We start from the raw sequence: 144179 nt of genomic DNA on the forward strand, positions 1-144179 counted from the left end.
AAATGTATGAAGCTATATATATACATCCCCTTGAATTTGGCAATTACATGGTCAGGGGAGAAGGTTAAGAAGGAAGCATTAGAATGTCGAGCGTGAGTACATGCTCCCCCTTTCCTTGGGTAGATCATATTATTTGCAATGATGTTGCCGCCTCTTGGAACCAATTTGTCCAGCGGGTCATAGGTTGTGATGTGGGCAGATAGCTTTTTATGACCCTTGTGGCCACATCCAATTGTAGAGATGGTAGTGTACGCTCCCATTGACGAATGGAGGAAATGGTTTCTGACGATACTATTACAAGGGGAGACGTAGACTCATCGGTTTTTTGTTGGGTGTTGACAAGAGTAGGTGTAGAGCATGTAGAAACTTCTATATGAGTGTGTGCCTGGCATGAGGAGCTAGAAGCTTCATGTGGCTCCCCCCTTCCGGAGCTAGGTGGTAATGATCGATATCGTTTGGGAATCCAAACTAACTCTGGAAGAAGTGGTGCGGAGCACTCTGTTACCTTTCCCTTACCACGGTCTTGAATTGTCATTGGGGTGGCAACAATTGGTTTGCAAGGTTTTACAGGTGATGTAGAGGGATTCAGCTTATGTTTAGGGACCCAAATCTGGTCATTCCCCTCATAGTACCCTTGGGCTACTTATAATTTTTTAGGGATCCATCGCGATGTTACATTGCCCTTTCTCAGGTGGGTAGCTGCTTTCCTTTTACGAGGCTTCTTGGAGGCTGAACGAGATTGAGCAGGGGAAGTAGCTATTAACGAAGCTTTTGGGACCCATTTGTATGTGTTTTTTGGCATAGTAAGCGGAGCTTTAGAGACCACCGTGCATGTTTCCACTCTTGGCGTTGAAGCGTTAGAGGGGTGGCGAAGCTTTTGGGACCCATTTGTATGTGTTTTTTGGCATAGTAAGCGGAGCTTTAGAGACCACCGTGCATGTTTCCACTCTTGGCGTTGAAGCGTTAGAGGGGTGGCAAACAATCAAAGATGGTTTTGCCCACTGGACTTTGTGATTTTTCATTATCTAGCATTTGAGTGGATGACTTAGGTGCGGGATTTTGAGCGGTCAGACCTAGTGTTGGTTCTTGCATTGTGACTCATCTAGTTGCCCAATCGATATTGCACTTGGTGGCCATCATCCATTTGCGCCCTAAGTTTATAGTCCCTTCCATGGTACCCGCAGGCATAACCAAAAAGCTTTGAATTACGGTCCCCTTGTCATAGGCAACCGGAGTGTGCAGAACTCCTGAGACAGGGGTTTTTTTCTTGTTGATTCCTTGAACTTGGATAGCACTCTTGGATAAAGGTGGTTTTCCAAGTTGACACCACACGCCATATGATAGCAAATTGTGTTGAGCTCCTGTATCCAATAATGCATTATATAGCACCTCCCCGTAAGGACTCTGTAACTCAATTGGGTATCTTAGAGGCGGGTCAGATTCCAGTGCATCCTCCTCTGCTTCCTCGAAAAATACTTGCGTAATTCCCAAGTTGGCTTCTCGTTGTTGCCTAGCACGCTGTTGACGTTCTTTGGCTTCGACTCTCGCTTGTATCTTTTTAAGCTCAGCTTGTTCTTTAGCTGCCTTCTTTTGATGGATTGCATGTAACTCCTCTTGGCTCAGGGAGTCATAGTATCTTTTGAATTTACTCCCATTAAGGAATCCAATGAGAGTCTCCACTCTGATGGTACCTTGCGGGGTAATTTCACATACTCTATACGGTCCCTTACCAGCATATTTGAGCTTCTTCTTTTCGTTACGCACTCCATACATCAAGACTTTATCCCCAACCTTGATGTCCTTGTCCTTCAGGTGGCGATCAAACCATTTTTTCCTTCTATCCTTCTTCTAGCCAGCTGAACGATGCTGAGATGAACTACACCACTACGGAGCGAGAAGGGTTGGCAATGATATATGCAGTAAGGAAATTTTGTTATTACCTCCTTGCCACCAAGTTTGTTTTCTATGTGGATCATCAAGCATTGTTGTATCTGGTAAACAAACCATGCTCCACAGGAAGAATCACACGATGGCTATTGATTCTTCTTGAGTTTGATTTCACTGTTGTTGTGAGACCTGGCAGTTCAGCTAATGGGGTAGTCTAATTTGTGTTCTCCGTGTTGAGTTAACACACACCCAATAGCAAAGTTTGATGCATCAATATGCACATGGAAGAGTAAATCCCAGTTAGGCATTCTCAAGATTGGAGCATTCGGCAAGGCCTTCTTTAATAGCTCATAGGCACGATCACATTCTTCGGTCCAAATAAACTCGAAGAGAAGCTTATACAATGGTCGAGCTATCTCGGCGAAGAAGAGAATAAACCTTCGATAACAACCAACGCGGCCCATAAAGCGTTGGACTCCCTTGTAGTTGGTGGGTGGTGGCAATTCTAGAATGACCTTGATTTTACTCTCGTCCGTGGAAATCCCATTTTTGGACACTATATGCCCTAAGATAACTCCGTGTTTAACCCAAAATTGACATTTGAAAGGATTCAAGGAGATGCGATATAATCTACACCTTTCAAATATTTTTCATAAACACATCAAGTGCTCATCCCAAGAGGAATAAACACAAAGATCATCTAAGAAAGCTTCACAGAAGTCCCTTAGATATTCCTTAAAGGCCGTGTTTATCAATCGTTGGAATGTTGCAGGTGCATTGGTCAAGCCAAAGGCCATGACGCGAAAGGCAAACACTCCAAACTCCGTGCGATAAATGCTGTTTTAGCTTGGTCCTCGATTGCAATTGTGATCTGATTGTAACCCGAGTACCCATCTAAAAAGCTATATGCCTCCTTGCCTGCCACTCTTTCAAGCACATGTTCCGAATATGGCAAGGGGTAATGATCCCTTCTGGTGGCTGCATTAACCTTTTTGAGATCAACGCACACTCTGAGTTTCCCATTCTTCTTTGGTATGATGACTATCGGAGAAACCCATTCTGAGTGCTCAATAGGGTATATGAATCCACATTTTACAAGCTTTTCAATTTTCTTTTGTACAATCTTTGCGTACTTAGGATTCATTGGGTAGGGACGTTGCTGGACTGGTTTAGCAGTGCTAATCATTGGAATCGTGTGTTGCACTACCGAGGGTGGAACACCCTTCATATCATGATATGTCCAAGCAAATATGTCCTTGAATTCTTTAAGAAGCTTCGTAAGTGCAGCTTCTTCCGCCTTGGTGAGGTCTTGAGCAATAAAAACTGGTTTCGACTCCTCACCCGGATCTGCTAAGTCTATCTCCTTAACTACCGCAGGGCCATCGTAGACACCGCTACTCCCATTGGTAGGCGTTCGTTGGGCTTTTGTGTAGACCACTTTACGTTCCCCTGTGGTAAATGATTTGAAATGCTCGGGTGCGGGGTGTAAGTCTACTGGTTCTTGTTGTGCCAGGCTTTTTTCTTTCAATTCCGCTTCCTTTTGTTACTGAGCCAACTCTTGGTTTTGCCGCCTTCTTGCAGTACGACTTAGTTTCGGCTTCTCTTCGATTTCTAATTGGGCGACGTCATGAGGTTGCGGAATACACCACATGACACTTTGGAGGTATTGTCCCCAATTATCCGCTAACTTTCGATGAGCATCAATGGCTCCTACATAACTAAGCCATTTTGCAGTGGATCTTTCCTTGTTTATTGCAGTGCGTACATTAGCTCGATAGCGTTGGCGCTTATGTCTCGTTTTCTTCTTACCAAGTTTTTGATTTTTGTTTCTATCAGATTCGGACTCACTTGGTCGATCTTCACTTGTGTCCCCCTCACTTTCGGATGAACTGCAGGAGGTCACTGTCCTAGGCCTTGAGCACCTTGCTTCCACATTTGGGTGAATATTTGATTCATCCCCCCCATCAGGCTCAGAGTTAGTTTCTTCTTGAGATTCATACTCAGAGTTGCATTGGTCAGAGTCTTCGCTACTTTCAGTGAGTTTGCCACTTTTTCGCCATCAGGAGTTAAGTGCATAACACCTATTATGTTTATTGGCACTAACGGTGGCATATCTTGCCCCTCAGGTGTTACCCAACTTGTGCCTCTATTTCCCCATGTGTCCACTAGGTGTACCCAATCCACGTTATCCGACTTAGTCATACCCGGTAGGACATCCATATAAGGAGAATCTTTCCCATCATCAGTCTCTTTTTTGCATGTATAGCAATACCTTAATGGGGCTGAGTGAATAGTGGTATCCGATCGATTATCGATGATAACCTTGCTTCCTAAAGGATGCGCGCGACCATTCTCAAGATCAACTCGAATGACAGAATCCTGGAATTGTAGGTAGACATGGTTTTTCGACCAGTCATGCACCATTTGTGCTTCCCTCATGAAAGGACGTCCTAAGATCATTTGATATGACATAGGATGCTTGGAGAAATCCATTACAATGAAGGTATGTCGTACCTTGTGTCCCAGATCTCCCCATAGATTCCCAATAGTTTTTAGTCACAATGCTCACTCCAGCACCACCATCAAGGATTCCCTTTAGAGTTAAGCCCTTGGTAGTAAATGGGGAGGGTTGTATTAGATTCATCACCTTCAAAGTACTGTCCCAACTTGTTAACAGGTATTTCAACGACCGAATCTTCATCTAAGTTGGGTTGTAGATCCCAATGCTCCCCTTCATCTTGAAGCATGTCGGGTCTATCCATATTTGCAAATTGTGGTAGCCCCGCCTTTAGTTCTCCATTGAGAAATGCCCGAAGAGCTAAGAATAGCTCAGGATCTCCGTATAATTTGGATATGATCGTGGTTCTGATTTCAGAGGACATGAAATCCATTAGCTTAGACACATTCAACGGTACTTTTCGAGACATCGCCCCTTGACTAGGGATTGGTGAAGATGGAATCACTTCATCTTCGATGGGGTCAGGCATTCCCTCACTAAACATTCTTTCAAGCAAAAAGGGTGTTTGCCCACTTCCTGATGTCCTATCCTCACTTTCTTCCCGAATGATACTAGGTATAGCTAACGGTTTATGGTTCCTGTGAGGCTGAACTTGCGTAGGAAACACTGTGTCTGGAATTTTGTTTTTTCTCGGGTTTGGCTCCAGTTCTCTTTGTGTTTCTTCCACCAAACCCCTTAAGTGTTGCACTTGTTCAATCTCCTCAACTGGGTTTGGGTAAGTTCCAATCTTTTTCTTGAGGGTTTTTGGCCCACGTGGCTTGTCTTGGGGAGTCTCAGTCAGTTTAGGTGGTCGAGAGGGCATTAACGACTTGGTTGTGGGGCCGAGGAAGTTTCCTTCTGTTTCCCCTTATTTATGTACTCGCTTGATTCTCCTTCATTGAGCTCCTGAGTGGGTTCCTCCCTTAAGGTAGTGGCTTTGGTCCCCATGGTTTCTATTGAATCAGAATTATCTTCAGGATCATTCATATACACGGGGTCGTCTCCTGTCCCTATGTTAGTCTTTGAACTAGGCTTGGAGCTCGCGGCATTAAGCGATCTCTTCTGTCGTGTTTTCTTTTTCTTTGTCTGAGCAATTGATGCAGTATCCCTCTCTTCAAGAATGTAGTTTTGATTTTGAAGCATTGACCGTGTAACTACATTCGCGGGTACAACGGGTGTGGTTCCTCGTGCTTGGTTGGTGACCTCAACCAAATTCAATGGTGTAATCTTGGGTGCATTAGGATTATGTGGACATTGAGCGATCAAATGATCTATGCCACAACGATTACATGTAAGTACCGGCATTCCCGATGTGCTCCCTTGATTTGGTTGCATTTGAGTAGCGATCTTCTATAGCCTATTAGGGCACTCCGCTACACGATGCAGTCCACCACACTCGTAGCATTGAAGAGGTGGTCTCCTCGCCAAGGTATTAAGGTTTTGCCCTCTTGTGGCGAGAGCAGCCGCTTGATATACAGGCTTGACTTGCCCGAAATGATCCTCCATGTAGTACTGGGGAATCATTTCAAACGTATCAATCCCATATGGAGTAGTGGGGTCTATCTCCTCTTCATAATCCCCACACGCACTATGTGACTCACAACCCATCTGGTTTATAGGGGTAATCCTTGGATGTGGAGGTTGTGGTCCTAGCACTGGCGGTGGTAACGGCACAGACTGGACTACATTCGGGTTGCTTGGAACTATGTGCTATGATGGTTGCTCGACAGGTTGTGCAAGCATTAGCGCGGGTACTTGAGGTGTGTTTGACCAGGCTAGTGGTGCCTGATTCGCCAACATTCGCTTAAGTACTAGACAATCTTTAGATTGATGGCCATACTTACCACATGCATTGCAATTCCCATTGAATTTGACTCTGAATGTGGGACATTCACTCGTGCTATGTGGTCCTAAGCAAACCGAACACCATTGTTGCTCTCTCCTTAGGTACATATGGCTATTCTGAGGAGCTCGATTACCCCTAAAGTATTCTTGGAGAGCCTTAGTAAGGTCGGTCACAGACATTTCAGATATCTTGGGCTCCTTGGCAATAGGTTTTATTGTCATTGGCTCATGCCCAGATACTTGCGAACTAACGGATTTTGTCTTCGAAGACACCTTTTTACCTGCAATCATCAAGTTGTCTTCTAACTGGATTGCATTGGCAGTGACTGCTTCCCACGTTGTAAGACCTCTAATGACTAGGCCATTGTATATATCCTCGTGGCGTAATCCTCGCTACACAGTGCTCGATCGCTCTCTCACTCTCTCTCTCTCTCTCTCTCTCTCTCTCACATGCAGGAGAAGGAAACCAAGGAGATAAGGCAAGAGCACTCTTGTATTCACAACACATGAGAATGAGGGTTTTAGGGTTACATTTGACTCTTATAGGTGACTTGGCCGTTCACACATGGACGCCCATACATGGCTGGCCGATCCTAACCCTTACCCTGCTGATATTCAAGGTGCGCCTCTCATCGGTGATCACCCAATCCCTTTATCCTTAACATATGGTGCCGACAAGCCCGGCCCATGACTCAAAATATTTAAATTAATGACGTAAAACATAGTACGTCTCAATGTCCGTCATAGGTTAACAATAATCATAATTAGTCTCTAAAACCATATACATTAATTGAATGTCACACTTATTGTAATGTCATACTTACCATGTAATGTGCTATACTACTTGAAGTCTAGGCTTCAACAATTGATGCATAGAATATACCAATCACCTCCTTAAACTCCTTGGAATCATCTGGTCCAAATGTCATCTTCTGCAAAAGCACTGTCAATTTGTCAAGAGCAGGCCAGCTGGTCTTCAACGGAGAGTCCAAAGGATATTATTGTAATACAATGGACTCAAAATTTTGGAAAATGATGATCAGAAATATTATGATTTCTATTGAAGGATTGTTTTAAAGCCAGTCGAATCTATTATAAATGGTAATTTCATATTGGTTGTGTATGTGATATGCCTACCTTAATTTTTGCATGAATCGCCAACTAGGGGGCCTGGGAACTCTTTTCCTCGGTACCCGGGCAAAAACACAACCAAATCTTTATAAAGGAATCCCACCAATACAGTGGTCGGGCTTTTGTTGAAATGAGTGATGCTAGAGTGCCAAGTCACCTAGTCAAGCTATCCCACATAAGCTATCAAAGCTTTGTTGTATTCTCCTCGTATAAAAAGGGGACATTTCAAGTAATGAAAACAAGCAAGATCTCAAGCCTCTTTATGAGTACAAGTCTTAATCTTGTAACTAAGTCTAAAGCTTAATTAGCTTAGTTTATTTATCATGATTGTTATTAGGTATCATCCATCCTAGCTTACCTTAGTACTAATCACATGTTAATTAGTGTAAGATTAAGTATTTCTTATCATCACCATCTCCATGGGAGATTTGATCCACAAGCTTCAACATGGTATCAGAGCTAAGTTCTTGCTCCCTGTAGCTTAGCATTTATCTCCTTCAACTCAATTGCACTAGCTTTGATCCACAAGCTTCAACATGGTATCAGAGCTAAGTTCTTGCTCCCTGTAGCTTAGCATTTATCTCCTTCAACTCAATTGCACTAATCTTAGGCTATTAGTCATTTGCACCCAATTAATCTCAACCTAATCCTCCTTCCTCTTTTGTGGCCCAAATTGAAAAGCTTGGCATTACCTATTCTCTCTACCATATCCAAATTCCTTCTGGCAAATCATTGGCCTCACACTTAAGAGATCATCCTTACCAGAGGAATTCAACGATTTCAACCTTTGTTGCCCAAAAATCGTGAATGTGTGCCAACTAGTTTTTTGCTTCATATGTCGCGTGTGCAAAAAATTAGGGCAAGCCCTATTAGTTGTGTGTTCTACATACCTTAAGGTATCTACAACATAAATCTTGTATTAAATGATTGGGTATGTTGGCTGAAATGAGTAAAAAACTAGCTGCCTATTTTTCAACCTAATTCACTATTTTTGAAGTTGTTGAGCTAGGTTTTTATACTCAATCCTTCACATCTCATCAAGCATAAGAAGCCTCTGTAAATATCCACATCAAATCTTCCTTCCACAAGCTCAATTAAAGGCTCCAAGTTTCAACCTTGTTAATCACTATGATTAACACTTAAGTGCTATCATTAGTAGTCATTTAGAAAAAATTAAGCTTAACCAAAGTCAAAATTGAAAGTATTATTCCATTGTGGGAAGCTCTCTATCACATAAAAATCCATCTACATTGCTCAACTTATGTGATTTATTCACCGCATCGAGTTCATTTCTAGCATATAATTTGTACCTTAATCACTTAAAAGGGTTAGACATTGCGCCTGAGCACTAAAATCAAGGCTCAAGGTAAGACCCCCTTCTCATCATGGAGTATGTAGAAGTCATCTCAAGATTTAATAGTGATGGGTTTTACACATGGCAAAGCAAGACCATGTACTTACTTATGCGTAAGGGGCTTTAGCACCTAATTGAGGATGAACAAGCAGAGGTTGAGCCACTTCAAAACAACAAAGCATTGAGCCTTATCACTCAAAATCTTGGTAATGATGTGATTAGTAACATTGTTGGCATCAAGGATGCCAACTTGGCATGGTAGGAGCTCAACAGGTTTTTTGGCACTGACTCGAAGAGTTTAAAGATTAACCTTCTCATGAAGTTTTACAAGCTCAACAAGAAGGTCACGGACCATGGCAAACATCAGCAAGTTCAAAGGTACTTAGTGCATTAAAGAAAGTTATTGAAGAAGATGAATCTATTACTATGTTGTTAAAAAGTGTTGACAAAGAGTCATCTGAATCACTTGTTGCTACATTTAAAAATGTGCCCAACACTAAAAAGTGTTGACAAAGAGTCATCTGAATCACTTGTTGCTACATTTAAAAATGTGCCCAACACTAAAATTCAAGATATAGAATCATCTCTACTTGAATATGAATCAAAATTCAAGGATAAAGAACCATTCAAATCGCATTCAAGTGAGCAAGCATTGTATACAAAAAGGGTGGGAGATTTCAAAGGACAAATCAATCATCATCTCAACTTCCAAGATGTTATCACTATGGAAAATTGGCCATACCAAGAATGAATGTCACAATAAAGATAATACTTTGGAAAAATTGGTCACCTAGAAGAAAATTGCTATCACAAAAAGAAGCAAGAAAACTACATTGAGGTCAAGATGCCCGAGCAGAAGAAGCACTCTTCTAGAGAAAGAACCATTTTATTTTTTTCACCCCTCTTGTCTCTACAAAAAATTGTGAAATAATCAGTCTTTGAGGCCATATGATGCACTCAAGCTAAAATTCATATCCAAAGTAGCATAAGGGCCAAAATAGCCTAGCACAAGGGGACAGAGAGGAAGAGTGAAAGTCTAAAAATTGTATCCAATCTAGCATCAAGGGAGGGTGTTAAAATGAGTGATGCTAGAGTGCCAAGTCACCTAGTCAAGTTATCCACATGAGCTATCAAAGCTTTGTTATAATCTCCTCATATAAAAGGGGGCCATTTCATGCAATGAAAACAAGCAAGCTCTCAAGCCTCTTTATGAGTACAAGTATTAATCTTGTAACCTAATTGTGCTTGAGTCTAAAGCTTAGTTAGCTTAGTTCATTCGTCTCATGATTGTCATTAGGTATCACCCACCCTAGCTCAGCTTAGTACTAATCACATGTTAATTAGTGTAAGATTAGGTCTTTCTTATCATCACCATCTTCATGGGAGCTTGGATCCACAAGCTTCAACAGCTTTGTGTTGCTATTGGGTAAGCAATGGCTTGTTATATCCCTTGATTCAATGTGTAGTTGACAACAATAAGGCTATCACTTTATCAATAAGGCTTCAAGCGATGTAAAATGCGAAGACTTGAATCTTGGGGATTCCTAGGAATGAGGTTTTCTTGCAAACAAGTTCTTCTACTCCTACTGTCAATGTGGAAGTAGTGATTTGCCAAGATCCATTCCCAAAGGAATCTCCTTTAGGCTAGAGGTCAGTGGGAGTTCTTGGCTTGCCTTTGTCAATCTTTTTAGGAACCCATACTACTTGGTGAGGTATGTCGGCATATCTTCCTTGATCACGATGATGATTTTCAATGTACTTCGGTTCCCATACTCTGTTAGTTGCACCCTTGAGTTGGCTTCATCTTTGGTACCCAGATTAATATTTGTCCTTGTAGTATCCTTAGGTTTTTAAGGACCCTTATGTGGTCACCCAACCTTGTGTGGCTCGATCACCCTTCAGTTTGTGGGTTCTCCATTTATTTGGGATCCATATCAACTAGTCAATTGTCATCTATTGTAGGCTCAAAATATCAGCTTTTGGGATCCATTCCTACTTTGGCATTTTGACTTTGGTTTCTGGAGACTTCTTTGCTTTCTCCTCTATTTCTCCCTTTGATACCTTTATGTCTTCTTCTATTTCCCCCTCCCTTGCCTTCTTCTCTCCTTCCCCCTTTTCTACCTTTCCATCTTCCTCTATTTTCCCTTCTTCCCCTTTTTTGTTTGCTTTTCTCTTCTTCTTCCTGAACTTCTACTTTTCTCTTCTACTTTCTCTTACTTTCTGCTTGTTTCTTGTCAATGTTGCTTCCTTTCTATCTTCCTCTATTTTCCCTTCTTCCTCTCTTTAGTTTGCTTTTCTCTTCTTCTTTCCTAGCCTTCTACTTTCTCTTACTTTCTACTTGTTTCTTGTCAGTGTTGCTTCCTTCTATGTCACTTTTTATGGTACTCTCTCTCTCTCTCTCTCTCTCTCTCTCTCTCTCTCTCTCTCTCTCTCTCTGTGCACAAGACGGCCACCCAAAATGCTAAAGAAGCACCACTGGAGGCCTTTGCCTGGGATGCCCAAAAATGCCACCAAAGCCTAGAGTCACCATCGCATTGCCCGATCAAAGCCGAATTCTATTGGCACCATATGTCAAGTGCCACCATTGTGGAGCCCCACTAACACATTGTAAATCCACTTTGCTTGGTGCTATAAGAGTGGCCCACTCTTACATGCATGGCCTTGCAGTCCCTGGGGCATGCAACCATGTAGGCCACACAGCCTTACATGGCCATGTACTTTTTAAATTGTTATTTTTTTCAAAATTGGGAAATAAAGTAAGGGATTTTTTATTTTAAAAAATAGGTTGGGAGGTTTTAATATAAATCTAAATTAAAAAATACATTAGGTGGTTGGTTTATTTTTAAAGGGGCATTATTCTTTTATAAAAATGGAGGAGCTTAAAAAAGGGGGGTTTAACTTAAGAAAAGGGGTGAATTTTTTTTTTTTAAGGGGAGAAAGGGAGGGGGTGTCGCCATGAGGTGATAGCTCAAGTGTGGTGAAGGTCTTAGTCTAGGACCAGGAGATCTTGGGGGTTCAAAACCCCACTAGGAGGTGCTTCCTTCTATGGACAGTTAAGCACCTATGGGTGTTAAGTGTCTATGGAAAGTTAAGCACATACGAGCAGTGAAAACCAATAACTACAAGAGGATTTTAGGCCTAAGGGGGGGAGGGGGGTTTACCAACTTGAAAAAAGGAATAGGAAGAGGGTTTATTTCAAAAAGGGTTGGGGGCTACTAACTCAAAAAAGGGACTAGGGGTTTTTTTTAATGAGGTGGGGGGATATTTTGAAAAGGGAGAGGGTGTGCATGTGTGTGTGTGTGTGTGTGTTTGATGTTGAATGACGTTGAATGGTCTTTGTTCCTCCGGAGGAAATAAGAAAAGCTAGTTAATGAATGAAGAGGTTAGTGGTTTATTGGGAATTTTTAACAGGGTGGGGGTGGGGTTTTTTGTTGCAAATGATTGCATTTTTACATTTATGTGAGTCTCCCTTTTTTGGGGGGGCTCAATTTGTTTTTGGCAATCATCGGCACGGTTACATGTGATTTTTGTTGGTTTGAACACTGAGATATGTTAATAATGGGAGAGAAGAGAGAGAAGGATCCGAAGGAACTTAGACTTAATCATCAGAACGAGATGGTGATTCTCAGTTCCTCACATTCATCCTTTGAAGTAATTAGCTTGTGATGATATCCCTTTGATTGGTAGGATTCTTGTCAAATGTTATTGAGTAGGACACCTAATCCTGTCTTCTCCTGCCCATGTGCTTCTTATGTTTTTATGTATATTTAAGTGCTCTTAGAAGTAGATTTTCATGAAGTACAAGAATTGAATTATATAGACTCTTATTGAATTGCTATGTGTTGAAGTAGCCACTTGTTGGTGGAGGATTGAAAGAATTACGTCGGCTTGCGAGGCTAATATAGAGATCTTCACTAGGGATTGAAAATCATTGAGTTGTGAAGATTGTGTCGTTGTTTGGAGAGGTTTGTAATTTAAAGAAAAATTTCAGGCGATGGGTTATACCATTGACCAGGCTTTCGCCCACCATGGCCCCCCCATCTAGAGATGTACCTGGAAGTTGTCGATGGTGACGCTTTGGTGCAAATGTTCTCCAGTGCATGAGTATGGATATGTACTCATGGAGCAGTTGCTACATTAATTTAGCCAAAAGAATAGTAAGCAATAAGCTTAACAAATATATAGTGGCTATTGCGTGATATGGCTTAATCCGTGATGGGGCTTAAATCGTGAAAGTGCAGGTTCTTAAGCCGTGAGATAGAACTCCGCGAATTGTAATTCCATGAGATGGAATGCCGTGAATTTGCAGGTTTTGACCTCGAGGTTTTTTTTAATAATTTTTATTGGTCATCTAGGTCATAATCTGCAAGCAACAGCTTCTTGTGCGCTGATTTCTCACTTCCAGAGGGGTGACAAGAGCATTGTTACTTTATTCTTGATGTGCTCCTAAGTCTCCGTATTTGTTCTTGAATTTGTTGCTGAAATGATGTCGAGGCAATAGGGAAGATTGCTGATTGTTTACTTGAATAGACAAGCTCTTGTGTTGGTGCTAAATGTACGAGAGTGGTTGAGTGATTTGCTTGTTGTTGCTTGGGCCTCCATTCTTGTCGAACTTTAGGTAAAGTTGTTGGGGTTAAAGTCGGCGACGGTGAGGTTTTCTTCACATTGTTCGATTTTGGCAACCATATGATGGAATTACCATCATAATATCCTTGTTGTTGAAGTACATGCACATGCACCCATCTTTGACGAACACTATAATTTGGTGGCCGATGTGCTTGGTGTTAAGGCTTTTTTCTTTGTGCAAGCTTAGGGGACTTTGTTATGCATTTGGGGACCCAAGATTTGGTATTTATTTGGTAGTACCCTTGTGCTTGGCAGTGTTTTTGGTACCCACACTTGTTGCATTGGTGGAGTTCTTTGAGGAACTTGCATAGGCTTTTGTGGACGGTGTTGTGGATTACTCTTCTTCTTCCTTGGCTTTCGAGTGCTATGTTGAGGAAGAGGTTTTGACTGTTGAGACACCCAAATGTGATTGGCACCTTCATAGCATCCTTGAGCTATAAGTAGCTGCTTCTCTACCTACATTTTGATACTATTAAGATATCATGATTATGGGAGTCTTGGTGGAGTTTTCTTTAGGGTTGATGTGGAAGGTTTGGGGTCCTCCTTGACTTTGGCTGGTGTTGAGGCTGCAGGTTTAAGACTCATGGGCATTGTTGATGATGATGAGCTTAGAGTCTCTTGTGGAGTGGCTGTCAATGGTGACGAGGCAAAGCTGTGCTTGAGCTGTGGTGATTTCATTTGAAATTTTCAATCCCACCAAAATCCTAGGGATCTTTTCAGTAAGATATGTTGGAAGTTCTGGCTCCTGCAAGGTTTCTTCCTCCCCGTAAAATAGCGATTGTACACTGCCTACAGGAGTGTTTAAGGGTGATTGTTTGCATGGATTCATCTAGTGAAGACAACGATTCATCTATCCAAGTTCCACCAAGGACGACATCATACTCAAGGGAATCTAGGGTAACATGATGTAAATTCCATATGGCCACCCATCGATTGTTTGAGTAGTGTATCTAAAGTAATCTGAAACTTCGATGTTTTGTTCATTAGTTCCTTTTGCAAGACTATTGCTTGTAGGGATGAGTTCAGGTTGTCCCAATGACACCCAAGTGTCTATTCTCACGATGTTATGACTTGCTCGAGGGCTAATCAATGCCTATTTGCGCTTAACATCATTATCTAAAGGGAAATCCAACCATACCATGATAGAATCTTCCAAAGGAACCATGGGTGTTTTGGTTATTGTTTCAGCTTCAGATCCTATGTCCATTTCATATTCCCATTCACTTTCATTCTATGTTTGGGTCTCAACTTTTTCAAGAGTATCCAATGCGTACACTGGCACACTTGGCCCTTTGACAATTCTTAAGGAGGTATGTTTGGAAACTTGTGAATCCTCACAGTCCTGTTTTATGGAGTTTGTTATGTCCTTGTATAACTCAGGAGAGCCATTAAAGGTGCAAGTGTTGATGTGATGCTGGCTTTGTCCATGAGAGAAGAGCATTCCACCGAATGAGATTTTGAGAGACTGTTTTAATCTTGTAAGGGAATTATCAAATTCCTCACGTGCTTTCTCAAGCCTATATTTCGTACAGTCTGTTTTAAATGACTCTTCTATAGAGAGTATGTCTTCCTCTTGAAAGGGGAAGCGGTACTCCTCTAGGCTTTATATCTTGTTGCTATTTTAGGTTTGGCATTATGAGGCTCAATCACAACCGGTGACCTTGTAAGACATCCAACCAAGCTAAGCATGCTCTTTTGAGCTTGCTTTTTACGTTCTGCATATGTCATGTGATTATCATTATCCATTTGGGGTGGTTGGGTGGGTTCTAGTTTCTTGATTGGTCTATGTGGTACACTGAGCGAAGAGTAAGAACTTGTTTCATCCTCACTTAGTGACGTACTAGAACTTGTTTCATTTCCTGACTTTCTTTGGATTGTCAGTTTTTCCATTATGTTTACCCATGCGACGAGATCAAATTTTCTTTTGGGTTTTTGTATCCTGTGTCATACGTATGGGTGTTGAGGTTTGTGTGGTGGTCTTTGAGGTGGATGCTTCTACATCATGTATAGGTTTTGCCTCTTTTGTGTTTATGACCCCTTTTGGGTTTATGTCCTCTAAAGACTCCTTTTCCCTGTCTTTTAATTCGACCTTGGTTTCGACAGTTTGTTGTCTTCTGTTTTTCTTGGTTTTAGAAGATTTTGTTTTCTCTTTTGGGTTCTGTTTTGAAGAATGTTCTTCTACCCATGTTGAGGTATTGTCTTTTGCGTTCTTTTTTTTACTATTTCTCGTGCCTTGGCTTGTAACCGTGTAAGCACATTTAAGGGCACTATGGACAATTGCCCGTTTTGTACACTTAAGATGTTAAGAGTTGTATTTTGTGAGACAAGTTGCATTGAAGCAACTCGTCTTGGGCAATCTTGGAACATGTGATCAATGCCACATCGTTCACACATGGGTCGCGCAAGGTGTCACTGACTATGGGCATGGAAGTATTCCAAACTGTGCAATTTGCCACCTTATGAGGTCCACGATAATAGAAACACTAAAGTGTTCGATTAACTGCTTCTTGAGCAGTTTCTACCCCTTGGTGGACTGTTTTTGTTTGGTGCATGGGAGATGGAGGCTTTGAGTCCATTGTGGATGAAGCGGGACACTTTTTAGTATCATGGTCAAAGGTTTTACAATATATGCAGTATAGAAGAAGAGGTGCCTTGTATGCACAACAATGAGGATTGGGATGATCGTAGTGATTGCACTCAACACAAGGCAATTCGTTTCTCACTTTTAGAGGCATTAAGGATGTCTGGTTTTGAAGGTTTTCATCCTCTCATAGAGATGTTTACTGTGTAAGATTTTAAGCAAGGCTGCATAAAATTTTGGGAATGCCAATTCCGAGATTGATCTTTCTTTTGCCATTACTTCACTTGGTTTAGATGAGGAACACCTCGTAGCATGATCATATTCTAGCATGTTGTCATCTAAACGTATTGCTTCTTTACAACATTGATCGAATGTTTTCGGATTGGTTATAATGATCAAGTTGTGTAAGTTGTTATTCTTCAAGCCCATCATGAAACATCTCCTCAATTGAATATCGTTTAATTTATCCCATGACTCATAGCGTGAGTCTAAGAGTTTTATCCTTAGGATAAAATCTCTAATGGATTCATTTGGTTGACGTTCAATTGAATAAAGTTTTGTCACTGCACTCCATCGATCACCTTGTCTGGAAAAGCCATGTATAAAGGCTGATTTCAAGGTTTTGAAGTTGGTCTTGATCGTCGGCATCAATGCAATGAACCATTGACTAGCTTTTCCCTCTAAGCATAAGTTCAACGCATGTACCTTAGTGGGGTAGTTAAGATTTCCAAAGGCTTCACATCTCTGTTCAAACATTTGAATGAATTGAACAGGGTCTGTTGTTCCATCATATTTGCCCATAATTTTAAAAATTTGAATGGCCGTATTTTTGTACAAATCACTGAGGCCATATGTGAGTGCTCTTGTTGGAAAAGACTCGCTGAGTCCTTGGGTCACTCCCCTTCCATACCAAGTCAGTATGTCCAGGGTGTGGGCATCCAGGAAAGGGTTGGTACTTATAGGATTTGCGGGAATGTTAGGTAAGGGACCAAAGCCTGGTGGGATGGAAGTGATAGGGGGTGTAAAACCCGATGACACGCTTGTTATAGGCATGGCCAATGGCATGGGGAGGTGAATTTGCAGCATAGATCTTAATAGCTCGAAGATGTCAGCCATTGGGTTCTGTCCTTGTGTGATCCTTGGCACTCCCTCTATCATGGCCATGTCAGAGTGCTTAAATGAGCAATCACAGTTTTTTTAAAGTTTTTTTTTTGCTTTTTATACTTTCCCATAGCCCGTTTACAGCCTCAAGAGGCTTGGCGTACTCTTCGTTGGATCAAACGGGTGTCCGTTTGCCCTAATTAGCTTAGGCGCTATACGCACGTCCGTTTGCCCTAATTAGCTTAGGCGCTATACGCACGTGAACAACCTGAGATATTTTTTTGGAAAAAGCATATGCTAGGAACTTCCCAGATGGAAGAGGAGATCATAAAACCTATTTTCCATCACTGTCTCAAGATATAAAAAAATTCTGAGAATTTTTTTCCTATTTCGCAACACGTTTTTGAGGGTGTTCTAAAAGGAATTTTAAAAAACTCTATATGAGGGAGTTATAGTATTTTTGGAGTACTACAACTTTGTTTCCCTGAGTCATCCATGATTTTGTCGTTTAGACCCTCAAAACGTAGCTCGAATATGGCTCATCATTTTTATGCTATTTTTTACGATTTTTCGTGGTTTTTGGGTTGTTTTTTGCCGCGATTTTCGGGTCGAATTTTGAGGCTGCTGGTCGGAGGCCAAAATGGTTGATTTTGACTTTGGACGACCAATCCAAAGTCGAAGAGGTCAATGTCAGCTTTCCAACCAGCCCTAGAGCGCCTTCATCAGATATACGGTTTAAGCGATACGGGCCTCCAAACAAGGGTGTTTTTTAGAGCCTTTTTTGGGACCGACGGACCCCTTTTCATGTCGACGGACTTTAGGAGTTTTATAAATTTTGGTTTTTTTTTGGCGCGTGAAACCTAGTTCCGTGAAAGTGTAGAAAATGATTCACACCGTGAACCGGACTCCACGGAATATTAAATTTGATATTTTTTTTATTTTTTATTTTTTCACATGAAATCTAGTTCCGTGAAAGTGCAGAAAATGGTTCACGTCGTGAACCAGACTCCACGGAATATTAAATTCGATTTTTTTCACGTGAAATCTAGTTTTGTGAAAGTGTAGAAAATAATTCACACCGTGAACCGAACTCCATGGAATATTAAATTCGTTTTTTTTTTGCGTGAACTCTAGTTCCGTGAAAGTGCATAAAATGGTTCACGCCGTGAACCGGACCCCATGGAATATTAAATTTGATTTTTTCTCACGTGAAATCTAGTTCCATGAAAGTGCAGAAAATGGTTCACGCCGTGAACTGGACTCCCACAAATATTAAATTTGATAAATTTTTTTTGCGTGAACTCTAGTTCCGTGAAAGTGCAGAAAATGGTTCACGCCGTGCACCGAATCCCATGGAATATTAAACTCGATTTTTTAAATTTTTTTCACATGAAATCTAGTTCCGTGAAAGTGCTGAAAATGGTTCACGCTGTGATCCGGACTCCATGGAATATTAAATTTGAATTTTTTTTCACGTGAAATCTAGTTCCGTGAAAGTGCATAAAATGGTTCACACCGTGAACCGAACTCCACGGAATATTAAATTCGATTTTTTTTGGAGTCTAGTGGGAAATATGGATTTCTATTTTTTGGGAGAATATTTTTGAATTTAAAATGAAAGGGATATGAACATTTTCCCAAAAAGGTAAGTGGGAATCAAAAAAGTCAACCTTTTAATGACACCCCTTACACCCTTCATAAATGACCCCCAAAATGGATAATTTTGACAACTCATGAGCATCTACTCATTGAATGCTCATTAGCCTTAATGAGTTATGTAAAAAAAAGTGATTAAGGATTAATCCTTTCACTAATCTTTCCTTCTTTTATACTAATCAAGGACTCTAATTAACCATTAATCTCTAATCTTTCGTTCTTTTATACTAATCAAGGACTCTAATTAACCATTAATCTCTAATTCACACAATTGAGCACATCATTAGATAGAGCAAGGAAATGCTAATCTTTGTGCTCAATTAATCTAATTAATTAAGCACATCATTGGATAAAGCAAGGAAATGCTAATCTTTGTGCATCAACAATTGTGTAAATTAATCTAAATTAGGAGATTAATTAGACTCTTAATTATAGTCTTCTCTTTTAAGTCAAATTTAAGCAGAGAGTTAAATTTCTCCAATTAATGAAAAAATTGATGTGATTAGGTATTTTGATGCATCTAGATATTCTCAAAACACTCAAAAACCCCAATTTTGATTACTCATATGATCAATTTAGACCCCAATTAACTAATTTTTTGACCTCTTGAACAAGATTAATCACCCTTAATGACAAAAACCAGTCCATTAAGAGAAATTAGTCAAATTCAAGGGTTTTTTTTATGGTTTTAAGAAATTTTTTGAAAGATTAAGCTACTCTTAATGCTTGCTAACACTCTAATCCGAACAATTTCAACAAAAAACACACAATTAAACTAAAATTAATGATCTTAGATCTATGTTTAAACTAAAGAGAGCTAACATTCACTAAGAATTGCATTCCCTTACATTGTTTGATGCAATGGATCCAAACTAAGCCTAATACAAACTATGTGCACACTCTAAGAACATGAAAAACCACAAAAACAATAACAAATTAATCTAAAAATTAAGCAAAAAGCATTCTTTTCAAAAACAAAAAAGAGAGCTATTCTACACCAAATCTCACACAAATCACCATCAAATCCATATCTTTTTCATGGAAAACCATTAATCAAGATAATGGGCAATGGGTTATGCGTAGATTAGAGTACGATGGAAAAAGCCAAGGGTAATAGTGCCAAAAATGTTATGGCTCACCCTAACCCTCCTTGAAACACATCCAAAAAGAGATTACCTAGTGAACCACAACTATCGTGAGGATCTTTCCAATGGCCGAGCTTGTAACCCTTGAGGTCTCCAAGCTTTACAACTCTTGAGAAGTAATTCCACCGCGTCTCCCACAAGCGTTGTCACATCGCCGCATTGCACTACGGGTCCTCGTCCCTTCTCTCACCTCGCGTCACTCACACACACTCACTAGCATGCATTAGGGAGAGAGATTAGCAAGAGCAAGACTCAATTGCACAATGGGAGAGTCTGTTGTATTATGAGAGAAATTCACTTATATACTTGGCCATAAGTGTTCACACTCACTTAAACTATGGCCCGCCGGGCACTTTAGGCTCATAAGAGGCCTAATGCTATTACAATGACTACTCACTCTCATAACATATCCATGAAGTACATCACTTAGGACGTTATCCTATCTTGCTACCACTCGCCTCAAAGCGGGGATCGCCATAAATACTCCATCACACCATTACGGACACCCGTCCAAGTTGTGGCTTTGGACACTATTGGTTCATATCTTGAATGTATGTTCCTTTGGTGTATCTACTGTGACTCCTTGATGTAAGATAATAGCGGGAGCTCTTGTTAATCCTAGAATTGGATTAACATAAACTTGATTGAACTTCTCTAAGTACTAAATGGTATCTCTAATTCATCAAATTTAATCATCATCCTTGCCCAATTCTAAGCCTTTAGGTGCTATGTTTGTGGCAGCCCCCCTTCCCATTTCAAATAGCATGTCTTCTACATATTCTTATGGTAGTGGAACATAAAGAAATGTTTGCACAAAACCCTTTTTCTCTAAGTTTAGAGTTTCATGCCATTGTGGAGGGGTGTGGATGGGCTATGTAGTCTCCAATGGCATTTAAACTACCCATGCCTAGCTTTAAGGCTCTAGGCTTGCAGCAATAAAAACTGAAGCTTATATGCTTGCAGTTTCTAATGGCACTTGTCCTACCCATGCCGGGATTTGAGGCTTGTATGCTTGTAGCATTATGTGATTTCCCTTGTGAAACCCTTGGGATTGAGGTAGTCCCTGTAATTAGATATTTACCTTTCCCCCCATTCCTTGTTGCTCATCTAAATGGAGAGGAACTAGAACTTGGTTTTGTGCTGAAGAAGCTTCCATAATAGGCTCCTTGAGAAGGAGGGACCCTTGCTTACTCTATGTGTGCTTTTTTGCTACCTAGTTTGCGGATTTTTGCCTACCCTTGATGTCTTAGTGCAAAAGAAACATGTCCCAGTTAGGAACATTGTGGCATCCAACGGTGACATCTTTTGTGGATTGCCAACCCCTGATGGTACTACAAAAGAGACATGTCCTGATTGTCATAATCATGGTTATTAGGTTGCTTGTAGTTTGGGAAAAACTTAACTTATGATCGGAGCTAAAAGTTTAAAACATTATGACATCCACCTATGACATGCTTTGTAGATTACCCACCTACAAAAGAGACATGTCTCGATTATCGTAATCATGGTTGTTGGGTTTCTTGTAGTTTGGGAAAAAAACAACTCAGGATCGATGCCAAAATTTCAAAACATTGCGACATCCACCGGTTACATGGTTTGAGCAATTTTTGTGGGAGCAAACCTTGACCTTGAGGTTCCTGGTCCAACTCCCACTCCTTCACTGGAGCTTCCAAAGATAGGGAGGTTTAATACCCTTTCATAAAGTTTATAATGCTATTCACTAAGCTTGATATGACTCAAAGGACCGTTGGAAACTCCCATTTTTAGGGGATTCGTAGCTCCTTTGCTCACATCTACATTTACTTTGCTCATACTATCCCAAAGCTTAAGGTAGATTTAAAGGAGCCTTGCCTTCTTAAAATAGAGAAGCACTTTGTGAAGTGGTGGTTTTTTGTTGGGAGTGAAGCCTAGTTTTATACACTACAGTCAACTACATTATCTTTTTCAACAATTGTTCTAAGTTCACACATCAAAGGGTTTCTCTCTAGTGAATACTCTGTCTCCTTGATTCCTAAAGGAGGTTTGAACATGTGTGCTCTACCCAAGTTACAAAAAATAAATGTGTGTTTTTTTTTATATGAGTTTCTTTGATTTTTCTATCTTCTTTTTGTGTAGACTCACGTCATGTTTGTAGGCTCCCTTTATGGGCTCATGCCTATGTGCTCACCCACGTGGACTCATGTATGTTGTCTCTCACATCCATTAGCTCACGAATCATGTTTGTGGGATCCCTTCATGGGCTCCTGCCTATGTGCTCACCCATGTGGACTCATGTATGTTGTCTCTCACATCTATTGGCTCACGAATCATGCTCTATGAGCTCACACCTTTCTGGGCTCATGTCTATGGACTCGTGCTTTTTTTGTATGAAATAGGCTCACATATGTCTGGTGAATGAGGCTCGCCAGGCTCATATCATCATGCCTAGTAGGCTCATGTTTGTGGGCTCCTCATACCTATTGTGGTACACATCTTGTGGACTCATGGCTCACGTCCAGTTAGGCTCATGGTTTTCATTCTTATGAAATAGACTCATATCTATATAAATAGGCCTACTTGGTCACGGATCCTAAGTAGAGTGCTACATGGGGCTTTGAGGCCAAACAAGGTTGGTGAGCACTTATTGGGTAATAATTATACTTAATTGTGACAAGGTTAGTGAACAAGAATTATACTAATACACTAATAATTACTAGTATAAAAATTTTCCTTGGAATTTATTGCTAGAAAATGCATGAAAATATCTCTAACTCAGATCAACATTAAATCAAATATAAGCTCTGATATGAATGCAAAAAAGGTGGTAAATGCACTCAACCAGAGTACTATCGTTAACATTCATAATGGAGTACACACATAGCTTCTCAAAATTGAATCAAATCCAACTCTGATACAAATGCAAAAAAAGGGGGTAGATGCACTCAACTGGAGTACCACAGTTTGCATTCATAATGGAGTACACACATAGCTCCTCAAAAGAGAGGGCTCACCTTGGAAGGTTTCTCTAGGAAAGAAGATGACCAAATTGGTATTATGTCAATAAGATGTCAAAAGATCCAAAAGCTATCCCAAAAGTGACTTACATAGTCACTTACTCCTAGGACTACTCACACTTGGGCTACCTATATAAAGCCAAGTCCTATGTCCCAAATCATGTGCCTAGGCCCTCATCCCACAAGTGCATGTGTAATACATCCAAGCACATAATTCCAGCGTTACAAATTTTCCTTGATGTTATGCTCATGTAGAATTTTATTGACTATCCATGGTAGGTAGGTTTACATGTGTGCACAAAACCCTAGGCATCCTAACCTGATGAGGATCCCCATAGACCACCTACTATTGGTGGTTATAATCAATTAGGAACAAACACACCTACTATTGGTGGTTATAATCAATTAGGAACAAACACACCTACTATTGGTGGTTATAATCAACTAGGAACAAACACACACCTCCAATAAATAATACATGTTAAATGATAAGGGTAAGTTAAGAAATACCTTAGATCTCCATGTGGTGTGGATTAGAGTGAGAGAATCAAATTTTTGTTCATGAATTTCATATTTTTTAATGCTTTGTTGAAATTGGTAGCTTAGACCATGTGAAATCAAACAAAATTCATTAAAAAACAAACACCTTAAACTAGGATTAGGACCCCTAATCACCCCTATCAACTCAAAAAACCAAGCCAAACTATCCTTGGATTGGGAGGAGACGCCAGCCCCCCCACATTCCCAAAAAAAGATTTGAGTTTACGTAAGTCTGGCATGAGTCTGGAGACATGAGTCGTGAGCTTGGAGACATAAGACGTGAGCCTAGAGGCAAGAGGGAACAAACATGAACCTATAGACGTGAGTCTGGAGGGAGCTTGGAGACATGAGCCATGAGAGGCATGAGGCACGAGTTAACAAACATGAGCCTACATACGTGAGTTTGGAGGGAGGTGAACTTGATATTGTACCTGCCAATTAAAATTGCCTTGGCTTGTAAGGACACACCTAATATTGTACCTGCCAATTAAAACTGCCTTGGCTTGTAGGACTTACCTACTCATGTCCCCTATAAGTTTTTCCTTTCATATATAACCTTCCTTGATTTGAGTATGGATTTGATGATTAGGGTTTTCTCAAGAAATTAGGGTTTGTATCATAAATTTTCACAAGAAAAATGGCTATTTCTTACTTTCCATGTTCTCCTCTACCCATACATGTGATTTGCTTGGGATTTAGGGTTTTCCCTCTTCTTACCAAAAATTAGGGTTTCCATGAATCTTTCTAAAAAATTGGGCCCATAATCTAATTCTCATAGCTTTCCTCTTTCCATACATATTGAGGTTTCAAGATTTGGTCAACAATATGGGGAGTTTCACTAATGCAAACATTCATGGCAAGATTGTTCATTGATTGGAATTCATCCATGCATTTTCTTGATCAATCTTCATGTCTCGCATTAGCTTTCTATGGTTTGGAAGAATTTGCATGAGCTTTACTCCATGAATAAGCTTTCCTGTAAGGTTTGGGGAAAGAAATGAGGGAAGCATGTAATCTTGAATGAAGATTGAAGTAAAGGGATACTCGAGCAAGCACCATTGGAAGATTATCAAACCATTAAACCAAGCTAACTTCATCATCAACATTAACTCTTGTTTTGGAATGGAATGTATGGATATCCAATTATAAGTGTGGGGATTGAAAGTGGTTTAATTCTCATCATACTATAGTATTCACCTATTTCTTATACAAGTGTTGAAACTAGATATGTGGTGAGGGTACCTTGTTAAAAAGGATAAGAGGCCAAGGAGAGTGTTCTCCTGAATCCATTTATCCATGAGTGCCTTGGAGGAAAGGTGGATGGATGGAGGATTAGATACATGAGTGTGAAGACATGGCCTCAACCCTTGCCATCGACGGCGGACTCTAAACTTTGGTAAGGGGTGAGAAGGTTTGGCTAGGAGATCGGCAAGCAAGATTACTTCTTTGACATATTATTCTTGGTATTTGGAAAATGTAATTGATGAACAATTGGTGCATGGGTTGACACTTGATATTGGATACATTCGGTGAACTTATTGATTTGAGTTTCGATTCAGTTATAAATACAAAGGAGGTTATGTCAAAAATTATGTAAAGTGCATGTATGATGCTTATGGATTGAGTTTGGGATGCTCAAATACATGCCTAAGGTTTTCGGATAACACTTTTGATGCATTAGAACATTGGCAAATGCAATTGGGATGCATTATTTAATGTTGGGACACTTTGACTATGTTATGTAGAAAACCCTAGTTCACTCAAAAATGGTTGGGGCTATTTTGTGGGTGTTCGCATAGCCTTATAGTTCTCTCTAAGCACTATGCCTAGAGCCATCAAACTCCCAATTTTGATAGCATTTGCATGCCCAATCGGTAAAAGTTTACTTCAGCTGAGATCGAGTAAAAAATAGTGTGGTGTTTTGGGGAAATGAGTACATGTCACTAGCTTCCTAACAAACCAAAGATCACTCAATTCAGATGTCATTAACTTGATCAAACGAAAATAGTTGATGACCAATCAAAGAAGTCAAAACAGAGAGTAGTTATTGTTGGTCAAACTTGGTCAAAGAGTATGCATTGATGCTTGTTAAATGCATTCCATTAATCTATAGTTTGTCAAATTTGGACACCGATTGATCAAGTTATGGCAATTTTGGCTTGTGGGTGACTTTTCACAAAAGTCAAAACAGAGACATGTAGGCCATTGCCTAAAATATAAAGGAGGACATATTTGGAAAATAGGTGCCAAGAGCTTTCCAAAAAGCCTTATTTCACTTGAGTTCGATATTCCTATTGTCCCGGGTACTATTTGGAAGTTATGGAAGATTATGATAGTGAGAATAATAGCTATTTTGGAAGTTATGAAAGATTATGATAGTGAGGATGATAGCTATTATGAGGAGAAAGATTGCTATAGCATCGACAATGGAAGTTGTACTGATGAGGAAGGAGATTGCATTGGTTCCCCAACATTGAGGATTACACTTCCAATGAGGATAGTTCATGTGATCTTGACGATTCCACATGCATAGAGAAGGTGACAATGAAGATGTGTAACATGCTTATGATTCTCAAGGGCATGCAAAAAATGAGAATTTTGATCACTATGCTTATGATGATCATGGTAGCTATGATTCTTCTTACGAGGTCACTTATCACAATGAGGATTGGGTTAATGAAAGTGAAGACAAATCTCAATTCAACACCCGTGAGATGGTAGTGATTTTCTTGTGGACACAATTGTCGAGGATATGACAATTAAGAGGGTGATGAGGGTTTTGATGAAATGCAGGAAAGAGGCAATGTTTTGGGTGCAATGAAAGAAAAAGGTAATAATGCTTTTATCAAGAATCAAAACACTTAAGTTGAGCCTTCTCAAGTTGTCATTATACAATGGGACATTGTGGAGACAAAATAGTGCGGACAGCATGGTATTTTGGTGTAAAGGCAAGAGGTTATAACAATAAGTACTAAGGACAATGAAAGGGGAAGATATGACCAGATGTATGATGTCGCGTGCTCCAAATTGCCAAAGCCTATGAAGAGGGATGAAGTCATTGAGTACCTGGTGTCTACTCAAGTAGGAAATCTATGGTTCAAGCATGGTGACCCACTTATTGGATTACTTAATTTAAGGAGGGTTAGCTTGAGTTGATCACTGATTCAAGGTTTGGTCTTAATATACATAAATTAGACTCAATGTATATTAAGGACCTAATTTAAGGAGGGTTAGCTCGAGTTGATCAAGGTTTGGTCTATGTGTCATATGTAGTAGTGTCTTCGTCACTCTAAGCTCTATTCTGTGGGGCAAGCTGTTGTTCATCCTTTGGGATTTATAGGAGACGGGGAAACCATTGGGATACTTTATATGTTTTCCCACCATTGCCACTAGTAGGTAAAGTTTTTCTAGACTCAAGATGGTTGTTTTGTTACTTAAGAACATCAAATTGCAAAATTAAGCTCAAGGATGCTTTAGGATAGGGTCAATTAAGGCCTAATGGAGTGTTGAATCCCAAGTGAAATAGTGAATTCACACATGTAAAAAGGACCATGTACAATGCTTTTATAGGCATCAAGCCTCATCTTATGTTGTCTTAATAAGAGGGTGTCAAAACACTAAGGACACACTACTAGACTCTGAAATACCCAACGAGACCCTCGGAAGAAAGGAAAAGGGAAAGAGAAGAAGAACTTGATGGACTCCAAATACAAGGAAGTGAAGTCGTAAGAATAGAGATTTAGTCATATTAATACTTCTTTGTATTGCACTAGCTTAGGCTAGCTATAAAATAAGGGGAGATTTCTTTTGATTAGTCATCAAAATCAAAAGGGTGCACTTACCTTCTAAGGTGAACCATCCTTTTGTTGTTGATTCTTTTAGCTCCCTTAATATCCTTAAAGGCAAGAGCACACCCTATACATTCGAACTCTTAGAGAACAACCTCTATGTTTATGCTACTCCCCTCCACTCCTATGGCATCTTTCTACTCCATTTCCATTTTAGACCTTTGCCATCTTTTCACACCATAAGTAGCTTAGTGAGCATTTTTTATAGAAAAGGGAGAATCAAGCAGGCACTACTTTCACACTTACTCATGTGAACTATATAGTTCTCTGTTATTAATTCTTATTGTTGCCTTAGAATCCTTAGGGCGTTTGAGACTTCTCGTCCATGTTCGAAGCCTAGCTTATTCTTTATAGGGAGGGGAGAACCAGGCGGCGGGCGCGACTGAAGGACCCTCAACGCAGGAAAACATGGCGAAGGAGAAGAAAAGAAGCGTTGATAGCAAGGTTGCGAGGAAATTCATTAGGTTCCTGGCACAGCAGCTCGCAAGCGGCAGCGTCAACAACTCGGGTCTGGTGTGCAGCTCGGACTTGGAGGAGGTGCTGCGGAGGTCGGCGGAGGATCTCCCCGAATGCAAGCTGCGCTCCACCCTCCTCCGCATTCAGGAGGAACAGCAACAGCAAGATGCCTTTGTTGTTGCCTTGCAGGAAGAGATCAGGGCGGTCGCTGCCAAACGCGAGCGGGGTGAGGATGTGGTGACCACTTCTACTGCAATCGTGGGGCTCTTCGAAACGCTGTCGAGCTGGCTCAGGGGTAAAGGTATTGCTGCTTTTACTGCCACGACTAGTAAGCAGCTGATTAGTCCGGAGGACAGGCAGCTTCTCCTGTCCGGAGACCCGCCTCCACACGTGCTGTGGGCCTTGGCAGCCCTGGAGCTCTCTTCTCCTGGTGGTGCCAACAGTTCGGCTCTTACGATCGCCTCCTCAGTGAAGGCCTTGCTGCTGTGCCTCAAACCTTTGGTCGTTGGTCACCGCAGTGCTTGTACAGCCGTGGCCACATTGGCTCCCCTTGCTCCACTCATGTTCGAAGGCCTGCAGCAATCAAGCAGCAGAACTAAAAACAACATCAAGGCCTTGCGCCCTGTGGTCAGGGAGGTTTTGAGCTTCATAGTTGTGGTCAATAACAGGGAAAAATCCATGAAGGATAGCCTTGAAGGTGCCCCAACTGAAACCCTAGCTTTGTCGTCTTTGCTGGATGGTTTCTCCTCAGTCTTTCAAGCATTGAAACTCAAAGATTGTATTGCACAAATGGAGGTGCTGTCTGCGGCAGAGAGACTCAAGCTCATGTTTCCTCTTGCTTCTAAGCTCACAGAGAAATTCTTGAAACCACCAGATGCAAAGGTTGGCATTTTATCTGATATCGTCAAAATTGAGTTTGTACTGCTTCAAATGATTCTGGAAGTGATTCATTGGAGAGAGAAGATGAGGACACGAGACAGATTGATCAAAACTCCTAGTGAGGCACTTAGTGAAATGGTGGGGACCATCGCAGTTAATGGTGTGGTGGCTGCAGAAACCGGTGAAGTTCATCTTCACAATATAGCTTATTTGTTGTTCTTTCATGCCATATTGTTGTCTCACCATGTGAACTTTCTCATACATCTTGAGTTAAGCAAATTCTTAATCAAAATTACAAGAGCACTGTGCTAAAAACACTTAGGCACCTGCATTTTACTATAAGGCGCCAAGGTACAGGTGCTGGTCTTTAGGCAACCAGATGTGTGGAATGCTTAGGCAACTGCTCAAGACTTTGCTGAAAGGGTAAGTTTCGCTAGTTAATATTAGAACCAAGAAACACTATTAAATATTATAGAAACTTCAGACCGGCGGCTTCTCGGTGCTACCACAAGTGAAACCGATCCCATCAAGTGGGAATAGACTCCGTTGGACACCCACACGCGTAATAGCACAACTTAATATCACAGTTTGAAATGGACAACTTAATAACAACTGAAAATTGAAATGAAATGAAATGTTGATAGATGGACACCAGCACTGGGGCCGGAACGCGGGCCGACCCCCCCCTCAATATATGATATATTATTGGGAGTATTTAACAAATACAATGCTCCATGGGTTCAATGAACCAGATGATGTCCATGTACAAATGAATACAGTACCAAACAAGAGGCTCGAAGTAGATGTTCGAAGGAGAGCGACCACCTGAGTGGTCCAGTCTCTACGGTCCTATGCCTTCACTGGACTCTGCGGAGAGTGCCCCACTGGTGTTCCAGGACCATGCACAAACAGGCGCTCCCGTACTAACGCCTGGCTCTCCCGATCTGGGCTCCTTTGGACCGTGGTTCTCCAAAAGCTTGGACTACTCGGCACCGAACGGGTGTTAGCCGTAGAGAGAATCCTTTATCAGATTTACAACAAAGTTCTTTACTAAATCTGAATTCACTTACTTGTAGCTTGCAAATGGAAGACATATACCCGAGGTGTCTGTGTGCAGCTACTTGAGAGGGACACCAGGGCGCAGCAGCCTGTCGAGGAGGAGGAGGAGGAGCTGCATCTGTAGAACGTGTAGCCACCTAGGAGGTGCAAAGCCACCTGTAACCGCCTATGGAGGGAAGGTGTAACCGCCTGCAGAGGAGCACAGCCAACTGCTGAGCAGGACACATCCGCCTGCTGTGGAGGAGGAGGAAGGCAGCCTGCTGTGGGAGGCGCTGCCACCTGGGAAGTGCAGATATCGCTTGCTGCAGCTGCTTGTAGGGTGGCGCAGCTGCCTGTATGGGCAAGAGACACCCGGCTGCAGCCGCCCGTGGGGAGGAGGCACAACCACCAGCAGAGGAGGTACAGCCGCCTGAATGGGAGGAGGAGCAGTCGCCGTCTGCTTGTGGAGGTGGCGCAGCCTGAGGAGAGGATAGGAGGAGCAGCCACCTTTGGAAAGGAAACGCCTGGCTGCAGCCTGCGCCGCCTGCAGTGTAGAGAGTAGCCCGCTGGAGAACAAGCGTAGCCACCTGCAAAAGGTACAGCCGCCTGTATGGGAGGAGGAGCAGCCGCTATGCAGAGGAGGCAGCCGCTTGCTGGAGAGGAAAGGGAACACCTAGCTGTAGCCTACGCCACCTGCAGTGTAGAGGGCAGCCTGCTACAGAAGGTACAGCCGCCTGCTGGAGAGGAAAGGGAACACCTGGTTACAGCCTGCGCCACCTGCAGTGTAGAGGGCAGCCTGCTGGTGAACAAGCGCAGCCCGTTGGACAGAGGGAGCCGCCGTTTGCTGAGGCGGTGGAGATGGCGCAGCCTGAAGAGGAGGAGACGATCGCCGGCTCTGTCCTTCCAGGAGTGGGGTGGTCGCTCTCTTTTGTAGAGATTGGAGAAGTTAAACGACCACAGCTGGCCGGCTCCCCACGTTTGCATGGGGGCGGCCAGCTTCATGGTGTGGTGTGGGTAGGTGGCCATGCACCCACCCCCGCACACATAAAAGGTTAAGTGTGGCTCCCCACCTTGGCCCGTATGTGGGTGCCCACTTTTAAATAAATGTGAACTTACAACCTTATAAAATGAAAGGTTAGAAATAAAACTATTAAACCAACAAGTGCAATACACTTACCACCTGTTCACACGCAACAAAACTTGCAGAAGACAGAGCAAACTTCACGACTCACTGGCAGGCGTCCCCGGCACGTCAAGCAGGCAAACACAAGAATACAAGTCATGCGAAAACAGTTTCAAACATGCAAAACATGAGTGCATGTGCAAATAGTATCATGGACATATCTCCCGTTCATGGAACAAGTACAAAACATCTGTCGGCACAAAAATGGCACGACAGAAAACATAAATCCCGGTCTTCCTATGGAGTGACAATCCCATAGGTAGAACACAGTTCCAGGCACGAGCCTTCCTATGGAGTGACAGTTCCATAGGTAAGACACAACACAAATACTGGCTCTTCCATGGCGTGACAATCCCATGGATAGAACACAATGCAGGTCATACACGAGTGGCACCAGTCTGGCTCCCGTCCATACGACACCATCCTGCTAACACACGGGTGGCACCAGTCTGGCTCCCGTCCATGTTTAGCAAAATACTGGCCTCTTCACATGAGACACCGGTCTGGCCTCAAGTGAACGAGACACAAAACTGGAGATGGACCAAATGGTCGGCCAATTGGTGACATCCCGTTGGGCTTCTAAAGAGTTGTCCTCAATTGAAAAGCCTCAAGATATGCCTGCAACAACTGTGGTTAGTCAATAAAATAATCCTCATTTACCCACTTTGTATCAATGGGCAAATAATTTTTGAACTTCACAAGGTATCTCCTGGAAAGCTTTCTTGCAGCAGGTAGCTTTCGCTCCTTGTGAAAGACAATCTGTTCGGGCTGGAGGATCTCCTCAAGCTCATCAATCTGGTGGATCTTCTGTGACAGGCTTGTCAGGATCTGGCCCCACATATTTCCGAAAAAGACTCACATGAAATGCGTGGTGAATCTTCCAGTTACTAGGTAAAGCAAGCCTGTATGACACTTCATTGATCTTTTGAATCACCTTGAAGGGTCCATAATAGCGAGGAGAAAGCTTAGGATATGATCCTTCTCGTCTTGGCCTCTTCCGAAGCCTAGCCTTCTCAAATTTCAGCAAAACCCAATCACCTTCTTTGACTTGCATGTCCCTTCTATGCTTGTCAGCAGCCATTTTATGCTTATCTTGAGACCTTGCAATGGCTGTCCGTACCTGAGCAAAGGCTACATCCAAGTCACGAACATATTCATTAGCTGCAAAAATCTCATCCTTTGTACGAAGGATGGGTGGCAAAACCACTTTGCCATAAATAATCTCAAACGGAGCCTTTCCCGTGGAGGCATGGATCGTATTATTGTAGGCAAACTCAATAAGTGGAAGATACTTCTCCCATGCAGTCTTTTGATCTGCCACATAACACTTCAACAAATCCAACACGGCTGAATTTGCAGCTTCACTTTGGCCATCCGTTTGGGGATGATAAGCTGATGAAAACTCAAGTTTAGTCCCCATGTTATCAAATAAAGCCCTCCAAAAGAGGCTCGTAGTCCTGGGATCTCTATCCCCAACAATGGATTTAGGCATACCATGATGATTGAAGATATTAGCAAGAAAAAGCTTTGCCATATGATCAACTTTAATGGTTTTCTTGACGGACAAGAAATGAGCTTGCTTGCTAAACCTGTCCACAATGGTCCAAATAGCATCATTCCAAAAAATCCATAGTAATACTTTCCCAAGGTTGTGAGGAAATAGGCAATGGTTGAAGCAAACCTGGAGGTTTTTGCCTGTCAAATTTCACCTTTTGGCAAGTAATACATGCACGTACATAAGCCTCAATGTCTTTACGCATGCTTGGCCAAAAGAAATCTCTCTCAATCATGCGTGTAGTGGGCATTATATCTCTATGACCAGCATAAGGTGGAGCGTTACATTCCTCCATAACCTTTGGACGCAAATCCTTCACGACACATAGGCAATTATCCTTCATAAGATAACCCTCGTTGATAACATAAGAGGTATGTGAATGACCAGCCATCAAATCAGTCCATATATGGCAAAAATCAGCATCCAAATGATACAAATCTCGCATAGCAGATAAGTCTCCATGAGAGGCCACTGAGATTGCAGCCACATAAGGCCTCTTGGATAATGCATCTACCACCACATTTTTCTTTCCCGGAGTATGCACAATCTGAAAATGAAACATGAAAAGAAAGTTTGCCATTCTCATCTGCTTCTCCGAAAGCTTTGTTTGAGATAGAAAGTATCTCAAGCTTTCATGATTTGTCTTGACTACAAATTCACCCCTAAGAAGATAATGTTTCCATATCTTTAAGGCATGAATTACAGCCAAGAGCTCTTTCTCATAGATATCCATATGGAGCTCAGCATCATGCAAACGACGGCTCTCTTATGCAATTGCATGCCCTTCTTGATTTAGGACAGCCCCTATACAATCGCCAGAGGCATCACATTCTACTACGAATGATCTTTGCAAATCAGGAACAATCAATACGGGTCCACATATGATAGCATGCTTGAGCTGCAAGAAAGCATCATGTTCTTTTGAAGTGCATTTGAAAGTGGTTTTCTTCTTTGTGAGATCATGTAGAGGGGTGGCTATCATAGCAAAATGCCTTATGAAACGCCTATAATATGAACATAATCCCAGAAAACTACATACTTGATGTACGTTTTGCAATTCTGGCCAATTCTGAATGGTCTTTATCTTTGCAGGATCCATTGTTACTCCATCCTTGGATACAATATGACCCAAATAATGTATTTTGGCCAATTCCGAATGGTCTCTATCTTTGCAGGATCCATTGTTACTCCATCCTTGGATACAATGTGACCCAAAGGAAGAACTCACTTTTCTTGGCATTAATGAAAAGTTTATGCTTCTGCAACTCTTCGAATACTGTGACCAAATGAGTTCTGTGTTCCTGCTCATTCTTGGAGAAAACCAAGATATCATCAAAGAATACTCCTATGAATTTATGATGGGGTCGGAATATCCTGTCCATCATACGATTAATCGTAGCAGGAGCATTGGTGACACCAAAAGGCATCACCAAAAATTCATATAATCCAAAGGCTGTCCTGAATGCAGTTTTATGGACATCTTGTTGCACCACTCGTATTTGGAATCAAGACGGCTGAAACAAGCCAAACCATCAAGCTTATCCAAAATGTCATCAATACGCGGAATTGGGAATCTATTCTTGATGGTAAGCTTATTTAAAGCTCTATAGTCCACACACATGTGGAATGAGCCGTCTTTCTTTTGAACAAGAAGCACAGGAGAGCAATAAGGTGAGGAACTAGGCTGAACCAAACCTTTCTCTAAAAGCTCATTTACGTGCTTCATGATCTCTTTTTGTTGTGCGGCACTCACACGGTATGCGGGTTTGTTAACTACCTGGCAATGCATCAGCAAAACAGTCGTTGAATGCATGAAGAAAATTCAGCCTATCATAAGTCATAGCATCCACATTTTGATGACTTGGTACAATGCTATCACGAAGAAAAACCAAGTACTCAGAAAGACTCTTTTCATTGCTTTATTAATTTGGATGTGAGATACAAGTGGGATGGAATTCCCTTCTTTGCCAGCATCAATGAAATGCATGCGGCCTTTATGCATAAAAGAAATCATATTGGTCTTGTACTCTTTGCACGGCTTAAGCCTATGATGCCATGGCTTGCCCAACAATACATCACATCCATTTAGTGGTGCAACTAAGAAATGTTCATTATCAAGGTAGCCCTGGATATGTATGTGCAACTTCCCTATCAGTGGGGTAACTTGCACCTCTTTACCAACAAAGGCAGCTTTGGCTTCAATCTGAGGTCCCATGTTCTCAACCTCAATACCCAAGGCAGCTGCTGTTTGTATAGAGATGAAGTTATCGGTTGCACAGTCATCAAACATGAATAAGGCGGGCTGATCCTTGATTTGACCCCAAGCCTTGCATACCATTTGCTCTTTTGTATCATGATTTGTGTTTCCTTGCACATCGGGAACTGCATGTACATTAGCCTTGGTCTGTTTGTCCTCGTGCTTTAGTTTGCGGTCAGGGCATTGTCGAAACATGTGCTCTTTGCTACCACAAGAAAAACATTTTCCCTCCTTGGCATATTGCTCTCTTTGCTTCGGGGTCAAGCCAAATTTGTTCTTCTTTGGGCCCTGATCTTTAGATGAGGTATTTTCAGCTTTACCTCCCTTGTGGGTCTCCCGGAAGTTCTTTTTAGGTGGCTGTCCACCTTTTTGCAGATTTGGGACAGCCTTGTCTTTCCCCTTTGAACTGCCTTGATCTTGCTTAATTTTGAGCACCAATTGCTCCATAGCAAGAGCAGAGGCAGTAAGCTGTTGCAAAGTATGTTTCGGGTGCAATTCAATTCCCGAACGATAAGCTGGTTGCAATCCGGAGCGAAACTTCCTCTTTCTTTCATCCTCAGCGATTTGCATGAAAGGAGTTACCTCAAGCAACTGCACACTTTCATTATCTCTTTGCTCAAGTCTATCCCACTTTTGGGTGAGAGTTTGCTCCGCATTTGGTGGCAAAAACTGAGCATAGAATCTGTCCTTAAACTCCTTCCAGGTGCAAATGGGGTCCTTGGTGATCTTTTCAGTGATCCACCAATGATCAGCGGTCCCTTTCAAAAACATGCTAGCATGGCGTACTTTAGACTTCTCATTGAAGTCCTCATCGCTAAAAGCAATGTCAAACTGTGCCACAAATGCTAACACTTAGGAAGCATCATGCTCTCCATGAAAAACATCAAACTTAACGGACTTGTCACTTGCTTTAAATTCCTTGAGCTTTTTGGCATGAGGCTCATGGTCCTCTCTTTTTCTTTTCCCTTTATTCAACGGGGCAGCCCTATTTGCATGGGCTTGAAGCACCGTGGCATGTGCTCCACGAACTTGAGAATCAGATGCATGTGACTTTCCTGCATAAGGCAATGTCTCTCCATGAGACAACTCAGAAGGCAAAGCTCTTCTAGTGGCAGACCTGTTACCCCTATCATGGGATACATGTCTTGAATGCATGTGACCATCATGCCCTCCATGAGCACTAGCATACATATACCTGTCAGGCTTTGTGCCTTGTGGAGAAGATGCATGACGAGAGGTGACTGTCACCTCTTCCTTTTGCATAAATGACCTCAACCTTTGAGATGCGGGATCTCCATGCTTCAAGCGAGGTGGATTTTTGAACTTCAGCTCTCCATCTTCTTCCTCTTTGATGTCACCTTTGCGGAGGAGGTAAGAAAGTGCCAACTGCCTTGGCTTCTTTCCCACTTCCCGTGCCATGGACTCAAAAGTCACATCTACCATTGCATCGGCTTTCCTTGCTTCAATGGCACTTTGCACATGGGGATCTTCATGCAAAAATTTCAGCTCTTGCTCTTGTGCCTGCAAAAGCTTTCTCATATGCTCCAATTCAGCCCTCATCGCATTAGGCTCTTCTTCTTGCATGACTGTCTTTCCTCGAGACAGTTGTCCCTTTGAATCACTATCATTTACCCTTTCAAGGGGCTTGTGCCTTCCTTGTAGAGCATCAGAACCACGTGAGGCACTTGATGGGCCCCTCGAATTAGGCACTTCCACCAAAGGGTGGCCTTGGCTGTCCATTGTGTTAAGTGTGCTAGAAGCGGGGTGTCCAATACACAGGTTCGTTTCCCCACTAAGAAGAGGGAAACAACCGTGCTCTGATACCAATGAAACCGATCCCATCAAGTGGGAATAGACTCCGTTGGACACCCACACGCGTAATAGCATAACTTAATATCACAATTTGAAATGGACAACTTAATAACAACTGAAAATTGAAATGAAAAGAAATGTTGATAGATGGACACCAGCACTGGGGCCGGAACGGGCGGACCGCCCCCTCAATATATGATATATTATTGGGAGTATTTAACAAATACAATGCTCCATGGGTTCAATGAACCAGATGATGTCCATGTACAAATGAATACAGTACCAAACAAGAGGCTCGAAGTAGATGTTCGAAGGAGAGCGACCACCTGAGTGGTCCAGTCTCTACGGTCCTGTGCCTTCACTGGACTCTGCGGCGGAGAGCGCCCCACTGGTGTTCCAAGACCACGCACTAACAGGCGCTCCCGTACTAACGCCTGGCTCTCCCGATCTCGGCACCTTTGGACCGTGGTTCTCCAAAAGCTTGGACTACCCGACACCGAACGGGTGTTAGCCGTAGAGAGAATCCTTTATCAGATTTACAACAAAGTTCTTTACTTAAATCTGAATTCACTTACTTGTAGCTCGCAAATGGAAGACAAATACCCGAGGTGTCTGTGTGCAGCTACTTGAGAGGGAGACCAGGGCGCAGCAGCCTGTCGAGGAGGAGGAGGAGGAGCTGCATGTGTAGAAGGTGTAGCCACCTGTAACCGCCTATGGAGGGAAGGTGTAACCGCCTGCAGAGGAGCACAGCCAACTGCTGAGCAGGACACAGCCGCCTACTGTGGAGGAGGAAGGCAGCCTGCTGTGGGAGGCGCTGCCACCTTGAAAGTGCAGATGTCGCTTGCTGCAGCTGCTTGTAGGGTGGCGCAGCCGCCTGTATGGGCAAGAGACACCCGGCTGCAGCCGCCCGTGGGGACGAGGCACAACCGCCAGCAGAGGAGGTACAGTCGCCTGTATGGGAGAAGCAGCAGCTGCCGTCTGCTTGTGGAGGTGGAGGTGGCGCAGCCTGAGGAGAGGACAGAAGGAGCAGCCGCCTTTGGAAAGAAAACGCCTGGCTGCAGCCTGCGCCGCCTGCAGTGTAGAGAGCAGCCTGCTGGAGAACAAGCGCAGCCACCTGTAGAAGGCACAGCCGCCTGTATGGGAGGAGCAGCAGCTGCTATGCAGAGGAGGCAGCCGCCTGCTGGAGAGGAAAGGGAACACCTGGCTGCAGCCTGCGCCACCTGCAGTGTAGAGGGCAGCCTGCTCGTGAACAAGCGCAGCCACCTGCAGAAGGTACAACCGCGTGTATGGGAGGAAAAGCAGCCGCTATGCAGAGGAGGCAGCCGCCTGCTGGAGAGGAAAGGGAACACCTGGTTGCAGCCTGTGCCACCTGCAGTGTAGAGGGCAGCCTGCTGGTGAACAAGCGCAGCCTGCTGGACAGAGGGAGCCGCCGTCTGCTGAGGTGGTGGAGATGGTGCAGCCTGAAGAGGAGGAGACGATCGCCGGTTTTGTCCTTCCACGAGTGGGGTGGTCGCTCTCTTTTGTAGAGATTGGAGAAGTTAAACGACCACAACTGGCCGGCTCCCCACGTTTGCATGGGGGCGGCCAGCTTCATGGTGTGTTGTGGGTAGGTGGCCATGCACCCACCCCCACACACATAAAAGGTTAAGTGTGGCTCCCCACCTTGGTCCATATGTGGGTGCCCATAATAGGTGCCCACTTTTAAATAAATGTGAACTTACAACCTTTTACAATGAAAGATTAGAAATAAAACTATTAAACCAACAAGTGCAATACACTTACCACTTGTTCACACGCAACAAAACTTGTCAGAAGACAGAGCAAACTTTACGACTCACTGGCAGGTGTTCCCGCTCAGTAAGTGGCACGTCAAGCAGGGAAACACAAGAATACAAGTCATGCGAAAACAGTTTCAAACATGCAAAACATGAGTGCATGTGCAAATAGTATCATGGATATATCTCCCGTTCATGGAACAAGTACAAAACATCTGTCGGCACATAAATGGCACGACAGAAAACATAAATCCCGGTCTTCCTATGGAGTGACAATCCCATAGGTAAAACACAGTTCCAGGCACGAGCCTTCCTACGGAGTGATAGTCCCATAGGTAAGACACGGCACAAATACTGGCTCTTCCATGGCGTGACAATCCCATAGATAGAACGCAGTGCAGGTCATACACGGGTGGCATCAGTCTGGCTCCCGTCCATGTTTAGCAAAATACTGGCCTCTTCACATGAGACACCGGCCTGGCCTCAAGTGAACGAGACACAAAACTGGAGATGGACCAAATGGTCGGCCAATTGGTGACAACAAGTAAAGCATTTCCCCTCACTCATATATTGCTTTTTCTGTTCCGGAGTGAGACCATAGTCTCTCAGTTTGAAGGGACGCTTCTTGGTAGTGTTATTTTGAGCCTTTGTACCATTTTTATCTTGATTTTGGTCATTTTTAGGTGGCTGTCCATCATTTTGCAGGTTTTGGATAGTCCTCTCTTTGCCTTGAAATGAGGGTTTAGCCTTATTGGATCGACTCAATTTGAGTTCCAATTGCTCGGTGGCGGTGGCGGCTGCGATTAATTGGTGTAAGGTATGACCAGGATACATTTGTAGTTCCGCTTTGTACACGGGTTGCAATCCCGATTGAAACCTTCTCTTCCTTTCCGCCTCGGTGACATGCATAAATGGAGACACCTCCAAAAGCACTTTCCAAAACTTTTGTACATATGCGTTTACCGATTCCCCCTCATTTTGCTTTACCTAATCCCATTTCATTGTTATCTCATTCAATGCATTGGGAGGCAAGAATTGAGCATAGAACCTCTCCTTGAACTCTTCCCATGATCTAACAGGATTCGGTGAGAGCTTCTCCGTGAGCCACCAATGGGCAGCAGTGCCTTTCATGAACATGCTTACATGCCGGATCATGGATTTCTGAGTGAAATCCTCATCACTGAAAGCAATATCAAACCGGGCAATAAAAGCAAGTGCCTTTGATGCATCATATTTCCCATGATATATGTCAAACTTCACAGATTTGTCTCCGGCTTTGAAGTCACGAGACTTTGATGCATGTGTGTGCATCTCAACATGTTTTCCCCCATGTTTGTCCATTGGGACAGCCCTTGTGACTGGCATCATTTTTGGACCAAAAGGTGATGCATAAGGCATAGATACATGTGCCCTGTAAGCATGAGGCATGGCTGGCCACGAGCACACTCGAAGGCATGAGTGGCATGAGAGATACGCGGAATACCTGCACCAACAGAAAATTGTAGCCCATGATGCATGTGTTGTGCATGCACATTTTCAGCCGGCAATGGCATTTGACATACATTTTGACCACTGCCATAAACATTGTATCCTTCACGGGCTACATAAGGTATTCTTGCATGGCGTGAAGTCACTCATTGTTCCTCTCCCATAGCATGGTGATTCATCCTCTTAGACATAAGTTCTTGTTCGGGCACTTGTGGGGATTCCAAGACATGTGGGATGGTTGCCTTTTCTGCATAGGCATCCTCGGTACGAGCCAAGTATGCACGTGCTGCATCCCTCGGTTGCATGTGTAACTCTTGAGCAATTATTGCCATTGCATGATCCATATAAGATTCAGCTTTCTTGGCCTTCAAACCATAGTAGCAGGGGAACGTCGTTTCCACTCCTTGGGAACGGTGGAACGCGTTCCCCCAAGGCTGAGATGCCTAAACCGGGTGGAACGTGCATGGGGGAACGATTTGGCATGGGAACGGCCAGGGGAACGTGGGGGAACGGTTTCATGGAACGTTTGGCTGCCGTTCCCTCTTTGGGGAACGTTTTTTATGTTTGGCCAAGAAAAAAAAAAGAAGAGAAAAAGTGTACTTGTTGTTGTGAGCCGCCTGTGGATATTCTTGAAAGACGTATCCTATTGTTGCTTGCCCGCATATTTCCTAGGCCCGTGCGGCGTGCGTACTTGACAGCTCTGAGTCACGAGTGGGCTCCTCTCTCGAGTCTCTTTAGACTTCGACTCCTACTTTCCAAGGCAAGGCAGCAAGGCTACTTACTTTTTCCTCTCTTTCTCTCTCGTTCCCCTTGTGGCGTGTTCCCATTCCCCTGATGGGGCTTTCGTTCTGTTCCCGTTCCCGTTCCCGTCCCCGTTCTGTTGCTACTATGCTTCAAACGGTCATGTACTAATGGATCCTCGCGGCGGTAGAGATTCAATTCTTCTTGTTGTGCATGGAGAAGAGCCTGCATACGAGTAAGTTCAGCCCTCAAGACTACGGACTCTTCTTCCTGCATCTTCTCTTTGCCACAGGACGGCTGTCCCACATATTCATGTTCCCTATTGTGCACCACATGAGTTTGCTCATCCTGTAAAGCATTGGAGGCATGCATATTTCATTGTCCCTGCCTCTTGTATTAGCATCTCCAACATTCATTATATGGCTGTCCATAATGTTCTAAGTGTAGAGATAGCTAGTGTTCACGGTGATCGTCTCTCACGATAGAAGTGAAAGAGAACCGTATGCTCTGATACCAATGTAACTTGGTTGAACACAATGCTAATCAATATACTTAAATACACTAAGATTTGATGGACACTTGTTCAAATACAAGAAGTAAATTGCTGAATTGACAAGAGAGACACAATGAGCCGGAACGGCCGACCCCTCCCTCAAATAAAGTATATTGATCTTGGGAGAATCAAGTACATAGTGTCATGGGCATTTTTGACCAGATTTCCATACCAATGCATATGAATACAGTATTGCAAATAAGTGGTTGTCAACTTGTCAATGTAGACTTGCAACCCACACTACCCTCTCAAGTGCCCATGTTCCCTACCATCTGCTCTCTATTGTTCCACCAACACATGGTAGCAACAATCTGCAAGAGAGCACGTAGGACAAGAGAACACTACATAGGGTATGTGATCTTGTAATCCGGTTCCTCCCTCCTGCTACTTGCTCCCATATTTAAGCATAAAAGCTTACCAATAGCAAGTAGAGTCGATGACAGCGGAAGTCTTCGCGATGGAAGTCCTTGGAGTGTTGAGATCTTTGATTTGTCGTCTTTCTTCGCGACAAAAGTCTTCACAAGAGGATGAAGGGAACCTTGGGAAAGCTTCCCCTATGGTTCAACTTGAGAAAGAAAGGCTGAAATTAGGGTTTTCAACAAAAAGACCAAAAATTACAGTAAAAATGAGAGCTATTTTGCTGAATTTCAGTCATTGGGAGTGAGTAGGAGAGTGATTAGCACTTGGAAACACTCTTTGGAAGCTTGGAAAACACCCTAGCAAGTTGGGTATGGCTATGGAGAGCTTGGAAATGGAGAGAAATGGTGGAAAAACAGAGTTTTCAGCCTCCAAAAATCTTCATGAAGAGAAAACACGAATTTTCTCTTAATAAGTAAGTGAATTGGGGTCCAATCAGGTGAAGGGACATGGGGAGATGCCAGTAAAAGGGGAGGATCAGGTCCTGGACATTGAGTCTTGTCCGCCTCGGGACTTCAATGAGTGTGAACTTGGAAGCGGTCATAATTTATAAGTGACTTTTGGACGCTCAAACTTTAATGAAGTGGGAACGCACTCACTTATAAATATTGGCTAAGTCCTAAGGGCTATTTGAGCCTAGATTGGGTAATACTTACCACCTGTTCACATGCCACACAACTATGTCAGTAGACAGTTTCACACGCACGGTTCACGGGCGGGCGTCCCCTTACCCGGAACTACACATTGGTCAAGCAAGCATGAAAACAGCATGCAATTGCAAGCAAGCACATAAAGATGCTATGCAATGCAGCATTGGTATGGACAATCCCCCTTCATGAGACTATACCAAAATAGACGTGCTCCAGGCAAGTACACGTGGTACCAGACCCAATGGAACACCAATCCACCAAGCATTTCCGGGCATGTACACGGAGACACAAGTCCCAACGGAAAGCCAAGTCTACAGTATCACATGAGTGGCATCAATCCTTGGCATAAACAACTGCCATGGACACCAGTCCAATGTACATACATGATAAGAAAGCACGCGTGGACCAATTGGGTGGCCAAATGGTGACACACATATATATCATTAATCGGTCCTTGCTTTATTTATAAGCTTTTAGCCATTATTAGTCCTAGGCTATTAATTATAAGCTCTTAGTCAATCTAGATCTCATCTTGCTAGCCCTTAGCCCACGTGTGAACTCGTTAGGTACCCACACCCAAGCTAAGCCTTAACCCTAATCTTGGGTTAACCCTTACCCTAATCCTAGGCTAGCACATGTCCCTAGTCTAGGGTGGGTCGGGTTGTAACATCTGAGCACCTATTGGGTTGCCAAACAGTCCCAAACATGCCATACTTTGCCACACACTGTCAGAATATGCAGTGGAAATGATAACCAAACTTGGGTAGACAAGAGCAAGTAGACTGCAGAAAATAGACAACACAAGAAACACAGAGAGATAGGTGTGTAAACTCTTCTCTATACACAAGATCCCGCAGAAAACTGAATGAGGAAGTGGTGGGGACATGGGGCCTATTTATATGCCCCATGTGAGCAGTCGGCCAGCACATTGAAGGGCCTCCACGATTGCACAAGCAGTCGGCCAGCAATGAAAAAGGTCCATGACTGCATACATCCAGTCGGCCAGCAATCCAAAAGCCCACGACTGATGTCTGGGCAGTCGGCCAGCCACAGGACTGCAGATGGGACAGTCGGCCAGCCCCTAAGTGCTCTTGCCAACCTCTGGCATCCCTCCACACCACTCGAAAAATGGAAAAAAATAGGAAAAAATACGGGGAGTGAGGAAAAATGATAAAACACCTTATACAGGGCGGGCACACCCACAAAACAGAGGCCCTGGTGTATAAATATAGACAGGAGATGACTTCTAACACCCCCTCTCAGCTCCTGGCTGTGAAACCAACCCAAGGGAGCTGGAGCGTCGCCTGAGCGTAGCCTGAGGTAGAGACTTCGTGAAGAGGTCCGCCGCATTGTCCTCCGTCGAACAATAAAGTAGCAAGATGTCACCAGCCAAGATCTTCTCACGTACAAAGTGATACTGTATCTCTATATACTTGGTCTGGGCATGGAAGACTGGGTTCCGAGCAATAGCTATACAACTCTGGTTATTGCACTGGATGACTGTGGGCTCCTTCTGTGGAAACCCAATCTCGCCTAGCAGCCTCCGCAGCCATACAACCTCACAAGCAGCACCACAAGCTGTAACTTGGTTGAACACAATGCTAATCAATACACTTAAATACACTAAGATTTGAAGGACACTTGCTCAAATACAAGAAGTAAATTGCTGAATTTGACAAGAGGCACACAATGAGCCGGAACGGCCGACCCCTCCCTTGAGTAAATTGTATTACTATTGGAGAAATTCAATACATACTTTCACGGGCATCCATTGCCAAATCCTCCATGCCAATGCATATGAAATTCAGCATTTAGAAAACAATGGTATGTCGATGTAGATCACCAAGGAGCTGCCTTGATGCCCGGCCCGACTTCAGTGCCCATATTCTCTACCATTGGCTCTATGTTCTACCAAGCAAGGTAGCAACATCTTCAAGAGCACATAGGACAAGAGAAATACTACACAGGGCGGCTAAACAAGGAGTCCTGCCCTTCTACTGAGTAAGTAATGACAATACATTGTCCAATTACCTTACCAGTCTTCATAGAAGTTGTTGCAAGCGGAAGCCTTCGCGTTGGAAGCTTTAGAAGTGTTGATATCTTCGATTTGCCGCAATCCTTCGCGACAAAAGTCTTCAAGAGGATGAAGGGAACATTGGGAAAGCTTCCCCTATGGTTTAACTTGAGAAAGGAAGGCTGAAATTAGGGTTTTCAGCAAAAAGACCAGAAATTACAGCAAAAATGAGAGCTGTTTTGCTGAATTTCAGTCATTAGGAGTGAGTAGGAGAGTGATTAGCACTTGGAAACACTCTTGGAAGCTTGGAAAACACCCTAGCAAGTTGGGTATGGCTATGGAGAGCTTGGAAATGAGAGAAATGGTGGAAAAACAGGGTTTTCAGCCTCCAAAAATCCTCATGAAGAGAAAACACGAATTTCTCTTAATAAGTAAGTGAATTGGGGTCCAATCAGGTGAAGGGACATGGGGAGATGCCCATTTATGAGTAAAAGGGGAGGATCAGGTCCTGGACATTGAGTCTTGTCCGCCTCGGGACTTCAGTGAGTGTGAACTTGGAAGAGGTCATAATTTATAAGTGACTTTTGGGCGCCCAAACTTTAATGAAGTGGGAACGCACTCACTCACAAATATTGGCTAAGTCCTAAGGGCTATTTGAGCCTAGATTGGGTAATCCTTACCACCTGTTCACATGCCACACAACCATGTCAGCAGACAGTTTCACACGCACGGTTCACGGGCGGGCGTCCCCTTACCCGGAACTACACATAGGTCATGCAGGCATGAAAACAGCATGCAATTTCATTTGCAGGCAAGCACATAAAGATGCTATGCAATGCAGCATTGGCATGAGCAATTTCCGTTTATGAAACCATATAAGACCAGGCGTTTCCAGGCAAGTATATGTGATACCAGACCCACCAGTGGAAAGCCAATCCTCCAGGCGTTTCCGGGCATGTACACAAAGGCACAAGTCCCAGCGGAAAGCCAAGTCCTCCAGATATTCCGGGCATGATAACATCAAGTCCCAGCGGAATATCATATCCAACTATACAGCATGACACGTGTCAATCACCTGCATAGGCATATTCCATAAGCCATGGACACTAATCCAATATGTACATAGTGTGAAAGCAAGAGTGAATCATTCGGGTGGGCAAATGGTGACATTCCCTCCCGCTAGATAACCCTCTTTGATCACATATGAGGCATGTGCATGACCAGCCATCAAATCAGCCCAAATAATGGCAAAATCAGCATCCGTATGATACAAATCACGCATGGTAGACAAGTCCCCATGAGAGGCAACCGAGATAGCTGCTACATACGGCTTTCGTGACAATGCATCGGCCACTACATTCTTCTTTCCTGGGGTGTGCAAGATCTGAAAATGAAACATAGAGAGGAAATTGGCCATCCTCATATGCTTCTCTGACAACTTAGTTTGAGTAAGAAGATATCTCAAACTTTGGTGATCTGTCTTCACAGTGAAATCAGCCCCAAGAAGGTAATGTTTCCATATAGTAAGTGCATGAATTACAGCTAAGAGCTCTTTCTCATAAATGCCAAGAGATAGCTCTGCATCATGCAATCTACGACTCTCATAAGCCACGGCATGTCCCTCTTGATTAAGGACAGCCCCTATGCAATTTCTAGATGCATCACATTCCACGCAAAAAGGCTTTTGCAAATCCGGAACGATCAACACTGGACCATGAGTAGTTGCATCTTTCAATTTGAGGAATGCATCTCTCTCTACATTAGTCCATTTGAACACGGCCTTCTTCTTTGTCAAATCATGCAAAGGAGAAGCAATCCATGCAAAGTGCCGAATGAACCTGTGGTAGTAAGAGTATAATCCAAGAAAACTACGGATCTCATGCACCGAACTCAATTCGGGCCAATTCCGAATTGCATCAATCTTTGCAGGATCCATCCGCACTCCATCTTCGGACACAATATGTCCAAGATAATGTATCTCTGACAAGAAGAACTCACTCTTCTTTGCATTTATGAAGAGTTTATGCTTATGGAGCTCTTCAAAAACAATAGCCAAATGAGCTTTATGCTCTTCTTCGGTCTTCGAGAAGACTAGGATGTCATCAAAGAAGACACCTGTAAATTTCCTGTACCCACGGAATATGCGATCCATCATTCTATTGAATGTAGCCGGGGCATTTGTAAGACCAAAAGGCATAACAAGATACTCATAAAGCCCAAATGCTGTCCTGAAAGCAGTTTTGTGTACATCCTGAGGCACTACACGCACTTGATGATGTTGAGATCAATTCGGCTAAAGCATGCCGATCCATCCAACTTGTCAAGGATGTCGTCTATGCGTGGAATCGGAAACCGATTCTTGATGGTAAGCTTATTCAAAGCTCTATAATCCACACACATACGAAAGGATCCATCCTTCTTTTGAACTAAGAGGACGGGTGAACAATATGGAGAAGAGCTTGGCTGAACCAAACCCTTCTCAAGAAGCTCATTTACTTGCTTCATGATCTCCTCTTTTTGGGATGCACTTACACGATAGGCTGGCCTATTAGGTGGTGAGCTACCCGGCACAAGATCAATACGATGATCTTCCGGTCGTACAGGTGGTAACTCATTTGGTAACTCATCAGCAAAACAATCATTGTGCTCTTGCAAAAATTTCAGCCTATCATTACTAAGAGTGTTTACATGTACATTATTTTTCTCAACATGATCTTGTACAAAAATCAAGTACGCAAAAACACTCTTTTTCATTACTTTCTTAATTTGTACATGAGATACAAGGGGAATGGTATCACCCTCTTCACCAGCATCAATTACATGTTCTCGGCCTTTATGTATGAAGGTGATCCTGTTAGTCTTGTAAGCCTTGCACGGATCAATACGTGTATGCCAAGGCTTTCCAAGCAATACATCACAGCCATTCAAAGGCGCCATAAGAAAATCCTCATGATCCACATAGCCTTGAATGTGTATGCGCAACTTGCCAAAAATAGGCATGACCTGCACTTCTCTACCAACAAAGGCAGCCCCTGCTTCAATTTGAGGACCCATGTCCTCCACTTCAATACCCAAAGCAGCTGCCATCTGAGTGGATATGAAATTTTCAAATGCTCAATCATCAAACATGAACAAAGCGGGCTGATCCTTGAGTTGTCCCCAAGCTTTGCATACAACCCTATCTTTGCTATCATGTGAAGTGTTGCCCTGCACATCGGGAACCATATGCACATTAGGCTTCTGTACGTTAGCATTTTCAGCTTTGTTCTTCTTATTTGGGCATGCTTTTGCCATGTGCTCAGTGCTGCCACAAGTAAAGCATTTGCCTTCACGCATATATTGCTCCTTCTTCTCAGCACTAAGACCAAAGTTTGCCGGCTTATAAGGGCGCTTTTTAGCAAACTTATTTTCAACTTTTGGACCTGATTTGGCTTGGTTTTGGTCCCTTTTAGGTGGTTGTCCATCATTTTGCAGGTTTTGGACAGCCCTCTCTTTGCCTTGAAATGAGGGTTTAGCCTTATTGGATCGACTCAATTTGAGTTCCAATTGCTCGGTGGCGGTGGCGGCTGCGATTAATTGGTGTAAGGTATGACCAGGATACATTTGTAATCCTGCTTTGTACACGGGTTGCAATCCCGATTGAAACCTTCTCTTCCTTTCCGCCTCGGTGACATGCATAAATGGAGACACCTCCAAGAGCACTTTCCAAAACTTTTGTACATATGCATTTACCGATTCGCTCTCATTTTGCTTTACCCAATCCCACTTCATTGTTATCTCATTCAATGCATTGGGAGGCAAGAATTGAGCATAAAACCTCTCCTTGAACTCTTCCCATGATCTAACGGGATTCGGTGAGAGCTTCTCCGTGAGCCACCAATGGGCAGCTGTGCCTTTCATGAACATGCTTACATGCCGGATCATGGATTTCTGAGTGAAATCCTCATCACTGAAAGCAATATCAAACCGGGCAATAAAAGCAAGTGCCTTTGATGCATCATACTCTCCATGATATGTGTCAAACTTCACAGATTTGTCTCCGGCTTTGAAGTCACGAGACTTTGATGCATGTGTGTGCATCTCAACATGTTTTCCCCCATGTTTGTCCATTGGGACAACTCCTGTGACTGGCATCATTTTTGGACCAAAAGGTGATGCATAAGGCATAGATACATGTGCCCTGTAAGCATGAGGCATGGCTGGCCCCTCAACATGCATTGATACATTTTCAGCCATAGCTTCTCCCTCACGAGCACACTCGGAGGCATGAGTGGCATGAGAGATACGCGGAATACCTGCACCAACAGAAAATTGTAGCCCATGTTGCATGTGTTGTGCATGTACATTTTCAGCCGGCAATGGCAAACATACATTTTGACCACTGCCATAAACATTGTATCCTTCACGGGCTACATGAGGTATTCCTGCATGGCGTGAAGTCACCGATTGTTCCTCTCCCATCGCATGGAGGTTCATCCTCTTAGACATAACTTCTTGTTCGGGCACTTGTGGGGATTCCAAGACATGTGGGATGGTTGCCTTTTCTGCATAGGCATCCTCGGTACGAGCCAAGTATGCACGTGCTGCATCCCTCGGTTGCATGTGCAACTCTTGAGCAATCATTGCCATTGCATGATCCATATAAGATTCAGCTTTCTTGGTCTTCAAACGGTCATGTACCAATGGATCCTCGCGGCGATAGAGATTCAATTCTTCTTGTTGTGCTTGGAGAAGAGCCTGCATACGAGTAAGTTCAGCCCTCAAGACTATGGACTCTTCTTCTTGCATCTTCTCTTTGCCACGGGACGGCTGTCCCACATATTCATGTTCCCTATCGTGCACCACATGAGTTTGCTCATCCTGTAAAGCATTGGAGGCATGCATTTCATTGTCCTTGCCTCTTGTATTAGCATCTCCAACATTCATTGTATGGCTGTCCATAATGTTCTAAGTGTAGAGATAGCTAGTGTTCACGGTGATCGTCTCTCACGATAGAAGCGAAAGAGAACCGTATGCTCTGATACCAATGTAACTTGGTTGAACACAATGCTAATCAATACACTTAAATACACTAAGATTTGAAGGACACTTGCTCAAATACAAGAAGTAAATTGCTGAATTTGACAAGAGGCACACAATGAGCCGGAACGGCCGACTCCTCCCTCGAGTAAATTGTATTACTATTGGAGAAATTCAATACATAGTTTCACGGGCATCCATTGCCAAATCCTCCATGCCAATGCATATGAAATTCAGCATTTAGAAAACAATGGTATGTCGATGTAGATCACCAAGGAGCTGCCTTGATGCCCGGCCCGACTTCAGTGCCCATATTCTCTACCATTGGCTCTATGTTCTACCAAGCAAGGTAGCAACATCTTCAAGAGCACATAGGACAAGAGAAATACTACACAGGGCGGCTAAACAAGGAGTCCTGCCCTTCTACTGAGTAAGTAATGACAATACATTGTCCAATTACCTTACCAGTCTTCATAGAAGTTGTTGCAAGCGGCGGAAGCCTTCGCGTTGGAAGCTTTAGAAGTGTTGATATCTTCGATTTGCCGCAATCCTTCGCGACAAAAGTCTTCAAGAGGATGAAGGGAACATTGGGAAAGCTTCCCCTATGGTTCAACTTGAGAAAGGAAGGCTGAAATTAGGGTTTTCAGCAAAAAGACCAGAAATTACAGCAAAAATGAGAGCTGTTTTTGCTGAATTTCAGTCATTAGGAGTGAGTAGGAGAGTGATTAGCACTTGGAAACACTCTTGGAAGCTTGGAAAACACCCTAGCAAGTTGGGTATGGCTATGGAGAGCTTGGAAATGAGAGAAATGGTGGAAAAACAGAGTTTTCAGCCTCCAAAAATCCTCATGAAGAGAAAACACGAATTTCTCTTAATAAGTAAGTGAATTGGGGTCCAATCAGGTGAAGGGACATGGGGAGATGCCCATTTATGAGTAAAAGGGGAGGATCAGGTCTTGGACATTGAGTCTTGTCCGCCTCGGGACTTCAGTGAGTGTGAACTTGGAAGAGGTCATAATTTATAAGTGACTTTTGGGCGCCCAAACTTTAATGAAGTGGGAACGCACTCGCTTATAAATATTGGCTAAGTCCTAAGGGCTATTTGAGCCTAGATTGGGTAATACTTACCACCTGTTCACATGCCACACAACCATGTCAGCAGACAGTTTCACACGCACGGTTCACGGGCGGGCGTCCCCTTACCCGGAACTACACATAGGTCATGCAGGCATGAAAACAGCATGCAATTTCATTTGCAGGCAAGCACATAAAGATGCTATGCACAGCATTGGCATGAGCAATTTCCGTTCATGAAACCATATAAGACCAGGCGTTTCCAGGCAAGTATATGTGATACCAGACCCAGTGGAAAGCCAATCCTCCAGGCGTTTCCGGGCATGTACACAAAGGCACAAGTCCCAGCGGAAAGCCAAGTCCTCCAGATATTCCGGGCATGATAACATCAAGTCCCAGCGGAATATCATATCCAACTATACAGCATGACACGTGTCAATCACCTGCATAGGCATATTCCATAAGCCATGGACACTAATCCAATATGTACATAGTGTGAAAGCAAGAGTGAACCATTCGGGTGGCCAAATGGTGACACAAGCAGTCCGGTACTTTGCCTCTGTCGAAGAAAGGACAATAGTTGGCTGCCTCTTGCTGCTCCAAGAAACTGCTCATGAGCCGAGGGTAAAACTGTATCCTGAAGTAGATCTCCTCGTATCTAGATCTCCTCCCCAATCTGAGTCACTCCAACCTTGGAGCCTGACTCCATTCCCTCCTGTGTAAAAGAGTCCCAGATCCTTCGTACTCTGCAGATACCGCAAGATTCGCAATCCTACGTCCCAATGAGTCTTCAATGGCGTCTGCATAAAAGAGCTCAACAGTTTCCCTTTGCCCTTGTTGTTATTCCGGCCTTTCGACCGTTGGCTAGTTAAGGCCTCCGAACCTCCGCTGTGAGGAGGGTTCGTGAAACGTTCCTCCTGGTCGAAGACCATTGGCACAAGCTCCTCCCAGGTTATGGTGCTGAACCTGCCACTCGTAAAATCAACGAGGAATAGAAAGCAGAATACTGAGCAGGCAAGTGGGAAAGCAAAGTGATGGCCATGTCTTCAGGTGATATCTCTTTCCCAGCTTGTAGGACTTCCTGCTGAAGGGCCTGCAGCTTGTTAATGTGTTCCCGCATCGTCGAAGACTTTGCAGGGTTCATAACCCGCATTTGCACTTCCAAGGAGATCCGTTTCATGGTTGTTACCCTGATATACAAAGAAGCCAAGTGCTCCCATATGCCTCTCACCAGCGTCATGTGCTTTACATGATTGATCACTTGTGGTGTGCAGTTGAGGAAAATAAACGACCGGACCCTGGCATTGACACGATCCCACGTGGGCCTGTGCCTCTCGGTCCTTCCTTGTCGACAGTAACTCCCCTTTCTCTGCTTCCGGCCGTGGAATCCTGATGATGATAAAATCAGCAAGGTCATATGACTCCAACACTGACTCCATCATGACCTTCCAGATGCCGTAATTGGACCCGTCCAAGTGACGATCCACTGGGAACGTGGGGAGAGTCGGAATCTTCACGTGCTTCTCAGCCATCTCTAGTAAATCTGCCATCGCGGGGAGAAAACTGAAAGGGTGGGTGGGTGGGAAAAAAAAATGTAAAACCTGCAAGTGGCTGTCCAGCACCTTTGGCCTGCCTTTCTCTTGCACCTTCTCTTCCCGTACAGTCCGAAACAGTCCACCAATCAGCCTAACGCTCCCCCTCTTGCTCAGAAAAACTCCCAAGATCTATCACGAGCCTAGGGCTCTGATACCATGTCAGAATATGCAGCGGAAATGATAACCAAACTTGGGTAGACAAGAGCAAGTAGATTGCAGAAAATAGACAGCACAAGAAACACAGAGAGATAGGTGTGTAAACTTTTCTCTATACACAAGATCCCGCAGCAGAAAAATGAATGAGGAAGTGGTGGGGGCATGGGGCCTATTTATATGCCCCATGTGAGCAGTCGGCCAGCCACAGGACTGCAGATGGGACAGTCGGCCAGCCCCTAAGTGCTCTTGCCAACCTCTGCCATCCCTCCACACCACTGGAAAAATGGAAAAAAATAGGGAAAAATACGGGGAGTGAGGAAAAATGATAAAACACCTTATACAGGGCGGGCACACCCACAACAGAGGCCCTGGTGTATAAATATAGACAGGAGATGACTTCTAACACACACTTTGCCTAGAGGGTGGTCGCAAGTAGGAAGCATGTCCACATGGCACTCACCTGGGCGATGCACGTGCTTTTTGAGTTATGTTGCTCTCTTCTCTTGCTATCTCTTAAAACTCTATCATATAGGCACAACATCTCTAGGCATAGAGGGAGATCTAGAAAGGCTCGAAGTGAACAATTATACATGTTGGGACAAATGACATGATGGGTAGTATCTTTGAGAGATACTAGGCCTCGTTTAATTGATTTCCGGAATTGTTCCTTTGGGAAAGGCTTCCTTTCTTCCGCCTTCTTGACTTGAGGAAAATCTTGATTTCTACCAGACTCGGAACCACCGAGCAAGTTTTCATACCGCAGTAAATATATGGAGGTGTTGCTCATTTGTGGTAGTCCATCAATACACATTCATCATGCAGAACGGCGTGTAACCCAATAATAAAAACAAAAACTGACACTAATATACTAGTAGCAAGAAAAATTTATGAGGCAAACTCTATGAATGAGAGAGCGGGCTCAGGAGGAAGAGAGGGGCAGTTTGGGAAGCGAGGGATTTGAAGACCTCAAACTTACCTTTGTTAGTCTAGATTTTTGCATGTTAGCACTTGCAATGTTAGCACTTGCAATGCAAGGCACATGGTGCAACTGACCACATAATTCAAAGGAGGCTCTTCCATGTGAGTTTAATTTTAATTGCTGTTTTGAGTCACGGGTGTGATACTTTGATTGAAGTTTTTCCAATGTAATAGGTTTATATATGCTTTATAGTCAAACGGATAGGGTATGCTAGTGTATGCCTCTTTGCTAAATTCTCTTCTAAGTTCTGTTTTTTCAGATGAGGATTTGATATTGGACCTATTACTCTCTCATTTATCTGTTGGTGACATGCTGGTACAAATCTTACCTAGCCATCTACCAACCCACTTTTTCTACTTGAAAGTCAAAAGTTGAAAGAGACTTGAATCTTTTTTTGGTCAGGATGATGAAGAGAAGGCTCTCATTTATATTTCATTGTTCAAAGCCCTGCTTGTTGGAGGCCAGGGCTTTAGTGGGAAGCGAATGGATGAAACTTCACCAACAAAGAAGAAAAATACAAGAACCTTTCTGAAGAGAATTGTTGTGGCAAGGAAAATTACCTGTGGACGAAGGTAAGGTTAGATATCTGAGCAGAAGTGGCTTAACAACCTAAAAGTCAACTGAGTTTATGAGTTCTCCAAGTAAGGTATCATGTATCTTTGATATGCAGGCTAGTGTAGTATTTTTACTGCAAGTCTGACAGGTAGGTTACATTCCAAGCAGGATTTATTTGATGATATTTTGAAGGTGTCATGGATGAAAATTGAATTTAATTTGTGTAACCTTACAATTTTCAGATTTTTCAACATTTAGTGCACATGAACTTGTGTGGAATTATGAGGATCTTTCAAGCTTTTTTTAAAGCTTATATCTACCCAATTTTTGAGTGCCACTTCCTTGATTTACAGATTTTCATTTTAGAACATTCTTTTGCCCAAAGCTGCATCTCCAAAGTTTCACAAATGAAACCTTTATTTTGTCTTTTGTAGGTCAAAAGGTGGTCAAACAATTCTAGAGGAGCTGGCAAATAAACTAAATGTACCCTGTGAGCTAGCTGAGTGGTTGAAGTCTGGTGAAGTAACAAAGAAACCACCAGAGAATGTGGTGCTCAGTGATCAGGCTCTGATTGGTCAGTTGATCATTTAAAAATTGCTTTATTTAATGTTTTTGGATTCAGGTTTGACAGAATGCATACTTGATTCAAGTGTTTTTTTGAAATGCTTAAAGAGTTAATGTGATGCAAATTTAAATTGGGTTGCATTTGACTTTCTTGCTCCTCTACTTGAAAAGGCACAACTTTCTTGCTCCTCTACTTGAAAAGGCACAACTTTCAGTGGAGGAGGTTACAACCCTTAAAAAAAAATTGATGAGTTCACTACAAGCACGGTTGTTGTATGCCTGGGGAGAAATGCATATTACACACTATATGGTAAATTCTCATTGCTCCATGGTTACATTTCAACTCCATGTTTTGAGCTAATTGCACAGCAATAGCTAGTGTCTCACAACAAAGGCTATGGACATCCCATTAAATTTGGTGGTCTAAACCATGAAGGAATGTGCCTAACCGGTTCTTATCAGACTTCTGTAACTGTATATCACACGGTTGGAAAAAGTGAGGAGACAATAAAGGCCTCCTCAAGTCATGGCTTATGAGGAGGAAAGTGGGGGGCTAGCCCTTCAGGTCTCTCAGCTTAGCATTTTGACAGTACCAGTCCCAACCCCATCTACTGATCATTGGACTCTGGGCTCGTGCCAGAGATGGGAGTTTTTTAGTAGCATTGCAGCCTGGCACATATGGAGAGCTCGATGGAGTGAAGCCATCGAGGGTACCCACAGTCCGCGCAGAGTCCATCAGGAGCATTTGGCTCGACATCATTCATACCCTCTGCGGTTAGTGGGGGAAGTTGTAGGGTGGCTCTGACCGCATGCGGAAGCGGCGGGAAGCTGTCTTGAGGCTCTGGCAGCTTGGCCCTTTCTTACAGATAGAGGTGGTGATCCCACTTGGCATTACAAACCACTTGTGGGGTTATCCCCCCCACCCTTGACTTCCCCCCTGTATGAGATAGCCTTCTCCTCATAGAGTGGCTAGCCAGAGGAGAAGTGCATCTTTCTCCACCTTTTGATTCTTCGATCCTTGCCCCGTACATGGAGGCGAGTTTGTATCTAGCCATTCGTGGTTGTATTTAGCTCTTCGTGGCTGTTTTTTTGTTAACTAATAGAAGTATCTTTCTCGCAGAAAAATAAAATAAAATAAAGGCCGCCTCAAACTTGAACCAATGGTAGGTAGTAATGCGGGAAAAACCATCCGTGTTTCTACTTACCCTGACAAGAGGCAAGCATGACTTTTTTTTGTATCCGTCCTATTGACAACAGTAAAACAAGCATTGAATGCAACCAAGAACTTAAAGCATTAGCATCTTTCTCACTGTCATACTACTAAATTGGATCTTCTTTGGAAGTGCATGTGATGACGATGTTGAGGTTTGCCGAGTTTGTTGAAGAATGGCCACAAATTCTTGGCGGCAGTGTGTATCCAATTCCTGTTGTTGAGCCTCGTTCCCTTGTTGTCGTTGATCTACCAAGGCTTGTTGACAGTCTTCTTCCGCATGGCAAGAAGCCTTGGCTTCACGTTGATGCTTAGCTGCAGGATTAGCCCTCAAGGTCTCAAGTTCTATCACTCTTCCATGGGTGGTGTTCCTCCCCCCCACCACGCCCCCCGCCGCCGCCGCCCCCCCCCCCCCCCCCCCCCCCGCGGCAGCCTGGAAAAGAGACTTGTATTAAGTACTATAAACAAAGGGAGATTCAAACCAAACAAGGGGAAATCTCAACCAATCAGGTGGCTTGTGTTGCCAACATACAAAGCCAACATACAAAAGGGAGATTTCAAGACAGCTTCATTTTTTTTCACCCGCTCGCTGAAGCTCCCGCCCCCCCCCTAGCTCTGCGCACCTTCGTTCCCCCCCCCCCTTTTGCCGCTGCGCCCCCCCCCTCTCCTACCTCGCTGCTGCGCCGCCCCCCCCTTCTCGCCTGTTTCGCCCCCTCCCCTCTGCGCCATTGCGCCTCCCCCCCCCGCTGCTGCCTGCTCGCCATCCCCCCCCGCTTCCGCCTGTTCCCCCCCCCCGCTTCCGCCTGCTCGCCATCCCCCCCCCGCTTCCACCTGCTCGCCATCCCCCCCCCGCTTCCGCCTGCTGACCCCCCCGCCGCCTCGATCTCATCTCGCCCGCCTCCATTCAGCAGCGCCCCCCCCCCTCTCCTTCTCACGTTCGCCGCCCCCCCCCCTTCCCTCCTCTGTCGCGCTGCCTTCCCCCCCTTGGGGGTTTGTGGTTTTTTTTCCTCTTCGTCATCCGTCTTCCGCCTCTTGGTGTGCAGCCCGCTTCTTGCTGGGGTTTTTCGCTTTCGCCTCGCCTTCGCTTGAGCTTCAGACTCTGATGGAGACTCCTCCCGCCTCGCCTCAGAGGGACTCTTCCGCAGCCCCCTCGCCCGCCCCCGAGGTCATCCCCATCAGGCTTTCTCTTTCGCCGGAAGAGGAAGCGAGCCTCACCGCAGAGGTGGAACGCCTTCAGGCTCACTCCACCATCTGCCGTATAGTCGGCACTCGCCCCAGCAGAGGGGAGATCAGGGATCTACTTCAGGCTCGCCTTCTTGCAGATGTGGGCAAGATCCTTGATGTACAGCTCTTGGGCCGGGGACATTATCAGATCGAGTTCGAGGCTGCCCAGAGCGTTGCCAAGGTCCTTGCCATGAGTCCTCTGGATATCAGGGGTGCTCGGGCTTTCTTCAGGCCTTGGCAGCATGGATTTGACCCAGCTGCGGCGGAGCAGGGAGAGCGCCTCTTCCATATTACAGTTTGTTTCCCTGGTCTCCGCCGGGAGTATCTTCCGCTCCTCTCCAGGCTCGGAGCATTGGTGGGCTCGGTTCTTGAGACGGGCCCCTCAGCAGCTTCAGTGGTGGCCAGAGCAGCTGGGCTACCTTCGGTCAGAGTGTTGGTATCTGACATCTCCTCCCTTCCTAAGGTCATTCAGCTACCTAGGATAGGGGGGGGGTGGATTGATCAGAGAGTGGAGTTCTCGGGGCTCCCGAACCAGTGCTTCATTTGCAGGCAGGTCGGTCATTTGGCCAAGGCCTGCCCTCGCAGGAGACCTCGGCCCTCACCACAGCAGCAGGCCACGGATGGCCCGCCCACAGATTCGGCTCGGCAGGCTGCCTCAGGGACACCTGCTCAGGCCACAGAGACCTCGGAGTGGCAGCCTGGACAGGGGCGCCGTCGAGGGAGACAGCCACAGCAGCACGCCCCGATACCGCTGCAGCAGCAGCAACAGTCTCAGCCTCACTGGGTTCCCGTGAGGAACAGATTTGCTCCCCTTCAGGAGGAGACCCCTGCAGCGACCGAGGACCAGGAGATGCCAGCTCCCCCTCCTTCACCTCCCCCACACCCATCCCCTCCCACCGCCTCGCTTCCACCTTCGCCTCCTCCCGTCCCCGCTCCGGCCTCGGCAGCGGCTCCCTCTCCTCCTCCCTCTCCTCCCCCTCCTCCCCCTCCGCCCGCCTCGCCTTCCCGGGAGGTTCTGGCAGCTCCCTGGCGCTCACCTGCAGTCCGGAGGGCGCTGAGCACTGACCTCGCTCGAGCATCACAGAGGAGACCTATGCCGATTAGGGCCTCACGGATTTCATCTATCCGCAGTCGGCTGAGTCGTCTCGGCATTCGACAGCGCTCGGCGGCGTTTGATTATACCTTTACACGGCTTTTTGGAGCAGAGGGCCCCCATGAGCCATCACCCATCCGAGTGCATGTAGTGATACCCCCGGCCCGCGGGGAGGAGGCACTAGACTCAGCGGTGGCCTTCTCGTTCCCTCTATGTGGACCTTGTGATCGGGAGTGGACTCTAGAGCTCGCTCTCAGCACGTTGAAGACTCAGGCAGTTGAGTTTTCTCACCACATGAGCGACTTGGAGGTTACAGATGTGCTAGGCCGACTTTGGGAGTTGGCTCATTTTGTCTTGGATCCCGAGGGAGTGGATACATCCGGGATTCGGCATTTGGTCGTGCGCATAGTTGCAGATTTGGCACGCGACCCAGGATATGTGAGTATTCACGAGGTTACTATGTCCGAGCAGGAGGCAGTCGTCATGGGTCACAGCCACTGGCGCCTGATCCGGGATACTTGCAGTACACCGGGTGGGCAGACTCGCAGCCGTTCGGATGGGGACTACTCTCCATCCAAGCCGCTTGCGAAGGCCCGCCGCACGGCTGAGACAGCCTCCACCTCAGTAGGACATCCATGAGGATCATCTCATGGAATGTACAGGGCCTTGGCGGAGCACACTTTATACGCTATCGAGGCTGCTTGAGGCAGGAGCTACAGAGATGCCTGGTTGGTGGCAGCATTGACATTCTGATGATGCAGGAGCATCACTTGGGTGAGAGCAGGATCCGGAGATATGGTTCGGTGATGCCTGGTAGATGGGATACTTTCTGGTCTGCAGGGTTTGGTCCTTTGGGAGGACAGGGAGGAGTATGCATGGTTATTGCAGATGCATGGCGGCAGGCCATTGTGGATCGAGGGATCATTGTGCCTGGTAGAGCACAGTATGTCATTCTGAGGATGCATGATGAGCTATTGGGTGTGCTCAACATCTATGCGCCCAATCATGCTAGTGCCAGAGCAGAGTTCTGGACTCAGGTTACAGATGCATTGCTAGAGGCCGCACATTGGTGTGTTGGGGGAGACTTCAACATGCTTGAGGACCCGGCAGATAGGGTGGGAGGCAGTCATGTTACAGTGCACGGCACGGAGCTTGCAGCTTGGGACCGGTTTTGTATGACATTGAGGATCACTGATGCATGGCAGCATGGGGCTTTCTCCCGGTCTCAGGACAGTCTTAGTTTCTCTCGGTCGGATCGCCGGCAGGGAGGGACTAATCTATCTCGGATTGATCGCTTTTATGTGGGCGATTGGTTGGGGGAGCGAGGGGGCTCCGTCGGCATTCTTGCTGGCACCTCATTTTCAGATCATGCGCCAGTTATACTGACTTTGGAGGAGGGGACACGGGAGCCCAGCTTGCAGTTGAGGATCCCAGAGAGGGTACTTGCAGACCCCAGTCTCGCTGAGGACATTGAGAGGATCTGGCATGATAGTCAGTGCTCTGACCAGGATGCAGCGGGCCAGTGTGCCCAGGGACTCATTGATCTTAGCTCTTTTCTTCACGCTGCAGCTTTGACACGACTGGGAGAGATTCGCGAGCGGGAGCAACGGCTGAGACGCAGCCTTGCTTCGCTACAGCGCCTTCAGGAGCAGCAGCCTGCATGTGAGTGGGTGGCGTCCCAGCTGAGCCAGGCACGCCAGGAGGTTAGAGAGGCAGAGGAGCAGAGACATGAGTTTTATTATCGTCGTCAGGCCTCTCAGTGGACGCAGCTTGGTGATCGAGTGACTGGGGAGTTTTTTGAGATCACTGGACCCCGTCATGCGCGAGCAGGGGTTCGCCAGCTTGGTAGACCGGATGGATCGATAGCTACTGAGCTCGGGGAGATCAGAGCCATTGCCACTGCTTTTTATCGTGACTTGCTTTCAGCGGAGCCAGCCACTGAGGATCGAGATGTATGCAGACAGACAATGTGGGCCCATGTGCAGAGGAGGGTCACAGACCATATGCGCACAGTTCTAGGTGCGCCTCTGTCAGAGATTGAGCTTGCCGAGGCCTTGAGGGTCCTGCCGCGACATAGTTGCCCAGGGGAGGACGGACTGACGCCGGCCTTTTTTATGCGCTATTGGGACCTTTTGGGGCCAGGCCTCCGCAGGGGCTTTCAGCATGTTTTGGACACTGGGGTGATGCCGCAGAGCTTTTCAGAGGGCTTGATCTATCTTATCCCCAAGGGGGAGGGAGTATCGGATGACATTCGGCATTGGAGGCCTATTACGATCCTCAATACTGTATACAAGGTCTTGGCAAAGGCCTTGAGTTTGAGGATCCAGCCCTTCCTGGGGGAGTTGATTCATGCTACTCAGACAGGATTTGTCAAGGAGCGCAGTATCCTTGACAACATCTTTACTTTTTGGGAGGCGACGGCCCGAGCTAGGTTTCTTGGCGAGGACTTGGTCGTGATGCTTCTCGATTTTGAGAAGGCATACGATAGAGTTGATTGGGGATTCTTAGAGGGCACTATGCTGCGCCTGGGCTTTGAGCCAGGATGGATCAGAGGGGTGGCAGCTTTGTATTCCACAGCTCGCAGCCAGGTGCTGATTGCAGGAGGTCGGGGGCCGAGTTTTGAGCTGACCAGATCAGTCCGTCAGGGGTGTCCTCTCGCCCCTTTCCTTTTTCTCTTCTTTGCGGAGGCTATGAGTATGTATTTGACGGCAGAGGAGGTTGGTTTGAGAGGACTTCAGCTCCCAGTCCGGGGGGAGGATTTGCTTGATGCAGAGTTTGCAGACGACACGGGCTTATTTTTGCATGGCCAAGAGGCCAATCTTATTCGGGCAGAGCAGTCGCTCCAGGTTTTTAGTGCAGCTTCGGGAGCATTGATCAATTGGCGCAAGACAGTGGCCTTTTGGATCAGTAGTGCTCCCACTCCGGCATGGAGTCCGGACCCCGGTTTTAGATGGATTCCTTCCGGCACAGCAGTGCGGTATTTGGGATGCCAGATTGGCCTCGATTTGTCACCCGAGCAGCAGATTGCCCCGCTTCTTCTGAGCATTCGGAAGAAGCTATTGTATTGGAGTACAGCTCGACTATCCTTGGCTGGGAGGGTGGTGGTGGCAAATCAGGTGCTGTTAGCGACTATGTGGTACATTACGTCTTGCTGGATTTTCTCGAGCTCTTGCATCAGCCAGGTACAGAGGCTGATCAGGAACTTTCTGTGGTCTGGGCGGGACGGTCAGCCAGCCCGGGCAAAGGTTGCATGGGCAGTTATTACACTTCCGTTGGCTCAGGGCGGTTTGGGCATTATAGATCCAGTCGATCAGAGTAGAGCCTTATTGGGGAAGCTTATTGTTCGGGGGTTGCTTCCAGGCGCTGAGCCTTGGAAAGAGCTCCTCTTGCAGCGACTGCAGGCCCGGGCGCCTCCTGCAGGGGGTACTTGGGCACCAGAGATTCGCTGGATTTTCATAGAGATGAGGAGGACAGGCCTCAGTAGAGGATGGGAGGACAGATTTGCTTTGAGTATCCTGCGAGCTTGGGAGCTACTGAGACCGGGGCTCTCTCAGCGGCCTCCGTCTTGTGTTGAGGAGCGGGCCAGGCAGCCGCTCATCTGGAGCCCAGCGGTTCGTACAGAGCAGGGTCATATGCTGGGTTCTCGGCCTCGTCTAGCCTGGGGACCTTTAGCGGCAGGCCCAGCTCGTAGTTTTGGAGACTGGCAGGCTTTCTGCAGTCTACCAGAGGAGACCCAGGTGGAGAGGCTGAGTCACTTCAGAGGGGGGTTGATTATGAGGGATGATATTCGGGAGGCACTTACAGAGGAGTGGTTCACACCTCTCGAGCCAGTGGCCCCACGGTGGATGGGTGCCTTCACACAGTTGGAGATCCTGATTGCTGTCAGAGCTAGCACTGAGGATGGCAGATGCCTCTATTATGAGATTCAGGATGAGGGCCGACTCCAGAGAGTGGAGGTGGAGTCGCCTTTGGTTGCAGAGTGCACCTTTCAGAGGATTCGGGTAGTGGCTGCCGCTTCTCGGAAGTGGCATATTGACCCCGACCCTGCTGACGTGCTCCCGGATTGGCGCATATGGGCATATGCAGCGCGCCCCTTGGCCCGGCTGCAGTGGGACCCCGGAGAGTACGAGTGGCATGATCCTTATGCATCCCTTGAGGCCACAGAGATCACATTTTTCCAGTATACTGTTCGGCTGGGACGGCATATCTTGACGGCGAGGAGGACGGTTTCTCCAGCGGCATCGGGGCATTGGCGATTGCAGGGACTATCACAGGAGTTCCTGGAGGATTTCTGGGCTCGGCTCTGGGCTAGTCGACAGGCCCGCAGGATCTCGGCTTTTCAGTGGCTGGTCGCCCACAGGGGCTCAGCAGTTGGCACTTGGCTTGTTTACAGCGGTCTCCCGGCGGCCTGCGTCCGATGCGGCCACCCTATGGAGACACAGCGACATTGCCTTTGGGACTGCCCTCAGGCTCAGCAGATTTGGCTGCGGATGCTGCGTATTCTGGCCCCCCTCTCTCCAGAGGGTATGTTTACGTGGGGTGCCGCTGCTTGGTCGACTTCGTCAGGGCCTGCTATGGGCTATGAGATGGAGCAGGGCAGTCAGGCCATCAGCTTTATTAGGGGCCAGCCTCGCCTGGTTCCGGCACCGGATTACTCGTCCGCCAGCTGGACACAGGAGAGGGATTTACGATGGGAGCTCCTCAGCAGCCTCACCATCTGGTTCACCTGGAGGGCCCGGTGCTTCACGGCCTTTGAGGGGAGATTGGAGCCACCAGCAGAGACTGTTCGAGGGATTTGGCAGGAGTTGATCCACACCCCGCGAGGTCAGTACGACCGCATCCGGGGAGACTCGGATGAGGCGATCTTACGGCGCCAGGCCTTTCATACCACTTGGCGCTGCGGCCCGTTCTACACCCTACACACGGGATCCCCCCGTTGGCACTACAGGCCTCCTGTTTGGCTCTTCCCCCCCCCCATTGTATGATTTAGCCGTTCAGTCCTTTAGACTGATTTTTGTATTTTGCAGCACCTAGGGAGAGTCTCCCGGGCTGCCATGATGTATTCACTGCTCTTCTCTCTGTTAGGAGCAGGAGAGATCTCTTTTGTAGCCCTACGGGCGTTTTTTACATAACTAATGAAAGGATCTTTTCTCGGAAAAAAAAAAAAAAGGGAGATTTCAAACCAAACGAGGGGGAAATCTCAACCAATCAGGTGGCTTGTGTTGCCAACAAGGTCCCATATGAGAAGCAATGATGCCATGATTCTACTCTCTCATATATTGGCTGCACTTTCTCTCCTTAACCCTCGTTCTTGGATTCTTCCCCCCATTTGCAGCTCTGCTCTTAAGTGCAGACATGAGGTTCGGGATCCAAGGAGATTGTGGATGCTTCTCATGTTCCCTCTGAAGCACAACAATCTGCGCCTGATAGCTCTCTCCCTGTCCAGGGCTTCTTGTTTCTTGGCCAAAGCAACCCTATGATTATATTGGCTGGTTACAACTTACATGCGAGCTTTTGAGCTCCGCTTGAACGTCGCCCCACCCCACCCCACCCCACCCGCCCCCCCGCGGCCCCCCTTGTTTTTTCTTGCTGCTTTCCTTTGCCCCCTTAGCTTGTCCCGCCATTTTTAGAGCGCCCCCCCCCCCCCCCCTCCTTTTTCCATCGTCCTTTTGTTTCCTTGCCTCACTCCTTTTCTCCCCTCCTGTGCAAGTTGGTGTTTTCAAGATCTTTGTGGTTTTTGATCTATTCAGCAAGCTTCGGCCTATTATGGTCTTCGCCCTCAAGAGGACTCCATGGTAGTCGCTCCGTCATCCCCGATCGAGGCCACCGTTGCTTGCATTTCCTTTTCCGAAGCGGATCCTCAAGATTCTCGCCACGACTGTTGCCTCACTTGAGGCCTCCACCTTGGTTTGCAAAATTGTTGGTAGCCGCCCTGGGCGCAGGTAGCTTAGGGATCTTTTACAGGCGACCCTTATTGGTGAACCTGCAAAGATCACTGATATTCACCCTCTGGATTGTGGATACTACCAGGTGGAGTTCGACTCACCCTTGGCGTCAGATCGAGTCATGCAGCTGAGCCCCCTTGCATTGCGTATGGCGCATGCCTTCTTTGCACGGTGGCAGCACGGCTTCGATCCAGCGTCTGACCCTCTAGCTAGCATTTCGGGCTTCCTAGTGACAGTTTGTTTTCGAGGCCTCAAGAAGGAGTACCTTCCTCTTCTCCCGGTGATTGGTGGTGCCATCGAGAGACCGATGGAGTCCGCTCCCACTGCTGCCTCTGCCCGCACATCTGCGTAGCCTCGTCGGAGTCTGTGCTGCATTGTATATCCATTCCTAGCCTCAGGGGCGACCCCATTTAGCAGCGCATGGAGTATTCAAGCCTTCCAAGTCAATGTTTCATTTGCAAGCACATGGGTCATTTAGCCAGAGCTTGCACTCAGTTGTAGTCCAGGAGACCGCCTCCGGTGGGTCCCCCCCCCGTTTCTTGTGCTGATCCTCACCAGGGGGTAGGGAGAGAGGCAGGCCCTCAGGCACCGGAGCACCAAGCCCGCCTATAGATGACCAAACTGCTGGCGAGTGGTGGATGGTTGGCCCCTGCCTGGGCCGCCCGACGACCACCAGAGCCGAGCGCCGTTGCCACGCGCGCTAGGTTGGCAGAGCTCAGTAGGATTCGTTTCTGTCAGAGAATTGCTATGAGCATTTATCGCAACATTTTCCCGTTGGTGACGTGCCCTGTCTAGTCTTGGAGCAGGCGCCACTAGTTTGGCGGTCGATCCCTTGTCGAGATCCCCCCCCGACCCCCAGTGTTCTATGAGGCCGGCCAGCCTCTCCGAGCCCCCGGTGGGTCCTTCTGTCACCATTTGGTCCCTTCACTAGTCTTGATCAATGTTTCAGACATTGGGCGGAACCAAGATGTGAACGGGGATCTTTCCATAGAAGAAAGCTGGAGCTTTCACCGACAAAATTTGGCTTGAAAGATGGGTTTTGAGAAAAAGCAGCATGAATTTCATTCATCCAAGTGGCTTATAAGGTTCATGGGTTAGTGTGTTCACACACCATTAACACTAGGGTTGACATATTATTACCATGGGTGGACAAAAAGGAGGTGCCTATTTCAAAACTTGAGCTACAAGTTGAGAAAAAGCACCGAGTTGATATTTTGGGCAAAAGTCCAACTATTTTTGGTGAAAAAAGGGAAAAGCAAGGCAAATATGGCCAATCGAGTTTATTAGCATGCGCTTATTTCATGAGCAATCGGAGCAGATCCTCTCTGGCCCTTTTGGCAATCAAACAGGAGCATCCAGTCGACGATACTCTCTCTCTCTCTCTCTCTCTCTCTCTCTCTCTCTCTCTCTCTCCAGTCGAACAGGAGATCCAAGCGGCAGTACTTTTCTCTCTCTCTCTCTCTGGAGGCCGGATTGGAGCTGCAATCGGGCAGCTCCCTTTCTCCTGCCCTGCTACTCTGGTCGTACAGCACACAGCCTTGCCCCACTTACTTGCGCAGGCTGTACACAGGGTACGGCAGCTGCTTCTCCTCTTCTTGCACAGGCCGTACCGAAAAGTTTCTGCTGTACAGCATTCCAGCCCATTCATACTCTGGTGATACAGAGAGTACAGCAGCGGTACAGCATACTCTTTCTAGGGAGCAGGCCATACAGGTGCTAAGAACAGCCCGTGTGCAGCAGCTGTACAGGGGTACAGCATTGGATCACACGTGTGGAGCCCAGGGGCTAGTTTGGGGCTTGTTTCAGGGGCTGCTCCTTTGTTTGGTGGCTGTCAGTTTTTTGGAGCTGAATTGTTTCTCTAAAGAATTTGTGGAAAGATCTGGTGTCGTTCACACCCGCACCTTGGTTATTGTAAAAGCTTCTATCTGAATAAAGAAGTTCCTAAGGGGGGCCGGCTGTTCTAGCTTAGTGCGGTGTTATTGTATTGTATATTGTTCTTCCGCTGTCTTTTCATGCTCTGAATTTGGTATTTGAAGTGTTGGTATGTGAAGTGTTTGGTCTGGTATATGGTTCCGAGACCCCCCTATTCGCGACACCCTTCCCCGCAGCCTTCTTCTTTGATGGATCTCTCACAGCAGCACCACTCCTCGGCCTCTCCACCCCACCGCCCTCCCTTGCCGCCTCCCCCACCTCCCCCTTGAATGAGTGCACAAAGCGGAAGCAAACAAGCACTAGAGTGTGCTGAGAGAGAGTGCAAGAGATGAAGCAACTATGCTGAATATACTGAAGTGATACAATCCCAAGCAAGAGACATGAATAGTCTCATAAGTGAGGGAAGCAAAAGGAAGACTAGACTATGAGAAAAAAGGGAGGCAAGCCCACCTATTTATAGGTAAGAAGGGCTGGCCGACTAGACACCTGAAATAGGCCAACTGGACATGGGGCAGCTGGCCGACTAGGCACCCGACCTGGGAAAAATGCCAGAAAAATATACAAAAATAGGGTGGCCAGCCCACAACCAAGGGCCATGAAAAGGGACCAAAAGGGGACTCCAATGATGAGCAGAATTTGGGGATGAATGTGCTAACACCCCCTCTCAGCACCAGATGTTGAACATACTCCGAGAAGCCGAAGATGAGGAGCCAAGGAAGCCTGAGAAACCGGCTTGGTGAACAAATCTACTGCATTCTCCGTTGAAGGACAATACTCCAAATGCAAATCTCCAGCAAGAATCCGTTCACGAACATAGTGATACTGTATCTCAATGTGTTTCGTAGTACGAGCATGAAACATAGGGTTCTTGGCGATGGCGATGCAACTCTGATTGTCACACCAAAGAAGAGTAGATCCGGTAGGAGGAAAGCCAAGCTCCCCCAATAATCTCCGGAACCAAATCGTCTCACATGCAGCATAACAAACTGCACGATACTCCGCCTCTGTAGAGGAAAGCGCCACAGTAGGCTGCTTTTTATTGCTTCATGAAATGGCTCCAGACCCAAGTGAAAAAACACAACCGGTGGTCGAACACTAAGTATCTGGATCTCCAGCCCAATCTGAATCAGACCATCCAAGAAGAGTCCATCCTTGGCCATAGAAGATGCCAAAGTCCAGAGTACCATGCAAGTACCGAAGAACTCTGAGAGCACACCGCCAATGTTGCTGACGGGGTTTGGATGAGAAAGAACTCAATAAGCTGATTGCGAAACAAACGTCCAATTGGGAGTAGGTCAACCAAACCAAACAACCGACGAGAACCTGATACTGTCCCTTATCAATCCCTAGAGAAGCATCAAGAAGAGAAAGCTTCTCACTAGTATCCATAGGAGAAGATATTGATCTGCATCCAGTCATCTGAAATCTGCCAAGTATCTCCCATGTGTACTTGTGCTGAGAGAAGAAAATGCCCTTAGGGGTCTGCCAAATCTCAAAGCCAAGAAAATAATGCAAAAGGCCAAGATCCGTCATCTCACATGCAGCATAACAAACTGCACGATACTCCGCCTCTGTAGAGGAAAGCGCCACAGTAGGCTGCTTTTTACTGCTTCATGAAATGGCTCCAGACCCAAGTGAAAAAACACAACGGGTGGTCGAACACTAAGTATCTGGATCTCCAGCCCAATCTGAATCAGACCATCCAAGAAGAGTCCATCCTTGGCCATAGAAGATGCCAAAGTCCAGAGTACCATGCAAGTACCGAAGAACTCTGGGAGCAGAAGAAAGCTCACGTAACCCAGAATCACGAACTGTCTGAAAATACCATCTAGACACAGATCTGCTTGAACTCGCTGGAGGAGGAGCAGAGTCATCGTCATGTGACTGAGAATCCATAGCTGGAGGTGTAACAGAAGCAAAGGGAGGGCGGAGGAAGAAGAAGCTCACCACCCCCCTCTGAAGATGGAGGAGTCTTGTCGAACACCACATCATGGCTCACAACAACTTTGCTGGCCTGCTGATCATATAGACGATATGCCTTGGACATAGTGCTGTATCCAAGAAAAGTCATGCACCGAGATTTCGAGGGAACGATGCTCCTCAGGCACATGTACACATGCCGAACAACCAAATACTCAGAAATGAACAACCAAGGGCTTCTCACCATGGAAAGCCTCATATGGAGTTTTATCTGGAAGAGCCGCAGTAGGAGACCTGTTCTGAATGTAGACATTAGTAGAAGCCGCCTCAGCCTAGAAACGTCGAGGTAACGAAGAATGCTCAAGCATAGCACGGGCCATCTCCATAATGGTCCTATTCTTCCTCTCTGCAACTCCATTTTGTGATGGAGTATATGCCGTAGTAAGCTGTCTCCGAATGCCATGAGCCTTGCAATATTGTTGAAACTCTTGGGATGTAAACTCACCCCCTCTGTCGATCTTGAGAGCCTTGACTGAGGAACCGGTCTCTTTTTCCACCTCAACCCTCCAATCACAAAAGTGCTGAAAAGCCTCATCCTTGGACTTCAGAAAGAAGACCCAAGTATATCCGGAGAAGTCATCCACCATCACGAGCATGTACAACGCCTTACTCAAAGACGCGGTACTCATAGGACCACATAAGTCTGCATGAACAAGAGCAAGTGATGTCGCAGATCTGTGTGTTGCCTCCTTCGGAAAGGCGGCTTGGTGTTGCTTCCCTTGTAAACAAGAGGAACAAACAGAAGATGGAGCCTTGATGGTCGGTAAACCCTCAACTAACCCATCCTTTGAATCTCGCTGTAGAAGCTGATAGCTCAAATGGCCAAACCAAGCATGCCAAAGAGTGGACGAAGAACTAGAAGAAAGCAAAGTGGTCAACTTGTACAAACCACTATCTTGGACTTCTCGAGCCAAGATGCTAACAGTCTCCTTATCACGAATGGTAATCTCATACCGAAAAAAGATCACCTCTGCACCTTGAGTTGTAAGAGCACTCATTGACAAAAGGTTAAATGCCAAATTTAGAATGTATAGAACGTCAGAGAAGTACCTCTTGTCCTTGGAGGAGCAGAAGATGGGGATGGTGCCATGTCCATGCACTGGCACGGAAGAAGAATCACCTAAAGTGATCTCGCCTGTTTGGCAGTGAAGTCCTCAAACCAATCTCGATGGGGTGTCATGTGAGCAATAGCACTGTTATCTACAATCCACGACCGCGACTAAGAAGTCACAAGAGCAAGTACACAACGAGTACTTGCTAATAGAAGAATACCATCATCCTTCTTGGTCTGAGACACCGCTGTAGAGGAAGAGTTCTTTGCTTCTTCATCCCGCTTCTTCTTGTGATATTGGGGCAATTCATGATCCTTCTTGCCACAATAATGACACTCAATGTCCTTGTTTCTAGAAGATCTGCTTTTGTCTTTGTCTTTATACTTGTCGTTATCCTTGGAGTTCTTGTCAGAATCCCCTTTCCCTTTGTTCTGTTGATTCTTTCCTTTATCTCGTGCAACCAAAGCTCCATTAGAACCACCAGAGGGGCCGGTCCGCTCCTCAAAGCGAGACTCAATCTGCATAATGGAGGGGAGAACTTCCTCCCAAGTAACTGGAATAGGACGAGGAGAAGAAACAAGAGACAGAAAATAAGCATCAAACCTCTCTGGAAGCTTGGAGAGAAGCCGAATAGCCATATCCTCTGTAGAGATATCCTTGCCACAAACAGCAAGCTCATCCGGAGATCTTTCGTCTTTGAGATGAAAGTAGATAAAGATGGAAAAGTAGAAACTGACAAGTTCATAAGCTGCTTTTCCAAAGCCAAAATCCATCCCGGAGACTTAATCTCATAAAGATCTGCAAATGCCTTCCAAACTTCATGTGCAACGTCTGCTGTACGCACATGAGAGAGAACAGAATCTTGACAATTCAACATTAGAAAAGAGAAAACACGACGATCATTTACTTGCCAAATATCAATCCCAGAGAAAATACCGGAAGCAAGGGTGGGAGGGGTGGCATGTTGGTAGGTGTAACAAGCCAATCCCAGAGATCCACGCCACGCAAGGCTGATTTCACCGTCACCTTCCACAAAGTGTAGTTGGAGCTATCCAACTTTGCAGACTCAGAGAACATATGAAGTGTAGTCGGGGCAGCTATCACAAGAGCTTGGGCTCAATCTTAGAAAAAATGCACAATCTCGGAAGGAGTGTCCACCACAGGTACTAGAAGCCACCAATCCTCAACTCAGAACACCAACAACTGCAAGAACCACCTGTAGGGAAGAAAACGCAGCAAAACAGATGCTGCAGCCCTGAAAAGTAGTAGCCGACAGGTGAGAAGGGGGTTCTCAGAGATCAAACTGGTGAAGGAAGACCTGAATCTGCAGTGGAGAGGCGCTGGAAGAAGCCAGCCGACCAGCAGCAGATCTGAGAAGAAAACGCAGATGTGAAGGTGCTGAAAACTGAGGCAGATCTGGGGCAAAAAAGTTAATGCTTACTGGGGCAGCAAATCAACGCTGAACTGGGAGCGATGATACATGAATGAGTGCACAAAGCGGTAGCAAACAAGCACTAGTGTGCTGAGAAAGAGTGCAAGAGAGAGAGAGAGATATGAAGCAACTATGCTGAATATACTGAAGTGATACAGTCCCAAGCAAGAGACATGAACAATCTCATAAGTGAGGGAAGCAAAAGGAAGACTAGGCTATGAGAACAGAGGGAGGCAAGCCCACCTATTTATAGTTAAGAAGGGCTGGCCGACTGCCTGAAACAGCCGATTGGACATGGGGCAAGTGGCCGATTGGGCATGAGGTACCTGACTTGGGAAAAATGCCAGAAAAATATACAAAAATAGGGTGGCCAACGCACAACCAAGGGCCATGAAAAGGGACCAAAAGGGGACTCCAATGATGAGCAGAATTTGGGGATGAATGGGTTAACCCACCCCCCCATCTGCCTCTCCAGAACATTCTCGACGCCCCCCTAGCAGCCCTTGACCCGAAGCGGAGGCAGCGGCGGGTTCCGTCTGTTGCTTGATTCACAGATTTTTTGAGCCGGTTGAGACGACCATTGCCGCCTCCCGGTGAGGGCTCTCCCGCCAGAGTTCCCAGGTGGGGCCCCCAGGATCTTGGGATAGGCTATATATTTTTAAGCATGCGTTTTGTTGATTGCTTTTGGCGTTTTTGAAAAGCGATCGCCTCTTTAAATAGGTGAAGGGTGGCACATGGAATAGGTGTGACAGTGGGCGCATCCCCTTGAGCTGGTCGTTGTGGAGGCTGCACGTGTGGAAGAGCAGGGCTGCTGTGCGCATGGGCTTCAGGCAGGGCTGCTGCGCGCATAGGCTACAGGCTGTTGCCCATAGGCTACAGGGTGCTGCTGCTGCGCATAGGCTGCAGGCTGCTGCACACAGGGAGGCCAAGCGGCTGCTGCGCGCATGGACTATAGGGTGCTGCGCACATGGGCTACATGGCACTGCTGTGCGCATGGGCTACATGGCACTGCTGCGCACATGGGCTACATGGCACTGCTGTGCACATGGGCTATAGTCAGCTACGGGCGCCGGGTGGGCTACAGCCAGTCAGGGCAGCCAGGTAGGTATCAGGTGAAGGCTCTCTACACCAGGTGGTTGCACGCATGGGCACGTATGGGCCTTGTCAACGGGCGCAAGGCGGGAGACTCTCTACAGCCAGTCGGGCAGCGAGAAGGGTTGCAGGCGGCCACAGAGACGCAAGGGCTGAATAGCACGCTTGACTCTATCTTTCTCTTGGAAGGAGGTGAGTTGAAGGAGGCACCGAGGGGCTATCAGCCAAGGGACTCAAATTTTGTTCAAGTAAAGAATACCGCAAGGGGCGCCACTGCGTTTTGGGGCCAATCGGTGTCCTTGTACTATTTGTAGGAGCACTGTTACATTTTCCAGGTGATGAAGTGTTTTATGGGCGAGTGTTTGTTTCACCGCCCGTCAGAATTCTGAAGGCCGGTTTCACCGGCTTTGCGACTAGTTGAGGCTTTCCAGTGGATCTGGAGGGGCACTCCAATTCGTTATCTCGGTTGCTAGGTTGGCATTGATATCTCTCCCGAGCAGCAGCTCGTCCCTCTTCGTCTGAGTATTCGGAAGAAGCTTTTATATTGGAGCTCGGCGAGGCTTTCCCTAGCAAGCAGAGTGGTGGTGGCAAACCATGTACTTAGCCACCATGTGGTACATCACTTCGTGCTGGGCCTTTTCTCGGGCATGTATTGGCTAGGTACAAAGATTGATCCGGAACTTCTTATGGGCCGTAAGTGATGGGAGCCCAGCTAGGGCCAAAGTGGCATGGAGAGTGATCATTCAGCCACGTTCTAGAGAGGGGCTAGGCCTCATCGACCCTGCTATCCATAGTCTTACCCTACTGGGTAAGCTGATTGTTAGAGGACTCCTTCCCGGCGGTGAGCCCTGGAAGGATTTCCTTCTGGCCCGGATTTCGGCCCTCACTCTGAGTCTTGGAGGCCCTTGGCCACAGAGTACCAGATGGATCTTCATAGAGATGTGTGCACGTGGTTGTAGCCTAGCTTTTGAGGACAGATTTGTAGCTAGTTTACTTCGTGCTTGGGATCATCTTAGGCCGACCCTGAGACAAATAGCTCCAGTTGCCTCAGAGGAGCGGCCTCGGCAGCCTTTGGTCTGGAACCCCTTGATATGTTTACCTAATGGCCACATGTTAGGGGCCCGATCGCATGTATCTTGGGGCGCCTTGAGCATGGGACTAGTCAGGTCTCTTGGAGATTGGATGGCACACAAGCAGGTACCCCAGGAGGTGCAGGAGAGAGGCCTGATAGGGATTTGGGGTAGCATCGACATTGACTTAGCTATCCCTCAGGAGTGGCTGACTCCTAATCTAGACTTGACCCCCTAGTGTGGCTAGGCGTGTTTACCAGATAGGACATCCTTGAGGCAGTCCACGGAGAGCAGATGAGGACAATGGTCTGCTCACTATTTCTATTGGATCCCATGGCAGATGTAACATGCAGCAGAAGTATTTGTAATTAAGGATCCTATCACACAAGTCTCACATCGCCTTTTGTATCCTGAGTTTCGCGAGTTTAGCAATCCACTTTTATGACTTCAAACCTTAAGAGATTTAGAGAGAGAGAGAGAGAGAGAGAGAGAGAGAGAGAGAGAGAGAGAGAGAAGCTGTACACCGTCACTATGGGTTGACATCATGCATGCAGTTGAGCCTTTTACTCCATTGCCTCGGCCATCTGCAAATCAGCCTTGGCTTGATTGGGCACTATGTAAATCTGGTGACTTGATATCACTCTCAGCTAACCAGGTCTATCATAAGCTTGTATCAGAGAAAGATTGGGTTTCAGCCAAGGCCAATAAGGTGTGGGGATTGCACAAGTCTAAATCATGGTGGCAGAAAACTCTTATGCGTGGTTGGCAGTCTAAGCTCCCTTACCAAGGTAAGGTTTTCATTTGGAGGATGTTGGTGGGAGGGTTACCTACACGGGATCAGCTGAGCCGTCGTAAAATTACACTGGCCTCTTGCTTCTTCTGCACAACATGCACTGAAACAGTTATGCATCTGTTCATGAGTTGTCCAGTGGCCCGTCAGATTTGGTCTTTTGTCTCTCGCGTTTGGGAGGCAGTAGAGAGGTCTACTGTTTCGGCTCATCAGTGGATATTTGGGATTTGTCCTCAAGTCATTACTTCAGACAGCCACCTTGTGATATTCCATTTCCTTAGATGGACAGGACTTTGGCATATTTGGACTACACGGAATGGGTTCATTTTTGATTCCTTGTCTGGAATACATGGGCACATTCTACGTATCCGCGGTTTGCTGCTTTGGCAGTTTTCTTCGCTTCTCTCAGCTCAGCTACTGGATGCAGATGTTATTTCGTTATGGTCTACGGCGGCTCGGCTGGCTCATCTTTGATCTTTTTATCTGGGATGCTTATTTGGCTAGGAGGCTTTCTTATTAGTGTACAGGTTTGCATGGTCATGATCCTTTAGAGGATCTTTTGTGGGGGTTTTGTTTGGGGCCATAGGTTCTGTGTGAGCCATGTGGCTGATGTACATTTTACATATAATATAAAACACCATTTCACGAAAAAAAAAAAGAAAAGAAACTGTACACCGTATGGGGTCCTGAATTACCCACTGAAGGGCCCCCTATCCTGTTACCGGAATAGTATTTGCTTTATTACTTTCAAGAGAATGACTTTGGACTGACGATAAGCCAAACGCAAGATCGCGGAGGACCAAGAGTCGGACAGAACTGTACACGGCTGTAAAAGCACCAATAATGACTGATCTCGAGCCTGTGCACTCTTTCCGATGGAATGAGGGAAGGCTACAAATCTGAGGCTGAGGTATGGATTGTTTTGGACTGTTCTAAGTTATGTATGAATGTATGCATACGTGTTACCTTCACCCAAGGGGCTGTAGCAAAGGCTGATGCTATGCAATGCTGAAAACTGGTTCAAGACTGAAAACACAAGGCTGAGGATGCTCTGTTGCTGGCCGGCTGATGGATGTGCTGAAAACGCAAGGGTGAGGGAACCCTGACGCTGGCCGGCTGTTGGATCTGCTACGTTTTGATGATATGCTCCTAGTATCCCAAAAGGCCACCCTCTCACAACTCACATTAGGTGCTGAAATAGTCAAGATGCCTATTTTATGAACCTCATGCATGATCATAATCCTGATAACACCATATCCAATAACATGAGGTATAAGTGATGCTGCAACTGAAATGCTTACACCCCCTTTGACCCCATCTTCCCAAGACCAATAAGTGTGGCCAGAAAGAATCTTACGAGGTTTACCACACTGGTGCCTATTCAATTTGTGCTCCTGCAAAACAATAGCACATCCAGAGTTTCACGTGTAATGGCAGGATGGATTTGGAAGATGTGCTTCCTACCGTAGGTGGGAAGCCCTGCGAGGCCATGTACATTCCATGAGACAATTGTCATGGTAAAGACGTGGTTTTGACCCCGGTCCTAAGCAAATGCTTAGCCAGTGTTTGTGCCCGCCTCTCATAATGTTGGAGGAGGGGACAATATTGGCAAAGCGCCCTTGTTGGTGACAAACCCGGCACTGGTGAGATCTACTTGCAATCTCTATACGTTGCTTCAACGGACAATCAGGTCCACAGTCCTCAATAAGCTCACCATCCCACGAGCAAGCACCATAACCCTAGGAATGTCGTCTGCTGATGACCACCTGGGTGATAGAGGTCAACAAGGCAATGATAGGGGGCATTTGTGTAGGACCAGCCCCAAAGATGACCCGATGGCCTCCAACATCGGACATTACGTGTGTGGAAGACTTGGGAATTTTAGTGTAAGAGGAAAGTGGTTCTGGTCTTCTTCAACAGGGTCGACATAGCTGGTGTATGTTAGGAAGTGCTTATATGTAGTGCTGCATGTGAACACATGAATTCCAAGAGAACTTTCGTCCTATGGGTTTTCCCCCCCTGGACTTTTAGTGTGAATGGACACCTAGACTAGGTTTACTAGTATCACTTGTACTTGTCACTTATAATATTACTCTCTCTCTCTCTCTCTCTCGTTTTTGCCCCCATTTATTGCATATTAGGGTCAAGCCTAACCCAATGGTGGTATTAGAGCCCAGATCTTATCCTACCTTGTAGGAGTCCAAATTTTAGGTACATCATACACTTGCGCAATGCCCATACCTGTCCGAACATCCATGGGCGTCGCTCGTACACCCTCACGGCATGGCGACTGTACCTATCATCTGTACTGTCCATACCGCCCGTAATGTCACGTCAGTAGTTGCAGAATATGTATGCGACTGAACTTGCACATATCTGCAAGTTTGGCACTTTTTGCAATTTCAGCACAAATTGGGGCATTCAACCTTCGAGGTAACTAAATTACTTTTCAGCTGTCAAATTGGGGCATTCAACCTTTCAGGTAGTAAGATTACTTTTCAGCTGTCAATTTCTCCCCCTACAAGACTTTTTTGCAATCAACTACTGTGAAAAGGTAGTTTGCAGTTGTGTGTGGCTCCCACGGGAAATTTGGTAAAACGAGAAGAGACATTGTGTGTGGTTGCCCGAATACATGAAGCAATGGCACAAAATGCAGGGGATGTATATGGGGTCTTCTCTCAAGAGAACAAGTTTGATGGTAGCAATTACTCCCTTTGGAGTTTTATGGTCATAAATTTATTAGTTTCCAAGGGTTGGGGTTTTGTTAACGGTGATGATGCCCGTCCCATAGATATTACACTTGCCACTCTTGGGTGAGGTGCTTAGGAGGCTCCAACACATGCTCTTGCCACTCAGGAATAGAGAAGATGGGATGCATGTGATGCCCCGGCCATGGCTTTGATCTCTCCGTCTCTTAAGAGATCAATATTCCATGCATCCGATCATGCAAGACTTGACAACATGCATAGGATGTTCTTGAAAGTATGTATCAAGAAAAGAATGAGGCTAGATTTTCACACCCCAAGAAAGAACTTGAGAACCTGGAGATGCATGAAGGAGATAGTATGGCCGATCATCTTATGAAGATCCAAGATCTTTGGGCACTGTTGCTTAATATTGATGAGGTCATTCGTGAAAAGGACTTGTATCCAGGACATTGTAGTCACTGCTAGTCCTACTTGAATTTCCACACTTTCGTTTTTTTTCCTTCCGAAGATCCTTCTATTAGTTATATGAAAAACCACCTAGTAGTCTGAAATACAAACACATATCCTCTAAAAAGAGGAAAAAACTCAATAGAGGATAGTGCCCTCCATGGCTGGCTGCTCTTGGAGGGAACTACCTCAAACGGGGGGCGTGGGGCGGGGGGAAAGCCAAACCGGTGGCTTGTAGTGGCAAGTGGGGTGTGTGGCACTGACCGAGAGGAAGGGACCCTGTTGCCATATGCGCAGGAAGGCCTCTCGACGTTTCCACATGCAGTACGAATCTCCTTGTAACTTCCCCCACTGGCCGTGGAGAATGGTGCCCTCAATTGATTTGCCACACCATGGCCGCCAAATGTGCCATGCTGCTATGCTGTTGATGATCTCCCATCTGTAACAAGTGCTTGGGGACGAGTACTATACTGGAGAGTTGGGTTGGGGATAGACTCTTATCCTACAATGTGTGAGCCTCAAGGCCTGGCCCATCAACTGTCTCCTCATAGTGGAGGGCAGGCCTTGACTTTGTAACCCATGCGACTGCCCCCAAGTGATGTTGCGGGAGGCAGCCCGAGAGGTGGTGAGTAGCGGAAGAATCCTCTGCCATAACTGCTGCACTTTGGGGCGGTCCCAAAGGCGAAGTCGTTGTCTGCGACTCCTGTGGGTGGCTGCATCTCATGCAATGGATTGGACGACCACCAATGGTCAGCCACGTGCCAACTGCTAAACTCCTGTGTGCCACTTGCCAAGGGAACAGAGTGACACTTCCAATAGTCATTGAGGACGCTAGGCAATTCAGCAATGCCTGTGGTCAAAGCCTAGTAAGCTTTGGTACCAATGTTACATGCATGTTTTGTAAAAGCGTTGATGACAATTGAGGCATGTGGTAATTTTAGATTTAGAAGAGAGATGGAGAGAGGAGAATTAGAGGAAGGTGTAGAGTAGAGAAGAGCACAAGCAACACCTGATTGGGTCCCAACTGCCCACTTAAGGGTTCCCACCATAGTTGCAATGAAACATTTCATTGGAATGAAACATGTTTCTTTCATGCTGCCTGGGAAAACCTATGTTTTTCAACGTTTTCTATACAGAGAGCACGTTTTTGGAAAAAAAACGTCTACAGGTGAGTGGAAACTGATTGAAGGAGCTCCTGCCTTGCACAAATCAGCCCTCTAGTTTACTATTTGTCATCATTCATGCATGATTGCATCTATCAGGCTTCAGCATGCTTTACTTTGTGTATTTCAGACTTTAGTTTACTTTTTTAGTATCAGCTCAGGATTCAAACTTTTTGTGATCACTTTGAGTGCCATTTTTGAGTTTTTAACATTATTGATGATGAAATCCAGATCTTGATTCTTGATGTTGCCTATTTATTTATGCCAATTGGTTAGTGACTCAGTTGGGTGCCCACCGTAATTGGGTCACCCAGATTCTTTAGTTTTAGCTTGTAAACATGCTTTAATGTGTAAATGATGCATGTTTAATATTGTTTTGCAGGGAAGGCAACATATTTTTAACATATTATAAACCTGTATATAAATTTTGAGGCCTGTACCCCCCCTTTTTGTATGAAACGTTTTTTAAACTTCTGGAAAATGAATGAAACGTTTATGAAACACGTTTCATGAAACGCCTGACAACTATGGTCCCCACCATTGCTAGTGTATTTGCTTGTATAGCTGCAATTTGTAATAAGTACAAAGATATGGGCTAAATCTGCCGAATGAATGGATTGACCCGAACCTTGTGTTTTCTCCTTTGAGAATCCACTTCTTGCCTTCCCTTTGGTTGCCCAGGAGCTGTTGATTCTGGCCGGCTGGACTACTCGATCCTTCTGTTAACCTCTCGTTAGCTTGACCTGACTAAAGGCTCTCCCTGCTGGCGTTAGCCTCTACTTGGATGCCTGTGAGTTGCTTGAAGACTCACAATGATTGGGCTAAAGATGTTTATGGAGACCCAACCCCACCCTTTCATAGGTGCTATTTGTGCTGGTTGGCAAGCCCTTTTTAGACCCAAAAAATAATTTTAAAAATGTCATTAAATATGTTCATACTGCACCCAATCTATGCCCCACCTATTGGTGCATGCCTTGGGCACTTCTGGGTGCATATTGGGCTATCAATAGGGTTGTCTACAGCCCATTTTGTGGCCTTCCCACTTTTCCTAGCCTCTTGGTTGTTGCTACTAGTACCTTTTCACTAGGGGTTGACACACAGTTGCCCTGCGTACTCTTGACTGGTGGTCCGAGCACCCAACTTCAGTCTAATGTGTGTGAAAATGGCATTTTTCCCAGCCCTAAAAAGGGGAATTTTCTGGGTTTTATTGGAGTTTTTTGTTTTTATTGGGTCTTGCTGCTGGCCGACAGCCCCTTTACTGGGCTGACCAGCAGCACACCACCACTGTGTATAGCATAGCCTCATCATTCAGCATCAGTACCACATCATTGACCACATCAGGTACCATATCATTGTATGCACGCTGCTGCTGCCGATGCCTGCACTGCATCAGATCTTCATCTACGCCATTCAGCAGCAGCAGTTCTCTTGCAGCACACCTTGGGACAGCAGCCCACCCTCTGCTACAGTAGAGCACATCAGTGTTTTACATCAGCTCACACCTTGGGACAGCAGCCCACTCTCTGCTACAGTACAGCACATCAGCGTTTTGTCATCAGTTCATATCTTGGAATGGCAGCCCACTCTCTGCTACAGCACATCTGCGTTTTTCTTCTACAGTTCACCTCGGTACAGCAGCCCTCTTTGCTCACCATCTCACATCATCGGGACGGCAGCCCTCTCTGCTTATCTTCATCGACACCACTTGGGACGGCAGCCCTCTCTGCTCCTCACCACCACTCAGGTATTGCAGCACCCTTATCACTAGAGCTTGCACCACTACATCACTCGGGATGGCAGCCCTCTTTGCTCTTCGTCACCCTTCAGGTACCGCAGCACCCTTGTCACCAGAGTCTGCATCACTTCACCTTCCGCTACCCACTACCACCTCGGAGTGCCTCTGCATCCACCGATGTGAGCCTTCGACACCGACCACCTCATAGAGTGCCTTTGCCTCACATCGATGCGAACCTTCGTCATCGACCGTGCCTCAGCTCCGACATCGTCTTTGCTTCTGCACCGGTCTTCTACTCAGAGTCTCCTCATGCACCCATTTCATGCTGTGTTGTTTTACTATGATCTCTCGTACATCTGGTCCTTTTGTCCTTTCACCCTCAAATAATGAGTGCCCGGACTTCCTTGAACATCACTACATCTTGCAAGTGGGTTGCATTTTGTGTGCGGGATTGACATGACTTAAAGCCTAGATGGCGCTTGGTGACTTTTCCGTGGACAAAATAGCTCACAACATGCACAATGCCCATCAAAAAGGTGACTTTGGTGTACTGGATGCTCCAAAATGTGGATGTAGCACCCTAGTACAACGGGTGCCCATGATCCAAGGACTTCACCTGCTGCCTGTGGGGTGAAGTTGCAGCCTGAGGCGTGTACTTGCTCCTTGGGTCCTATTTTCGGTGCTCGTCAACCCCAACTTCTTGTCCAGTGAACTGTACCAGCTCTAGTAGTCTTTTTTTCTATGAATTAGCATGAATATCTGTTGTTTGGGGCTCTTTTTGTTATGCTATGGAATGTCCAAAAGTGCTTCTACTGCGTGGCACTTAATTGGATGTTTAATGAAGTGATTTTCTGTGGAGAACCAGCTGTCTTCTCTATGGGTAGGTTGCCTGATGGATTCGACAAGCTCGAGGAAGAGCTTATGGAGAACCAGATTGCCTGACAACGGGCAGGTCACTTGTTTGTTTCAGTTAAGTCTGTGATCACTCTAAGTGGGCTGCTGGGTTTTTCAGCCACGTTCGTAGTTGGAGAAGCGAATCTCTTAAAGATTTCGTTATCAGCACAGTTTGCTCTTTGTATCTTTAAAGAATTGGGTTGCCTGGCTGGGGATTTGCTCAGGAACCCACAAAGCTTTGTAAAATATAAAGACTCTTTAGGTGATAAGATTCCAGAAGTGGGGCCATCCCGTTTTCAGCCCCACATGAGGTGTACAATGCATGGACACACAACACAACACAGATTAGTGTATCTCTTGCAGACGTTATTTTTACACCTGTGCATTTTGTGAATTCTATGTTGTTTGGTTATGAGGTTAATTAAGGCCTCCAGGAAGAGTGTGCACGGGACAATCATCTCTCTGGATTTTCACACTCTTGTGGAAATGGTTCTGAACCTGTGAGACGTTGATGCCAACTTAATGCATATGTCAAAGCAAGCTCAATCAAGAAAACCATTGTAGGGAGAGCCCATAACCCAAATGGGAATGGAGAAGATTGCCATCCATTCAAGGGGGACCATCTGGTCCATGAGAATGGCTTAGTCAATGGAGGCAATGGTGCCACACCATCAAATCGTGCACTAATGCTCCTCCTCAGCCAGAATCTGACCCAAGATCAGAGGGACTGATCTGAGCTGGCATCCCTTCCACCCCACCCTGGATGTCATAGATCTCTAAGCTCTATAGTAATGGGTTCTAGGTTTTAGATTTCAGGACTGCACCTGGCATATTGACCTTTCCTGTCTTGATGTAGTAGAGGAACCCTCGTGGCACTTATGGATTTGGAAGTACCATCCCCTGGCCTGCCTGCAGTGGGGCCCGCCGTAGACACGGTGCGCCAAGGGAATCTCCAAAGTTTCAGGACTGAAGAGACCAGTGTTTTATGAGAGGGCTGATTGCAGCATTGCATGTGAGAGCAGAGATGAGATAGTGGACAAGGTCTGCCAGGGGCATAGCGGGATGGTTGAATCAACCAAGTGCACATGTGCCACGCTCACATTTCTCTGTCCAGTTGATCTCACCGACCCTTTCTCCAGGTCGTGTTATGTCATGTGGCTCACTTATGAAGTGGTATTGACCAGAACATAGACAATTGTAGGGAGGTCCATGTCTTACTGAATAGATTTAGAGTAGTTCATGCAACAAACGGCTCCTACCAGGGGCAACATTTGGTGGGACAGTTTTTTCCTTGAGGATTTTTCTGAACATTATTTAGAGCAGCAGAACCCTGTAAAGTTGCTGATCTCGTTTAAGCTTGAAGGCGCATAAATAGTACTATCAAATAGTTTTGAGACCAGGCTAGCATTCAGCCTTGAGAGAATAGAGCTTCTGACTGTTGAAACTGTGACCGCCCACCTACTTGCCACTGATTGTCAAGTCAGTAGGACTTACACATCCGTGAGAAGCATTCTACTGTTTCATCTGGCAGAAGGAATGGGCTTTATCTTTTATAAAAATATTTAGTGGAATGAATTTTGTGTTTGTGCCTTTCTTTTCTATTCAAGGTGAGCCTTACATTATGCATGCGTGCTTGCTTGGTCTTTCCTTTCTACTCAAGTTGAGCCTTTCTGTTGGTGACATGGTTGCTGAAGGTTCTTAACAAGGTTTGGTGTGATTGTTTGTGGATGTCAAGGTTGGCTTCTACACTTGGAAGACGTGGATTTTCAAGCGATTGTTGATGGTTATAGTTCTCAGACTGGTAAGGACAAAAGGACTAAGGACGAGGACGACCTTGAGGTTGGAGGCTTTGTTGATCGTTCTTCTTCAAGGGATGCCTTTTGCCAGACTGAAGCTGAAGCTCTTTTTTTCCTGGACACTACTGGGGAGGAAGAACGCAAAGGTTCTGGTCAAGGTTACATGAGCCCTACTTCCTCTATCAAACAGGGCAGGAAATCTAGAAAAAGGAAAGAAAGACACGTTCTTTTTCACAGGCACGGACATCTGACAGGTAAAAACGAAGATGAAAAATCGAACGATTCATCCTCAGATAGCATGATAAATGATATGAACACATCCAAAGTAAAGAGAAGGCATCAAGGAGGTGACACTTCAGCGTTGTAATCCATGATAGGACTGCAAACCCTAGTGCCAAGAAAGCATTTGTCATGAAGTGTTTAGTCAAAGCATGATCAATCGGTTGCAATGTCTGCAGCATGTAGCAAGATTGGCGCCTTTTGAGTATAGTGTAGCCTGATTGAAGTTCAGTTCAGCTAACATAGAAAAGCCATATAATCATGTTAAGGGAATTATGTAGGCCCTGGTAAGAAGTGATGGTTTGTTTATGCAGCCTATATAAGCGAACCATGGGCTGTAATAACTCAATGGTGACTCCCATCATTATATGAGGCATGCTAGATAACCCCTTCTGTCATCTTGATTCTCCATGTTGCCAGTCAATGTTTCTTTTGAGGGAAGGATTGTACTACAAGGCGTAAAAACACATCGAGAGGTGCGAAGAGGTTGAAACCAGTCTTTGAACATATTAACTTCGATTGACACTTGTTTCTTTTAAGCTTTGAATGGCCTAAACCATCTTGATTCTTGAAGCAAAATTTGCTCCTTTTGGGCACATTGTCAGAAATTTCATGAATTTGTCATTCTATGATGTGAGCTACACTCTTGACATTCTGCCCTCTCTATGCCACCATGCAACGAGTCATTTAGTACCATTCACTGATTTTCAGCAAGCATTTAATATAAAATCCTTCGCTCTTTGTTGTGCCCTCGTTTGCTACATTATATGATCGCACTTGATCCTTTCTTCTTTATTGCATCACATCATGCGTCTGTGTTCCCCGTGTTTTACAAATGGGTCCGTTTGTGCTCTCATCATGCGCAAATCAGGTAGAGCTTGATTGCTTTTCGATCTCAACGGTTAATGGAGATACACATAAGCCTATACAAAGGTCTCTATCTAATGGAATAATACGAGTTTTTTTGCTAAATCCTTTATCTCGTCATTATGTCATAGTTTTTTTATTTGCCTTAATCATATTCTTGCATTTCTTATTATGCCAAAATGTTGATATTAAGCTATTTCTGCACACCCTAATCCTCTCTAGGCATAAATTCAAGTGGTTAGTGCAAAAGATTAAATTGATCGAAAACATTGAGATGTAGGTTGTTTTAGAAAACTTGAGTGATGAAAGCATGGACAGAGAGCATTGTTTATTTTGGGATCACATACGATGGATATCTGGCCACAAGTATATGGTGGAAAGTTGTATAGCACCTCTCTATAGAACATGCCCTTTCTTTGATACACAATTGGTTAAAGTTATGTGGTGTTGATTACAGAAGACTAGTTACACAAAATGGGTAATATGAGAGAACACATTTGAACACAATAGAGAGGCAATGCCAACATTAAAGGTAATAACAATAAAGGACAATAAATTTGAATATAATAGAGGGGAACAAATGACATTTGTAGTTTACTTCATCATGATAACTTTTTATCTTAAGAATGTGTTGTCCAATGCTAATGGGCTACTTGTTTGTAAAGTAGTGTTGCAAAACTTCATTCTTTAGGTATCATAACAAGGCATTTATTCCGGCTTAAGTTTTTTAAGACAAGGCTGGAACATATAAAGTAGCCTTGTCATGCACTTAATGTCAAACAGGGGACTTAGTATACATAGTTGCTTAAGACTAGTAGTAATAGAGGCCAGAAAATTTTTAAGTTTGGCAGGCCTTAGGTGAAAACTAGTCATTTGTGTAAAACACATTTTTGACAATAAGCAATACACAGTAATTTTCTCGCAATATTTTTCTTGTGAGCTCTCCTTCCCTCTTCTTGCTTACTTGCATGCTATTAGATTCTTACATGCTTGATGGGTGGTTGTTTGAATAGGTGTGATTATAGGTTTCCCTCTTCTATTAGTTTCTTGTTTTTCCCCCTTTTGTGAAGGACGGTCTCGTATTGTCTCCATCTCGGTATTGAGAGCTCTCTCTTCATCCCTTTGGTAAGGAGCATTCTGGGGTGACAACGGAGTAAGGATGTGATGGATGAGCTAGTGTACCCACATTGGGAAGTTGTATTTGTGGCTCGAAGGCAAAGATATAATGACACATACTTCAACAAGGCTAATGTAAGCTCTTGACTTAAACATAATTTGGCACCACTACCAACTAGACTAGGACTTAGCTCTGTTCTTTAGTCCATTCTAAGCTATTGGGATCACTCAAAATTGCTTGGTATTGATTAGGGGGTCACACTTGGAAAAACATACGGATTTAAAGCCTTAGATGCGCTCCTTAGTTAGAATTCCACTATGAAAAAATTAGCCAAATATTATCTTGACAATTATGATTAGGAGTGAAATCCACTCCGAAAACATGAACATTGAGCTCCATTAGGTTGAATTAGAGTGGGATTTTTGATTCATGCATTTCATAAATTTTCATGCATTGTTGGAATTGGTATATTAGAAGCATGTTCAACCATAAAATAGTAATAAAAAATACTTAAATAGTTATATAATAACTATTATCTAGGATTAAGATAATTAATCACACCCCATCAAGTCTCAAAAATCTCAAGGATCATAAAAAACTAGATCAAATCAACTCCTGGCACAAGGGACGTGAGCCCACAACTCCGCAAAAAAGACTTGAGTTTGGATACGTGAGCCGTAAGTCTGGACATAGAGCTGTGAGCCTGGACACGAGATGTGAGTCTAGAGGTAGGTGTACCTAATATAGTATGTACTAATTATTATTGCCATAAAGACTCGTACGGACACACCTACCCATATCTTTGGCATATTTTCTTACATACAATTTATACTAGCTATAAATTCCAAGGAAAATTCTTTTCCTTCGCAATTATATGAAAGTTAAGTATACTTCTTACCTAATAATTATACACCACCGTGCCCCATGTAGGCTCATTTGATATAAGGGAAGTACGTGAGCGGAGTTCATATAAGAAGATGTGAGCTTACACACATGAGTCTAGAGACATGAACCTGCAAACATAAACCTAGACACATAAGCCTAGAGACATGAGTCTAGAGGTGTAAACCTGCTTACATGGTCTGAACATGTGAGCCTAGAGACTTGAGTCTAGAGGCATGAACTTGGATACGTGAGCTTAGAGACATGAACTTGGATACGTGAGCCTAAAGACGTGAACCTACCTAGAAAAGGGAAGCAAATATATCCCTAGTTTGCAAGATGAGGACATCTCGAATTTTTAAGTGGGGGAGAATGTAAGATCCCTCTTACTATGAAGAAAATTTTCTTCATAGTAGGATCGTTGTTAGTATGAAGAAAATTTTAATTGATAATGGAAAAAATATTCAATATTTTATGAAAATCTATAAATAAATAAAAATAAATCCTTTTTCATATAAATTTTTAAGGGTGGATGTGCAAAAATAAAGCGAAGACCCTGGGTGCACATGTGCACACATTGTAAATTAAATTAGATCAAAAGGGTAAAACGATAAATACTAAATAGGAAAAAAGAAAATAAATAATTAATTCAAGTGCAAAGATTAATTAAAATATTAGAGAGAAAGCTGGATTTTAGAGAGAGGACTATATTCTAGAGAGAGAAATCTCCTCATATTTGTTGAAATTTGAGTTGTATTTATATTTACATAAACAAGGAAGGAAATATGAGTTAAGGCTTAGTGTTCAGAGGTATAGATTGGAAGGAAAGAAGAATTTAAAGAGACATTTATGCAAATCTAGAGAGAGAATAGTAGGATAGTGAAGATTCTTATTTGATCCTATGAACTCAAGCTATTCTAAGAGCTGGATATAATTTTGCAAAGGTCAATTGGGGTGTGAAGTACATAACATTTAGTTAAAAGTGGTAAGACAATTGACCAAATCTCTCTGGCTGACCATACTTTATATTATAGAATCCCAGAATTGGGTAAGTAATTTGGTTACTTAGGTGAGGGTAGATGCCAAACTCGTGAATGGGTTTCATGAAATGGATCCCAAATTAACTGAATTCAATTGAAGTCTCAAAGCCGGAAGAGAATACCATGCCAAGAATGTTGTACGATGCATTGGTATTCTATTATATATTCATTGTCTTTTTAATTATTTTATGAAATGATTGTATTATTCGAATTGATCAGTGGTACGAGGTAAGCCTCATGCTGGTGAATGTGGAGGCTATGGAGGTATCGTACAACTTGTTCTCCCATGTGAGCTACACCTAAGAAGTGGCTCATGAGACGAGACCTTGAACCCTCATCAATGGTCGACCATGGCCGGTATGTCTAGGGGAGGGATGAGGTAGGCGGTCTCTGTAGAAAAGGTGGGGAGTGTCATGGGGAATCGATCCTCCATGGTGTCATCATGGTGGGAGGTGAATCTAGCCATAGCCAAGGAAGTGGTATGATCGTGGCCAACCCTCATCAACGGTCGACCATGAGCTTCCGATATGTCTAGGGGAGGGATGAGGTAGGCAGTCTCTGTAGAAAAGGTGGGGAGTGTCATGGGGAATCGATCCTCCATGGCGTCATCATGGTGGGAGGTGAATCTAGCCATAGGAAAGGAAGTGGTATGATCGTGGCCAACCCTTCACTCTTGACGAGCCTCAAAGATGACGGGCTCCTAGGTACTGGTGAAGCTAAGTATTGTGACGAGGAAGATGTGACTATGGTGGGCCATTGGTGGTAACCAATGATCAAATCCATGGCGAGCTGATTGTGGTTTTACTGAGGGTTGATGAGAGGAGACTATGGTGGGCTAGCCATAGTTACCGAGGGATTAGGAGAAGGATAAATTATTTTGTTTTTAAAAGATATTTTATGTAATTAGGATGATTTATAATACTTTGTATGGACTGTTTTCTTTATTCACAGGCTAGTATCATGTGTGTGAGTATCATGTGTGTGAGTAAAGATTTCAGTTTATGAAGGTGTGTCTGTTTGTAATCAGGATGATTTATAATACTTCGTATGGACTGTTTTCTTTATTCACAAGCTGGTATCATGTGTGTGAGTAAACATTTCATTTTATGAAGGTGTGTCTGTTTTCTATTGCCTGTCAAAGTGATGGCTTGGGTGAGAAATCCCTTGTACTTAGGCATAAGCCACTCTTAAATTTGAATTGGATCCTACTATATGGTTTGGCAGTGGTGGCTAACCCATGGGCCGGATGAGGTTGGGCATGGCTATTGGATCTAATGAATGTATTTTGGAAAGGGGATTGAGGGATAGATCAGATTTACTAAGTTTGAGGATACTTTAGACTTGATGGTACTTTAATAGAAAGTCATGGAGTATTCCTCCTTGATTTTTTTAGATGTGGTTACTTGTTTGTTGAGCCTTGGAGAAAGCCCTAGGATTGGTGACAATCCAAAGGAACCCCCCTTTTTGCTTGGACAAGGTATTTCCTAGTCAAGTGTGTAAAGATATTGGGATAATCTTTGCCTATGATATCGTAGGGAGAAGACCCACATGAGTTACTCTACTTGCTTAAGAATATCTTCAGCTCGATTTTGTATATAAATAGGGGGTAGGGTCCTCACCCAAGTGAAGAAGTTAGTCCCACTCACTCACTAATCACGAGTAAAATATTGACTTTGAGAGCCTATTAGGTACATTCTTGAATGGGGGGGCACTAGTAAGAGGATGGAGGGAAACCTTGCTCTGCTTGGCCACCATCGGGCCACTTATTTTACTGGGAGGTGGTCATGGGTGGGGCATACTTCCGGAGAGTGATGAACTTAGAGTAGTTAAATTGAGTTGCTTGAGGCTAAAGAACTCATTCATTTTAATAGATTCATGAGATGGGGGGATATACCGCTCCTTCACAGCTTTTTTGATGTCATCCTAGGTTTGGGAGTGTTCGGTGACTCCCTTATCGCAGCACCATTTCTTCCACTAGAGTTTAGCATCCCCATCGAGGCAAAACCGTACAAGCATGGATTGGTTCGCAGCTCCAATACCAACAGCTGAGAAGTAATCATCCATTGCTTCAATCCATACTTCGGCATCCTTCTCAATTTTCAAACCTTCCCCTTAAAGTAGGGAGGTTGCATCTGTTTGAGTAGGAGCTTCTTCTCCTGGGTATCTGTGTATATCGCATTGGGGGAGAGAAGGTTGATCGTCCCTAGCCATCATTGCAAGATTAAATTTAGGAACACGAGATTTATACTTTACACCACTCATGATTTAAAAGTAAAACCTTGAAATCACCTTATTTTTCAATTCAAATACTTAACAAGGACAAGATTGATTACAAGGATTTGAGACTAATGTATTTAGTCTTATTCATCATAAAAGAGACTCCTAGGCTAAACTAAGGCATAAGACTCGAGCAGTCCACGTAGGTGAAATATGGAGGTTCTGCCGTGGTTTCTAGGATACAGAAAACTGATGATAAGGGAGGTAGACTCTGGATTGTATTGTGTTCCATAACACCTACTTTGTCTCAACGGGTAGGACTTGTATCACTTGGCTGTATACCTAGCGTTTCTGTGGTATATTGATCCCCTCTATGGTCACATAGCTATATGGTCTGGGACTACCCAATGAGCCAGAATAAGTGGACCATCTTTAGCTTCTCGATCCAACGAAGTTGCTTTAAATCGATGGTGAGGTTCCCAATTTGGTCTCCTCGAATGATGTACCTCGGCCCACGATTCCAAAAGTGATCTCTACCCCACCCTGTTTGAATACGAGAGGGGTGAGGGAGGAACAACTTTTTGAGTATCTGTATCATCGTGTCGCGAAATTTGAAATTCGAAGAGCAACAAGCTGTATGGAAGACATATTGGAAGACTAGGAATCTGGAGTAAGCGTCTTCCTCTTCCTACAATCATTTAATCACCAATTCAAATTGTACTAGTAAGGTATTTTATCAATCGACATTTATTTTAGGTAAAACATATATTCCAAAACAACCTTAAATAACAAATCCTAGAACCTAAGATCGGCTCTGATACCAATTGTAAAGTCCCGCAACCTAAAAAGGGGAAACCTTAAGATAGTCTACTAAGTCTAACAAGAGAAAAAATTTCCTACTCGTTGACACCTCAACCGTGTAAAGATGCTAGGATACGACTAATAGGTAAGACCTAGTTCTATCCCGCAGGGGGAGCGTGGTCTCCTAAATGACTCTTAAAATCGAATCACCCATAGAGTGATTGACCTTAACTTGGGCAACCTCTATTCTTGATTCCCAAAAACAATGCTTTTTTTCCATCCACGACGCGAGGCACAGTCATTGGCCTAATCTTCTAGAGTAAGGTTACCTAGGACCTACTTACCTAACGTAGAGCTTTCAATTAATTTTGTTGGAAAGTTATCTAACTAATCGAGTCCACCCGTCCATAGGATGGTGCCCTCAGGGCATTCCATCCTCCCACTTTCCACCCAACTCACACATCAATTTTGTTTTCTGATTAGTCCTACCACGTTGTGCGAGATATATAAACAAGCTCCTTAATTAGAGACCTTACATTCGTTAAAACAACCACTTAACAATGATACAATAGTACTAGGAAATGAGGGATTTAATTAAAAACAGATACAGTGTTCATATCCAGATCAAGGCTTATTTTATTCCACCGATAATCTAGAATTCAGTCTTCTAGTCTCCATAGACTAGGCAATCCCTACGAGACCATACACCTCGTCGTTGTGATAGATGGCCTGTCTCCCTCTCAGGCTTTGTCGCTTGATTCTCCCGCTCCTCGAAGGGATGTCTACGCGCTAGGGTAGCTAGGGCAGGCTTATTTATCACACTAGCCTGGGCCCACATAACTAGGCAGGATTCATAGCACTCTCCCAAACCAACAAGTTCCAACTTCCCAATAGTAGGAGGGATACCTTGGACCGACTTTGGGCCTCACTAACATAGGAGGGGATTCATTGTTGCTAGCACTCCAAGAAGTCTGTCTAACTGACCAGTTGTGTGAACACATGAATTCTTACGTGCACAATGTGCTATGGTCCAAGTGGTGTAAACATCACGAGAGAAAAGATGTGGGTGGTTTGTAACTTCTTTTGAATTGTGTAAGGTCCGACCCATCAATGCATGAACGATTTTCAGTGGTCTTTCTTTCTGTGTGGATAATAAAGCGTTACTTCTATTGTTAACTTCATCAGCTGCTCCTAGTTTACTTTCCCTAGTTTACTTTTAGATCCGACAGCTTTAATATACGACGATGAGACACGACTCTCTCCTAATCTTTGATCCCACTCGAAGGGGGTCTTAAAGACCCCGTGTGATATAGTGTTGAGATAAGTCGCGCGCAAGGCAGGAGAGGATTTGCAAGTTCATAACGAGACACAAAGACAGAGAGAGACAGAGAGAGATTTTCATTTGAAGGCTCCTTGTAGGTTGACAGAGGGCACGAAGAGAGGGGTTCTCACCTTATCTTACCAACTTGGAACTACATCACCTTCCTTGACCAGCCTCTCCAACTGTAACCGGCCTCCTTTACCTTCCCCCTAACATATATAAGCAAACAGACCAGAAAGAGATTAGCTACACTCATGGAGAGGGTTGCTGGTTGAGAGAGAGAGAGAGAGAGAGAGAGAGAGTTTCGAAGGCTCCTTGCAGGCTATGTTCAGTATGAGAAGTATGCAGCTACGAGCGGCTTCAACCCAGAAGTAAAGCTAGGAAACATCGGCGTGTACAAGAGAGCGCTGTCAAGAGTGTAGGCAACACTATGGTTGTTTTAAGGAAGCATTGTTTACGCTAGCACCGTCTTCAAAATGGGCACAAGAAGAAAGGCGGGCCGAGAGGTGCTGAATAATGCATCAAAACAGTGTGCGCTAGGGGGCGATGAATCCTATCGAGCAACTTTAACCAGCTCACCCATAAATGCATTGTATTTGTGAAATTCACCATCATGGCATTCAAAGACAATACCGAACAATACTTAAGGATCAAAGCAATTTCATGCTACCAGCATCTTATTATTTTCCATGTGAGCTTCACTGCATATCACTTTTGCACCAGCTTGCTTATAACAACAGATTCAGCACCTTTCATAGGCCATCCAGTAGAACACATGGAATCCAACTCACTTTCATCCTCATATTAAAGACACTCTTTTGCATCAACATTTCAAGTAAAAAGAAGCCATGGCTCTCACAGCTGCATTATAGTCCCCACAAGCACACTGAAAGTGTTTAGCATCTCTGATTTGCATAGATACCTTGTCTGGATAGCAATCATTACAATGCTGCAAGTTTTGGACAACATGTATAGGTGTTCCCTAGGGTGTACCGATTATGGCACATACTCCTCGATGTTCCCACAAAACACATTTGATGTCTCATAATACGCAATGTGAGGACAAAAGGACGAAAGCACCATATGTACGAGAGATCAAAGCAAAACCACAGCATGAAATATGTGAGTGAGTCTATATATAATGGTGAGTGAACATATGTACAAGAGCCGTCTAATGTGAGGTGACTCTGAGTAGAAAGACCAATGCAGAAGCAGAGATGATGTCAGAGCTGAAGCATGGTCGATGACGAAGGCTGCACCCGTGTCACCAGAGCTTGCACCACTCGGGACAACAGCCCTCTCTGTTCCTTACCACTTCAGGTACGCAACACCCATGTCACCAAAGCTTGCACCCTTAAGTATGCAGCACCCTTGTCACACCAGAGCTTGCACCCTTCAGGTCTTGTAGCACCCTTGTCATCTAAGCTTGCACCACCACCACTCGGGACGGCAGCCCTCTCTGCTCTTCATCTACCACCTCAGGTACAGCAGCACCCTCGTCACTAGAGCCTGCATCACCTCATCTTCCATTGCCACTACCAACTCGGAGTGCCTCTGCATCCACCGACGTGAGCATTTGACACCGACTACCTTTCGGAGTGCTTTGCCTCACATCAACGTGTGCGTACCTGATTTGGCGTCGATGGTGAAGATAAGCAAAGAGTGGGCTGTTGTCACGATGGTGAGAGCTGAGGCAAAAAAGCTGCAGCGCCCTATGCATAGCACAGGGGGCTGCTGTCCCATGAGCTGTGGAGAAAACACTGATGTGCTAATGTAAGCACTGATGTAAACACAGATGTAAAGCCTGATGTAAACGCTGAATGTGGGTTGATGTAAACGTAGATGTAAAGCCTGATGTAAAACGCTGATGATAAATGCTGATGTAAACGCTGACGGTAGCAGAGAGGACTGTTGTCCCACGGTGTGGCCTGTAGCAGAGAGTGGGCAGATGTCCCATGAGTGGCCAGATGAGAAACGCTGATGTGTTGAATGTTAGGCGACTATGATGAAGCTGTGTTGTGTAGAGCCCAACAGAAGCAACAGCAGCAAAATATGGTACCGAATATGTGCAATGAAGTGATACACACTAGTGAATGATGAGGCTGAGCTATATATACTGAGGGGAGCTGCTGGTCAGCCAGCCTAAAGGCTTGTAGGCTAGCAGCCAAGACAAAATTCCCAAATAAGACCAAAAAATGCCCAAAAATTTCCCCGTCTTAGAGCTGGGAAAAATATTGTTTTCGCACACCCCCTCTCAATCCAAAAAGGGGACCATGAGAGAAGATGATGGATGCCAGGGTCCCACACTAACATACTGACATAAGGAATGTATCCCCTCTCGAAAAAAAATCTGATAAGAGGGCGATCGTGACAGCAAAGGTGGTGAAGATGAGTGGATGTACATGGGTTGATGGTCTCCCAAAGTAAGATCTTGAATGGGGCTTTCAACTGAGTAAGAAGTCCCATTCCTTGTGTGGTCTAGATCAGAGTTTGGAGAAACAACTTCTGGTGAGAAGAATTGGTCCTCCGGGAGTGCGGGTAGAAGATCCATGCTGTGTGCTCTCGAGGTCTTCAATCCCTTTGCTCACGATAGATCTAATACCATGTGAGGGCAAAAGGACGAAAGGACCATATATACGAGAGATCAAAGAAAAACCACACAACATGAAATATGTGAATAAGTCTGTATATATATCCAGATGAATCCAAGAACATGCCCAAATTCACCTTATAAGAAAGTGCATTTTATAACCTCATGGTAGTCATCCATAAGAAAATAAACCATCAACTCGATCATGCATAGTATAGACTAGATACTACGACATCTCCACTAACGTCATTAGTACCCAATAGTGGGTGTAGAACTTGGTATTAATATATGCTTCCACACACACACACACTCCACGCGCGCGCACACACACATAAGAGCATACATTTATACAAAGGTATGTGTACTAAGTTTCTGTCAAAGCTCCAGAGATACAGGGCAAACTCAGCCATAATGAAGCCTAGCACTAAGGATCATAACAAATAGAAAGAATTATTATAACGAAAAGGTAGTTGATAGGACATATGCACCACTAAAGATAGAAATAATCAACACAATATCAACTAGTTGCAACTTGGACAAAAACTTCACAATGTGAAATTTGCATGTCCGCTAATACAGCATAAAGATATACCTAGATGAATCCAAGAACATGCCCAAATTCATCTTATAAGAAAGTGCAATTTATAACCTCATGGTAGTCATCCATAAGAAAATAAACCATCAACTCCATCATGCATAGTATAGACTAGATACTACAACATCTCCACTAACGTCATCAATGCCTAATATTGGGTGTAGAACTTGGTATTAATATATACTCCCACACACACACACACACACATATAAGAGCACACATTTATACAAAGGTCTGTGTACAAAGTTTCTATCAGAGCTTCGGAGATACAGGGCAGACTCAACCATAATGAAGCCTACCACTAAGGATCATAACAAATAGAAAGAATTATTACAACAAAAAGATCGTGCACCACTAAAGATAGAAAGAATTAACACGATATCAACTGGCTGCAACTTGGATGATAACTTCACAATGTGAAATTTGCATGTCTGCTAATACAGCATAAAGATATACCTAGATGAATCTACGAATATGCCCAAATTCACCTTGTAAGAAAGTGCAATTTATAACCTTATGGTAGTCATTCATAAGAAAATAAACCATCAACTCCATCATGCATAGTATAGACTAGATACTACGACATCCCCACTAATGTCATCAATGCCCAATAGTGAACATATATATAATGGTGAGTGAACATATGTACAAGAGTCCTTTGATGTGAGGCGACTCTGAGTAGAAAGAGCAGTGTGCAGAAGCAAAGATGATGTCGGAGCTGAAGCACGGTCGATAACAAAGGCTCGTGTCGATGTGAGGCAAAGCACTCCAAGAGGTAGTCGATATCCAAGGCTCGCGTCGGTGGATGTAGAGGCACTCCGAGGTGGTGGTGGCAGCAGAAGATGAGGTGATGCAAGCTCTGGTGACAAGGGTGCTGCTGTACTTAGGTGGTAGATGAAGAGCAGAGAGGGCTGCCGTCCCGAGTGGTGGTGGTGCAAGCTCAGATGACAAGGGTGCTGTAAGACCTGAAGGGTGAAAGCTTTGGTGACAAGGGTGCTACGTACCTGAATGGTGCAAGCTCTGGTGACAAGGGTTCTGCGTACCTGATGGGTGGTGAGGAGCAGAGAGGGCTGCCGTCCCGAGTGGTGCAAGCTATAGTGACACGGGTGCTACGTACCCGATCCAGTGTCGACGGCGAAGATAAGCAGAGAGTGGGCTGCTGTCCCGATGGTGAGAGCTGAGGCAAAAACGTTGAAGTGCTCTATGTATAGCAGAGGGGGCTGCTGTCCATGAGCTGTGGAGAAAACGCTGATGTGCTGATGTAAGCACTGATGTAAACGCAGATGTAAAGCCTGATGTAAATGCTGAATGTAGGCTGATGTAAATGCAGATGTAAAGCCTGATGTAAACGCTGATGTCAGTGCTGATGTAAACGCTGAAGGTAGCAGAGAGGGCTGCTGTCCCACGGTGCGGCCTGTAGCAGAGAGTGGGCTTCTGTCCTGTGTAGTGGCCAGATGAGAAATGCTGATGTGCTGAATGTCAGGCGAGGATGATGAAGCTGTGTTGTGTAGATGCCGGCAGCAGCAGCAGCAGCAGCAGCAACATATGGTACCGGATATGTGCAATGAAGTGGTACACAGTAGTGAATGATGAGGCTAATAAGCTATATATACTCACGGGAGCTGCTGGTCGGTCAGCCTAACGGCTGTAGGCCAGCAGCCAAGACAAAATTCCCCAAATAAGACCAAAAAATACCCAGAAAAATCCCCTTTTTAGGGCTGGGAAAAATACTGTTTTCACACACGCAATGCCAACTTGGGGCATGGCCTTCCTCCTGCATTTTGTGGGAAAGCTCTTCTAGCTATATGTGAATGCTAATGCTTTGGAAATGGTTTTTGCCCCAATCAGAAATAAATGCACAATCCTATTAGCATCAGTCCACAAACAATCTCCTGGCTGCTTCCACGCTTGTTTTCATTGCCTCAACATTGTTTGCATCCTCCTACATGTCCGCACCTGCATAAATGATACATATGCTGCAGCAACCTTTTCATCTAATCACACCTAATCACAAAGCACGTTCAAAGGCCTTTCTTCCGAGCCCCACATTGCCCCACTTTCGGCAAGCATCCAACACAGTACACCACATCAAAGGACCAAGACAGAATGGCAATTTCTTGATAATTGCTACCACCCTGTCTAACTGGCCTGCACGACCTAGGAGATCAACCATGCAAGTATGGTGCTCCATAGTTGGACTGATGCCATAGTCTCTGCTCATAGCCTCAAAGTACGTCTGGGCCTTATCCACCAGACCGGCATGACTGCATGCATTAAGAACACTGACAAATGTGACCAGATTTGGCTTTTCACCTTCTCCTTGCATTCTGTCAAAGGTATGAAAAACATTTTCAATTTCTCCTAGCTGAGCATATCCTGCAATCAATGCATTCCATGAGATAACATCTCGAACTAGAAGGTTGTCAAAAACCTCCTGTGCTTTTGCAAGCAAGCCACATTTGGCATACATGTCAACCAATGTGTTACCAACAACAAGGTCTCTTTCTAATAACCCTTTTCTGGCAAGCTCAGCATGTATTTCCCTACCCTTGTCTATGGCTCCGATAATGCCACAAGCTTTCAAACTGCAAACAAACGTGACAGCATTTGGAGAGACTCCCTCTGATTGCATTTGTTCAAAACGATTCAGTGCTTCATTGCAACGCTCATGTTCGGCATATCCAGCTATCAGTGCAGTCCACGAGACCACGTCTCGAACTGGAAGCTTGTCAAACACTTCCTGTGCTTTTGCAAGCCAGCCACATTTGGCATACATGTCGACCAGTGCATTGCCAACAACAAGGTCTCTTTCCAAAAACCCTTCCCTAGCAATCACTCCGTGTATTTCTCTGCCCTTGCCTCTGGCTCCAACAATGCCACAAGCTTTCAAGCAGCAAACAAATGTGACAGCATCTGGACAAACGTCCTCCAGTTGCATCTGTTCAAAACAGTTCAGTGCATCCTCACCCTGCTTGTGTTCAGCATATCCTGCTATCAGTGCATTCCAGGAAATTAAGTCTCGAGCTGGAAGTTTGTCAAACACAGCTTGAGCTTTTGCAAGCAAGCCACATTTGGCATACATATCCACCAGCGCATTGCCGACAAAAAGGTCTCTCTCCACCAACCCTTTTCTGGCAATCTCTTCATGGATTTCTTTGCCCTTGTCTGTGGCTCCAATACTGCCACAAGCTTTCAAGCTGTAAACGAACGTCACAGCATCTGGAGAGACCCGCTCGAGTTGCATCTGTTCAAAACAGTCCAGTGCTTCCTTATTGTGCTCATGTTTGGCATAGCCTGCGATCAATGCATTCCATGAGATGACATCTCGAACTGGAAGCTCATCAAACACTTCCTGTGCTTTTGCAAGCAACCCACATTTAGCATACATATCAATCAGTGTGTTGCCAACAACAAGGTCTCTTTCCAACAACCCTTTTATAGCAATCTCAGCATGCATATGTCTGCCCTTGTCTGTAGCTCCAATACTGCCACAAGCTTTCAAGCCATAAACAAATGTGACAGCATCAGGAAAGACTCCCTCAAGATGCATCTGTTCAAAATTGTGCAGTGCTTCCTCACCACGCTCATTCTTGGCATATCCTGCAATCAATGCAGTCCAAGAAACAACGTCTCTAACCGGAACCTTGTCAAACACTTCCTGTGCTTTTGCAAGCAAGCCACATTTGGCATACATATCTATCAAAGCGTTACCAACAACTAGGTCTCTTTCTAGCAACCCTTTTCTATGAATCTCCATGTGTATTTCTCTACCCTTGTCCGTGGCTCCAATATTGCCACAAGCTTTCAAGCCGAAAACAAATGCAGCAGCATTTGGAGAGATCCCCTCAAGTTGCATCTGTTCAAAACAGTTCAATGCTTCCTTGCAATGCTCATGTTTTGCATATGCTGCAATCAGTGCAGTCCATGAGACCACATCTCGAATTGGAAGGGTGTCAAACACTCCCTGCGCTTTTGCAAGCGAGCCACATTTGGCATACATGTCAATCAAGGCGTTGCCAAGGAAAAGGTCTCTTTCCAACAACCCCATTCTCGCAATCTCTGCATGTATGTCACAGCCTCTTTCCACATCTTTCAGAGCAGCACAAGCCTTGAGTAAGGCTACAAAAGTAGCCCGGTTAGGATGTAAAGAATGCTCTTGCATTTTCTGGTGAAGGATGAGAGCAGGCCGTGACTTCCCACACTTAATGTAACCTGTGATTAAAGCATTCCAAGAGCACTCATTCTGATACACCAACCTGTCAAAAACCTTCTGGGCATTGCATATGTTTCCAACTTCCACCAGCATCAAGACTAGGTGATGTCCAAGTAATATATGAGCCCCCAGCCCACTTTCGCACGTGTGGGCGTGCAAGCGCATCGCATAAGCTGGGTTTCTCCCTTTAGTGCACTTGCACAAGGTGCATACAAGGTTCTCAATCGCGGGCTGGGGCGGCATCCCTTCTTCAGAGATGGGAGAGCGCCCTCTAACCTGAGACCCACTTCATCCTCCTCTCGCAGCACTGCGGCGTGCATCCTCGCACAAGACTTTTCCTCTTCTTCTGTTTTCTCGAGCATGTCTTTAACCCTACTTCAATCCACACCAACAAGGCTGAGCAGCTCCTGCTCTTGTGTTACCTGCTTAACCCAACCCACGCTTCACATCAAACTCTCGGGCAAAGCAATAAATTTTCTCACTTACAAGGAAAAGTTTTTCATAGTTTGTAGAAAATAAAATTTCTCACTTTCAATGATTTTATTTTATTTATTTATTTATTTTGGGGAAGGGAGAACAAAGCTGCCAAATCACCCACACTCAGGCACATGGAAGGATATGTACATCCAGGTAACCGCGGGGAGCTGGACAAGGTTGGAACACACAACACATCGCTACGCACACACCCAGTTGAACCACTACACCAACTTCCATTGGTTCTTACAATGAAATTTTTCTTTCAAAGTTTGTTTGAAAAAACATAATATTTATGTGTGGGTTTCTAAGGGTATTTCTTAGTCAAGTTTTCCTTCTTACCTTCACTAAGACTCCACACTTAGACTCTTGGCTGTTAACAAACATTTAAGCTTTATTGGCCTGCTCTACGGAGCATTTGGGTTCGGTAGAATATTATGCATAGGTTTTATGGAAGCCCCCTTATTACTATATTTATTAAAGCCTAGGCTCTAATAAGATCCAAAGATGCTAAGTAGCGTACAACTATGCTACTCCTGCCATTCACTAACTTTTACATCTGTTAAACCATCATTTCCCATTCCTTCTTGTGGAATAGGGAATAACCATTCCTCTCTCTCTCTCTCTCTCTCTCTCTCTCTCTCTCTCTCTCTCTCTCTCTCTCTCTCCAATAGGCACTCTCTCTAGAGATAAGTCTCTTTGTTGTTTCCTCTTACATTGTTTCCTCTTACATACTACTAAATGAAACATGTCAAGATTATCTTTTGTAAGAACAATGAGATGAGGATATCATTTTGGCCCCCTATTGTATGTGGTTTCCACTCGTCCTTTGTTATTAAGATTCAAAACAAGAAGTAGAAAGAGAGAGCATTTAGAGACTTGTGAAATACTCATCAATTTATGGTGTAATGCTTTGCACATGATGATGTTTTTAGTTTCTTCAAGCTTCTTACCTTAACATTCAAGTGACTCTTAAGACTCTTAATAAGAAGTAGAAAGAGGGAGCATTTAGGGCCTTGTGAAACACTCATCAATTTATGGGGTAATGTTTTGCATATGATGATGTTTTTAATCTCTTCAAGCTTCTTACCTTAACATTCAAGCGACTCTTAATATTATATGTGATTTTGGTTTCATTTTTGGATTTGAGTATAATTTTGCTTAGTTCGAGATCATTTGTGTCTTTAAAGATCAAAGATTTGATTGTGTTGTGTAGCCATTTATATAGTAGTGATGTGTGGACATGGCTAATGATAGGCTAGGGTACTTTTTTCCTCCTTTGGTGGTTTTTCCCCCCTAGCGTGTATACACACTAGGGGAAAGTGACCTTGTTTAGTGAAGCTGTAGTCCCTCAACAAGCATTGTCAACACCAGAAGTATGAACCCATCTAAAGCATGAAACTGCATTGATCACAAGAATGGAAGTCTCAAGGGGTGTCTGAACCCTCGCGCTCTACCAATCCAATTGCTTAGACTCTTGGGCAATCCAATTTCACAGTAGCGCGTGAAGGTTAGCAGATCCCAAACTTAGAATTTGAGGATCACGCCACCCACCACGGCTTTAAGGCTTGTTGCCTCCAAATAGCTCTCCATGGCTTCAAAGAGCCCCAAGGGTGTCGAACCTCATGCTCTACCAATCCAATTGCTTGGACTCCTGGGCAATCCAATCTCACAGTAGCGCGTGAAGGCTAGTAAATCCCTGACTTAGAATTTGAGGATCACGCCACCCACCATAGCTTTAAGGCTTACTGCCTCCCAATAGCTCTCCGTGGCTTCAAAGAGCTCCAGGGGTAGGTATGGCTCTCGGTCTCGCAGGAGGGTCATTGGCTCTCTTCCACTGACTTTTGGCCCTTCCCTTTTGTAGGGGTACCATATCATTGTTCTCAATCCCCTTTAGGCTGCAAAAGTATTTGCATGCACTTAGCTCTACGCACTCATTTTTTAAGTGCAAGTAATGGCATACACATCCACTTCGTTATATTGTAAGGAATCCACCCTTGCATGCATATGCATTCACTAATATTCCTGCCTTAGTGTGGGCCTCAATTGGCATGCATCCCTCTTGGGTAAGTATAGACTACAAACTGATGGCCAAATTTTCTCTATTAATGTTTTTTTTTTGGAATCATCAGGATGACTATGCACTTGGATTGTTGTTAGGCGATCCTAGAATCAGATCGAAATTGATTCTTGAGGCAAACGATTCGACTATGTCCGGTCGTATGTTTGTACGGTCGTTCTAGGTAAAAAGTAAGGGCTAAACCTGCTATTCCCTTGCTACCTTACTACGCTGAGACTGTATGCACAAGGTGCATATTCCCTTGCCAACAATATGAATCGAGACACGTGAAGGTCTGCTCACACTACAAATCTTCATGCTTGTGCGCATCTTAAATGGAAACAACACAACTATTTAAAGCAATGAGACTGGTGTGGTGCCTACCTTGGAGACACGAAACTTATTTAGTGTTGCGCCCAACGGCTGAGTGGCGAGACAGAGTGCACAGTCGGACCACTTCCCACATCGTGAGCACCACCTCGGTATTGCACGTGTGAAGGTGGCGCCGGCTGTAACCACTAGAATAGTTGTTGCCAAGATCAAGAAGACAAAACTTAAAAGGGTGGCTGATCACTACTGCAAGGAGGTTGCACGCTGCTAGTAGCTCACAGCTAGTAGTGAGAAGTTAAACATGGTCATAGTCCTTAGGAAGTAGGAGTCTCTGTGTCGAGCAGTTGCTTTATAATTAATGATCCTGCAATGATTCCGGAAGTAATCCAGTAAACAAAGAGCAATGTTACCATTCACTATGTCTCTGTGTTACTCTCTATAATGTGTTGAATAAGAGTGTTGTGTCTATGTTTTAATAAACATGATGTGCACTAGAGAGAGAGTGAGAGAGTTATAAAGCAGAGTGAGAGCAAAGTGAGAGTATGTGGAGTTATAAAGCAGAGCGGTGTTCTGAGTGTCCCCATGAAAGCTCTAGAGATGGTGTTCGAATCCAGAAGCTCTGGGTGAGTGGCTACGCGCCTCCCACGGCATTGCTTGACTGATCTGTTAGGGAAATCGATGAGAAACACCTGGCGATCCTGCTAGGGAAATCGATGAGAAACACCTGGCGATCCTGCTAGGGAACTCTATCGCAACTCCGCTGCTGGAAAACTTCCTGTTGAGGTAACTCTACTGCAACTCTACTGGAAAACTTCCTGTTGAGGGAAGCCTCTACTGTTACTAGGCCGAAAATCTTTTCTATTTGGGAAATTACGACGGAACACAAAAGTCTCTGCCTGCTGAGAGCATTCTGCACCTTTAGGCAAAGGAAACTTTGAAAGAGAAAGTTATGGTTGTTCTGCTCAAATTGGTCTTGCTAGAATTAGATCCCTAAAATAAGTCTACGGAGAAGCCGTAGCATGGAGGGGATTTTCTAGGAAGTTCAGTGTGGAGAACCTTCCACCACACAACCTAACTAGAAAAAATGGAGTCAGGCATGCCTTTTGCATGATTGTGAACTTGAGGATGGAGAAAAGTAATGCCTTCCAAGAAACCCTCTAGGAAGCTCGCAGTTGGTGGGAGTGTCTCGCATCGTTCTTCCAATCAGGAAGATAGTGTGGAAACTTTTACAACCCCACATAAGCAAGAGGGAGCGTCAGATTTCAAGCACAATTTGGACCAAGGAAAGGAATGCAAGAGCTAGAAGCTGTGCACAATCCAGGTTCAGAAAGCCCAAGAAAGGTGGAGTAACAACACCAAGAAGAACAACCACAATAACAAAATCCCTAGAAAAGGTTCAAGGGAGCCATAGCATCATTAGCCAAAAATTTATTGGTGTTCTCACAGGAAAGAAAGGGGAAGATGTAGATCTGCATGTAAGGAGGTTTGAGCAATACTGGAAAGTGGCCAAACCTCGGGATGTGGAAGAACCGGAGCTGAGTGAAATCCATAGAGATGCTTTCATGAACACCTTCAAAGATAGAGCTATGGAGTGAGTGTCAAGACAGCCACTTCCAGACTTATGAAGAGGTCATAACTGCTTTTCTGGGGAGATTCTGCAAGTTAAAGTCTACAACTCAACTCTATGATCAAATGAGAGAACTCTGACAAGAAGACATGGATGTAGAGGCCTATGCAACAAAATTGGTGAGCTTGAGGCAGAGAGTGGCGGAACAAGCCCAACCCTCAATGCAAATAGTTGTAGATTGGTTGTCCAAGGGCTTAAGTAGGCAGAAATTAAAAAGGAGTTTGAGGAGTTGGTCGAGCTGGCCAAAATGGCAGAAAAAAGAAGTCAAGAAAGAAGACAAGAGAGAAAGCCCAGGAAAAGTGTCACAATTGAGGAGGAGGATTCAAGGCGAAACCTCACAATGGCAGTAAAGAAAAGGAAGGACAGAAAGAAGAAAACCGCGAGGGCACAAATGAGCCCTAGAGAACTTGTGCTACAGGTGAAGTAGCTATGCAAGAGATGAAAAAGAGAAAAACCTCAAAATTTCGTAAAAATTTGTATTGCTATTAATGCGAACAGGAAGGCCACCTTAAGGAGGAGTGCATAGTGCCACCAACATGTACCATTTGTAACATGTACAATCAAAATACATGGAACTACAAGTACAACTTGAAAAATAGAGCTCCCATGGTGAACAATATGGAAGGAGCAGAAAGAAGACCCCCAGGGGGATGGGAACGTATGGGAGAAGAGGCCACCAAAATTACTCAGGAAGAAGAAGCCAAGGAGACGCTGGTGGTTCTACAACCTTCACGTGGTACTATTGTCATCAACAGCCTGAGCACACCAAGGCAGAATGTGCCATAAAGAAAAAACATGATGAAGAAAGATAGGCGAAATTAATGGAACTCAAAGAAAATCCGCCAAATGCCAACATGATGCAGACGAATGACATACGAATGGAGGTTTAAGACATCTTGAAAGTCACAAAGGGCAAAAGCAAATGAATCTGGTGTAGTAATCACTCCCCTAGATAATCATGACTCACCCAAAGCCCGCAAGAAGGCAGTTGTGGACTGGGAACAGCAGGAGAAGGTGAGGATCTAAACCACTAAGGAAGTAGAAAGAAGGCAAGGCAAGCACAAGGAGGGTGGCTCATGCGAAGTCATCGCAGATCACTCAGAAGCAGGCGAAAATCTACACAAGATGCGTGTAGAGCACAACAATGAAATCTGCTTGGAAGAAAGCAAGAAGGATGCTGATTGGTTGCAAACCAATGTAGTATCAATGGTATTGGATAGAAGGTTCAAGGCTAAAATCTTGATGGCATGCATTGAAGGACTAAGCAATGAAATGAAGCACTCAGAAGAAGAAGAAACCCCATAATGCAGTAGAGTGCAAGCTGAGGAACTCCCAACAACTAAAGATGATGAAGTGGCCAAAGTCACAATCCAACTGAACAAAGTGCTCATCAATGATGTAGTATTGGATGGTGGATCCGAAGTAAATGTCATTACTCAGGAAATTGTAGTGGGGTTGGGTCTCAAATGGGAGCCCATTCCATTCAACATAAGAATGGCAGATAATAGAACGGTGGTTCCTTAATGAATTGTCAAGAATGTCCAAATGAAAATCAAACAAGTAGACTTCAAAGTCAACTTGGTGGTCATAACCAGTGAAAACCACACCGAGTCTTACCAGGTGTTATTGGGAAGGCCTTGGTTGAGACATGGCAAAGTAAAGCAGGACTTGGGCAGAAACAGAATCTCTATCAGAAAGGGGAAGCAGAAAGTTCATGTTGATATTTCCGATGTAAAGGGATCAGTAACACCCACTCAAAGGCCCATTCATGCAGAGACATTCAATATCTCAGACGGATTTGATGATGAAGAAGAAGACATAATACTCTGCAAACATCCCAATGTGGTGCCCTTCTTGTACATGTTACATGTGGATGAAGTGATGGGGCACTATGCGGAAGTGAAAGATAAAAACGAGGAAGAAGCAGCCAAAGAAATGAAGAAAAAAGAATCACATTCCGTAAAATAAGAAGGCTCAAGGAGAACAAAACTGAGCAAAACCATGCAGGAGAAAGCCTTGGAAGAGATTGAATGGGCCCAGAATCTGGAGCAAGAGGTTTGAGATTCAAGAGATCCATGATTGGGTGCAGAAGAAAAAAGAGAACCAAAAGAAAAATGCTGCGAAATTAAGCCCAGACAGACTACAAGAGGTGAATCAGGGAGATGAAAAAGAGTCTGGAACTAGAACAAGAATTCAAGCAAGAGTTGGTATCCTTACTGAAAGAATACCAAGATTTCTCTGCTTGGTCGTATGAGGACATGGAGGGCATTGACCCTAAAGTCTTCTAGCACAGCATCAATTTAAGAGAAGGAGCCATACCAATCGAACAACAGAGGTACAAAACTAACCTCAACTATGCCAAACAAGTCAAAGAAGAAATTGACAGACTACTAAGAGTAGGTTTCATCGTGGGTTGAATCTCCCTTGGGATGAGCGTGGCCCTTATACCGCTAGTAGAGAAATCTGCTTCGATATCCCAATTATGGTAGTTCCCAAAAAGAACATGAAGATCAAAATTGTGGGGCCTTTTGGCTGCCAATTCAGACATCAAAGATGAGGACGCCTACTAAAATCATACATTTTTTTTTGGGGGAGGAAAGCCGCACCTACCTTTGATCCCTTTCCACTCCCGTTTACGGACTCTTTGTTGGACGAGGTAGCTCGAAAGGAAATGTACTCATTTTTGGATGGATTCAATGGGTACAACTAGGTAAAAATGGTTCCAGAATATAGGGAGAAAATAGCCTTCATCACTGAATGGGGTGTCATGATGTTCGGCTTGAAAAATGCAGCTAGTACCTTTCAAAGAATGGTGCAAGAGATCTTCTATGATTACTTGACAGACTTCATGAAAGCTTTTGTAGATGATTTTAGTGTGTCTGGAGATAAGGCAAAGCACATCATCATTTAAGGCTGTGTTTGCAAAGATGCAGAGATACAAGGCTTAAGCTAAATCTAGCCAAGTATGCATTTGCAGTGAGATCAAGAACACTGTTAGGACACATTGTGTCAGCCCAAGGACTGGCCATAGATCCTGCTAAAGTGGAGGCCATATCCAGGATGTCTGCTCCTCATAATATTAAGCAAACAGAGAGGTTCCTTGGTAAGGATAAGTTTAAAATATTTAGCACATGTGGCTAACCCATCATATGCACTTACCAAGAAAGATACAAAGTATGAATGGGGTCCTGAGCATCAAAAGGCATTCTAATGGCTAAAGAGCATGGTGTCAACTACACCAGTAAAATAATAACCACCCCAGACTGGAATAAAATGTTCCATGTGTATGTAGATGCTTCAGACAAAGTAGGTAGTGCATTGATGCAGGAGAAGCAAGAGGGGTATATACAACCCATTCATTATGCTAGCAAAGCCCTAACAAGGGCGGAAAGCAACTACATCACAATAGAGCGGAAAGCTCTCTCAATGATTTATGCTGTGAACAAAAGTTCTAACACTACCTCTTGGAAAACAAGTTTGTTTTCCACGTGGACCATCAAGCCCTGATTTATTTGGTGAACAAAGCTTTTCTCGTGGGGAATATGGCAAGGTGGATGCTTCTATTGCAAGATTTTGATTTCACCATCCAGCACACGCCTGGCAAAGAAAATGTAGTGGGGTAGACTTTCTATCCAAACTGGATTCTGCTCTAGATGGAGTGGATGACCAACTCCAGATACCAACCTATTCACAGTAGCAGTTGCAAAAGTGAGAGAAAATTGGTATTATGATATGATGCAGTTTCTAGAGGATGGAACTTTCCCCGAAGGTTACACTACTGACACAGAAAGAAAAGGATTGCCTTAAGGAGAAGGAACTTCACTATGATTGTAGGGCAGCTCTACAAGAGAGGCATAGACCAAATCCTACGCAGGTGTGTCCCAGACCATGAGCAACAAACAATATATATAGAGAAGCACACTGTGGCATTACCGGAGGACACATGGGCGGAGAAATCATAGCCCGAAAAATTTGCAAGTAGGCCTATGGTGGCCAACGGTCAGGGATGCCAAACATTATATTTCCCATCTTGCCCATACTGCCATTGTTTCCATTCATGAAGTGGGGATTGGATTTTGATGGACCAATCAAGCCACCCACAAAAGGTAGCAAGTGTGAATACATCATTGTCGCGCAATTGATTATTTCACTAAAATGGCCGGAAGCAAAAGCTGTGTTCCGTAGAAAAGGTGGTGAAGTTCCTCTTCAAGGACATTATTGTTGCTAGGCATGGATTGCCGGTGGAAATAGTCAGTGATGACCTAGGCACCCATTTCATGAACAAGGTGATGAAAGGGTTGATGGAAAAGTACCTAATCAATCACAAGAAGTCCTCCACCTATTACCCATAGTGCAATGGCCAGGCAAAATCTACCAACAAGGTTCTAACCAAAATCCTAAAGAAGATTATAAATGCCAACAAGGATGATTGGGACCAAAAGCTAGATGCAACCGTATAGGCATTCCACACATCTTACAAAGTCAACAGGGCAAACACCATTCAAACTAGTCTATGGTGTTAAAATTATAGCAATGTGATAAGCTATGGTGGATCAAATGCTAGAATCAACATCATTAACAAGGATGATTGGGACCAAAAGCTAGATGCAACCGTATAGGCATTCCACACATCTTACAAAGTCAACAGGGCAAACACCATTCAAACTAGTCTATGGTGTTAAAATTATAGCAATGTGATGAGCTATGGTGGATCAAATGCTAGAATCAACATCATTAACAAAGTGATTAGATGATAATTAAGATGTAATTAGTTATTAGTAATAGCTTAGTTATTAGTGAGTAATTAACTAATAGCTTAATGTAGGTATGGATAATCAAAAACCAGCCAGTTCTCATTAGGCCAATGCCTCAATTTATAGAGTTTACATCCAAGCATCTAATCCCACTGATTTCTCCTTGATTCACTCCACCTCTTTTGCTTGATTCTCTCCACCTCTCCCAGAATATCTCCACACTTTCTAAATCTTCTCATGCTACCCTTTATTCTCTCCCAGTAGATTCTTCTCACCTTTTCACAAGTTCTTTCACATTTACGGATTCTCTTTTACAGCCTCTTGCCAAGGGCTTGTTCCCGCACACACCCTATTCACTTGTATATTTCAACACCTCCCCTCAAGTGAATAATCCTAGAACACCTGGACCCTATACCAAGTTTCCCTCTTACTTGATAGTCTGCGACCAGTGTCTAGCACACCTCCCCTCAAGTGAACTTAGCACACCTCCCCTCAAGTGAACTTAGCACACCTAGACCCTATACCAAGTTTCTCTCTTACTTGATAGTCTGCGACCAGTGCCTCAGGTCCCTAAACTCATAGTCCTTGACACTCTCTCTCTATGTGTCCAAGGCTACTACAAGTGCCCGCGAGACCTTGACTAAAGTGCTCACACATACATCTACCACATGGCCTACATCATCGGTGGCTTAGAGGTGATTTTACTCTCCTTCAATGCTTCCTCTAGCTTTTCTTCTTGGTGTGGATCTTCCTCTTGGAACGAGATGTTCTTCTTTTTTCATGGCTGGGGCCATGAGCTTGTCCGTCAGTTCTTGCTCCATGTGAGCAACATGTTTAGATGTTTTGTTGACAGTTCTTTTGGGCTTTTGATGTTTATCTTGTGTCATTATGCAATGCAAACCCAAATCTATGCGGGAGGTCTTACCTCTTGCCTTATTCTGGACAAGGACAGTGTCTGATCCCATTTTTACACTGATGTAATGTGCCCAATACATAATGCATATAGCATTCATTCTTATGCACATTCCCAAGTGCAACTCTGGCTATGAATAGTCTTGAATTGGAGTGTGATTTGTAGGCATTAACCAAGGGTTAAATGCAAAATGATGATTACCACAAATTTATCAGCACCAGAAATTACATTACATCAAGGGTAACCAATACGGAATGGTCGGAGTATCAAACCATCTCTCAATTGCAATCTAAAGTTATAGGGATCTGTATACCTAATGGTTAATTTGAACCCTCAATTGTACCAAAATATAGTGATTAGTACTGATTAATCACTGATTAGCAAATTAATCCTCTATTTTGTGTGCAAAAAATAGAGTATGTGGGGAGCCCAGATCTAAGGCCTTAGAGTTCAAATGAGCTCAAATGCCTTCAAGGCCATCAATAGCAATTATTCTAGTAGAGGATTAAGCCAAGAAACATAAGATTTGACCAAACATTCAATGCTTAATCTTTGTTTTACCAAAGTCACCTGCAAATTTGAGGAAGAGCTTGGATCTCACTGTAGACTTGATCAAATCAAATTCTGACTTCACCAGCTTTTAGAGCATGCTTGAAAATCCCTGGGGCTAAGAGGAATTAGACCCATTGCATTGGATGAAGTAGAAATCTTTGATTTGCTGTAGAAAAATGGCACCCACTAATCAGCGAAAATCGGCTACGTTTCTTGGCAGTTTGCGCTTCTGATTAGCTTGGCTGGAGCAGCAATGAGGTAGCTATGTTGGGCTAGAAGGGTTTGGGCTAATGTTGAGCCTACAAGGAGAGGGAGCTCCTCCACTAGCTGGGGGTACAGAAAGCTTCTTGAAAATAACTAAAAAATTGATTATTTTTTAATTATCTACTAATCTTAATTAACTAGATAATGGGCTCATAAACTTGATGGATTCTAGGCTTGGCTCTGATACCATGTTAAAATTACAGCAATGTGATGAGCTATGGTGGATCAAATGCTAGAATCAACATCATTAACAAAATGATTAGATGATAATTAAGACGTAATTAACTAATAGCTTAATGTAGGCATGGATAATCAAAAACCAGCCAGTTCTTATTAGGCCAATGCCTCAATTTATAGAGTTTACATCCAAGCATCTAATCCCACTGATTTCTCCTTGATTCACTCCACCTCTTTTGCTTGATTCTCTCCACCTCTCCCAGAATATCTCCACACTTCCTAAATCTTCTCATGCTACCCTTTATTCTCTCCTAGTAGATTCTTCTCACCTTTCCACAGGTTCTTTCACATTTACAGATTCTCTTTTACAGCCTCTTGCCACCAAGGGCTTGTTCCCGCACACACCCTATTCACTTGTATATTTTAACATATGGACTAGAGGTAGTAGTGCCCATGGAATTTATGGTGCCCAGTTTGAGAGAGGCAAACTAAGAAAAGCTACCAATGGAAGCATATCGGGAGCTCATAGCCTTAAAAGATGAAAGATAACTTAGCTCTCTACAGGTGGAGATAGTGTAGCAGAGAAGAAAAGCTTGGATTGACAAATTCTCAAGCACATAATTTTTAAGCAAGGATACCCTGTATTGGTCTACAACTCCAAGTTGGGATCGCACCCAGAAAAATTCAAAATCCGATGGATAGGACCATTCATGGGGGTGAAAAACCCGGTCAGTTAGAATGCCTTCACATTAGAAAACCTGGATGGTATGCCTTTTTCCAAAACAGTGAATGGGTTCAAGATGAGGAAATACAAGGGACAACCAATGAAAGTTAAACCAGAAGAAGAACAAGTAGAGGACAAGGAGCTCGTTTGAAGCATCCCGTGGCATGATCTCACTAGCAAAAAATGACCTGGAAAATCCAAAAAGCAATAGAGCTGTGAAAGAACTCCGTAGGCGTGGCCAATCTATAGAAGAACACAATTCCACAAAACAAATCAAGGCCAGGACAACAAAGAAGCAAGTGACCAAGTGTACGCTAGCCAAATCCACGTCAACAATGCGAATTGCCCTTGAATTGCCACATGTCGGCATAAGTAACCACATGAAAGACAATTGTCACAACGACATTAAAATTCCACATGCAACAGTAAGGCAGGAGGTGGCGAGCAAACTTTAATGCCATGATGCCAGGACGGCGGGGACGATATGATTTAGGAGTCAAATCACATCGAGAAGTGGGAGGTCAAAAATGACTATGCCCCAAGAAAGGAAGGAAAAAGCATTGCAAAAAAGAGCACAAGGTACCAAAATGTGCATACTCTTAACCTGCTTTCTTGCACATAGCTCTCTCACCAACTCGCCAAACGCTGTCTTAGAAGACAAAGCCATGCCAAAGGTTAGAAAGAGTCTAAGGCCAAACAAAAGGCCATAGAAAAGCCTTTGCATGCCAATGATGATTCCCGAGATGAGGAAAAAGAGAACATCAAGAGTGGGCAAGGAAGTGCGGCTTTGAAATGTTGCTCGATCACCATTGGGAGGATCTTCAGGACCTCGAGGATGGAGGAAAACTCATCAACCAGTTTCTTGAAATGAACACTGTACATGTGGAAGGGAAGGAACCTATCAAGATCTCGGAGCTCGCAGTGCACCATGCACTAGGGTTGTCGATGGGTGGCGGACGGAGCGTTGGGTGCACAAGCATGAAGCCTAGAGTGGAGAAGGAGATTCCCAAAATAGGCAACATGCATCAAGTTAAGGATGTTGTAGATGAGACTAGGCGAAAGCAATTTTTTTTCTTTTTACAAAATGTAATGTTCATGGGAAAACCAGAAGACACAAGAACTACAAGCTGCTCTCACGGGGCAGCAGAAGCAGGAGAAAAATTCAAATGGGCCGCCATCTACAAGGAGAACTTGGCAAAAAGAGCGGCCACATGGGCCAAGGAAAAACAGCCCACGATGGTGTATGCACGCCCAAGGGCTATCACACAAGCCGCTAGGTTTGTGGATCCTAGGACCGGAGAATCCCACGCAGAACGACCACACCGTGAAGCTGGAGGATCCTCAAAACCCACCAGAGTGACCTTTATCTCTTTCAAAGATGATCTGGATGATGAGAAAGAGTGGCAAAAAATTGCCCAGAAGTCCAGCAAGAAAAGAAATCTCAGAGTAAACGAAGAGCAGCTGCCTAACCCAGACAAAGTAAAAAAGCAGAAAGCAAAAGAAGAAAGAAAAAGACAAATGGAAGAGAGACAAAAACAGGAAGCCACCCAATGGGCAGAAGTAAAAAAGAAGAAAAAGTTGGAAGAAGAGAAAAGGGAAAAGGAGGAAGGAGGAAGAAGAGAGAAAGAGGAAAGAAGAGGAACAACAGAAAAAGAAAGAAGAAGAAGCTCAAAAGGGGAAGCTATGTAGGGGGCTCATTTGTCCATATCACCGGAACTGCAACCTTGGGTGGCAGCCTTAGCACAGAAGATGCAGGAAAGACCAAGCCACAACCCCAAACTACCCGAAGAACTAGAGGCACAACTTCCTACCCACCAGCAACTACACATGAATAAAGGGCTTATGACTGTGGCCTAGAGCACCCTATCTTATGCCCTTGCTTCTATTGAAGACTATGAGTTAAAGGCCCAAAACACCATCAATGAAATGTGTGCTCATCGAAATCACCAGCAACATGTACCACTCAAAAATGTTGTAGCAAAAGCCAAGGACCTAAGCGCATATAATGGCTCAGCATAACATGGAAATGCAGAACAAGCTCACTCTGGTGGAGAAGGCCTTAGTCTAACAGAAAGAGCTAAGTTAAGGGAAAATCATAATCCTCACCAGCAAGAAAAATATGCTCAAAGCTCAGGTGGACAGGCTTAGAGCAGAGTTAGCTGAAGCACAAAAGCCAGCCAAGGTCTAGGGCATATCATCCAAGGGCTAAAAGAAGAAGTGTTAGAGAGCACAACAGTATTGGTGGTCGCCCAGATAGAAGAGGTCCAAGCCCTGAAGACCTAGGAAGAAGAGGAAATCATGTGTCTTCCACTTGATGCTAAAGTGGCAATCATAAAAACAACGAAGGCTAGAATCAGCAAGGTTTAGAACCAAGCCCTGGGAGCCCTACTAGAAATTCAAGAACAAATGGCTTGCAAGGCTCAAAAGGTCATCCATGACCTAGACAAAGATGATGACACACAGACAAAGAGCAACAACAATAGCAACAACAACAACAACAACAACAGCAATAGCAACAGCAGCTAGCAGCTTGCAAGTGAGGGGTCCCCCAAACCAAGCACTTCCAGAAAGAACAAGCAAGTAGAAGACGATGACCAAAACTTGGTGCTAGCCCTGAACACCACTGCTTGGAAGGCAGCTCACTACTGGGAGAAGGAGGCTAAAAAGCTAGGAGAAAGAAATCAAGAATTATACCAGGAATTACAGAATGCCACACCCTAGAAAGAAATCAAGAATTATACCAGGAATTACAGAATGCCACACCCTCCTAGGAATATGCAAAGATCTTTAGAGAAGCCATGGAGGACAGAGATAAGACCAAGACACAAGTAGAGGAATAAAACAAAAGCTTGAGAGGAGCACCAAGTTTGAAATTGAGAAAATCAATGAACTGAATGCGCTAAATTAGAGATGCAGTGCTGTCTAGAGAATGAGGCTCACCTCAAAAGAGAAAGGCTCGAAGATTGTATAGAGTACAAGATGGAACTCCATAAGAAAATAGAGGAGGCGCATCCCAGTAGTAGTGAAAAGGGTACGGTAGACCCAGAAGACTAAACTACAATGGGTGCTGAAGCTACGTGAAGCAAAAGAAGAGGCCACCAGGCTACAAGCAGAACTCACAAAGGTGAAGGCTAATGCGGAATAAGCCATAGACAACCTAAAGATGCTACCGGCCGTGCCGTTGTGCCAAGGAAAGAGCAAGGAGAGCTACTGGTTGAGGTCTAGAAGCTGCAAGATGCCAACCTTGCTCTAAACAAAGAAAATGTGGGCCTGAAAGACAGGCTAGCAAATAGTTTAGCAGCCTCACGGGCCAGCACAGATAGCCCCTTGTTTGAGGCCTACCATGTCATGCTCTTAGAACTATTGAAAGCTAACAAAGAACTGCCAACATACTTTCAAAACGAAGATAGAATAAGGTCTATCCTGACTAGGAAACCCCTTCCTCCAGAGAATCCATGCTCCCAATACTTGTTCTCTCATACTCCCGGAGGGAAGGAAGATGCTGCCACCACGAAGGATGCAACCACCAACCAGCACCGATGTTTGGAAGTGGGGCACTGGAGATCCAGATGCGGAAAAGACACAAAGCCCACTTCCAGAAGATCCCACAAAATACGAAGAAGCTGCATCAGTCGAGTGGAGGCCTATCCCCATTGCAGAAAAGGAAATTCTAAGGCAAACCCCACTCCAACGGGTGGTGAGAGTTTTTGACCTGCAAACTCTGTAGACCAACAATAGAGGTCTTGGGTGCTGAGAAGAGCAGGCAACAAGGTTGACGAGGATGCATAAGGATGCTGCTTACACAGATAATGTATACATTCCGAACTGTACTCCTCTAGAAATGTTCATAAGATTTAAAAATAAATTTGTCAAGGGAACAGGTTCCAGAGTAGATGCTCCAACACCGAGTGTGCCAGGTGTTGCACCCAATGGCTTAGTGTCGACATCATGCACAGTTGAACCACTTTCCACGTTGTGAGCACCACCTCGGTATTGCACGTGGCAAGCTATAACCACCAGAATAGTCATTGCCAAGATCAAGAAGACAAAGCTTAAAAGGGTGGTTGATCACTATTGCAAAGAGGTTGCACGCTGCTAATAGCTCACACAGCTAATAGTTAACAGCCAGTAGTGAGAAGTCAAACATGGTCATAGTCCTTAGGAAGTAGTAGTCTCTATGCTTTGTAATGATCCTATGTTATGGCTCACCCTAGCCCTCCTTGAAACACATCCAAAAAGAGATTACCTGGTGAACCGCAACTGTCGTGGTGGGGATCTTTCCAATGGCCAAGCTCGTAACTCTTGAGGTCTCCAAACTCTACAACTCCTTCCACCGCGTCTCTCGTGAGCGTTATCACACCGCCGTGTTGCACTACGGGTCCTTGTCCCTCCTCTCACCTCACTTCACTCACACACACTCACTAGCATGCATTAGGGAGAGAGATTAGCAAAAGCAAGACTCAATTGCACAATGGGAGAGTATGTTGTATTATGAGAGAAATTCACTTATATACATGGCCATAAGTGTTCACACTCACTTAAACTGTGGCCGGCCAGGCACTTTAGGCTCATAAGAGGCCTAATGCTATTACAAAATGACTACTCTCATAATATATCCATGAAGTACATCATTTAGGACTTCATCCTAACTTGCTACTACATGCTCTTGAGCGGGAATCGCCATAAATACTCCGTCACACCATTACGGGCGCCTGTCCAAGTTATAGCTTTGGACACCATTGCTTCATATCATGATCGATTTTGGCTTCGGACGACCAAGTCCAAAGTCGAAGAGCTCGATGATGTCAGCTTTTTGATGAACCCTAGAGCGCCTTCATCGGATATACGGTTTAGGAGATACGGGCCTCCAAACAGGGGTGGTTTCCAGAGTCTTCCCCCCCTTCCATGTGAAACTCAGGTGTTTCATGCTGTGAAACGATTTTCACGTCACGCCGAACTTCACGAAAAATTAAATTTTGATTTTTTTCCCCCACGTGAAACTTTGGTGTTTCATGCCGTGAAACGGTTTTCATGTCATGTTGGACTTCACGAAAAATTAAAATTTGATTTTTTAAATTTTATTATTATTTTTTCCACGTGAAACTCTGGTGTTTCATGCCGTGAAACGATTTTCACGTCACATCGGACTTCACAAAAAATTAAATTTTGATTTTGATTTTGATTTTTTTTTATAGCGTGAATTGGTGTTTCACGCCGTGAAATAGTTTTCACGCGTGAAGCAGACTTCACGCGAAAATTAAATTTTGATTTTTTTTATTTTTCACGATGTGTTTCCGTTCACGTCCGATTTCCGTTCATGTGATTTTTCCATTCACGCCATTTTTTCATTCGTCATTTTTTCGTTCATGTCATTTTTCTATTCACGTCATTTTTTCGTTCACGTCATTTTTCCGTTCACGTCATTTTTCTATTCATGTCATTTTTCCGTTCACGTGGGATTTTTTTTTGGAGGCTAGTGGGAAATACGAATTTCCCTTTTTTGAGAGGAATCTTTTTTGAATTTAAAATGAAAGGGATTGGGCATTTTTCCAAAAAAGATAAGTGGAATAAAAAAAGTCAACCTTTTCATGACACACCTTACACCCTTTCATAAATGATCCCCAAAATGGACAAATTGATAACTTATGAGCATCTTCTCATTGAATGCTCATTAGTGAGTTATGTAAAAAGTGATTAAGGATTTTTTCCTCTTTTACACTAATCAAGGACTATAATTACCACTAAATCCTAATTAATTCACACAAGTGAGTATACCATTGGATAGAGCAAAGAAAAACTAATCTTTGTGCATCAATAATTGTGTAAATTAATCTAAATTAGAGGATTAATTAGACTCTTAATTATAGTCTCCTCTTTAAGGCAAAATTAAACAAAGAGAGTCAAATTTCTCCAATTGATCAAAAAATTGATGTGATTAGGTGTTTTAATGCATTTAGATGCTCTCAAAACACTCAAAAATCCCAATTTCGACTACTCATATGATTAATTTAGACCTCAATTAACACATTTTCTAAATTTTTAGCCTCTTGAGAACAAGATTAATCACCCTTAATGATAAAAACCAGTCCATTAAGAGAAATTAGTCAAATTCAAGGATTTTTTGATGGTTTTAAGAAATTTTTTGAAAGATTAAGCTACTCCTAATGTTGCTAACACTCTAATCCAAACAATTTCAACCAAAAACACACAATTAAACTAAAATTAATGATCTTAGATCTATGTTTAAACTAAAGAGAGCTAACATTCACTAAGAAATGATCTTAGATCTATGTTTAAACTAAAGAGAGCTAACATTCACTAAGAAATGCATTCTCATGCATTGTTTAATGCAATGGATGCAAACTAAGCCTAATACAAACTATGTGCAAGCCCTAAGAACATGAAAAACTACAAAAATAACAAATTAATCTAAAATTTAAGCAAAAAGCATTCTTTTCAAAAACAAAAAAGAGAGCTATTCTACACCAAATCTCACACAAATCACCATCAAATCCACATCTTTTTCATGGAGAACCATTAATCAAGATAATGGGCAATGGGTTATGCGTAGATTAGAGGCAAAACTATGGAAAAAGCCAAGGGATGGCTCCCCAGCAAACAACGGCACCAAAAATGTTATGGCTCACCTTGAAACACATCCAAAAAGAGATTACCTGGCTGGTGAACTGCAACTATCGTGAGGATCTTTCCAATGGCCGAGCTTGTAACCCTTGAGGTCTCCAAACTTTATAACTCCTTGAGAAGCAATTCCACTATGTCTCCCCACACGAGCGTTGTCACACCGCCGCGTTGCACTACAGGTCCTCGTCCTTCCTCTCACCTCACTTCACTCACACACACTCACTAGCATGCATTAGGGAGAGAGATTAGCAAGAGGATTAGTAAGAGCAAGACTCAATTGCACATTGGGAGAGTATGTTGTATTATGAGAGAAATTCACTTATATACATGTTCACACTCACTTAAATTGTGGCCGGCGGGGCACTTTAGGCTCATAAGAGGCCTAATGCTATTACAATGACTACTCTCATAATATATCCATGAAGTACATCACTAAGGACTTCATCCTAACTTGCTACCACATGCTCTTGAAGCGAGAATCGCCATAAATACTCCGTCACACCATTACGAGCGCCCGTCCAAGTTGTAGCTTTGGACACCATTGCTTCATATCATGAATGTATAACCCTGTGGTGTATCTACTGCGACTCCTTGATGTAAGATAATGGTAGTAACTCTTGTTAATCCTAGAATTGGATAAACATCCTATAATGATTCTAGAAGTAATCCAGTATAAACAGAGCAATGTTGCCATTCACTATGTCTCTGTGTTACCCTCTATAATGTGTTGAATAAGAGTGCTATGTTTGTGTTTTAATAAACATGCTGTACACTAGAGAGAGAGTGAGAGAGTTATGTAGCAGAGTGAGAGTATGTGGAGTTCTAAAGCGGAACGGTGTTATGAGTGTCCCCATGACCACTCTAGAGATGGTGTTTGAATCCAGAAGCTCTGGGCAGGTGGGTAGTCACCTCCCATGTGGAGTTCTAAAGCGGAACGGTGTTATGAGTATCCCCATGACCACTCTAGAGATGGTGTTTGAATCCAGAAGCTCTGGGCAGGTGGGTAGTTACCTCCCATGACATTGCCTGACTGGTCTATTACTTCAGACCGCTGTCTTGCCATTCCGTCGTCGAGAGGGAAATCGGCGAGAAACAGTTAGGTTTCACGGTTGCGGTGAAGAGAGCATGGGCTTGACTATAAAGTGTGTTCGATAGTTGGATTGCACATGTACAAGAACTTTGAGTATTGTAGTAGGGTTGGATCACTGTAATGTTTCATTTTATACCCTCGAATGATATGGCCTAAGTTTGGATCAACGATCCTTGGAGTAGGATCGGTTGATCACACCAATGGAGTCAATTAACTTGAGAAGCAAGTGATCAAAGAGTGATTCAAGCATTCGGTGATTCAAGAAGTTGGATTGTGGTGATTTGAGTGGTAGGGTTATCGATCTGTGATAATGTTATAGATATATGACGATCCTAGAAGCTAGTGATCCTACAGTTGGATCGGTGATTTATGAAGTAGGATTGTTTTAGAGTTGGATCGTTATTACGATCTAAGAATTTACCTTTGGGATTTTTTAAGTGTTTCTGCCTCTTAGCTTGTCTCTAGGAGATACTAGTGCACAAGAAGATTTGTAAGCTTGTAGACTTGTGTCCCTAACAATATTTCTCATTGAGGTTCTAGAGGAACAACTGCATATGTGTCATGGACTGGTATCCCACACAAGTCACATGTGTTCTTGGAACACTAGGTTCCTAGCTTCCTGGTCTATTTTGTTCTCATTTTGGGTGAATATGTGTATGATAGGTTCTATTGGGGTAGCACTTCTAGGTCTTTCATGAGGCACTGATTTCCTTTGCCTAGATCTGGCCTCTAATGGAGCTTTATTTGGAATTTAATGGAGCTTGATACACCTCCCTTTTCCTAGATTTGGCCTCTAATGGATCTTGATGCTCCTCCATAATCGGGTACACAATGAAAGGAAGTCAAACCTTACCTTCTTGTTTACAGATTGGTTCTTCTTTGGATTTGAAGAAGTCATGCCTAAACCTCTGGACTACTAGGTTTTGAAGTTATCTTTGGCTGGGAGATCCTTACTTTGTTATCTCTTAAACCATCTTGTCCTTGGTCGATTATGGGTGAGGTGACTCCTCCCTACCTAGACCCTTCAATATCTCTTACCATCTCAACAATTTTGGGAGATAGGTGTTACCATCCTCGTCAAAATATGTGGTTTGGTCTGTAGCTTAATGATAATGTTTCCTGACCATGGGGGGACCTTAATGATCTGTCCAAATCCCCATGTGTACTTGTCAAGCTATAGAGGTTTCCATGGGCATATTTCATTGTTTCTCCCATGTTATTTGTGACTCTCCTTAAAAAGAAGTTACCTATATCACTAGGAGGTTGAGTTTTAATTGGCTCAATTCGAGCCCTTGTAGCCTCATGCACCCTTTGGGGTCTTTCGACTTTAGCTCTGCCAATTAGTAGCAACCTAGTTCTCTCAAGGTTCATGGCTAGAATATACATGGATCCATGAAAGTCTAGATAGAACTCGTGGTCATTATGTGACATCAATTCCACTATCATGTTGTCTACGATTGCTGGTTCATTCCTAGGCAATGTCGGCAATTCCACTATCATGTTGTCTAAGAGTGTCCCATTCGCATCCAAGTATATTGGAATGTTAGCAGTTTTGTGGTAACTGTAGGTTATATCACAAAGGTTCCCCTAGCCCCACTATGTTGAGCTCTTACCCCTATAAGTCCCCTTACGCCGAAGAGAGGGAAGCTAGAAAGGTTTCTCTCCACCTACACTATCTCTCTCTCAATCTCTCACTCTCTACAACTAGCTAATCATAAGACAAGAATCATGTTAAGAGCTTACATGATTCTTGTTGTGTGATTAGCTAGTTGTAGAGAGAGAGAGAGAGAGAGAGAGAGAGAGAGAGAGAGAGAGAGAGAGAGAAAGAGAACCATGAGGTGGCTTTTGACTTTCGAGTTGCACAAGCTAATCAGATTTTGTAGCCATGTGGTTTCTAATAATGTTACAGCTACCAAGGTTCCAATAGAGGAAGTGGTAGATACCCCAGTGGAAACATGGCGATTTGTGGCACAAGTGGAATCCTTTCATAATAACAAGGCTGCAATTTTCTATTTTACTGGACAAATTCCATTCTTCAACAAGATTACAGATTGGTTACATGATTTATTAGATGTTAATTTTGTGGAGAAGATCTTTGATGATCCCAGAGGATTCTTTGAGGTCCTATTCTCATCTAAAGAAGTTTGAGATTTGGTTATGCAGAAAGTCTCGTTATTTCTAGATGAACAGTTGGTGCATGTTGTACCCTGGTGCCCTATTTGGATTGAGATTGTAGACTTTACATCAACTATGTGGGGATTGTTACCGTTGGCCATGCGTACTATTGGGAGGTGTTGGTGGAGCCCAGAATGTCGTCCAAGAATAAAAATAGGGTTTGCATGCTGTGGGATACTGGTGGGAAGCCTCAACCTTGACAATTGAGGTTGTGAAAGGATGGATTTGACCCTTTTTATTTCAAATTAAAGTGGGGATAATTTGCAGGCCATTGTTTACATTGTGGGGAGATGGGTCACTTCACTTCAAAGTGTCCAGAGGAGGTGTCCCAGGGTCCAACTCATAAGGATACATTAGCTCCTGTTTTGCCATCCGGTTTGAATATAGAGAAGGGCAAACAAGTGTACCAAAACAAAGTGAGCAAGTGGTAGATAAAGGTAAACAAGTTTTGGCAGATACATAAGATAGACCTTGGCTTGTGGTAGCGAGGAGAGGCGCTTCGAGGTAGCTGCTTCTAGTGGTAATCAAAATGTGCATGTTGGTCATGGTGCCTTTTCATCATTTCATCCTAGTGCCACAAGATGGACTCGAGAAAAGTTAACCAAGGCAGGGTATCACACTCTCGGTATAATCTTAGACCTCGAGTTATGAAAGAAAATCAGGTAAAGTTTCCTCTTCTATTTAATAAAAAAGGGGCTATGGTATCAGCCTAGGACAAGAAGTATCAAGATGTCAAGTGGATTCAAGATACATCACCTAATGATGCCCGTACTTTAGGCGAGAAGGAACGGGTGGATGTTTTGCTCTGCAAAGAGTATGGGAACAGATGGAGGGAGAAGGCATTGAGGATCCTATGAAATATTTTAAGGAAAGAGAGGCCGATGGTGGTACCTCTCATTGATTAGCTTTCTCTTTATGAAGATTGCTCTTTGGAATGTAAAAGGTGTGTGTTCACCGTCCAAGAATTATCGCATGTGGCATACTGTGTTTCAAGGTCAATGGGATATGTTTTGTGCTATGGAGCATAAACAACATTCCATGGCTGGACAAGTATATGCTTACAAGGAATTTTGTTTGTTTTATAGTGGGAACCCCACTACACAATCAGGGGTCATGATTGTAGTGAAATCTCAGATTAAGCCATCATTGGTTATGCAGGATGTCTGGGAGCGGTTCATTGTTGTGGAAGTGAAGTTTATGGCTGAAACATTATGGCTTATGGGGCTATATGCGCCTTTGGTGTTTCACAACGTCATCAGTTATGGGACTACTTATTATGTTTGTGTAACGATACGCCTAGCTTTGTGTTGGGTGATTTTAATGTATGTGAATTGCCGGAGCATGCTTCTACACCTCACTCCATTATGGATGAGCCGGAGCGGCTCAAATGGAATGTGTTTCCCAATAAATTTTTGAAACAAGATATGAGATCAGGGCTTACACTCGCATGAGAGAGGATTTACATATGCCTCTCAACAGTACATGCGCACAAGAGCTCGTTTGGACCGAATGTATATTATTTTCAAGCATGATTTGTTTCTACCAGAGATATTACCCATGTAGGTGGAATATAATCATATTTTGTCAGATCATTTCCCTTTGGTATTGGAGATGCATAGCCATTCTGTGGACGCTTTTAGGCCATTATTGGGAAAGGTTCCTCTTAAGGTTAACCATACTTTCTTGGAGCATACTATTTTCCATTAGTTTATGTTGCAAGTGTTACAAAACTTTCGAGGCCATGTAATCTCTGTTAGGATGTTAGCTTGGGAGTGTTCTATGCTCAAAAGCTAGCTCGCCAGTATGGGATTCATAATGTATCATATTTTAGGGAGAAGTTGCGGAACCTAGAATTGTTGTTGGTTCATTTGAACCAGGTTGTTCAAGAGGATGGTTCTTGCCATGGCATTGAGATAGCTATTAATTGGTTGTCCCATCAGGTTGTAAAATTATTTGCACAAGAATCAATATGTGAGATATAAGCTTATGGCTCAAATGGATGCCTTAATGCATGCACATGAGAATATTGTCAGGATGCAAGATAGGCAAGGAGTATTGATTATTGATCCTACTTGTGTTCTAGATGTGTGGATGAACTTTTATCGCCATTTGTTGGGTTTGCACATGAGATCATATCTCTTGATATCATTGTAGCTAGAGAGTCTTTGTTTCACTTGGTTTATCACCAGGTATCAGACATTTCAGCAAATGAATTAGAAAGAGATATTTTTGCAGATGAGGTGGAAGATGTGTTAAAGAATTTGCCTAAAGGGAAAAGTCCAGGATGGGATGGGATATTTTTGCAGATGAGGTGGAAGATGTGTTAAAGAATTTGCCTAAAGGGAAAAGTCCAGGATGGGATGGGATCCCCAATGAGCTTATCACGAAGTATGTTGATGAATTGAAGGTCCCTCTCGCTTCTATTTTTCACGAGGTGTGGAATACAGGTATCATGCTTGCAAGTTGGAAGATTGGGCTTGTACGTTTATTGCCTAAATTTCCATCCCCAGTTAATCCATGTCAATGAAGACTAATCACATTAATGGGGGCTATGTATAAGATATTTGCAAAGGTCTTGGCCAACAGGTTGCAAGTTGGAAGATTGGGCTTGTACGTTTATTGCCTAAATTTCCATCCCCAGTTAATCCATGTCAATGAAGACTAATCACATTAATGGGGGCTATGTATAAGATATTTGCAAAGGTCTTGGCCAACAGGTTGCACAACGATTTCTTCCTACTTTGATTCATCCCATGCAATATGGATTTATTAAAAGTCAGAATATTTTGCAAGAGGTGGTTATGATTCAACTGGATATTGAAAAGGCTTATGATTCAACTGGATATTGAAAAGGCTTATGATCACGTTAGTTGGTCTTTTCTTTCACACCTTATGTAGGCTATGGGATTTAGCCCTCGCATGTCTTCTTTGATTTATACTATTAGCCAACATGCAGTGACTAGGCTTATGATTAATGGTGGGGTGACTGAGCCCATTCATTTGACGAGATCGGTCAGGCACAGATGCCCAGTTAGCCCTCTCTTGTTTGTAATTGTTACACATCCAATCTTATCTTGACTGGACAATGAAGTTGTAGGGCTTACTCTTCCAAGTGGAGAGCAGATGGTCGCGACCGGGCATTGGTGGCAGATGATTTTTTCATGTTCCTTAAGGCTCAAAGAGATAATGTTCAGAAGGCTATGGTTGTTTGGGATACTTTTGGTCTTGCTTTAGAGTTATGCATAAATATGTAGAAATCTACTATGTGATAAGCTGTACCAAGAGCGATTTGCTTGGTTTGGGATGGAATGGGCATGTTATACAAAGGGGATGCATCACACGCCACTTGGGTTATTCGATTGGAGTAGATGTTGATTCATAGGCTTTGTTGGCATGGATTTCTACAAGCATGATAAGTTTGTGTATTGGAAATCTTAAGGTTGGCCTATGTATCTTCAGCTCAAAGTAGTATAATCCATTATGATTAGCATAATATCTTTTTTCTTGCCTTTATTTGCCATGCACGGGAAAAAGCTTTGCATTAGATATAGTACCCAATTAGATTTATGCTATGGAAAGAGCAGGAAATAAGACAAGGCAGGCATGGGTTTCTTGGGAACATGTTACTACTCTGAAGAGGAGTGGAGGGGCAGCCCTATTAGATGACAGATTACATATGATCACTAGGAGATGGCCTTTATTGTTGCAAGATATGTGTGTATCTCAAGAGCCATGGGTGGTAACGGCTAAGGCCCTCATAGAGGTGGTCAGACTTTTGCATGGTAATACTAGGATTGATGGTATAAGGTGGGATGTACTGAATGGTTCCCAATAGGTTCGAGTGGTGGCTTCACCTCTCCTTTCTCATTTGATGATATTGTTGAAATATATAAGGTGGGATGTACTGAATGGTTCCCAGTAGGTTCGAGTGGTGGCTTCACCTCTCCTTTCTCATTTGATGATATTGTTGAAATATACAAGTGAATAGGGTGTGTGCAAGAACAAGCCCTTAGCAAGAGGCTGTAAAAGAGAATCTATAAATGTGAGAGAAGCTATGAAAAGGTGAGAAGTATCTACTAGGAGAGAATAAAGGGTAGTATGAGGAGATTTAGGAGGTGTGGAGATATTTTGGGAAGAGGTGGAGAGAATCAAGCAAAAGAGGTGGAGTGAATCAGGGAGAGATTAGTGGGATTAGATGCTTGGATTTAAAATCCAATAAATTGAGGCATTAGGCATTAGCCTAATGAGAATTTGCTGGTTTTTGATTATCCATGCCTACATTAAGCTATCAGTTAATTATTCACTAATCACATCTTAATTATCATCTAATCCCTTTTTTATAATGATGTTGATTCTAGCATTTGATCCACCATAGCTCATCACATTGCTGCAAATTTAACAGATCTTATGGAAGGAGGTGTTGGCACACACTAAATGGAAACCTTCAGATTAGCGGTTGCCGTTGAATTCTATGGCAGGTGAGGTGTTGTCTACTTCACAACTTCTGGAGTGGCATGACAAACTTGTTGAGCGGCCAAAATTCAATAGAATGGTTCAATTGGGACTAGTGAGAATTATTGATGCTTTATTGCCACACGTAGAGGCTGCTTATTGTCTTTTTGGAAAATCTGTCAATATTTTCGGATTCCACGTGGATATGTATAGTTATGGGAGAAGGTGAGAGTAGGCCTTACACCGTTTGGTGATATTCCTCAATTGGAGGATCAACAACCTTGGTTAGATTGGGCATTTAGAAAGCCTTAGGACATTGTCCAACGTACAACAAATCAAGTGTACCATATGATGATGGAAGATAAGATAAGAAGGCTAATAGGGTATGGAACATCAAAAAAGTAGTGCCTGATGGAAGGAAGTAATCTTATAGGACTGGTGGTCTAAGATTCCATATCAAGGGAAGGTGTTTCCTATGGTGCATGTTAGTTGGAGGCCTACCATTGGGGGACCAGTGGCAAAAGCAGCGGATTGCTTCTGGTAATTATTATTTTTTGTACTACATGCTTGGAAACATGCCCGCATCTTTTCACTTCGTTTTCGCTTGGCAAAGAAGGTTTGGGATTTCCTTTCTCGTGTATGGATTTCGTTTGACAGATGGGCCCGTAAAGGTTAAAGACTTGATTTTTGGCAAGATTTCGAATGGGTCGGATAACACAAAACATTAAGTTTTCTTTAATTTTTTGAGGTGGACAGGTTTGTGGCATATCTGGTTAACTAGGAATGCCTTCATATTTGATGCAAAAGTGGGTATTATAGCTCACATAGGTCGTATAAAAGGGCTACTATTGTTGCATGTCTCTTCCTTGCGGTCAGCTCATTTGGTGGAGAATGACACGGCTATATATTGGATAAGGGTACTCCGAGCTACACGTGGTTCGGAGTAATTAGTGAGGCAAAGCTAGTATATCACATGGTGGCCATGCGGCCATTTGTAAAGTAATTTTTGGTAATATATCTTCTATTATGAAAAAAAAGAATGAGAGAAAGAGATAGTGAAGGTGGAGAGAAATCTTTCTAGCTTTCCTCTGTTATGAGATTAGATTGCCAGAAGTCTAAGAAATTGGATTGGTAGAGCTTGAGGGTTTGGCATCGCTTGAGGCTTCCATTCGTGTAATCAATACACTTTCCTGCTCTAGACTGGTTCGTACTTCTGGTGTGACATGTTGAGGGACTACAACTTTACTAAACATACCTTCTCATGTCACCTCACTTGCACTCCACTCATTCTCATGAGTCTACTTTGAGTGAGAGTGTAAGTGACCTTATCATGTCAATTCACTCTTACTTCACTCATTGTCATCAATCTACTTTGAGTGTTATGATTCTTTGTATCTATCATTACTTGCTACATTTGTGTGTGTTTTGCGACCTTTGTCTTCACTCCAACAAATGGTATTAGAGCAAGTTCTCTTAGCTCTCACCTCCTTCATTTGTTATCATCATCACCTCCTCAAGGTGCTCTTTTGATTATATCAAATTGAGCTATCCTCTTAGGTGGAGAAGGTATACCCTATAGTGTGTTGATAATGAACTAAATTTTTGTAACTTCAGGCCATTTCGGGCGCGTTCAAGGCCCGTTCACATGGACAATTTTTGCAAGCATCTGGGGGGTATTAGTTCAAATTATCTTTGTTTGATTTTAAGTTTTCTACACTGTAGCAATATAAATTTGGTGTGCAGACATGACTATCATCACCCGCTTCTTCGTTGTCTCATCAACATTACATCTTTGAGTGGTCCATAGACTTGCGCGGGTTCTGCTCCATCTGTCAAGGTGTAAGATCATCCTTGATGTAGGTCTTAGTGTCTCAACTTGGCGAGATTAGGCATTTTGAAACTTGAAGCGTGAGGAGAGGTCTCTCCCTCATAATGTCCTTGTTGGTTCTCTCTCCATGCATCAATAAAAGAGGTTTCTTTTCCACCCTCATCTGTCTACACAACTTAGCACCATCATCTCTTGCAGAGAATCCACTTGTAGGCCCGGCCATCTCTTCGAGAGAATCCATGGGTAGCCCAACCAACCTCACATTAAGAGCTCTTCCTTGTCTATGTTTCTTCCCATCTAGCATAGCAACAATGTTCTTTGGCCACTTCCACCCCTTTGGAGGTGGCCTCGAGTACTTTACACATAGCTTACACACATCCATCACCCTCTTTTTTACCTGCCCATTCCATGGATAGGTGTTGCCAACCAAGTTGTAACTTGGTCCGGCACCCTTTATGTAGTCAAAAGCTCTTAAGAAAAAGCAAGACAAAGGGTGCTTTGTGTTGTGATTGATCTTTTTCTAGCTTGCCCATCCATATCCGACCACTTTTGGTTGCCCAAGCTTACCTTTTGGATGGGCTCTAAGTAGCGTCTCCTTAGCGTAGGCAAAGAGAATACTTTTTTGTGTGCAAGTGTCTTATGAATAAGCACCCCAAACATTTTTTCTGGGGTTGATTTATTAAGTAATCATGAAAATGCTCTTTGACACGTGTAAAAGGCAAATATTGCACCCCAAACGTTTTTTTGTTGCATGGCGTCTTCCTCTCTACTTTCATTTCGTATGGTGTCTTCCTCTCCGCTTCCTTTTTGCATGGCATCTTCGTCTCCACTCGTATATGCAAGTATCGGCTACATATGGCGTCTTTGTCTCTGATCGTCTATAGATGGCATCTTCTTCTCTACTCGTGTGCAGTTGCCTATGCTGTCTTTTGTCGTGCTGTTTATGTTGATGTACAGGTGTGCTGGGCATGTGGACTTGGTGTTGCCATTCCTTTGTCCTCTCGTTTGCAGCAGCTATCGTTTAGGTGTGGGCTTTTCCAGTGTCTAGAGCATTCGTTGCTGTCCTCTGACGATTTGCACTTGACAACCATTCTGCATATGTTGTTCTCCAACCTTCATTTCTTTGTTCTGTCTTCGTGCCGTCGTCTTGGTGCTATATCTCTGTCTGTCCCATGCTTATCATGTGCCTTTTTTTGGTTGTCTTTATTTAATTGGTTCTTCTGCACGTTCGTTTGTGGTGCCGAAATTTGTTGGACTTCATTTGCTCCTTATCATGGCAATCCTGTCTTCTTTGAGTTCTGTAAACTGCATTTCCTTGGTAGGTTTCATCTTTCGCCCATACTAATCACGTGCATCGTTCTCCTATGCCTTATTTAAAGAGTGGTATTTGCTCTCAATAATACACACTTGATACATCGTTTTTTTCTAGGTGTTTGCTTATGTGTTTTTGGCATGCCTCCTAGAAGGAAGCATATCGATAATATCATGACATATGATCGTCGCCCATGTTCATCATCCATGCTTTGCCTTGACCAACATGGTCATGGTTCTCCTTTTGTATTGCTCTGCCATGAAGCTGAACCCTCTGCATCGACTCCTCTGCATCGACTGTGCTTAGGGTTGAATGCCATGCAGCCTACCCTTACACAGTTCATAGCCTTTGTGCAGTGAAGGAGAAAGCAAGCTCCTCAGGTAAATAATCATTGTCGTCTGCTACTTATCTATGCATCTTGAACTTTTGTTATGTAATCAAAAGGCATATACTGTGTTCGTGGTTTACATACTTCTTATAATTTCACCATCTATGTAATGCTCCATGATGAACTCAATCACTTTGATATATATAAGGTGGCCGTGTTTAGCAATTACTCTCGAATTAATTCTTGTATGCATCTACTTTTTATATACCCCTGGAATGCTTTTTATAGGGGGTCATTTAATTGTTCATTTTAATAAAATCCTCACACCGTTTATGGGGTTTCTTTATTTGTTTTCTCTGCGTTTATAACATTTTCTGTGCTTACTTCTTCGTTTTATATTATGTTGTGGGTTGAGCATTCTTTTTTTTAATCGTTAGTGCCTGTGCTTATTAAAATTTAATTTCCATGGTTTCTTAATAATAATATGCACCCCAAACTTCTTCCCCTTGAACGTATTTTTTATATAATATGCAGAATATGCAAATTTATTTTCTCAGCGTTTATACTCTTATTGCATGTATTAAATTATTAACATTACGCCTACAGTACTTATTTTTCAATTTCTTCTTTATGCACACATCAAGAGTACATATGAAGAAATTTTAAGAGCATGGACAATAATTATAAAAAATCAGCATGCACAATGTTAATAAGCACCCACGTTAATAAAATAATCATCCACAATATGCAACGTTTGGGTTTTTTATTTCATTTCAATATGCAAAGTTTGGGTTTTTTATTATATTTCATTAATTAGCTTTTAGAACAATAATTCCACAATAAAATAATGTATTACCTTCATTTGGTAATAAAATAAAGTAATGTTAACAAGCAAAATGTTATTGCGCAGGATCTAAACATCATTTTTTATTTCATTTCAATATGCAAAGTTTGGGTTTTTTATTATATTTCATTAATTAGCTTTTAGAACAATAATTCCACAATAAAATAATGTATTACCTTCATTTGGTAATAAAATAAAGTAATGTTAACAAGCAAAATGTTATTGCGCAGGATCTAAACATCGCAACTCTAAAGGCAAATAAAGAATGCAGACTCATGGCCTTCTGTCCACAAGATTCCTCAATTTCCACCGGAGAAGAAACAAAACTCTTTGAAGTATCAGTGACTATGGCTATAGGAAATAGAGACATACATCTTTCATGCTGGAAGCCACTCGAAGAGTTTATAAGGATGGATTGTTTAAAAGGAATGTTTGTGTTAGAAAAAGGTGGTACTTTGGAACCACTTACAGTTTCAAATGGTTGTAAGTCTTATGGCTCCATCACTTATAAGCGTAGGCAAAACCATCAAAAGTTATTTAGGTTGGGATTTGTTCAAACCGGAGGGTGGTATAGTGATGTGTAGAGGTTTAAGACAGATTAAAATGCACACATTTGAAGGCATGATAGGATACTATATGCAAGATTTGCATAAGCCTCATTTCAAGTTTTTCTCGCATAATATCTCCAGCGAGGAGATAACAAGAGGGCGTCAACTCTATGCTCTTTATGGACAAGCAGACTTGAAAACAAAGTATGCTTGTCACCTGTAAATTTGTTTGAAATGGCATATGTATACATGGGCAATTACATAGCCAACAAGCTGGGTGCTTAACTACAAAGTACTCTTTTGAAAATGGTTCGCACGAGGAAATTCTACCTAGCAGCTTCATGGATAATTCCAAAGACTGGATATGGCATGAGCAGGATGAGATCTGCTACTGTTTGGAAAGTGATGAAGCTCCCTCATCTGACCTAGTGCATAGACATTGCCAAAATCTTCTTTGCAGATACTCCTAGTTATAGATACTTCAATCCACTACATGCACGACACAACAGAGAAGATCATCAAGTTGATGGAGGACAAAGTAATGAAGGTGTGCATGGCAACCATAGTGTAGAGCTGGGGAGTCATGGTGGCAATCCCATTTCATTGACAATGAGCAAGACAGTCAATCACAAGAGAACTATTCCACATCATATCTTTCTGTTTGGAAAAGAGCAAACAAGTTTAAAAAAGCAATTGTGGATGGAGATGAGTTTGTGCCATTGTCACCAGAAGTCAGTAAATTTGTGGGCCTCATCGAGGAAGAAGCTTGCTTCCTATAGATTGTGATTTTGGCTTGTATTGCATTGGGTTTCTGGCTTATATGACATCTTCTCTTGTTTTTTAATCTTTATAAATACACACGACTGCTTTCATCATGCTTATTGGTAATTTCATTTCTCGTTAAATTTATTTACTTCATGGCCTACTTTAGGATTATGTTGAATTTTTAACTATATTTTGATTTTAGCCTACACTAAGATTATCCTACACTAAGGTTATCACTAAGCTTACAAACCTTAGTGTCCCTAAGCTTTTATACCAAAAATTAAATAAAAGCACCCTAAAAAAATAAATTAATGTCTTTTTTTTTTTAGGGTGCTTGTATTTAATTTTTGGTATAAAAGCTTAGGGACACTAAGGGTGCTTTTATTTAATTTTTGGGGTGCTTGTATTTAATTTTTGGTATAAAAGCTTAGGGACACTAAGGGTGCATTTTGTTGGAAATCTGGTTTAGCAAGAATGCAATTGTATTTATGACGGTTGCATATACTGGCTTGCAAGAGTCAGACTTGATGTATAAGTGTGTATACATGTGCTGGTCTGTGTGCAATGTGAATAAAATAAGATGTTCTGAGTTGGATATGTTGATTCAGAATTTGCCAAGGAATATGATATGAATTCTGCTCCAGAGCTTGGTGAGCTTCAAACATACTAGGAATAAACCCGTAACACTGGTTTGTATGTTGTAGTAGGTGAGATGTTGGGAAGGGAAGCAAAGGGCCCCCAAGTTTGGACCAAAAACTCTAAGGTGGTACCTCAAAGAAAAACAAGTTGATCACAAATACTTTTGTTGCCTTTATAGAAAACCTTGTAGGAACCAGACCCATTGTTAAAGTTTGGTCCAAGAATGGGGGAATGTTGGAAAAACAGTCCCCTCGTGGATGCATTACAGAAGCTATGATAGAGGCTAGTGTACTTTTGGGATATAAGATATCTTGGGAACAATCCTGCTTTTTGATGGAAGCAGAGAGGTGGGAATTTTTGTGTAAAACCCTGAATGAAGTTGAGAAGTAGTAAATATGGATACTATAGCTCTGACTTGGTTGAACAGTTTCAGTTAATATATAGTTTCCGTTAATATATATAATTATTATTGATAAAAAATAAATTAATAAATTAGTGTGTCGTTACAGTGAATAAGCACCCTCAAGAAAAAAAACTTTTTTGTGTGCGAGTGCTGACGTTGTGATTCCAACTTAGGTAAGGGCAACCTCTGCTGACAGTTTTTTCTGTAGGTTTATAACCCTGCAATTTCAGCTTCATGTAGGGCTGTTACCTTGTGATTTCTTCCTCTCCCATGGTTTCTTCCCTGCAATTTCAGCTTCATGTAGGGCTGTTACCTTGTGATTTCTTCCTCTCCCATGGTTTCTTCCCTTGATCCATTCCATTTCGCCAAGCGCGTCATTGTTATATTCTGTGGGTCTGTTCGTGATTGCAGGTTGGGAAAAGGGAAAATTTGAAGGGGGTACTCGAAAAATTTAAGGTGCAGAGAAGGGGGAGAATTGGAAAAATAGGGGCGTGCAGAGATGCGGGACGAAGTTAGGGTTTGGGAGGTGGTGGGCAGCGACCGGGGGCCTAGGCAGAAGGGTTACGGGCAGGAAATGGTGCGCAGGGGAGAAGCGGGTCCAGAGCGCAGCAGGGTTACGGGAAGGACATGGTGTGCAGGCGTGCCTGCAAGCAGCGAAGGCTGTAATTTCCTTTTTTTGAGGGGTTTCCAGCCGATGTATCAAGAACGGGTATCCAACGCAGGAGGTGCCCTATTTTTACATATAAGGGTAAATAGAGCTGCTGCTGAGCCTTGTCGCTGTGGATCGTATGCCACAGAAAAACCAAGGGCCCCAATGGATGGTGGTTTTCCTACATGATTGTGAAGACAAAACAAGAAGAGTCTCATGTGATGCTGCACAAAACAGTGCTGCAAGAGGAGAACAATGACGACAACAGTGGTGGATGGGAGACTCTTAGCTTAGAGGATGCACTCGAGTCTTTGGAAGAAAAGATGCCGCCCCAGCCTTCAATTGAGAACTTTGCAGTCATCTTGCGCAAGTACACAAAAGAGACAAACCTGGCCTATGCACTGCACTTGCATGCCTACGTGAGTGAAAGTGGGCTGGAAATTCATAGATCACTTGGAAATTGCCTAGTCTCAATGTTGGTGGAAGCTGGAAGCATGAGCAAGGCCCGGAAGGTTTTCAACAGGTTGGTGTATCGGGATGAGTGCTCGTGGAATTCTCTCATCGCAGGTCATGTCAAATGTGGGGAGTCACGGCATGCTCTCATTTTGTACCAGATTATGCAGGAGGATTCTTTACATCCGAATCGGTATAGTTTTATAGCCCTTCTCAAGGCTTGCTCTGAACTGAGAGATGTGGAAAGAGGCCGTGAAATACATGCCCAGGTTGTTAGAAAGGGGTTGTTGGAAAATGACCTTTTTGTTGGCAACACCTTGGTTGACATGTATGCCAAATGTGGCTTGCTTGCAAAAGCTCAGGAAGTATTTGACCAGCTTCCAGTTCGAGACATAGTCTCATGGAATGCACTAATTGCAGGGTATGCCAAACATGAGCATGGTGAAGAAGCACTGAAGTGTTTAGAACAGATGCAGTTGGAGGGGGTCTCACCAGATGCTGTTACATTTGTTTGCATCTTGAATGCTTGTGGCAATGTTGGAAACATAGACAAGGGCCAAGAAGTACATGCCGAGATTGCCAGAAAAGAGTTGTTGCAAAGCAATATTTTTGTTGGTAACGCTCTGGTCGATATGTATGCCAAATGTGGCCGGCTTTCTAATGCACAGAAAGTGTTTGACGAGCTTCCAGTTCGAGATGTAATCTCATGGAATGCCCTGATTGCTGGATATGCCAAACATGAGCGCGGTGAGGAAGCACTGAACTGTTTTGACCAAATGCAACTTCAGGGGGTCTCTCCAAATGCTGTCACATTTGTTTGCAGCCTGAAGGCTTGTTGCAGTATTGAAGCTACAGACAAGGGCGAAGAAATACATGCTGAGATTGTTAGAAGAGGGTTGTTGGAAAGAAACCTTCTTGTTGGCAATGCGCTGGTTGATATGTATGCTGAATGCGGATCCTTGGAAAAAGCACGGGAAGTGTTTGACAAGCTTCCAGTTCGAAATGTAGTCTCATGGACTGCATTGATTGCAGGATTTACCAAACATGAGCGTGGTGAGGAAGCACTTAACTGTTTTAACCAGATGCAACTTGAGGGGTTCTCTCCGAATTCTGTCACATTCGCTTGCAGCCTGAAAGCTTGTGGCAGTCTTGGCGCCACAGACAAGGGCATAGAAATACATACTGAGATTGCCAGAAAAGGTTTGTTGGAAAGAGACCTTGTTGTTGGCAACTCCCTGGTTGATATGTATCTCAAATGTGGATTGCTTAAAAAGGCACAAGAAGTGTTTGACAAGCTTCAAGGTCGAGATGTTATCTTGTGGACCGCACTGATCGCAGGATATGCCAAGCACGAGCACGGTGAGGAAGCTCTAAAGTGTTTTGAGCAGATGCAACTTGAGGGGGTCTCTCCAAATGCGGTCACATATGTTTGCATCTTGAAAGCTTGTGGAACTATTGCAGCGGTCGACAAAGCCAGAGAAATACATGCTGAGATTTCCAGAAAAGGGTTGTTGGAAAGAGACCTAGTCATTGGCAATGCACTGGTTGATATGTATGCCAAATGTAGCTCGCTTGCAAAAGCACAGGAAGTGTTTGACAAGCTTCCAGTTCGCGATGTGGTCTCATGGACTGCACTGATTGCAGGATATGCCAAACACGAGCTTGGTGAAGAAGCACTTAACTGTTTTGAACAGATGCAACTTGAGGGTTTCCCTCCAAATGCTGTAACTTTCGTTTGTGGCTTGAAAGCTTGTGGCGTTGTTGGAGCCACAGACAAGGGCAGAAAATTACATGCTGAACTTACCAGCAAAGGGTTCTTGGAAAGAAACCTTCTTGTTGGAAACGCACTGGTTGACATGTATGCAAAATGTGGTTCACTTACAAAAGCACAAGAAGTTTTTTACAAGCTTCCAGTTCGAGATGTAGTCTCATGGACTGCACTGATTGCAGGGTACATCCAGCTGGGAGAAAATGAAAATGTTTTCCATATCTTTGACACAATGAAAGGAGAAGGCACAATGCCAGATCTGGTCACTTTTGTTAGTGTTCTTAATGTGTGCAGTCACACAGGCCTGGTGGATAAGGGCCAGGTGTACTTTGAAGCTATGAGTGGAGAGTATGGCATGAGTCCAACTCTTGAGCACCACACTTGCATGGTTGATCTCCTTTGTCGTGCAGGCCACCTAGACAAGGCGGTAGCTATGATAAAGAAAATGCCTTTCCATCTTGATCTTGTGCTGTGGCATAGTGTGTTGGATGCTTGTAGGAAGTGGGGTAATGTGGAGCTTGGAAGAAAGGCCTTTGAACATGCAGTGCAATTGGATGAAAAAGATGCCGCAGCTTATGTCTGTATGTCTAAGATCTGTGCAGATGCCAACATGCTTGAGGATGCAAACAAGGTTGAGGCACTGAGAATGATAAGACAAGCATGAAAGAAGCCAGGGAATTTTGGTAGGCTGATGCTGATGGGCTCTGCATTCATTTCTGGTTGGGGATAAAAAACATTTTTAAAGCAACAGTATTTAGGCAAAGCTCACCCACTCGCCCCCTACAACCCAGCCTGCTCGCCTTCCCTCCCCTGCACACACCTTGTTCGCTTAAACCACCTACTTATCTCCCTCTTGCCCTCATCTCATCCTGTTTGATCCCTCCTTACCTCGCCTCTTCCTTCTTGACCCCTCCAAACACCTTCCCCACTTCGCCTTCCTACGGCACACTTCCTCTTGTATGCCTTCCCCTTGCCACCTCCTGCATGCATACCTGCTTTGGCCAACCCCCACCTGCCTTGTCAATCTGCTTGCCCCCCCTTCTCAGGGCGAATCCTGCTGGCCTTGCTTAGTGTTGGAGAGAGAGTATTACACACACTAGTTTGACCCCGAATCATGTACTTCAGCGTAATCTGTATAGACTGATTAGAGATTACATACCCCCAGATAGAATTGTGATTCCTAGGGAAGATTTTGAGTTTATATGCAAAGCATGAGTGTTGATTCTAACAAAACTTCATATATATATATATATGTAAGGGTTTTTTTTCCCTGTTTGCAAATTACCTTTTATCTTGTTATCAAATTGTCTTCCTATGGAAATGTTTAGCTAAGTAGAACAAAATTGTAGAATGGCCTAACAACTGTCTATTATCTGCAACTGTCTATTATCTTGAGTTTCAAGAGTATTATTTTGGCCAACCATATCACGAGCTCTTGTGTGGCCGCATCGTTGGATGAATGATGAGAGAAGTTCGTTATAATAACCAATTTAGATTTTCTTCCATTTTATGCTTCAAATCTAATAAGCTTAGCTATGATCATGGAGAAGCTTGGATTAGTTCGAGAATATAGAATCAAAGGTTGAAGCTAGTATTCCCTAGATGAATATATGTGAAGATTGAATCGGCTTAGTTTATATATCTTCCATGGAGAAAGTTTGTAATGGTGAATGCTAATCAAGTATTCATTTATCGAGTTGCTGGCCAACACAAGATAATCTTTGCTACAGAAATGGAAGTATTTGCTTACAAGGTCATGCCTTTTGGCCTAAAAAATGTCGCAGCCATATTTCAACACCTCATGTGTGCACTACTTATAAAGATTATCTGAGAAAAATTATTGAAATCTTTATAGACATGATCTCTATGTCAATTCAGTGTGGAAAGAGCATTTGGTGTGTCTATGAAAGATTTTTGAGAAATGTAGATTGTATCGAATATCTCCCAATCCATCCAAATGCCAATTTTATACAAAACATGGAATTATCCTAAGGCATATTGTGTCAAAAATTGGCTTCTCCACAGATGATATCAAGATCAAACTAATTCTTGAGTTTAAAGGAGTACAAAGATTTATGGGCCATGTTAGGTATTATAGACAATTCAGATTTTTATGTGTTGTTTCTGCATGACCGCTCTACAAATTGTTGATCTTCTTTGAATGGATTGATGAGTGCCAAATGGGCATATGAGAAACTCAAAAAGGCCCTAGCAAGTGATCCAATATTACGAACACCATAGTGGAACATTGTGTTTCATGTTCACATATGTCGGCATTTGCAATTGGAGGTGTCTTAGCAAAACCTAGGGAACACAACATGGATTTTCTAGTGAGTTTTACTAGTCGACAACTTAATGATGCTAAGAAAAACCATTAGGGGGTTATGGGACTTAATTTTGGGCCTTTTTCCTTTAGAGAGAGAGAGAGAGAGTTTAGACCAATAGGAAGAGAGTTTAGACCAATAGGAAGAGAGCCACCGTAATGGAGCTTTTGGGAATTAGATATTTTTTATATATTCTTTTAATGAATATATTATTAATAAAGAAATATGAATTGTATTTCAAAATACTTAGAGTACACTTACTATGTCAGTTCTTTAATATATATGAAAACTAGAGTGTTGTTAGCTCATTTAATATAAGTAGTTTTTCGATCTACAATTTTGAAAAGTTCTCTTTGAGGTTTCCAACTCATTTAATGAATGGTCTTCCCTCTAAAAATTTCACATGATTTGGAACTTATCTTCTCTTCTTTCTTCTTTTTGCATTTTAGGTTAGCTCTCTTCTTGCATCTGCTTTTCTTTACTATTTGCTTTAATGGCAACCACACGTCCTAGGCATCCCTACTCCTCTACTAGATCTATTACAGTATACAACAGCTTTGATACAGATAATCATAGGTGGATTTCTATCCTCATCTCTATTGGTAGTTGGGTTATGTTACAAACAATGAAGAGAAAAAAGTCTGCGAATGAGTTTGAGTTTATCAACACTTACAAAGGTTAAAGAGTTTAAGCTCTCTGACATAGGAATGAGCATTAAGAAAGTCCTCATACAACATGCCTACATGCACTCAGAACTGCATTTGCAACGTTGGCCTATTGGCATCCCACTCCATAGACCAAAATGTATGTCAATGTGTTTTAAATGAGTTTTACATTATGTTAATACATCGTGCTTCATTTCTATACCTACACTTGTTTTGTATTTCGCTATATAAACATATATCCTTCAAACTTGGTAGACTAGCAGTCTGTTGACAGTATGGTGGAAATCTTCGATGTGTTTCATGCTTTTATTGGCGAGCATCTATACAAAGTAAGATCAAGAAGGTCTTTGGTTGAGAGAGGACTTTCAAATTTTACATGGCACCTTATAGTGTTACAAGTTATGAATCTTTGAAACCATTACCACTGTCTTCATTCGAAAGTCTAGAATGGCCAATATATATGCAAAAACAAGTGAGTTCTTTAGATTAAAGATATACCAAGACCTGCAAAGATGTATAAGACCAAATGTAGCAAGTCGCGAGGTGAAAATCATTGTCTTTATGCATTACATGTTTTTATTGACTTCTTTTATGAGAGGAGGTCAGAAAAGCATTGTCAATGTTTATTTACAAATCAGAGAAATGTCTGGATGTCTTAGATCAAAACTAGGATGTAAAAGAATTAAATGGGGTTACTTGCAAAATCCAACAAAAGTTTATTGTCTATAAATACATGATTGGCTCTCAAAATTTCATTTTAGCCTTTCATTATATGAGATGACATGATGTCGATGAAAATCTTGTAGTAATTGATCAAGACTTGGAGGAAGACATTGAAAATCCATTAATCTTCTTAGAGGTATGGTTTGAACATAAGCTCTTGATAGTACTCAATATTAGGTCAAACATCTCCCTGCCTTAAGTGAGAACAGACCTCGCAAATGAGGATATCCTACATGTTCCTGATGATTATGTGTTCAAGTGCAATGATAGTAAGGTATGCCAATCACTCTAATCTTGAAAATTTCTAGATTTCAACATTAAGCCATAATCTTTATTACTTACATACATTACTTTTAATTCTACATATAGGTACCACAGAGAAAAGAAAGGACCATTTCATGTAAAGACATTACCACGACGCAAGTTTTCTTGGTTCTACCAACTACATCATAGAGATCATCATTACAACATAGAGATACAAAAATAGAGTCTACTGTATTTTCGATAGTGAATAGTCGTGTTTATATCAACCATGAGAAAATTTTGTACATCCCGAGAGTAGTTAATATAAGGATCAATGCCTTCTTACATTTTCTAATATATTGATTTACATATTGCATCAAAGATTTGTTCTAAACATTGGATGAGGCTTACTCTTGCTCTTGGGAAGGTTTCTCTTCTTTGAAAGGGAAACCTTGTTGTTCATAAGGCGGTGATGCTTGCTCCTATGCGGGCCACTGAGGGGGTAGCGAATCTCCTACATGGATCCACTCTCTATCGACTGGTATTTGCAGATACTGCTATGTGGTAGTGTCCTTAGTGGTGGTTGTGGTGGAGGGGGCACAAATGCAAATGACATATCTAGCTGTCGTTGCTCAATATTGTTGATGAGATTTTCAACAAGTCTCATCTATCATGGCCCTGAATAGTCGTAAATCCAAATCCGCATAGTGTGCTAATCGTGGATTCTACAATAAAGAAAAATAAATATGTGCTATCAAAGAATGTATAAGAAAACTGAGATATTATTAAAAGAAAAAATGCATGCTTACAATTTCTAAGGGCAGTCCCAACATTGAGTATAGCAGCAACATGGTGTTGTAGCACACTCTCCAACCACAGCTATAGCCATCCTCTTAGTGTGGGACTTTACATCTAATAATCTGTGTTGCCTCTAATATCTCCTCTTGGGTGACGGCTTTGACACTAGCGATTAACTTTCTAATTGACCTGCATGCCATTTTACAATTATCAATACTAAAAGTTCTCTCTCTCTCTCTCTCTCTCTCTCTCTCTCTCTCTCTCTCTCTCTCTCTCTCTCTCGTTCCGCAAAGCACACATAATAATATGGTTGCAAATGGTACAATGACTAGTACTTTCCGTCCACGGTTTCATGATCGGAAAATTGTGAGATGGAGGACAAGATTAACAAAAGAATTTAATGAGAACGTTGGTAAGGGTTGGAACTTGAACGGACAAGTAATCTGTGAGGCCATTGTTGTATGCAATGAGTCTCATATCTTTTACCTAAGCACTAATGGATCTAGAGTGTTGGGAGTGAACTACTCCGTTATGATCAATAGCTTTCCAAGATGCACATGTGAAGATTTTCATAAAAGAGAGAGTAAGCACTTTACATACATTCCATGCAAGCACATGTACTTTGTTTACTTGTAGGTCCTTGGTTTGGATGTGACTGCTCATGAGTTTATTCACCAAGTAGCTCTAACAAGAATTGAGTTGTTTCAAGCACTTGGAGGCACGCGATCTGGTTTTTTTCATTGGATGTTTATGACTTTTTGGGGTCTGTAGGACATGGGATTGTTAGAATGTTTTGTATGATTCAGTTTTGGGTAGTTACAATGTTTTCTCCACCATTATTCTGGACTAGTTTTGTGTGTTGGTGGTTCAGGCAATTTTGGGAACTTCTCAACCGATTTGTGATTATGTGAGAATGGTCACTTGTATATGCACTCAAATATAGACCGGTTTTATGTATTGGTGGTTCATGCAATTTTGGTGTCTTTTGACAGGTTTATGGTGAGGTGTGACTCGGAAATTATGTAAGTGTGTATGTCTTATGCTCGTTGGATTGGTGAAAAGTGATGTATTGAAATCTAATTGCATTTGTGTTTTGAAATTTTGTCTAGAAAATTCTAAATTTTTTGGGGGTTTATTGCCAACTTTGGCTCTAATATTCACCTCTCTTAGAAAAGGTTTCTCAGAGAATGGGATTGCTCAGTACATAAGAGTGTATGTGGATCTTCAAGTAATGACAACGCTCATGGAGCAAGAGGAAAGGTGCTACAACTATGGCCGATAATGTATTTCAAGTGTTAATTGACTTGGGAAACATGCATAGTTTCCTGTCACCCCACGTGGTAAAACGATTAGAAAGAACTAAACTTTCCCAAAAGAAGCTTATGGTAGAGCTTGCTTTGAGAAAGCAATAGACATGTAAGGAGTATGTCAATAATATGCCTTTCATCACATAGGCGACCTCAAGTCAAAAGCTGATTTCCATGTGCTGCCTTTGGGAAGGTATGATGCCATATTAGGAATGGGTTAGTGCCTAGAAAGGCTAGAATATCGTGCCATGAGAAGCGGGTTTGCATGATTGGAGATAATGGTAAAGATTATTGCTTGTAGGGTCAAAAATGTGATGTAGAATTTAGAATGATGTCTGATTTATAGCTTGCTAAAGCAGCAAGAAAGTGTTGTCATGTATATACCGTGGAATTGCAGAAAGTGTCAAAAAATAGAAAAAGGGTGATGATCATCCTTTACTTCAGGAATTTCAAAATTTGTTTCTTGTTGATGATTTGAGTGAATTACCACTGCATAGATTTGCAGATCATGAAATAGAGCTCAGACTTGGTGCAAAACCTGTATGAAGAGCTTCTTAGCAGAAAATGCAATTGCAGAAATTGCTTGAGCAAAGATTTATTAGGCCTAGTGTGTCACCATGGGGTGCTCCTATTCTCTTCGTGGAGAAGAAGGATGGAACTATGCAGCTATGTAGATTACAGGGGGCTCAATAAGTTAATGATCAAGAATAAGTACCCATTGCCACAGATGGGAGAGCTTTTTGATCGGCTTGCATGGAGTTGCGTATTTTCTAAAATGATCTATGATCTGGTTATCATTAGATTTGCATCAAAGAGAGTGATATATAGCAAAGACTACATTTAGAAAATGTTTTGGGCATTATGAATTTGTTGTGATGCCATTTTGATTAACGAATGTCCTTGCAACATTAGATGTGCCAAAGATGAAGTGGAAATGTATATCAATGGACTTTATTACTAGGCTACCAAGGAGTAGAGGTTATGAAGAATATCTTCAAGTTACATGGTATGCCTAAATGCATAGTATGAGATCGAGATTCTCGATTCACTTTAATTTTTTGGTAGGGATTCTTTAAAGATGTTAGGACATCACTTGATATGAGTACAACACATCATCCTCAAAGTGCATCAAATCTTAGAGGACATGTTAAGAATGTATTGCATGTGGATAAACCTGGAAAGTGGGATGAAAACTTGCATATGGTTTCGTATGCATACAATAGTAGTCCACAGTCTACTATTTGAATGTCACCATTCAAAGCATTATATGGGCAAGATTGTATGTCACCTGTGTTATGGTATGATCCTATTAGAAAGGTAGAGATAAGTAAACATATGTTAGATAAATGAAGATGAATGTCACCATTCAAAGCATTATATGGGCAAGATTGTATGTCACCTGTGTTATGGTATGATCCTATTAGAAAGGTAGAGATAAGTAAACATATGTTAGATAAATGAAGATATAAACAAAAGACATAAGGGAATGCACAAGAGTTGTAGAAGAGTTATGCAGACAAGAAAACAAAGCCAAGAGAATTCAATGAGGGTGAAATGGTATTCTTAAAGGTGAAGCCAAAGAAGAGTTCTTTAAAACTTGGAAAATTTAAGAAATTGGCACCTAGATATACTGAACCTTTCAAGATACTTAAGAAGATTGGAAAATAAGCTTATTACATGCAGCTTCTAAAAGGAGTTAAAGCACATAATGTATTTCACATTAGTTTACTAAAGAAGTACGTGGCTGATCCAAATCACATAATTGGTGACAGAATGAGAGTAGAGGAAGAGGGAAATTTTGAGATAGAACCAAAGACAATTTTGGATCACAGAGTTAGGAAGCTTAGACATCACAGAGTTAGGAAGCTTAGACATCAAGGCATAGTTGATCTTCTGATCAAATGGAAGACTTATCCGGCTGAAGATGCCACTTGGTTGTCCAAGGATCATGTAAGGAGTCATTATCCTCAATTCATGCGCTGAGGACAATGCTCTTTTTTCTCCCCAGGGAGAATGTAACATATTCATATGTACGTATTTTTGGGCCCATTTGACTTGCTGACTTTTAGCATCTATATTTAATGTTTATAAGTGGGAAATATTTGGAGGACATAAAAGATTAATTTTGGTCACAAATTGATGATTTTAGAGAAGTCGATTTTGGTCAATTTTTAGTTTTTATGCATGCTTTGTGCTGTTATTTGTAAGTAATTTTTGTACCATACTTAACCATGTTAGATAATGTATAAGAGGGTCATAGTGGGTAGCCTAGACCAAAGGAAACTTGTATGGGGGTTTACATAGTAAACATAGCTACCAACGAATGCCCAAAACAAGGTCCGAACACCAAATTGATCCTTAATTTTCAATATCAGCTTCTTAGAAAGGAGTAAATAACTTTACTTCTTAGAGACATGAACTAAAGAAAGATAGATCATATTAAGAGGAACAAAGTCCGTGTTTGGACCATTTGGAGACTCCTCTCACGGTTTGGCCCGTATTCACGAAACAATTTGGACACCACTTTCTAGTGCTTTTATATCAAAATACGTGTCATCTCTATTTTGGTTAAAGAAAGTGTTTTTATGCATGTACGCTTGAATTGGCAGCATGTGATTAAAATTGAATTTTCAAAGGTGTGGCCTACGTAAGTTGTGCATAAGTGAGACGGCATATATTTTTAGAAAAGTTTGCTTTCTTTATCTTATTCGTGCATGGTAATCTAACTAATTTTTGTGGGTTATTTTGGGCTATCTTTTTAGATCCTTGATGTGATTCTATGTAGAGGCTTAGACAAAGGAGATAGGTTTTGTTGTGCTTGTTTTGATGCCATGTTTAGCTGAGATGTAACGCTTGTACAAAGAAGATGCCATGTTTATCTATGTGTTAATGTATGCAAGGGCTATGTTTGTGGGGATGTGCTTATGGGCCTATGTTTGTTTTGATGTGGGTAGGTGGCTTTCGTTATGTGCACTCCACGTTTTGCTTCATGTTTTTCTTTAGGAACTTTTCTACATAGAGCACCATAGTGGCTCTCCCCTCCCCCATTCTCTCGACCATGGGTATCACAAACTCAATCAATTGTGTACAATCCCCCCCAAGATTTGTTTACATGTGCTTAAGCTATACTAAGTTCTAAGTTGACTACATAATGTTGTCCTACTCACATCAACTACATGATTGTAATGACACAACTTGCAGCAGAATGCACCTGTGGATGAAGAAGATGCTAGTGTGGTTCTTCTAATTGCCAATGGATTAGGAATGCATAGAAGTTTGAGACAAAGGTTATTGTACTAGAGTAAATGCAGTAAATCATATTTGTAAAGCATCAAGAAGTCCACGAGTTCATCAAGTGGGAACATGGGTAGATGCTTTAATCAAATCAAGGAGAAAATCATTAAGGGAATAGAGAAGAGTATTGTGGGAACACTTGGATCATCAATGATGTCAACATGCATTATATCTTTAACCTATTTAAATCTCATTCTCAATCAAATCCAAAAGTGTCCTTTATGTGCTTATCTTGCCTCATAATAATGCTCTAATCCTGTGTATTTAAGTGTTAATGATGTTTCTAATTACATCATGTTGAGGGTGTACTTTGAGCCTCGATAGCTGGAGATTATCTTCCTAATGCTTTAGTGCACCACAACTCACAATAAGAGTGTCTTACATAAAATGGACTCACATAGCACCAAAACAAAATGGATTTACATGGTATCAAAATACTTAAAAGTTAAATCTTTGCAATGTTGTAATCAATATCATTTCATTGTTGGGTATAATGATCTATGCCTGAACTCTAATGTGGTGAGCCTTATTGTGGAAACCTCTCATTGGGTAGGCTTGAAAAATGATGTCCTTCGATACTTGAATCAATGTCTCATGTCAAAGGATCAACTGAAAGAGTCAAGATGCCTGGGAAGCTTCAACCCTTGGATATCCCCCAAATGAAGTGGGTCACAAGTCTCCCAACAATACAAGGAGGATATGATTCTATTTTTGTGGTAGTGGACTTGCTCACCAAAGTAGCTTATCTTATATCGACAAAGAAAACCTTCAAAGCTTCTGGTGTTGCCTGATTATTCATCAAAGAGGTCTTCAAGCTTCATGGTTTACCAAAAAGGATAGTCAGCAATCAGGACTCTGACTTCACTTCAAAGTTCTAGAAGGCCTTATTTCAAGCCTTGGGTACTCAACTTTTCTTTAGTACAGCTTATCATTTGGAGACCGACTGAGAGAGTTAGCCAAGTAATTGAAGACATTCTTAGAGCGTATTGTGGAGGGAGCCAAGAAGATGGATTTAATACCTTTCTCTAGTAGAATTTGCCTATAATACATCATATCACCAGAGCATACCGGTGTCACCATTTAAAGCACTCTATGGGTGGGAATGCTTATCTCCTCTAAATTTCTTTGATCCAACCTTAAGAGTCGAAGCCTCTAGAAAAATGCGCGAGGAGATCGAAGAGCAGACCAAGGCTATCCAGAAAGATATTAAAGCTCCTCAAGATCGAAAAAAGCATTATGCCGACACAAGGAGGTATGAAAGGATCTTCAAGGAAGGAGACAAAGTTCTTCTATGGGTGTGCCCCAAGCGTAGCTCTCTGTCACTTGGGAAATATAAGAAGCTCACTCCAAGATATTATGGACCTATATAGTCATCAAGTAAGTGTCTGGGCAGAAGTGCCTATAAGCTACGGCTCCTAGCCCATATTAAGGTCCATAATGTATTTCATGTAAGCTTGTTAAAGCCTTATGTCACTAGTCTCAATCATATTCTTGATGATGAGCAAGTTGTAATCCCAACTCAAGGAGTCCTTGAGTTGTAGCCATAGAGTCTAGAGAAAGGTAACTCCGTAATCGAACTCTTATAGAACATCTAGTGCAATGGAAGG

The 144179-nt window shown here is 43.5% G+C and overlaps 3 protein-coding genes across 4 annotated transcripts; 2 read left to right on the plus strand and 1 right to left on the minus strand.

Moving 5' to 3' along the window:
- The first annotated feature begins 27486 nt into the window (after nucleotides 1-27486).
- On the plus strand, nucleotides 27487-82401 carry LOC147624878 (uncharacterized). 2 transcript variants are annotated; one of them, XR_015268871.1, is made up of 6 exons: nucleotides 27490-28720; nucleotides 53104-53159; nucleotides 53247-53416; nucleotides 53834-53973; nucleotides 54166-54273; nucleotides 81466-81596. XR_015268871.1 is itself a non-coding variant. In XM_086818117.1 (5 exons), exons 1-5 carry the CDS (start codon nucleotides 27613-27615, stop codon nucleotides 81891-81893), a joined length of 1902 nt encoding a protein of 633 aa, XP_086674243.1. In that variant the 5' UTR covers nucleotides 27487-27612; the 3' UTR covers nucleotides 81894-82401. The 2 variants fall into 2 exon arrangements, 1 of the variants encoding a protein (XP_086674243.1); XM_086818117.1 differs by lacking the exon at nucleotides 54166-54273 and having other exon boundaries at nucleotides 27487-28720; nucleotides 81466-82401.
- An 11339-nt stretch (nucleotides 82402-93740) lies between these two features.
- On the minus strand, nucleotides 93741-97928 carry LOC147624879 (pentatricopeptide repeat-containing protein At2g39620-like). Its single transcript, XM_086818118.1, has 2 exons — nucleotides 95157-97928; nucleotides 93741-95099 (listed from the first exon to the last, which is right to left on the minus strand). The coding sequence occupies exon 1, from the start codon at nucleotides 97689-97691 to the stop codon at nucleotides 95244-95246; it is 2448 nt and encodes an 815-aa protein (XP_086674244.1). The 5' UTR covers nucleotides 97692-97928; the 3' UTR covers nucleotides 93741-95099; nucleotides 95157-95243.
- A 32726-nt stretch (nucleotides 97929-130654) lies between these two features.
- Nucleotides 130655-134490, plus strand: LOC147624880 (pentatricopeptide repeat-containing protein At3g09040, mitochondrial-like). Its single transcript, XM_086818120.1, has one exon. The coding sequence runs from the start codon at nucleotides 131183-131185 to the stop codon at nucleotides 133880-133882; it is 2700 nt and encodes an 899-aa protein (XP_086674246.1). The 5' UTR covers nucleotides 130655-131182; the 3' UTR covers nucleotides 133883-134490.
- Nucleotides 134491-144179: the final 9689 nt, after the last annotated feature.

The sequence above is a fragment of the Cibotium barometz genome, chromosome 24 (assembly GCF_041138505.1).
Source record: "Cibotium barometz isolate CiBa-2024 chromosome 24, ASM4113850v1, whole genome shotgun sequence".
NCBI lineage: Eukaryota > Viridiplantae > Streptophyta > Polypodiopsida > Cyatheales > Cibotiaceae > Cibotium > Cibotium barometz.

Bases quoted from the DNA above. Each gene is read 5' to 3' on its own strand.
- LOC147624878 (XM_086818117.1), top strand. From the start codon at position 27,613: ATGGCGAAGGAGAAGAAAAGAAGCGTTGATAGCAAGGTTGCGAGGAAA. The intron at 53,417-53,833 runs GTAAGGTTAGAT...TGTCTTTTGTAG, and splicing joins AAAATTACCTGTGGACGAAG to GTCAAAAGGTGGTCAAACAA. The intron at 53,974-81,465 runs GTCAGTTGATCA...GTGGATGTCAAG, and splicing joins CAGTGATCAGGCTCTGATTG to GTTGGCTTCTACACTTGGAA.
- LOC147624879 (XM_086818118.1), bottom strand. From the start codon at position 97,691: ATGCCGCCCCAGCCCGCGATTGAGAACCTTGTATGCACCTTGTGCAAG.
- LOC147624880 (XM_086818120.1), top strand. From the start codon at position 131,183: ATGATTGTGAAGACAAAACAAGAAGAGTCTCATGTGATGCTGCACAAA.